Raw genomic sequence first — 121,896 nt, 5'->3', positions numbered from 1 at the left:
TTAGGTCATGTGGTCAAGAGCTGGAATTGGATTTTGTTCTGGTTTTACTTTTTAAAATCAGACTTGTGGGGTAAGGGTGGGCAAAAAAAATGGTGTGTATGTGGAGGTCAGAGGACGATTTGGACCAGTCTCACTCTCATGTCTACTATCGCTCGGGACATCAGCTTTGCCTGCTGATCCAACTTGCCACTGAAAAGAACTTCATTTGAAGTCAACTTTCTTCCAGTATCTTTGGACATAAAAGACAAGTTATCAAAGCTTGTTGACAAATATTTCTTTAAAAATCTTCTGACTTTTTTATTTATAGGATTCCGAGTGGCAGCTCTAAGACCAACTGACCCACCCACGTTTGGCCCCTGCGGGGGTCTCTCATGAATGGAGTGGTAAGTTCTAATACTTACTCTTCTACATCAGAAGTTAAAATGGCACTGTGGTCCTGTCCTCCGTATCACAGGGCACTTAGCCAGCTTGCTAGTTCCTCCCACCAGATTCACTGTCACCCTTCCATCAGCCATGGAGTCAAGTGTCCCATAGGGAACCATCAGCCAAATGTGACTCCAACAGGGTGCTCTACACTGCTGCTGGAGATGTGAGTCCAGGTAACAGCTGTTCTCTGACATGTTCTGGCTGACAATAGGCATTTGTTATCACTCAGAGACTGAGGCAGGAGGATTAGTTGGCCTAGGAGTTTGAGGTAACCTGGTCTATAAAGTAAGTTCAAAGCCAGCAAAGACTACATAGTGAGGCCTGTCTTAAAAAGATTTAGGCACAGGGTGGGGAGATGAATTACAAACTTTGAACTCTTTTTGCAACAGTCTTGCAGGCTCGAAATGAGGCTTAACACACAGTCCTCCTGCCACAGCCTCTCAGACTACAGGAATGTACCACTGTGTCCAGCTTATATTTATTATTACTCAACCAAAGCCCTCTAAGTTTTCACCCCGGGCTGTCACTGAACAGGTAGTAATGCTAGAAGATTCTCTCTAAAATTTCACTAAAAGGAAAAATCCAAACCAGGACTAAAAGAAAACATTTATTGAATCAAAATCAATACTTTCTTTTTAATATCTACAAGCCAACAGTGAGCTCACTTTATTCAAGAATGAACACAATGTACAAAAAAAGTATGCTTATATTATAAAAATACGTCCATCTTCTCTTGCGGTGCCGAGCAGAAGTGACTGAACAGATCAAGGCAAACCGCTCTACACCAACAGCTCTATTTAACCATAGGGAAGCTAATGGACAAACCTCCCAGGCCCACTGGAGAAGTTGTGCCCAGCATGTTGTTGCTACCAGAATCCACATGTACAACCTGCTGTGTCTCTGGCTTACTAGTTGTTACCGTGTATTTCAGAAAAGTATTAACAATATAATAAATTCTGGGTACAAAATCCTATTAGCTCCAATTTAAAAATGAGATGTGTTACTATGAGGAAACAAACAAGTTCCCAAGATTTACAATCCCCCGTAGGGAGGTGGGAAGTTTGCCTCCCTGCATCCTTGCCAGCATCCTTAAGCCTCCAAAAAAAAAAAACCATCATGTACAAGGTTAGTTACTGTGTACATTTTCTTAACGTTACTGGAACCTTCTGTGTACAGTGTCTCACTGTGCTGAGAAGAGGTCTGACTGAGGCAGCTGTAGGGCCATCACAGGCTCCGGGAGCCTTTGGTTTATTAATGACTGGCCTTGGAGCAGCAGAGTGAAGGGGGAGGGGACAATGGCTCCCTGTGCTGTCCCATCCATCAGTGCTGAAGATGCCAAGAAATCCCTGTCTGTCATACAGAAAGAGTTTGCACACAGCTGGGCCCAAGCAGGAACCTCATCCTGGCTAAGCAGAATGACAAACTCAAGAGTGCAGTGTCCACATGGTGAATTAAAGACAGTGAATTAAATGTTTCTCCACAGATTTTCTTTGTGCTCAGGATTGACACCTATGAACGGTAAGAATTGCAAAATCAAAGGACCAGGCCATCCAGTGTTCCACCCTACTGGTAAACTAAGACCAGAGGAAATACAAGGAAATCTTTCAGCTTGGCCTGCACTGGCCCACTGACTCTTCAGTCGGTATTCTCAGGACAGCAGCAGTGCTGGACAGGGACAGATGAAGAAGGCAGAAGGTAGAAAAATGATCACAGTTTCTCTGGACGAGGACCTAACTGCCTTCAGTACTCTAACTTCAGTTAAGCTCACCTTCCAGATGAATGCTAAGCTGCAGCAGCATGTGGACTACAGGGCCCAGCCACCTGCACTCAGAGGAACAGAACGGGACCTGAGCAAAGGCCTCTTGCTGACCACAGAGAGTCATTGAGGGCTGCTCCGTCAGTGAGTCAGCCAGGCAGCAGGTTGCTGTTGGAAGCTGCCATGGCCTCCATAGTAAGTGGAACACTGGAAGGCCAAGGGCTCTGCAAGCCAAAGCTGATACAGAGGCCAAAATTTAAAACAAAACAGAGACAGTACACGAAGAGTGAAGAGCTAACAGGACGACCACACTGAGAAACTGGATGGGCTTCACCACAACACTCAGATACATAACCAACCATCTGTTCACAATCACAGGTCCTTACTCGAAAAATAAATACATTGAACATTTACAGCCACTCGACTGCCTCTGGAACACAGGCTTTCTGTCACTGCTCTGATCAAGCCAGGCCCTAACTTTGATTATCTGCAAAGAGCGTCCTCCAGGAGAGCAGCATCCTCAAGGCCAGTGTCTGGCCTCCCGTGGGAGCCTCTGGGCAGCACCATGGAGCGTGCAGACATACACTCAAGTTTCCAACAGATGAAAAGGACTATTGTGCTTATGGGTCTCACACCTTCAAAATAGACATAATTGGTGGCAGTAACTACAGACCTCTGCTCACCTGTAAAATCATAAGGCAGAAGGACCAGAGGCGCAATGAAAGGGTTAAAATGGGAAAATTACAAAAACAATACAGTGCTAGCAGTCACAAAAACCATGCTAAGATCCGATTGATGTGGGTTAGACATTGAAAATTCAGCTACTTCCAAAGAACTCTGTCAGAGTGCCAGGCATGCATGCCGATGACGACAAGGCAGGTCGGACTGGCGCCGCCTTCCTGGAGCAGGAACGTCTTGCTGGAGATCACAGGGGTGAACAGGTTGCCGCCACACTTCTTTTTATAATTAAAATAAAAATCCAATCACAAGACAAAAATATTATAGAACTGTGGACAGAGAAAATGCAGAAATTCTGACCTATAAAAACCAAAAGAAAAAATTCAGTTATTACTTTTTAGGGTTTTTGTTTTGTTTTATACCAGAGTCTCTCTACATAGCCCTGGCTGTCCTAGAACTCACAGAAATCCACCACTGCCTTCCTAAGTGCTGGGATTAAAGGCATGTGCCACCTGCCCAAAAATGGAAATCCCTCTTAGGTAAATCCTTCTATTAAGTAGCCTTTATTTTTCACTGACTTATGTATAAACTACTTCACTGCTCCTGAGGCTGACGCCTCCTCCCTACCCAGACGCTGCCTGCCCCTCAAGGCCTTCCAATGAGGAGATAGCATGGCATTTAAACCTAAAATGAAGCATGAGCCCAGGCCACAAAGAAAGGTCATCTGATTAAGTTAGCAGTTGTTTACACCTCAAGACGTTAAACTCCGAGGTACTTACATGTGATGGGACCAGGGCTATCCTGCTTTCGTGTCCACAAGCTGCATCTGCACGCTGGCAGCCATGCCACCTCCATAGCCTCCTTTGGACTGCATTTGGTTCTGAATGGAGCTGACCTAAAACAGACAGGAACGGACAGAAGCTTAGCAGGGTCAGGTGGTGCATGAGAGATTGATCTCCCTGCTGTCTTCACGACATGTGTGCAGGGAAAGCACGAACTTTTTTTTTTTAAATAGATTGATTGATTTATTGTGTATACAGTGGTCCGCCTGCAGGCCAGAAGAGGGCACCACTGAGCCATCTCTCTAGTCCACACACTCATTCTTAAACACCTTAACTTTTATGGGGTGCAGTGCAAACGGTGAGGCCAGTATTGAACAATTTGTTCAAGTTTTGTTTGTTTGTTTGTTTTCTGTTTTCCCTCAAGCAAGGCCTTGAACTTGTGGTCATACTGCCTGAGCCTCCCGCATGTGCCTCCTCATCCTGATGCACAATCCTATTAGACAGTGGAGGTGGCTAAGATCCCACAGACACACTGTAAGCCATGCTCCAGGGGACTTGAGCTGTAGGAGCAAGTGCACATACCATCTTTCGGTTTGTTGTCCGCATTTCAACAGAGTTCCTGCAAATTAGAAACATTCTGGAAGCAGAGTGAGTCAGGTCACACTGCTGGAAGGAGGAACCCAAACAGGAAGCTCGGAGGTGGAAGCTCGGAGGTGGAAGCTCGGAGGTGGAAGCTCGGAGGTGATGCCCAGTGATGACCCAACCACATACTGGTGGGGCCCCTTAAAGGGTCACATCCCAGAGCTGAGACTTGGGGGAAGAGCAGGGGATGGATGCATGGACCATGTTCATAAATGTATTTACTGAGTGCTACTGAGCACTTACTGCGACATAAAGTAAGGAAGAATGGGCCCTTCTCACTGGTGATGATGCTTAAGTTATTTCTGGAGAAAGAGGTTTAAATATACTAGAAGAGACATATGGGTGCTTAAGGATGCACCTTCCAGAGTCTACTTTCATTACTCTGGGACACTGACTCACTCCAATGGCATTGCACACACTACCACCAAACACCTGTATTCACAATTGACAGCTGCTTCAGAGAAGTATGCACACACAGTCTTTATGCTATCGGGCATGAGCCCCATCCATGTCCCTTTGTGACCTCAGCCCTGATGGTAAAGTCTACAGTCGACATGCACACAGGCTCTGTGTGCTCCAGGCTCACCCGCTCAGCACTTGAGAACTCATAAAGCCACACAAGTCTTTAAAAAAACAAAAAACAAAAAAAAAAACTGTGTGTGTTTCCTCAAGCAAAACAAATAATTCTGCAGTGCCAAACTGAAGGGTCAAGGTTTTCTGATAAGCGAACTATCAGTGCTGACAGCAGTCACATGACTGCAGGTGTACAGTGTTTAAAACTACTACTAAAGGCTCACAGAGCTCCTTCTGGCAAGAAGGTGAAAGTAAAAAGTAAACTTGCAGGTGTGGCAGTTCATGCCTGTAAACACAGCACCAATGAATCAGAAGTAAGTCAGAGCTGCAGAGAGACCTCAGTGGTTAAGAGCACTGGCTGCTCTTCCAGAGGACCTGGGCTCAATTCCCAGCACCCACATGGTGCTGTTCCAGGGGATCAGACAACCAATGCAAAATAAATATGTGTAGTGTGTGTGTGTGTAGTAAGTCAACAAAGCAGCCTTGGAAAGAGCTGAGAATTCAGTGGGGGCCATCAGTGCTGCAGGGCAGGCAGGCACCTTACACAAGGGCCTGTTCCTAATGACAGCTGCCCCAGTCCAGAACACAGATGGGGTAGGAATGTCTCTCTGGATAAACAACATTTCTATTCCGTCACTATTCTGACACAGGAAAACCATTTCTCTCATAGCAGGTTTATGTAAGTGGGAACTATCAGCAAGAACTCAGCATTCTACGGGGGAGCAGCAGGGTCATCCAATGAAATCACTACCAAAAAGGGACATCTTGGTTCTACAGAAAGTATGTCAGTCCTAGAGAAGACTCCAGTGGCTCGGAGAGCAGGACCAGCCACCACCTGATGCTGTCAGCCCAAGAGGGTCCACCCCAGCTAGGGTGAGCAGCAGACCGCACACTAACAGTAAGATGCTAAGCACAGAATTAAAGAAACTTCTCAACTGTGCACAAATAAAAGTTACAAGCTTTACCAAATACCACAAGCTAGATTCAATCTTAAGTAGCCAAGTCATGTGCCAGCACCCACCAGCCTAAAGCAGGAGCCCAAGTTCAAGACCGTCTTGGTCTCCATCTTTAGAAAGATCAAATCTGAAGTGAAGATATTCACTGACAAGAAAGATAATACTGAATATATGATGAACGTGCAGTACCCGTTCTATAACCAGATTGCAATAAGCACACTAACTAGAGAGGGCTCAGAGCCCCTTGCTGTCTTCACCCTATGACACTCAACAACACAGCCAATGAAACAAGCCCTTCCACAGACTGAAAGCAGGAGTGACAAATGGCTCCCTTGTTTTCTAGTCACTGAGGGAACAGTGGGTTCAAGTGGCCCAGATACTCATTACCCACTCTAAACCCAGCTCTGTTGATTCTGGCTAGGGAGTTTGGACAAAATTGTGGTAGACTGAAAGAAAACAGCCCCATAGGCTCACAGGCAGTGGCACTGTTAGGAAGTGTGTCACTGGGGGGGTGGGCTTTGAGGGCTCTGATGCTCAAGCCTCCTCTGTGTTTCTCTTCCTGCTGCCTGCAGATCCAGATGCAGAATTCTCAGCTCCCCCTCCAACACCACGTCTGCCTGCACGCCACCATGCTACCCGCCATGATGATAATGGACTAAACCTCTGAACTGTAAGCAAGCCACCCCAATTAAATGATGAGTTGCTGTAGTCATGGTGTCTCTTTACAGCAATAGAAACCCTAAGACAACAATTGTCTAATTCTGTGTCTACAACAGTATCAGTGCAGTGAGACCTGGGGTCACGAGGCATCATGTTTCCTTAGGAGCAAAAGGAGTCTGGTTCTAGAAGTGCCCTCCTTTGGTATCCTTAGATGAACACTACAGAAGAAGCCAGGTGAACAAACGAACAAACAATAGAATGAACCCAAGGTCTACACTGGCATCTGGCACGATCCTCCTTCCTTATTTCAGGTACTTTATAACCAACTGCTCAATATGGCAAATGTCTACTGCCCTGCCCTAAAGGGGTGCGTGCAAACCCCAACTACCTGATTAGCAGGAAAGAGCTGAAGTAGCATTCTAATGTCTTTCTTCAGGGAAATAAGAAGCAGACTCAGCAGACAGATGTGGGGCTGGAGAGGCAGCTCAGTGGTCAAGAGTGACGTGGTTCTTGCAGAGGTCCAAGGTTCAGTTCCTAGCACCCAGCTACATCAGGTGGCTCACAACCTCCTATATTCCAATGTGAGGGGATCACACTCCCGCCTTCTGGCCTCTGCACATGTGTGACACAAGCACACAAAATAACTAAATCTTAAAAAAAAAAAAAAAAAAAGAGTATGTGAAAAGTACTTCACTACAAGAGGGTAACTATCCATTAGTATGTATATATGTATTTATTTGGCATAGTCAGGGTGTCTATGTAGACCAGGCTGGCCTTGAACCAGAGGTCCTCCTCCTGAGTAGTGGGATTAAACACTGTGCCTGGTTTAAATTCTGATTTCAAAGGTCATCTGCAAATACCATGGTGGGAACATTAGAAGCAACTGTTAATTAACCTACTGAGTGTCTGCTCTGCTTGAAGAGGTCTGACTTACATTAAGATCTGTATTGTATCTAGTAGCATGTTTTAACACAGTGTCGATAATGTACAAATAACTGCTAGAAGATATTGCTTAGGGAGTAACAGCAGGAAAGGTCTGTGCAGACACAGTGTTTTGGTTCTTTTACCGACCCAAGACTGGTACAATCTCATTCAGAACTCATTAGACATATAACAAGTGTAAACAGAACATTTTAAAGGTTTGAGTCTGTCAAGGTTCCGCTGGGCCGCATCCCACCAACACACTTACTGAGTTCATCCCACTAAACAGGTCTCCAGATCCTACGTGAGCTGTGTGCACAAAGTTGGTTGGCTCTCCAATCATACTTCGGTCAATCCGCCGTCGCCTTTTCTAAAACATGAGAAATAATGTGTTGAGAAGAGAAAATGGTCTTATCCTTCCACGGTAGTCTGAAAATCCAATTCTCATACTTTAATATCTCTTTGAAACAAACATCAAAAATCTATAGAGGATGAGTAGTCAAGATGGCTTAAGCAGTATAAAAAAAAAAAAAAACAAAACAAAAAAAAAAAAACCAACTTGCCATGCAAGTCCCAAAACCCATGCATGGAGTCCACAGTGGAAAGACACCTATCATGATGCTGTGGTGTATGCAGCCACACAACTACAGTTTCATCTGAAGGAACATCTGAGCATTTTTAGCACAAAGCATTAATTAATAATAATAATAATAAAGCTAGCTGATGACACATACCTGCAACCCCAGCATTGAGGAGGCTGGCAAGGATCTTGGGTTTGAGGCCAGCCTGGGCTACACTGTAAGACCTTTCCAAAACAAAACTTAATTAAGACAGGGTCTCATGTGGTCCCCATGGACCTCCCACTCCTGATCATCCTGCCTCTCTTTCCCAAATTTTGAGATTAGAGGTATTCACTGCCATGACTAGTTAAAAGAAAAATAGATGTCTGAGGAAATATTTTACCCGACTGAAACACTACACATATAAACACGGGACATTATATAACACCATTATTGTGTATGTTTATGTCAAAATAACTTACAAGACAAATGTAAAATTACCTTCATCATCAGGCAAGAACATGTGTGATTGACCACAGTACTCTTGATTTTAATAGGACTTTCTAGCCCAGGAACAGTGCGAGAACAGTGGTTCTGAGCCTTCGTGTTGCTCATAGAGCTTCTGCTCATGTGTGCACGGATGCTCACTTGCTCACTGTGTGTTCCATCAGCCTGTGCTCATGTGAAGGTCAGAGGCTGACACTGTCTTCCTCACTCTTTTTTAAAAGTTTTTAAAAAATGTTTTTTAAGATTTATTCTGAGAACTTTGTGTGCATGCCTTATATTGATCGAACTCACTACTATCACCCTCCCTTAGTCCTCCCCCACCACCACTGAGCCCATTACCCCCCCCCCAAAAAACCCTTCTTGCTCTGGCTTTCATGTCCTTTTTTAATGATCCACTGAATTTAGAAGCGTGGTGGTGGGCTTTCTTTCATACCTTTTTTTCACAATTCCATATTTATATAAACAGAATTTATAGACACTACCCATTAATTCCCTCTCACTCTCTGGCTTAGATGGTTTTGTGTGTGTGTGTGTTTTGAGACAGGCTCTCTTTACATAGTATAGCCAGGCTGTCCTGAAACTTTCACTATGTAAACCAGGCTGGCCTTAAGCTCAGAGATCCACCAGCCTCCCCAATGTCGGGATTAAAGGCCTTCACCAACAAGTCCAGCCTAACTTTGTTTTTGAGACAAGGGCTCTCGCTGGACCTGGAACTCACTTGACTGGCTAAGTGGGCTGGTCAGCTTCAAGGGTCTTCTCTATTCTTTCCCTTGGGTTTACAGATACGCATGGCTTTTTGTGTGGGTGCTAGAAATCCAAACATAGATAATAGGGCTGGCAAGATGGCTCAGCAGGTAAAAACACTGGCTGCTCTTGCAGAGGACCTGGGTTCTATTCCCAGCATCCACTGACAGCTCATACCTGTCTGTAATTTCAGTTTCTGGGGCTCCATCCCCTCTTTTGGCCCCCTCAGGAACCTGTACACACAAGGTACAAGTTACACATGTAAACAAAAAACCCGCATACATGAAACAAACTTCTCTGCACAGCAAGCACTCTTGCTGTCTGAGTCTTAGCAAGTGGAGGCCACTTGACTTAGCAGCTACAGCTCCAGACCAGAGGTCTTCTTTTACAGTAGCAGCTACAGTAAGGGTAATAATAATTATCACTATTATTGGGGAGGCCTGTGCCTGGGCTCACCTGTGGAGATCAGAGGACAACTGTGGACTCTGTTCTGTCTTTCCACTCTATATGGGTCCTAGGGATTGAGCTCAGGTCACTGGGCCTGTATGGCAAGAACTGTGACCCACTAGGCCATTTTTCTCCCTGGTCCTTGTAATGGCTTTTCAAGAGCTCACTCGGTAGATGTCACTGACTGATACGTGTTTAAGCTTCTGTGAGCACTTGCAGTGGGTCCACACTGTCACCTGTGTCTTTTTCTGTACTGAAACAGGTCTCATCTCACATAGTCCTGGCTATCCTGGAACTCCCTATGTAGATCAGGGGAGAGATTACACAGAGCCTGGAACTCAAGACATCCTCCTGGCTCAGCCTCCCAAATTCTGGGATTAAAAGTGTGCACGACCACACCCCAGGTCATGTGGGCTTTATTTCTCTAAATTTAACCCCCAGGCCTGTAGTAAGAGTCTCCTTACTTGAGATTTAGATTTAAAAGGTATCAGAAAACCCTACTTCCTATTTCCTCCTTGTCTCCTAGTCCCTCCTATCTTCCTTTCCTATTGGCCAACAGTGCTTTATTCATTAACCAGTATGAAAAACATATACAGAATGACTTCTCCCATCACACAATCACAAGGAGAAGAGGACAGCACCTGTATCCCCTGGTGCAGTAGACCTGCAGGACTGGGGCCATCTCCCAGGGTTTCACAGGAACCACACTTGTAAGAGCAACTGCCTCTACTGTGAGGGTGGCCAGCCAGCCAGAGACCTGGCATACATACTCTGGAGTCACTTGCCAGGCATCCCTAGGTTCTACCATCCTAGCTCTGAAGACCCTCTCCATGCCCACCCATAACTTGTGGTGCTTGGGAGGGATTACACACTGCCCACAGCCCCACACCAGGTGACTCACTCCAACTGCTAGGTGACACACAGCAACTGTAGTACTACCCTCCAGCCCATGGGAGTCCTAGGAGAGGATGTGCAAACACATTCCAAAGGGTCACTCTCCCACAAAAGCAAAGGTGGGAAGCCTCCAGGACACTTTTCACAAAGGTACATGTCTGTCCACACAGAGTCCTAAGACATTGTGGAAGAGGGTTGGGGAACAAGCACACTAGCCCACACTCAACACAGTGAGCATAGCCCATCCTCTGAGAAGTCCCTTCTCCATGTAACCTCTGATCTACTCTCATCATGTGTCTGTTGGGGTTTCCTGTAGGCCATGTAAAAGGACTCCTATAGTGTGTGCTTTCCTTCACCCAGTGCAGTAATTTTGGGAATGGTGACTGATACAGCATATACCAATAGTTACTCCTCCTTAATCATAGAACTCTGCAACAAATCAAACTAAATCCTTACTACACCACATCTCAGTCAACTGATTTTCCCCCCATAAATACACTTTTAAAGTTACAGAGTGGATGAAGAAGTATGTTTTTATAGTTGTACAGAGTTCATGAAGGCAAGACTTAAAAGGTAGCAAGACCTGTGTTTACTCCATTACTGAAGCTCTAACTATGATGCAGAAATTCCATGGAAAGAGACATTTGCCTAATCACCTCTACTGTAGCACAACTGTTCATGTCTGTGCCTCTAACCCCTGACCTTATGCAGAATGAAAAGCACTTTAAGTATGGCAGGGATTATTTGGATGGCTGGCAGCTCATGAAGTGCTCTTTCAGAGCCAAGAGTTCCAGGAAACACAGTGACTACTCAATGTCCACACGGTGGGGCTGAGAGCTACCTCTCAAGCTTCCTGTTTGCTTTGCTGAGGCCCAGCTCTGGAATTCCCCTGGCTGCTGACAACTGCATCTGTGTTTGTCCTGAATTTTTAATACCGTGTACTTGAAAAGTGTGCTGTTCCTTTAAAACAAAGTTCACTTCATGCCTGAAAAATACTGTGTGTTTTTAGTAGTTGGTGGGTGTTCTTCTGTGTAGCCCTGGCTGGCCTGGAATTTGCAATCCTCCTGCCTCAGCCTCCTCAGTACACCTGGCTTTGTTGCTGTCAGCCCCACCCTCCCTCACATCTCTAGAGTCTAATAGCACAGAAAATCTTTCCCCCTATGGTCAGGTTTTCCTTGTAGAATGTGGACACGATGAAATCTCTCCTCTCTTTAATGGAAACATCCAATTCTGTCCTCTTTCCTGTGAAGAAAGCTAGGCCTCAGCTGGAATTTGTCGTGCATATTTTATTTAGTAACTAATTACTAACTGAACAAACCAGGCTGGCCTTGAACCTGTGGAGCCTCTCCACCTTACCCCTGGAAGCAGGAGAATGTCCCAACTATGTGTTTACTAAAAATGTTTTCTAAAATTATGCATGTTTGTGTATGAATGTATTTATAAATGTGTGTACGCAGGTACCCAGAGGATAGAAGAGGATGTGAGATCTCTTGGAACTGAGTTACAGGTCATTGTGAGTTGCCCAACTTGAGTGGTAGGAACTGAACTCAGATCCTCTGGAAGAACAGCCAGTACTCTTAACCAAATCAATCTATTATTAATTCTGGGTAACTGAACTCTAATACTCCTTAATTACCGAAAATGTGTGTGGTAAGCATTTCATTCTAAACTTTATCAGCCTGTTACTGATTTTTGTTTGTTTGTTTGTTCCCGAGACAGAGTTTCTCTGTGTAGCCCTGGCTGTCCTGGAACTCACTTTGTAGATGAGACTGACCTCACACTCAGAGATCTGCCTGCCCCTGTCTCTGAGTGCTGGGAGTAAAGATGTGCACCACCACCTGGCCCTGTTACTGATTTTAAAGGAATGAAATGCAAATTTTTTTCTTGCGTATCAAAGTCACATGAAAGCCAGAACTTGACCATAATAACCTCAAAGGCCTGATTCTCCATTCTTGCCTGTTCATAAAATTCAAAAATTAAAAAAAAAAAAAGTTAATTCCATGCTACTGGTGTTAGAGAAGCAACTTTACTTTGGCCATTAAAGAATTCATGACCAAGAAAGGCATAGACTTTCATGCCATCACTGCATAACAGAACTTGTAACTACAGACTGTCTTTTTCTAAATAAACACAACAATCTCCCAGATGTGGTCAGATGACTAACAAACAATAAGGTCTTTTGAGCAATGTTTTACTCATAAAAGCTGCCAGTTAACACGAGCTCTTCACATGGGCTGCAGATAGAGGACTGTGGTGTGACAGTGTGACATGGGCACAAGAAAAAATAAAGCTAGCTCTTATTTGCCAACTTTTTTTCTTTAATTATTTGAAAACAGTTGTTTTTCGTCTCATTCATCAGAAAAGGTTTTCTGACTTTCTTTCCATGGTGCTTGTGTCAATTGACAGAACAGACAAGGTGCGGCTGCACACACCAGTAATGCCAGTGCTTGGAGGATGAAGCAGGAAGATTTCAGGTTCCAGGACAGTCTAGGCTACACAGAAGCCCTGATTTGTTCCACAGTTCCCCAAAGGTAACTCTGTTTCTGAAATGTGCATTCAAGTCTATACCATAGAATATATCTATGGGGTGATGAGATATAGGAGGAAAATGCAAAAACTAATATTTATATTTTTCATTGTTTTTAAAGATTCAAGTCCTACTAATATTTAGCATACAAGGTTCCACGAGGCTTAAATGCATTGATTTCTGCAAAAACTATTGAAAACAATTGAAACTGAATCTACCAATGAAACAATGTACAGCTGCCTTTCAAAATGCCAGACTGACTGACTATGGTGAGGTGAATAAGACTGGTCCCAATAGGCTCATATATTTGAATGTCTAGTCATCGGGGAGTGGCACTACTGGAGAAGGACTAGGAGGTGTGGCCTTGCTGGGGAGAGTGTGTGGGGGAGGTTGGGGGGCCACGGGGGCAGGTGGTGCCTCTGAGATTTCAAAAGGCATGCTAGGCCTAGTTCCCTCATTCCCCTCACTCTCTACCTGCAGAGCAGGATGTTGCTCTCAGCTACTGCTCCAGTGAGTGCATGCAGCCAAGTTCCCCGCCATGATGTAAATGAACCGAACCATCCATATAACCATCTCTAAAACTAAGCAAGTCCCCAGTTAAATGCTTTCCTTTATAAAAGGTGGCCTTTGTCATATTGTCTCTTCCCTTCAATAAGTAGTGACAAAGACACTGGCTTTATGCTTCATATGCTATGGACAAAAGACTGGAAAAAATGAATTGGGGAATTATATTTCAAGAAATTTCTAATTTGTGTATCATCCTGAGATTCATAACCTCCTAACAGTCAAATATGCCAGTATTGTGCATATTGGAATTAGATAGCATAAGACTAAAATTCAATACAGGACACTAATATTCATTCAGTGATAACCTATGTCAAAGGAAAAAAAATAGAGAACAATGGAAGAACTGAGGAGGACACTCAGAGTCAACCTCTGGCACACACAAGAGTACATGCAAGTAAGCATGCACATGAGAACACACACACGCTTTGCAGTTTGGAATGTTGCTCAGCTGGTCAAGTGCTTGCCTAACACGCACAAAGCCCTGGATTGGATCCCCAGCACCACATAAAACCAAAAGGATCAAAAACCCAAAGTCACAGAGTTTAAAGCCAGCCTGGTTTAGATGAGACCAAGCCTATAAATAAATAAATGAATGAATGAATGAATGAATGAATGAATAAGCTTTTGCAGCATTAGTCTGCAAATGAAGACACATATCTGGTTTCATGAATCTATAGACTCAATGCAAATCTAATTGAAATCTCAGTAAGTCTTTTAGAAACCCCGACAGATCAACTTTGAAACTTGTATGGAAAATTCCACTAAGACTAGTCAAAACATAAATAAAAACAAAAGGATAGACCTGCCCTCCCAGAAACCAGGACAGTATAAAGTAGGAAAAAGAGACCGTAGCATTAGCATGATGCTGAGCTCATGAAAAACAGAAAGAACAGACACTGCATGTGACTCACACATGACATGTGGCCATAGATGATTATTTCCAAACATTTCAATACCTGCTGCTAACAAAGACACTATAAAGACACTTACGTAGCATGCCTACAATACATTACAATAGATCCATCTATGACAGACTACCAAATCAGGGGCTGCGTTCAGTGAGGTGGACAGAGAAGGACACAGGAAAGCACCCGTCATCCACAGGCATGTACACATACATGGGTGCACATTGTGTGTACAAACATGCAGCCAATAGTCTATATTCAGAATACTAAAAATATGCCTATGAATATGAAATACAGAAAAATCACACTAATATAGACACATCAAGATATGCTTAGCTTCATGCAGGAGATGTAGCTCAGTTGGCAGAGCACTTGCCTAGCATGAAAGCCAGGATCTAAGTGTGGGAGCTGACCTGTAATCCTAGCATTTGGGAGGTGGAGGCAGGAAGATCAAAGATCCAAGTCAGTGCTCAGTCTGGTGGTGAATGCTTCTGTTCCCAACACTCTGGAAGCAGGCAGATCTCTATGAGTTCAAGAGCAGCCTGGTCTACATATTGAGTTCCAGGACAGCCAGGGCAATATAGAGAGACCCTGTCAAACAAACAATCAAACAACAAAAAAAGCTCAAGATCATCTGTGGCTATATAGTAACTTTGAGGCTAGCCTGGGATACATGAGACCCCATTTCAAAAATAAAGAAGTGAGTTAGCAAGATGCTCAGTAGGTACAGACACTGCTGCCAAGCTTAAGGATCTGTGTTCAATACCCAGGACCCACATGGTAGAGAGGGAGAACTGACTCCCACAGCTGTTCTCTGACCTCCACTTTGTGTCATGGCACACTCATGACTCCCCAAAATAAATATATCATGAAATAACATTTTTAAAAATTAAGATAGGCCTGGGCATGTTGGGCAGTGATGGTGCATACCTTTAATTCCAGCACTTGGGAGGCAGAGGCAGGTGGATCTCTATGAGTTCAAGGCCACCCTGGTCAACAGAGTGAGTTCCAGGGCAGCCAAGGCTACACAGAGAAACCCTGCCTCTAAAAAATAAAAACAAACAAACAAAAAGTTAAGAAAGGGCTGAGTAGGTGGGTGGTGATGGCACACACCTTTGATCCCAACACTTGGGGAAACAGAGGCAGGCAGATCTCTTTTAAGTTCGAGGCCAGCAAAGTCTACAAAGTGAGTTCCAGGACAGCCAGGGCTATACAGAAAACCCTGTCTTGAAAAAAACAAGAGGGAGGGGCAGGTGGGCGGGCTAGGCAGTGGTGGTACATGCCTTTAATCCCAGCAGAGGCTGAAAGATCCTGGTCTACATAGCTAGTTCCAAGATAGGCAGGCCTACATAGAAAAAACCTGTCTCCAAAAAAAAAAAAAAAAAAAAAAAAAAAAAAAAAAAATTAAAGAAAAAGGGGGAGGGTGAGAAGTCAGGTAAAGCTTAACCTTGTTAGCAATCATAAGAAGCAAAGGAAGAGAAAACAGCAAGAACAATTTCCTTTTACCCATTAGACTATTAAACTAAAGTAAAAACATCATTAAATGAAGATCCTGTGACAGCCAAACTAGCCAGCATGCTACACTATAGGAGCTATGGGCACCAGAGTCATTTGCCACTGTCCTGTGAGACTGACTGTGCACACCCCCACAGCTCAGATTCCAACACACTAAAGAGCAAAGTAAATACAGACAGAACAAGAGCCAGTAGCTCAACCAAGGGAAAAATGTAAGGCAACCAGTCTGCCAACAAGACACCCATTCCATGCTGGCTATCCCTGGCTGCTGAGCATTGCTGAAATGATAATTCTACAGATTCACAAAACCAGAGAGGATTTGACTCTGTCTTTTAAATACTAATGCATTGATTAGTTTTTTTTTTTTTTTTTTTTAGCTGTAACCTATAACTTACTACTGCAAGACAGTTAGCTTGGGTTGGGGGAGGGGGGTGGAGGGGAGGCAGAGAGACCCTAATCTGAACTGGATCAGATCAACTTAAGAAAACACTCAAGGGTGAGACAGCAGCTGGTATCTACAAGCCAAATATTTAGGAAGCAGAAGCAGAAGGGTCAGGGCAACTTCCTGGCAAGCCATGACAGCACTACAGACTAGCCAAGGCCACACCAAGGGGTTCTCTCTTCAATCAGTTTGAAGGCTTTCTACTGCCTCTGACTCCCCTCCCCATCTTGTATCTCATCTGCATCTAGCTTTCCAACAGCTCCTAGTAGGTTAAGAGTATAAATAACAGGGTTGGATCATGAAAACCCATCTGCCCTCAGTTTTGTCGAGAGGCTTCCTAATTTCTCAAGGACCTGTAAATGAAGACAATGTCACACGTTCTCTGTACTTAACACCTGTACAAGAAATACATCCTACAGGAAAAAACACTTGCTCTCTAGTTTCTGTCTTTAAAAGATGAAAGGAATATTTAGCTCAGCCTTGGAGGCTTCCAAGGGTTGCTTGTCCCATCACCCTGGGACAACACATCACAGCAGCAACACAAAATACAGAAGCTGTCCTCTCTAGAGGAAAGAAGAAACCTTCTGAAGGCATCCTGCAGACTACTGAGGACTGTAGTGAGGTCAGACCTCAGGGTTCCAGCACCGCCCAGAGCTGAGAACAAGCCTGTAGCTGCAGATCCAAACTTGCTGGCACACACAGCCACCACTCAGGAGGTGGGCAGTTTTCAGTCTACCCTAAGTCTTTGGAATTTCAGGGTTCAACTGCACAATTATACTTAGTCAGTCCTCTTCAATGCCCTTCGGTAAGACAGGGACATCACCCATCTTAATTGATAAGGATAATTTTTTAAAGTAGTGTTTTGAGATTATTATAATTATGGTTATGTGTGAGATTACATGAATCAAGAACAGGCACTTCTGATTTCAGTGAAGTCTGAGGGCCTCAGCAGCCGCTCTGCTGCTTCACATGGCGCCTGAAATCGCAAATGCTCTCAGCTGCACCAAAGGCAGAGCACCCAAGGCCCAGCAGTCCATCACAACAACCCCATTTCTCCAACCGCTTCCTTAAAGGTCCACCAACTCTCTTGCTTTGATGCCGGTGGCAGGTCTAGCAGTCATCTGCAGCCTCCTCCCACTTTGTATCATGGATTAAAACTGAACATCAGAGCAAAAACAAGACAAGAAAAAGCCAGTACACTGCACACTCAACTGCAGACAGCTGAGGAAATGCTGCTCCGTGTACATGGCTGGTCACCCCAACTACTCACAAAGTGTCTAAGTCTCCCACTAGCGCCTTGGCTCTAACATGCTACTGGTATTTTGTTGTTTTTGCTTTGTTTTGTTGTTTCACAAAGAATAAAATCCAAAGGTCTTTATGGCCTGCGACGAAGGCTAAAGGCTCTGGCCATCTCCTTGGCCTCACCCTACCAGTGGTCTCACGGCTCCCAGCACTGCCCTCATGGATGCCCTCCCACTCTGCACTCCTTTGCTTACTCCAGGCTCTTTGACTAAAGTCCACCTCGTGGGCATGGGTGCAGCTTACTCCCGTCGGCCCTTGCTTCTTATCTTCTTAGAGGCCTTCTCTGAACTTATTTAAATACATGTCCCAGTTTCTCCTACATCCCTTTCTTCTTTACAGTTTTCCTTTCTCACAAAGCAGTTCTCACCACATGACATCGTAAACACGTATCTACAGAATAAATATTTTTCCCACCAGAGTAAGCCCTTGAGAGCAGAAATGTCTGTTCCCTGCTGTGCCATCAGTACTTGGCTCATTCAGAAATTCCAAGGTGCTGTTAAGGCTCTAACACATCGAAACTGAACAAACCATATCATTGTCATATGGGGACATATGAAAGGGAAGGCATGCAGTTTAAACAAATGCGAGTTCCCTTAGAATCAATTTAATGCCTGAGAAGTCGTCAGTATTCTATTGCACAGTAACCGAAAAACTCAGTTCCCTCGAAAGCTGCTGATAGAACTTTTAAAATTGAATTACAAAGTGTAAGTGCTCAATTAAAAAACCTACAGCCAGCCAGGCATTGGTGTCGCACACCTTTAATCCCAGTACTCTGTGTAAAGCAGAGGCAGTTGGATCTCCGTGAGTTCGAGGCCAGCCTGGTCTACAGAGTGAGTTCCAGGACAGGCTTCAAAACAATACAGAGAAACCCTGTCTCGAAAAACCAAAAAAGATAAAAAAGATAAAAAAAGAAAAACCTACAGCCTTAGCACTACCTAACAGCAGCAACAGCATTTGTTCCACAGCTGGAAACACTATGCTACGTACTGCCCTGTGTTTACGTGAAGGACTACAGAAAACTGCTTCCTACTTTCTGTCCTGTGTGACTGACGTTCTTCCCTCTGCACTCATGGAGTGTGCAAATGCAGGGTAATAAAGGAGTGGGAGAGCTGGCATGTGGCACTGTACCCTAGCAAATGCTTGGGAAGGCTCTAAGAGGTGACCAAGCAACTTCAGAGAAGGCTTTGACACCGACCACATCAACAGCAAACACAGTCCTATGAAATTTACAAGGCAGTAAGATTATGACTGTGCTCGTTAAGTGTGTGCTTAAAGCCACCAGCAAAGTATTCTTCGACTACAGTGACCACATAGCCTGTTGTATATATTTTCTCAGAAAGTGAAGGTGGTTAAGGATTTCTGTGGAATAGTACACAGATAACTGCCATGCCAAAGATTACACACAGTCCATCTCTTGTAATTCCCAAGGCCTAGGCTCAAACAGTGTGCTCATTGGTTAAAGTGCTTGCCATGAAGTTTGGAACCCCAAGGGTGTACAACCACACCAGGCTCCTAGCGCAGTTCTTGACACCTACTATTTCCTCACAATATATAATCTTTTATTTTACTTTTTTTTTTTTTTTTTTCTTTTTAGGTAAGATCTTACCATAGAGCACTGACCAGCCCTAAACTTGCTTTGTAGATCAGGTTGGCCTCAAATTCATAGTGCTCCTCTAGCTTATGCCTAGCGGAGTGCTGGATTATAGGTGTGTGCCACCAAGTCCAAGAGTCCCCCCCCCCCTTTTTTTGACACTCTGAGCTATTCTCTGTGACAGTTCCAGAACCACAGTTTTCAGTTTGACACAACAGCCCCCATCCAAATCAAATAGGTACTTACAGGCTGAGGCTGCTCTGCAATACAGCAGTTGAAACACAACCAGAATTCACTCATGCTTTCACTCCAAGGCCTGAGCAAGCACCCCCAAGGCTCCAAGGCTCCAAGGCTCCAGGCAGGAAGCTCCTCAATGTTTGCCCTCAAAGTGAGGAATGTCGTCAAAATAATTTTATTTCACTGGGTCTCTGTCCTTGGAGTCTCAGGTAGATTAAAAGGAAAGTCTGATTGTTTCTTTTTATGTTTTCAGTTCCAAGTCAGCGGGAAGGAAAAGAACCAGTTTGATCCAGAGCTTGGAGCAGGTCTAGGAAGAGGAGGAAATGAAAGTGAGTAAACCATACTATCCTTGCAATCATTTAACATCTGTAATCAAATATGGGTGACTATTACCCAAAAAGCACATACTGAAAGTCAACAATTTCACAAACCCATTGACTTAACGAATTATTACTTTGAGTTATCACTTGACAATGAAGGGTCAATGTTGTAATAGTGAACATGGAATTTACACTGTAACTATAAACTATAAATTAGTTTAAAAGCATTGTATTTAAAAGTCACCAGTTAAAACATAATAGTTGTCATTCTTAAGATGATATCGTTTTCATGTTTCAATTGAGTCCTTTGTTGTCAGACAATCCACATTAACTAGAATCAATGAACTCTAGGAAAAGCAAGTACAGCATACCAGAAACCTTCAAGTGACCATCCGTCTGTCCACAGAAGCCGAATGCATTCTGCCGGCTTTCCTTCTGTGGATTCAGCTGTTAGGAGCCCTCCTCCACCCAAATAACTAGCACTGAGTGGAAGCACTGAACATCTCATAAGCAATCCCTGTCAGGCATGGACTTACTGCTGACTTCCAGCTGCTCAACTGCTGACTTGCGACAGACAAGAGAGGCAAAGGAGGGGGAGACAGGAAGGTTCCAGTCGTCCTTCAGACCAGTGTCACTTATGCACCGGTTTGCTGTGCTAAGGCCTCAAGTTCTATGAAATGGGCTCATACTCTTGGCAACCCACCATGCATATTAACTGAAGATGCCCGATCCTGGATGCACAAGTTGCAAACCAAGGAAGTCTTAGCAGTCAGCCAACCGCAACTGAGACAGTGGTGAGAAGCAGCAGCACAGATGGTAAAAATGGCTCACAGAGGCCTCACAGCAACTACAGTTATGTGACAGGTACACACGTGTACTGAGGACATCTGGCTGTTATCCGAACAAGAGAGAGGAGGAGCTATTCAATATGGCAGGCATCACAGGGCCTCCTTCAAGATGGAACTGGCATGAAGAAAGGATGAGCAGACCACACAAGGCAGAGTGGCAACCAGTGAAACCAATACATGAAGGCAGAGTTTGCAAGAAAAGGAAAGCTTGTGGACTGCAGAGATGGCTCAGTGGTTAAGAGCACTGACTGTCCTTCCAGAGGTCCTGGGTTCAATTCCCAGCAACCACATGGTGGCTCACAACCATCTATAATGAGATTTGGTACCTTCTTCTGGCCTGTAGGTCCACATGCTGGCAGAACATTGTGCACGTAATAAATTTTTTTAAGAGGTAAAGTTTAACAAGATAATGTGGAGCCGGGCAGTGGTAGCCACACCTTTAGTCCCAGTACTCAGAAGGTGGAGACAGGAGGATCTAAGTGAGCTCAAGGCCAGCTTGATCTACACAAAGAGCTCCAGGACAGCCAGAGTTGTTACACAGAGAAACCCTATCTCGGAACCATCCACCCCCCAAAAAAAAAAGAAAGAAAAAAAAAAAAGAAGCCTCATAAACTAATAAACATTGCCATCTATAATTCATTATCTCACCAGCCCAGAGAACCATAGAGACTAAATTAAAATTCTGCCCTTCTAAAATTGTAATATGTAAATGTAACATAAAATTCTCCTTTATTCCTGCCAATGTGACTACTTTAAAAAGTATTATCTTATATATCACGGGGTTAAGTATCCTTTACCCTAACTAGACACATTTTTTAAAAAATTCCTCCCTTTGTTTCTTCAAAGCAGGAATGTCCTTCTGTATATGTTTCTCTTATTGGTTGATGAATAAAAACACTGTTTAGCTAGTAGAGGCAGGAAGATAGGTGGGACTAGGAGATGAGGAGAATTCTGGGAAAGATAGGCAGAGAGGGAGATGCCATGAAGAGACAGGGAGGATAGGATACGCCAGGGGTTCTCTGATATAGAAATACATTATACAGAAGCAGCTAGAACCTACCTTCAAATATTAATTTCACATTTCAAGCAATTGTGTTTTGCCTTTAGTTGCTCGTTTTCACTGGCTACTCTATTTAACAAGCAGCTTCTTACTTTACCATCTATAATAACTGCCTATCAACCCACACTTCTCCAAATTCAAATTTTCAGTAAAGCTATCTCTTTTCATTCCCAATATTACTTTAAGAACTCACAGTAATGGATGGGAATGACACACACACCTTTATCCCAGCAATTAGGAGACTGAGGCAGGTGAATCTCTCTGAGTTCCAAGCCATGGGGGATGAGGGGGAAGGAGAAGGGAAAAAATTCATAATGCTTCTGCTCAAGAACAACTATCAAAACACAATTAATTGTGAACTACATATTTGTACAACACAACAACATGTTGGAATGTATTTTCAAACCAAGAGATGTTTGCAATCCCATAGGTTTTTATTTGTTAGGAAAACAATGAACCTTAAGATGTTTCCTAAGATGGATGCCTTGGGAAACATCCACCTTGCTTTCCTCATCAAACTGCATTTTCAGATTTGAGGTGTATAAACCTCAAATATTTAAGTACAAATATCCTCAAATAATATTGAATCTGTTGCAAAAAAAAAAATTCAACATTGCTATTATACTAATAGTCACTTTTATTTGAGCTGAAAGTTGATTAAAATATATTCATTTTCAAAATCTTGTACTTTTAAAGCCAAGTATTGTCATACTGAAGATAAGAGGATCAGGAATTCGAGGTCACCTTCAGCTACAAAGCAAGTCTGAGGCCAGCCTGGACTACATGAAACCCCTCAACAAAGTACAAAACAAACCCCTTACATTTAAACACACACACACACACACACACACACACACAACTATGCCCAGGGATGAAACCCCTCAACAAAGTACAAAACAAACCCCTTACATTTAAACACACACACACACACACACACACACACACACACACACACACAACTATGCCCAGGGAGCAGCATTCTAACAGCGACACAGCTCAGCACATTCCACACATAAGTCAACATCAGATTGGTCTACAGCATAAGAGGATCCTCCTAAGACCTCATCTCAGAGAAGGAATATCTGACCACAGTTAAGGAACTGGGGTACACTCAGTTTGTATAGCACTAAACTAAAGTCCAGCATTTAGAGTTTGAAATAAAGATATGTGGCATGTGCTGTGTTTAAAGCCAAGTTTAGACACTGTTGGTGCAAAGTGACATTCCTCTAGCTATCCAAAGACTTTCAGAAGTTTAAGTATTCCAGTAATTTTAGAAATGCCAGTACAGAGAATTGACAGGCCCTAGCACCCATTGGTTTTCTGTTATAAAACAGATGATGTGTTTCAGTTTCCAGATCTAAAATGAAGCTAAATTAGATGCTGTATATACAGGCACTACATACTGCACGCTCTTAGTTGTTATCAAAATTTTAAATGGCAAATACAAGAATAAAACAAGAATAACAGCTTTGCTTTTTTTTGAAAATGGGATGGCGCTATGTTGCCCAGATTAGTTCTGACTCCCTAGTCTCAAGTATTCTCCAGTCTCAGCCTCCTAGATAGCTCAGCCTACAAGTACACACTACTGTCTCACTGTAAATTAAGAAACAGCTTAGAAGTCTATCAAGAAGAAAAACAATTTTTTAAAAAGATTTATTTCAGTTTTGTTTATGTGTTTGTGTTGGGGCATGTACACACCCATGCAAATATCAGTGGAAGCCAGAAGAGGGTGTCAGACACCCTAGCTCTGTCGTTATTGGTGGGGGGAGTTATAAGCCACCTGATGTGGGAACAGAACTCAGATTTTCTTCAAGAACTATAAGCACCCTTGGCCACAGAGCCATCTCTCTAGCCCCAAGGGGTTAAAATGAATGAAAATGGCATATTCAGACAAAAGAACAATGAATCACAGCTTAATAGATGAGATGATTCTCAAAAAAAAATTGCCACAAATTTCAAAAACAGTTTAACAATTTTTATCTAGAGAAACAAAAATAGGTCAAAGTAAAATTCTTAACAGCCAGGAGGGTACCCCAGGGCAGGATTCCAAATGGGAAAAGCCACATACAAACTCCTGGAACACTGACACTGTTCTACACTCCCTCCCTCAGTTGGGCTGGAATGAAAGCCAAGCAAGCACTCCACCATGAGCTACAACCCCAGCCCTGCTCTAGCTCTTAAACCTGGGTGGTAGCTATAAAAATATTTGTTAAACAGTATACTTATGTAGCACACAAGTGTCTATCTATTTAGAGATTTATTTTTTAATTTAAAAATGTTATTATGTGTATAAGTATTTTGTCTGCATGTGTGTATGTATGCCATGTGCATGCCTGATGCCAACAGAGTCCAGAAAAGGGAAACTAGATACAAATGGCTGCAAGATGCCATGTGGGTGCTGAACCTGGGTCCTCTAGAAAAAATAGTAAATACTCTTAACCACTGAAGCAACTGTCCAGTCCATCTTCCTGTCCTCTTCCAGTGTCTGAGATGTACCTGGTGCCCATGGAAGCCAGAAGAAAGCTCCAGATTCTTGGGGCTGAAGTTACAGGTGGTTGTAAGCTACTAGACATGGCTGCTGGATCAAACTCAAGTCCTCTTTAAGAACACCAAGCATTCTCAACCACTGAGCCACCTAAGTATTTCTAAATGACCAGAAGTTTAAGTAAGATATAAATAAGAACAGTGAATGCTAATAATTAGCAGTTGGTCATAATGAACTGATAAGGATCAGGAATGAAAATGCAGAGAATCAAGTAAAAATAAATACCTTTACTACTGACACTGAAGAATTGGGTAAAATTAGAGAAGAAGGGTATCTAGATTCTACCAAATGCCAAAGTTGTTTCCTACACAATAACAAAACTGTTAATCAATAACAGGTATGATTTAATCAATAGTTATTCACAACAACATGAACATTAACTGTCCCACACTAGTTCTGTTTGCAGATTTTTTTTTTTTTTCATTATGTATGTAGGTGAGTGGGGATGCATGCTGTGTGGAAGTACATGTAGATGTCAGAGGGTAAGCTCAAGGGCCATTCCTCAGGTGCTATCTACTTTTGTGTGTTACGGGGTCTCAAACTGGCCTGGAATTTCCCCGGGCTAGGCTGGCTGGACAGCAAACCCCAGTACTAGGGTGCCTCCATGCCCACATATATATTTAAGGTTTACTTATTTTGTGTATAAGTATTTTACTTGAATGTATGTATGTGTACTACATGCCAGCCTGGTATCCACAGAGGCCATAGAGAGCATTGGATCCTCTGGGGTTGGAGTTACAGATGGTTGTGAGCCTCCATGTGGGTGCTGAGAACTGAACTTGGGTCCTAATGCTTGCACAGTAAATACTAGGCTGATGGAGCCATCTCCACAGCTCCTTGCTTTCAGTCTTGAAAAAGGGACTCACATGACCCAAGTGTCACTAACATCACCAAGTATGGCTTGGAACTTCTGACCCACTTCCTACATGCTAAGATTTCAGGAACGGAAACCATGCACAGCTGCAAATGAAATGACTCTTTGAAACTGATTTGTGACATCTCTTGGGGGAGCTTCAAGCTGTACTTATTAACAAATCTACTTCTGTGTGATTAGCCAAAACCCAAAGAAGCCTCTATTACTTCAACTAGTCTCAATAGGCAGAGAGAGGAAGGAGTACATGCAATTATGGAAACAGTATGTTTTCTCGTGTTTGAAATAACTAGTTAGACAGTAGTCTTTCCCACTGATTCATGTAAATGAATCACACAGACTATAATCTGTATTTAATGGGGCTGGAGAGATGACTTCAGTGGTTAAAAATGGTTTGTAGAGTTCAGTTCTTAGCTCACAACTGCTTGTGCCTCCAGCTCCAGGGGATCCAACACCCTCTTCTGGCCTATGTGGGCGCCATGTGCACACACACAAACAAAAAAATACATTTGAATTTTAAAAACTGAACTAAGTACATATGCAGACAAGTGTTTGTGAAGATAGTTTCCATTTCTTTGGGGAAGCATATAGGAAAGGAAATCCTACATCATATTTTAAGCATAGTAGTTTCTAAGAAACTGTCCATCACTTTTGCAAACTGGTTTTATCACTTTACCTTCCCACCAGTCAAGTGTGAGCTCCACACCCTGCCTACCATTCTCTTAGTCATTATGGTATAAAATAGTGCCCCTCTGGTTTTAATTTTCATTTTCTTGGTCACTAATTAATATTAATGATATTTCTTTTTATAAAATATTTTATTGGGCTGGAGAGATGGCTCAGAGATTATAAGCACTGACTGCTCTTCCAGGGGTCCTGAATTCAATTCCCAGAAACCACATGGTGGGTCACAACCATCTATAATGAGATCTAGTGCCCTCTTCTGGCATGCAGGCATACATGCAGACAGAACATTGTATACATAATAAATAAATAAATCTTAAGATCCCTTGCATGCAGGCATACATGCAGACAGAACACTGTATACATAATAAATAAATCTTAAAATCCCTTATATCTAGAGTTACATATGAGAACCAAATTTGAGAGATCTCTCCAGATTCCCAATGACCTTTTTAAGTTTTGTTTTGTTTTTACGAGATGGTTTCTCTGTAGCTTTGAAGCTTGTCCTGCAACTTGCTCTATAGACCAGGCTGGCCTTGAACTTACAGAGATCTGCCTGCCTCTGCCTCCCAAGTGCTGGGATTAAAGGCATGCACCACCACTGCCTGGCTACCAATGACCATTTTTAAATTTTAGTTTTGTTACTATAATCTCAATCCTGATGTAATTAAACCTAGTTCTTCACATACTCAAGAACAAGTCCCCTGTCCACTACATATATGAATATTTTTCTGGTCTTTGTCTTTCATGCCCATGTCTTTTGGAGAGTTTAGCTTGCATGAACTCTGATGCACCAACTCTGTCTTTTATGATTTGTGTTCTGCATCAGGAATTTCTGCATATTCTTCAAAGTCACAAAGACTGTCTATTTATTCTAGAACTCTTAATTTTGTATCTATAATCCAATTTGTAGTCTGTTTGTCCACTCTGCACCTCTGGCCCCACTGAAGTTAAGAACTGAAGTTGGGAATGGAAAAGCCCTGATTTTACTTAGTTTTCAAATTTCATTCAATTTCTAGGCTCCTTCTATTTTCACACACACATTAGAATCAGTCTGTCACTGCAAAGTTTGACTGTTTCCTTTTAACTGTTTTGTGAATTAATCATGACTGGCTGCTTGTTTTTCCTGTGTAAACCCAGTGTTCCCTGAAGAGTAGTTTGCATTTACTATTGTTTAGATAGCCACAAGGTAAAATGACTAAGTTCGAGTATAAATGTTAACTTAATTCCTTGGCTTACAATTATTATACCACATGGACAGGATACATCCATTCATACTGAACACTGGCACACAGAGGAATGGTTAGAAAGGCAGTATGAAATGTTGGTTTAGAATTATAGCAGCTGACCATGAGCACATGCCTGCAGTGGAGGCCAGCCTGGGCTATACATCAAGATGTTGTCACAAAGAATTGACTTAAAAATGCAGATTACTTGACCTTTGTACATCCTGTTTTGCTGTTCTTGAAATGAATTCACATTAGTGTCTACCTCCTTGGTGAGGATTCAGTGAGTAAATATAAACTGCCTAGAAATGTGCGTGGGAAGTTTACAGAGCAGTGTGCATTTGCCAACTCTCCTATGTAACTGGTTTTCATTACTGTTGCTATGTCACTATTATTGCCCTAGTTATCATTTTTTTCTTGCTCCTCACAAAGACCAGCCTCATAGGTGCTAACCTGAGCAGCATGTGGCTCCCTCTTAGATGGAGTAACACATTAAAAAGTGTCTATTTACATTTATATTTTAGGGAGAAGCTGGAGCCCAACTGGTATCAACGAACAGAAAAACATTAACCAAATAATAGTAATTCTTCCCTTTTATAGCAATGTCCTAATATCCTCCCAAAATAGTTATAATTTATACATCCATGACATTTACTGCTTACAACAGAGAACTTTCAGTAGATAGTTGATCTAGTAATTCTAATTTGGTTACTTTATCAATTAGTGTCAATAAAACGTAACTGTGAACCAAACTGATTTGCTAGGTTTTCTTCTCATAAAACAAAAGGTTCTGCGTGTAGGAAGGTGTAAAGGTCTATAAGGGAATGACATTCAATATCTAGCTACTTCTGAAACATCTACCAAGCAGGGAAGGACATAACAAAGCAGGCTCAGCAAATGAACTGTATGTGTAATCCATGCCTCTTGGCCAGGCAAAGAAATCCCTATCAGTCCCTTGGGATGGGAAAGGCAGTTCAAACCAAACTGCAGTGGCTTATCTGGGTGTAAACAGGCAAGGTGGAGGACAGCTTTAATCCTGTTTCAGATTACTCCCCAGAGACAAAAAGATCACCTGGCTCTACACTTCAATTCCTGTGTGCTTGGTGCCAAGTGCCTGACTTGTTAACCTGGTATTTTCCTCCAATAAATAAGGCATTTTCAGCTGTCAAATGATTTTTTTAGATGAGAAACCTTTTTTTGTTTGTTTGTTTGTTTTGTTTTGTTTGAGACAAGGTTTCTTCATGTAACAGCCTTGGCTGTCCTCAATCTTGCTCTATAGACCAAGATGGTCTTGAACTCACAGAGATGCCCCTGCCTCTACCTCTGGAATTAAATGTGTGTATCCACCGCCTGGCACAGGAAATCTTTTTAAATAAAATATGGTGTGACAATAGAATTACACTATACTCTGTAAGGAGTTCTCTAAAACTTTTTTTCTATTAAAAATAATTTGTAGATTTACTTATTTTATGTATATGAGTGTTTGGCCTGTGCACCATTAGCATGCCTGGTTCCCAGGAGGTCAGAAGGGCACTGAGTTCTCTGGAACTGGAGTGACATAGTTGTAAGCTACCACATGGGTGCTAGGAACAGAAAGAACTCAGTCCTCTGTAACCACTCAGCCATCTCTCTAGTCTCCTACTTTAAACTTCTTCACTACCCTCCACCCCCACCCAACCCCCACCCCTCCCTCCTTCCTTGTGATGAGGCTTTCTTTAGTCTCACTGTCTTGCCTAGGCTGACCTGAACACCTGGGCTCAAGTGACATTTTCACCCCAGTCTCCAGAGTAGCTAGGACTACACACTACCAGGTTTACACTGTATGTTTGTTTGGTTTTTTTTTTTTTTTTTTTTTTTTTTTTTTCAAGACAGGATTTCTCTGTGTAGCTTTGGAGCCTGTCCTGGGACTTGCTTTGTGGACCAGGCTGGCCTTGAACTCACAGAGATCCCCTTGCCTCTGTCTCCGGAGTGCTGGGATTAAAGTCATGCACCACCATGCCCTGCACACATTGGGTGTTTTTAACAAAAATCTGCATCCAAATGTATTACCAAAATTAACGTCACAATTAAAACAGGTAACTGGCAATCAAACAGTATCTACAGAGTGCCTGGCATCTGGCTTGGTGTGGCCTGTAAATCTTTAAAAGAAACAGAGAGACTACACTTGAGGACTGTGAACTGGAGGCCACTGTCCCCACAAAAGGAAATCATTTTTAGGGGCCAGAGAGAGGGTAAGAGTGTTTGCCGTGCAAGCAAAAAGACCTGTGTTGATCCCTGACACCCACAGAAAAGGCCCACACACCTATAATCTATACACTGTGGGGAGTGAAGACAGGCAAGCTGATGGGGTTTGCTGACTAGTCAACCTTGCAAAAACAGCAAGCTCAGTGAAAGACTCTGCCTCAAGGGATTAAGGGGAAAACAGAAAGCAGGGCACCTGACATCCTCCACTGGCTTCCCCATGTATGCACGCGCTCAGAAACACACACACATACACACACACACACACACACACACACACACAGCCTCGATGGATCCATGTTTTACGAAAAAGCAAGAAAAAAAGACTTGGATTTAGAGAGGACTAGACATTGTTTAACAATTCCTCAGTAGCCAACTATGGATCAGCTCCCATTTCACTTGTCTGCTGAACTGACACAGTTCAGTTTTGGAAACTTTACCCAGAGTTCCAGGACTCATCCAGGACCCTTAAGAGTATAAAAACAACCCACAGGTTGGGGCATATTCATTAAGCTACAGGAAACTGTACTCCATGAGCACCTGATGGAGTCCCTGATGAAGGGAGATTAAAGTTCAAATCACATGAATAATAGCTCTAAGGTTCCATCAGAGAAGACCTCCATCTACCAAGGTTGTTGACAGAATCTAGTTACAGACACAACATGTCATATATAATTGTAATTTAAGATAGCATTGAGCTAGACTTTATTAGGTTGCCTGGTGTATCTGAATTGTGATTTCTTCATTCCCAAGGTAAAGATAGTATTTGCTTCTTAGGATTATGACAATTAAAATAAGACAATAATCTTGTCAAAGTGAATTAGTGTAATATATGGTTAACATTCAAATGTTTTTCTCCTTTGGGGGGTATTTATAATATAATTGGAGTTTTCTGCTTTACAAGGAAATTTACTAACATCACTGATTTTTTTAAAAAAATTAAACCATTCAAAAGAAAATAGGCTGGGCATGGTAGTCTGTGTCTTTAAATCCAGTAAGGGGGGGGGAGGGGAATGGGTCAGGATGAATCAGAATCCAAGGCCAGTCACATCTGCATACAGATCCTGTTTGAGGGTAAACGGTTGGTGGGCATCCTACACAGAGCAGGAAAGGACTAAGTACAACTAATGGTAACAAAAATAAATAAAAATTTAAAGCTGCACTTTCAACTTATCTGGCATGGTCCCTGGAACCAATTATTGTGGCCAAACAATGAAATGAACCACTGGCTCCTTGAACCAAGAGGCTAGACAAGGCTGACTTGTCTAGGGAATCCACAACATAGCAGGAAGGGTAGGTGGAGTGCTGGAAAAAAGATTTAAGGACCTGGTCAGGAGCCTGTGATCGAATCATGTCTGCTTTGTTAGGCTATAAACAGTACCTGAAACATATACATATATACATATACATATATATGGAGTGTGTGTGTGTGTATATATATATACATATATATATACATACATACATACATATATATATATACTACATGGAAACTTAACTTGAGAGATTCTTGAAGGTACTAGCTAAAAATAAAACTAATGGATTTTCAGGAGAGGAATAAAAAAGGATTGAGTATGAAAATCTACAGGGGAAAGATGACAAATTTAAAATGTTCACTGCTTCTAATTAAAGAAATGGAAATTAGACTAGAGAAGCCCATGGGAAGTATACTTTTCCTCCACATCTCTTTTAATGCTGTGCTTAAATATATATTAAGCCAATTTTAATAAACTACAACCTGCATGTGTATACACACACACATATTTGGAGATGGCTCAGAGGTTAAGAGCACTGGCTGTTTTTCCAGAGGTCCAGGATTCAATTCGCAGTTGCCACACGGCAGCTCACAACTATCTATAACCTCCAGTTCCAAGGGATCCAATATCCTCACACAGACTTGCGGGTACACCAATGCACATAAAATAAATAATTAAAGCCAAAACTGGCAACTACCATTTCATAATTATTCTATTTTAAATGTGACAGTATTCAGTGCTGGGAAGGAAACAGGGAAAGTATCTGTGGTGGTCTGAATGAGAATGGCCCCCATAGGCCCATGTTTGAATACTTGGTCCCCACTTGGTGGGACTATTTGGGAAGGAGTAAGTGGTGTGGCCTTGTTGAAGGAAGTGTGTCACTGGGGATTTGAGATTTCAAAAGACTAGTGCCATTCAATGTGTGCTCTCTTCCTCCTACTTGGGGTTCAAGGTGTTGAGTCTCAGCTGCTGCCCCAGTCACCTGCTACTTTCTATTCACTCCACCATCATGAACGCTACCCTTCTGAAACTATAAGCCCCAAACAAATTCTTCTATTAAGCTGCCTTTGTCAAGGTCTCTCATCACAGCAATAGAAAAAAAAAAAAATGTGAATTTCAGTCCTTTTATGAAAGTACCCTGAAATTTTCACAACTAGTAATCTAGAAAGAATTCAAAAGAACCCTATATGCATAAAAATTCTTAATTGAAATACTTCCAAAAACAGAATTTAAAAAAAAACAGGTACAATCTAATGTCAAGTGGCTAGGTAACTGCTTATTTATGGTTTAATGACAGCTTTTACAGCCATGTCAGTATTAAAAGAATAGTTTAACAAACTGTACTGCCTAAAAGCATAATAGTGTAACAATCACGGGAAATTTATATGAAAATAAGGTGGCCATTTAAAATCTAATATTATTAAAAATAAACCTAAAATCTTGTTTTTATTTTTTAAGAATATTTATTTTTATTTTATGTATATGAATGTTTTGCCTGCATGCATTTCTGTGTACCATGTGTGCCTGGTATCCATGGAGACCAGAAGAAGGCACTAGATCTCTTGGAGCTTAAGTTACAGATGGTTGTAAACTGCAGTGTAGGTGCCGGGACCTGTATCAAGATCCTCTGCAAGGTAGCCAGTGCTCTTAATCATTGAGCCATCTATTCAGCAACAAATTTTGTCTTCAAAACACCTGATATATCTGGTACCATGTTTTGAAAACACCTGGACTTGCTTCACCAAAAATGGGTTACAACAATTATATTTTAGATATAATTCACAGAAATATTAGCTTACAAGGATATGCAGGCATTTTCTATATACTGAGAATATAACATGGCTACTCTTGATGAATAAATGGCTTATGACAGCTTTTATAAAAATATGTGGACAATTTCAACATCCTCTATACCAACACAAAGTACTGGGCTTATTTCTATGAAATGTTTTATGTCCTCATCTGTTTCATTAGCACGGCTCCACAGGAGACCACTGAAGCCCTGTTTCTGGAATGCTGCCCCAATTCTTCTCACCCAGGCCTTGTTGCCAGGGCTGCAGCTGCACAACCAATTCTTATTAAAATGGAGTCTTTGAAATGCTGGTCTATGTAAAAGGATATAAAGGATTTCATTATCTCTTCTCAAAACTCAGGGAGGGAGAACTGGGCTCCACCCCTCCCAAGGCATACAACCACTCGTGACCCTCTCTGCCAACTTAAACATCAAGACAAAGGCAGCAGCTCAGCCTTAAGACAATGCAAGAAGTCATGACAGACTACACTGCACAACAGCAAATGGCAGAATACACTGCACAACAGCGAACCTTAACATCTAGCAGGTTATTTTCAAATGAGTATAAAATGAGCAGTGTGGCCATGAGCCACAGACACGCTCACATGGCTGTGACTTGAGGAACAACACTTCTAAAGAGTAAGCACTTGAGGAAAAGATTCAGCACTCTGTAACAACAACCAAGAATAATTTCACAAACAAAAATGGGAAAACTGGAAGGATTCACTCACTTTGCTATTGTACTGAGGACCCAACAGCTGCTTGAAGGAGAATTTAATGGATGTGTTACTCTCCTCCATTTTCATTAGGAACACATGCCCTCTGGCTCCCAATAAAATTCTTAACGCCGGCCTTGCTCACAAGAAACAATTTATGAGTGAATTTATCTTATGAGAAATATTAATGTAAATCTATAAAGATTAGTTATTTTCAACTGAATGTAAACAGACAAATACTCAAAGAAAAGTAAAAACCAAGGCCAGATTTTTATTAAACAGTATTTTCAATATTGGTAGGACACTAGAATTCATGTATCATTAAGAACTTTAGAATACTTTAGGGACAAGTGTTCCCCAGTGATGTACTTACAGTGTAAAGATGCACATGCATGACAGGAGAGTGAGGGACACTCTCCCTTAGGACAGAGAGACACAAGACCCAGTTCTAAAAGCACACAATTACTGACATTTTATCTGTCATAATCAAAACCGAATCAGTGAATTAAGTGTATTTAACACACACGGACACAAGAAATATAATTAGATGCAAGTTAAACAACTGATTTTCCTCCATTCTTCAAGATCTACATGAAATGTTCACTCTCAGTGTTTGCAAAAGAATTAAAAGATACCTTTGTGTTTTTTTTTCTAATATGCTTTGCCCTGAGTCAGTACATACTATTTTATTTTTAAAAGCTTAATTTTAAAGTTTTAAGTTCCCCTTTATTTTAGAGAACTGTATTTCTACTTTATGTAAAATGTATAGCCAAAAGACTCTCTACAACTCTTAAGTTCCCTGTTCCTGCCAGTGTTGTTTGTGTGGCGGGAAACACTATGCCTTCCTCTCAGAAGGGTTGTGTGTGCCCTCTAATCCTGAGACTATGATGGAAGGGGCTGTTATCCCCCCCCCCCCAAGACAGGGATTCTCTATAGCTTTGGATCTTATCCTGGAATTTGCTATGTGATGTTGGGATTAAAGATATGTGCTACCACCACCAAGCTGAGCTGTTACAAGTAAATGCCTCAACAATTTGTTATTATTGTTGTTTTTATGTATTGGATCACATGATAAAGAGAGAGATAAATATGGTTCTGGCTAGAGTAAAATTTATGTTTTTGGTATTTTGTTGTTTTTTGTTTGCTTGCTTGTTTATTTGTTTGTTTGATGACATAGAATCTCTCTGTACAGTCCTGGCTATCCTGGAACTCACTATACAGACTAGGTGGCCTATGCCTCCCTAGTGCTACAATTAAAGGCATGTGATACCACATTCAGCTTCCAGTAGCTTTTTAATGACTAGAGTTAGACTATTAAAATGACTTTGAATACAAGACAACCATTACTGATTGCTTTATTGATAAAATGTGAGATTTTATTAATAAAATGTATTGTTTCTAACTGGAAGATGGCCAGGAGAAGACAACTGCCATAACCATCACACAGGCAATGGAAAGGCCGTGCTTAACCTGAAGATCAAAGCCACACTCTGGACTCTGACAAAATGAACTTACTGAACTTACTATCAGTGAGTTTGTGCCAATGGCACAAAGAAAAGACTATTTTTGTGGCAATCAATTTGCTATCTAGCCATCAATGATCACAGACTTACCCCTCATCAATGGGGCCACTTATTCAGCTATCTCTGAGATCTCTGAGTGCATACTATTCCATAAGACACAGACAGGTGACTGTAGACTCAATAGCAGTAGAAGTTGTCCCTGAGAGATTTCTTCTTATTTAATTTCCCCCATTTCACTCAAAACTGGCCCTATCTGCAAATGAAAGCATGCAATTAGGAGGCAAAAGTAGCAAGGAACAATTCCTCCCTCTGTATAATTAAATGATACAACATGAAAACTAAACTCAAATGCTAGACTCACTAAGCACCATGTTTAAACAAACAACCTACTTTTCAATGCCTGTAACATGCTTATTACACAAAGTTACCACTCTTCTCTCATCATATAAATTGATCATTGGTTCCACAGTATGCAAGGTACAACTTATACCAAAGGTGGCCCACTAAGGAGAATCCAGGTAACAAGTCTTTGGTGGACATACACAAGGTTGGCTTATACACTGTGTTAAAGAACATCTTACTGCATTTACAAATCTGAAGGCTTCACAAGAAAAATTCAAATTTCTGCTCTCTTGAAAAATAAAATAGACAACATGAGGCCTGCTCTTACATGAAACACTATCAGATTGGATTAGCAGCCAATTCCAGATGGTCATGGGTTCTGTAGTTCCCCACAGATGTTCCCACTCTCTCCACGGTAACCTAGTTCACAATTACCTGTCTGGACCCCATCAGCATCTGAGCTTTCAAACTCTGGTATGTATTTGTAATAGCGCACAGGAAACACTGTATTAATTATCAAAGTCAAACACACTTTCCTGACTTAGGGATATAAAATAGCATAAGATAAATACACGAGGTTTGAGTCAGAAAGCTGTAGATTTGAGTTCTAATTCTGAATATCAATAGGTGTATGACCAAGCCTGTATCAAAGCTATTTCTTCACAAAGACACATCCAAATAAACACTGAACACACTGAGCAAAAAACAGGCCTAAAATCTAGCATGCACAAGCTCAATTGGTAATCCTAATCACTCCCTTCTCACTCTTGCATATTTCAGGGACCACACTGTACTCATACCATCACTATCCAATGTCTTCACCCCTAAAAGTCCTGCCAGGACAAGTCATTCTCTTCCAATTCAGCCATTCAAACAAACAGCTATTCCTCCCTAGGCATCAACTGCTTTGCTGAAATTGCCTATATATTCTACCAACTGAGCTACATCCCAAGCCTACCACAATTAAACAAAACTCTCTAGATTTTTTTATGAGTATTGCCTAATTCATAAAAATCATTCTTTATTCAAATTGTGCTTCATTTAAATTGCCTTTTTTTTTTTTTTCTTATTTAACAGCAAAAAACAGGCAACAACTCCAATTTCCTGTTCATAGGTGAATGGATAGACAGGAGTATACCTTATTCAGGAAGGTATTTGCAGCTATGTGCCCTATGTGAGAATAACTATGAATGCAATCCAAAACAAAATTGTAAACTGACTTGAAAACACTGTGAAATCTGTGTGTGTGTGTGTGTGTGTGTGTGTGTGTGTGTGTGTGTTATAACTTAGCTACCTGGTTCTCAAGGATGAACTTTGCAGAGGACAACATAAAAAACTAGGTTAAACATGCCTGGTTGCATCAATGAATGAACTACTATAGGGGATGTGGAGATAGCTTAGTAAGCAAAATGCTTACCATATAAAGTGGAGATCTGAATATGGGTGCCCAGCAGTGGCACACATCTGTGACCCCAGAGATGACAGGGCCAAGATAGGCAGATTCTGAGGATTTGCTGGTCCGCCAGTATATCCAAAATGCCAAGCTCCAGGTTCACTGAAAAACTGCCATAAAATATACAATGGAAGGGGCCAGTGGGATGGCTCATTGGGTAAGGGCACTTTCTGTCAAGTCTTAAGTTCAAACTCAAGAGGTCCTCATGGTAATAGAAGGGAACTAATTCTTTCAAACTGCCCTCTGACTTCCACATATGTGCACATATGCATCCATACACATACAATAAGTAGATGTAAAGAATTTTTAAATAGTACCAAAGGAAGATAACATACCTCTAGACTTTACATATCCACACATAAATAAGCACACACACACATACAAACACAACACACACACAAAAATAATTACTATACATACATCAACATGGATGAATCAAAAAATAATTACTATGCTGCATCAATAACCCACTTGGCAGCCAGGCATTGGTGGCACACGTCTTCAGTCCCAGAACTCAGGAGGCAGGGGCAGGTGGGTCTCTGTGAGTTTGAGGCCAGCCTGGTCCACAGAATGAGTTCCAGGACAGGCTCCAAAGCAATACAGAGAAACCCTGTCTCGAAAAATGAAGAAAATTAAAATAATGACCCACTTGGCAAGCATACACAAAACCCAGGGTTTTATCTCCAGCACTGTGAGGAAATACATATGCACATGTATACATGCATGCTCGAATGAACACGAACACACACACACACATGCTATAAAATCCATTTATATAAATTCTAAAAAACACAAACTAGGCAGGCAGTGGTGATGAACACCTTTAATCCCAACACCCAGAAGACAGAAGCAGGTGGATCTCTGTGAGTTGCAGGCCAGCCTGGTCTACAGAGTGAGTTCTAAGACAGCTGAGACTAGAGAAACCCTGTTTCAACCCCTCCCCCCCCAAAAAAAAATAAAAAAACTAATTTCTAGTGACAAACAACAGGTGTCAATTGCCTAGAAATGAGTGTGGGTAGGCAATGAAGAGGACTACAAATGGCTGAAAGCAAACTTTTGGGGTGACAGATGTTTTCGATTCCATTATTTTGTTACAGTGGTTTTGTGGCGCTGGGGTCACACCACAGCCTTGGGCACCCCAGGCAAGCTTTGACATATTGTGTTCCCAGCCTCAGACTTCCAGCAGTTTGAGTACTGTATCCCTTCATGAGCATATATGTATGGCGAAATTTATCAAACTGAACATTTTTAAATGCACAATTATCCTGTGTAAAACCAATTAACTCACTGCAGATTGGTAATTAGTAATAAGACTGATTTACATGGAAAGTTGGACACTTTCAATGCACTTAAGTGTGACACATGGTCACAATCTTTATCAGAAAAGTTGTTCAGAAATGTATACAATGGTAAGTATCAGAAACACTTTGCTCATCACAAAGAAAGTGGGGGCTAAAACAGCACTGAATCCTAATATAATTGTACATTTACAAAAAGGTAATTCAATAGGCTATAGTTATTCATTCAATTCTAGTCAGTATAGTTCCTTAGTTCTTTATTACATTTGGTAGGCATCAGTTTTTTTGTTTTGTTTTCTAATTAAATCATCTCACTGTCAGCCAAAACTACATTTTAATGTACTCACCCAAAGAACATTCATGAGGCCATTACTGGCATGTGCTAGAGTCTACTTAGATCCCCCTGTGGTGGTGCTTTTTAAAACCACACTACACACCACTTTCTTCACCTGCCTGCTGCTCACAGTGGAGACACAGCACACTGCATTACCTCTCTAGCTGAGTCTGAGATGACAGCTCTCTCCACATAGAAACTTGTTTTTCAAGGTGTCCATCAGACTGCCAAGAATAAAAAGGATCATCTTTAAAGAAATGAACCTACATCTTCAAACACTTCCAAGTAGTCACAGAAAAGTTAAAAACATTCTCTAACATCCAAAGAGACAATATGAGCTTCCAGGGAAGCCACTGGGAGGGACACTTCTGTGTCACTACTGCCTGAAAGTAAAATGTCCTGCGTCAGGTATGTACTATCAGGTCATCGGGATAGTGGAGCATGACCAAAGATCCCACTGATGGCTGACACCCAGCTATGATTCCCCCAAGAGTTAACCTAAGTACCAATCCACTGTAGCAAAAAAGCCCTAACTTAAACCGATCAAACTTTAAGTCTTACAGAAATTTTTTATTTAGTTCCCACTTTTTCCAAATGGATAGTAACTCACATTAGTGGGACTTGATCCTGTTCTTCTAAATAACTACAAGTGTGGTGGCACAGGCCTTTAAGCTCAGCACTTGAGAGGCAGAGGCTGAATCCCAAGCCAGCCAGTACTACATAGTGAGACCTTGTCTTAAAAAAAAAAAAAAAAAAAAAAAAAAAAAAAAGGTACCCATGTCCTTGGTCATCTAAAAACTCAAATAGCAGGACTGGAGAGATGGCTCAGCAGTTAGGAGCTCTTCTAGGGGACCCAGGTTCAATTCCCAGTACCCACATGGCAGCCCAAGCTGTAACTCCAGTTTGAACTGCTGGGATCTGGCCTGCTCACAAACACAAATATGCATGCAAAGGCCAATACACATAAAATAAAAATAAATTATTAAAAAAAATCAAATAGCCTGACCTGGCAGTGGTAGTAATCACCAAGGCAGGAAGGTCAAGGCCAGTGACTTCAAGGCCAGCCTGGTCTACAGAGAGAGTTCTAGAACAGCCATGCCATTACACTGAGAAACCCTGTGTCAAAAAAAAAAAAAAAAACAAAAAAAACAAAAAAAACAAAAACAAAAAACACCACAACAAAAATCAAACAGCCAGTCTCTTTTTTTCTTCCCAAATACAGATTGCTCAGAAATTTAGTGCAAGCTTCTGATTTTAGAACCATCCAAAAATCACAATTACTCTACCATCTACAACCACTGCAATGAGCCTCTACTATTTACTTCCTCTGTAAATAAACTACAAAGAGATAGCTCAGCAGTTAAGAGCACTGTCTGCTCTTGCAAAGATCCTGAGTTCAATTCCCAGCAACTGCAAGGTGGCTCACAACCATCTGTAGTGAGATCTGATGCTCTCTTCTGGAATAAAGGAGTACATGCATATGGAACACTCACATAGATAAATAAATGAAATCTTTTTTTAAAAAAAGAAGAAGAAAAAGAATGTAAGCATTCACATAAATAGCATAAGGAAGAAGTTATCTGGGTAACCATGTAGCAGTGGTACACTGCTAGCTCTACAGTCCTGATATATTTTCCTGTTCTGTTGGTGCAGTTCACATTCCTAGATGTAGTAGGTTTACTAAAATATATACAGACAATGGTTATACTTCTAGGAATTATTTCTATACTTTGCAATTCATATAAGTGAGGACAGCATAAATTAGGCAAAGCTTTTAAAGAGGGGGCCTACTTCTAATTGTTGAAAGTTCAAAACATGGTAGGAAAGGATACGAATGTACAGGCACAGAAGAGAGATGGGATTATTGGAATATGGTCTGCTGGTGGGAATACAAAGCACATGACCTGTGGGTAGAGTTGAAGATTGTCATATAAAGAGAAGTTACTTAGGAAAGCCTGTGGGCTAAGAGATGTAGAACACAGCACTGAGGAAAGAGGATCCAGCGTTGGAATTCTAGCTCTGGGTTAAATTTAAGCAAGCTACATATCCTCTCCGAGTCTCAGTTTGCTAAACTATAAAATGAAAAAAAAAAAAAAAAATCCATACAATGATTGTGAGGTTTAAATTAGGTTAGTATCTGTGAAATGTTTATGACATAGTCTGGCACAAAGTAAAACTCTAAAATGTAATTATCAAATCAACCTTACTGTGATGTTCCATCACACTACCAGCTAGTCAAACAAAGACTCTAAATTGGGATATTTTAAAATATATAGCACACTCACAGCAACTATAGTACAATGTAGTATCTAACAGCTAGGACCAGGTGTGATGATCCACAGCCATAATCCCAACAATGTGGAGCAGGAGCAGAAAGAGGAATTTAATGTCAGCCTGAATTAAAGCTGACCTACACTGTATCAATAGTCAAACATAATTTCCAGTTTTGACTACCACAAAGACTTGTAAGTTATTTTACACCACCACCCAGCTTGGCTTCATTAATTATAAAAATGAATACAGTGCCACTTAGCTCAGTATAATGCTTGACACACAACAACTAAAAATTGAAACATTTCATTATGATACTAATAAAATAGATTTATTATAAGGACCATTCATCATGGTCTCAATTTATGCTGGTTTTCACAGCCATTCCTGTATCTCAGAGTGTCCGATACAAATAACAAACTTTATCAAAATTCTAGTTCAAATAAAAATTATTTTTAATTAATTAAGTTAATTAAACCTTGTTTAAAACTGAAATGCCTTCAGATTTTTCTCTATATTTTATTTCAAAATGTTCTTTCACCTCCTCCTCCTTCTGTGGAAACTCTGTATCCTCTTGTCTTCGCCTTCCAACAGTTGGATTACAAAGTATCCTCGCCTCAGCTCTCTCACACTCCCCTTTTGATGACAGCATCAGTTTTACTCCCACAACGGACCATTACCCATTTCCAACCCAGGTTCCAAGTGTAAGATTTCTCTTTAATCTCACACTTCAGAACAGTGTCTTGTTTTCCAAACTTAGTCTTTCTTAAAGTTCTATCCAAATTCCAAAATAAAAGTTAGCGATCTAAAAATATGTCCATCACAGTGATATTAAAAGTTTAGTGCTCCAGAGGTAACTACATTTTAACAGGGACTCCTAGAAAGACAGCATTTTAACCCAAAGAATAATAGCAGGAATTTCAGATACTGTGACAAGTTAAGTTCCCTGAGAACAGTTTTCCTTCTTCAGATCTAAAAATTTGGGCAGATTTTTACTTGCTTGCACTTTAATACTTTCAGAACTCCATACAGGTTCCTTAGCTTGTTTCCATCAGCCCTGATTTCACTGATCATATGCATATTGATGACATTCAAATCCACATCCCCAGCCCAAAACTTTCAGCCCTGGTGTCTTTCTGTGAATGCACATAGCCTACCACAAGCAGCACATCTCCATGAAGATGTGTGGCCTCTGCCTTCAGCTTAACTTTTCCTTCCTGACTCCTGCCTTTCTGCTTTGTTGTTCAAAGCCAAACACCACCAAGATCTCTCTTAATTATTTTTACAATGTGATTGCCCCAAGCCTGACAATTTGAGTTGCATCTCCAGAATCCACTTGGTAGAGAATACCTTTTATAAATTGTCCTCTGACCTGCACATGCACACTATGGCACACTCAAAACCATTCCTCCCTAAGACAGACAGGCAAACACACATGCATGCATGCACTCACACAGCACTTTTTTAAAGCTCTAAACCAGAATCTGGAAGTTATTTAACATATGTGTCTTGTTTGTTTTGCTCTGGGGTGGTGATTTTTTGCTCTGTTGATGTTTTTTTGTTTTGCTGAAACGGGACATACCTAGTCTAGCAAGCCAGACTTGCTAGACTCAAACTTGCTATGTAAATGAAGTAAATAGGCCTTGATCTCATCCTGAACTTCCAACATCCACCTCCCAGGTGCTAGGATTACATGCATGGATATGCCATCACTCCAGGATTATTTTGGCTTTGTGAGATAGGTTCTCCCTATTCAGTCTTCAAACTCAATATGTAGCCTAAGCTAGTCTTGAATTCACAATCTTCCTGGCCTGGGATTATAGGTGTGCTCCATCACAGGCAACTGATACACAAATACTTAGCATATCAAAACCAAAAGCCTGTCGTTTCATAAAATATTGGGAGGGGATGAAAAAGAACACACTAAAACTAACTTTTTTAGTAACCTGTCAAAACATCATAAGGAAAATGTTTAAAACTGAGTAATGACAAAAATTGAGTATCACAAAAAAAGCAAAACATTAAGATTGGAGAGATGGAGAGCACTTGTTTTTCCAGAGGACCCAAGTTCAACTCCCCAAACCTACATCTGTAACTCCAATTCTTGGAGATCTGATGCAAAAACACTCATACACATAAAATAAATCTTAGAAATAAATAGATAATAAAAGCAAAACATTTTCCCAGTCTAGTCTGGATAAGAGGTAAGGCTTGCTACATATATACATATTTTTTTTTTTCCTTTTCAAAAAAATTTTTTTCTTTCTGAGACAATGTTTCTCTGTGTAGCCCTGGCTGTCCTGGAACTTGTTCTGTAGACCAGGCTAACCTCAAACTCAGAAAACCACCTGTCTCTGTCAGAGTATTAAAGGTATGTCTAGCCTGTCACACATTATTTTTGAAGATAATTACAACCTATCTAATTTCAGCAAAATAAATAAAAAACTGAATTAAGAAAATAAAACACAGGATGTAGCAATGGCTCAGCAAGTAAAGTCCTTGCACAAGCATGTAGACCTGAGTTTGAATCCCCAGTACTCACATAAAGCCAAGAATGGTAGTACATTTCTGACTCCAGTGCTCCTACAGAGATAGGAGAATCTCAAGAAAACTCACAAGTCAGCCAACCTGTGAACAAGAGACCCTGTCTCAAACAAGATGGGAAGAGAGGAGTTACACTCAAGGTTGTCCTCACCTGTATATACAAGCCATGGCACATACACACAAGCAATCACACACACACACACACACCGAGAGAGACAGAGAGAGACAGAGAGAGAGAGAGAGATTGCAGCCAAGTTACAAAACCAAACAGAAAAAAAAGGACATTCAAAGTATGCTTTAATTCAACTCTATAAAAACTCAGCAGTAAGACAGAAAAATAAAGATTTTACAGTTACATCCACTGGCATACTTCAACCACTACAAACAGGAAACACACTATAAAAGGTTTTTTTTTTACAAACACTAGCTTATTTCCAACTGAAAACATTAAGCCTGACAAACCACTTTAGATAAACAACAAAATTAATTGTTCATGTCTAGTATAACATTTCAGAACATATCAAATCTAAGTTGGAATGTTTTTAATGTTAACACCTTCAAAATATACTACATGCACACAAAGCCTTGTGACCAAATAAAAAAACATAAAGATATTCATTCACACTCCCTTAGATATACCTTCCTATATTTCAGGGACAGAAAAGTTGTTTTAAAAAAAAAAAAAAAAAAAAAAGGTTAACAACAACCAAAAAATTCCCCTACATTTCCTAGATTTTTCTTGTAGTTAACATGTGGAATGTAAACATGGCTCTGCCCAAGCAGGTCCTTAGAGTTAGTGAGGAGAAATGAGCCAGTATGTTTAGAAGCTGCTACCCCAGACTCAGAGCTCTTACAGCCACCTGCCAGCTTCTACTTCCTGACATCCAGGGCACAACCCTGGCCTGTCTTCTTGACTATATCAATTCAAAAGTGACCTGATTCTTTTTTGGGGGGGAGGGGGGTGGATAGGGGTGCAGAGACAGTCTCACATGGTCCAGGATAGCCTGAAACTCCTGGTCCCCCATCTGATATACCTGGAGAGTGACCCTGAATCTTCATCCTCCTGTCTCTACCTTATCCAATAATTTTATCATGTCCTACATAAATGGCCTCTCTGAAACAGAGACTAATGTTTGGTAGAATGAACTCTGAAAGCTACAGTAGGTGCCTATTATGTTTAAAATAGGCATTGCCTGTATTTATTCCTTCACCCCATTTTAGAAGCCTAATAGACAAGATTTAGCATTATCAATTGAATTTTGAAGAATTAAAGGTTCTTTTATATCTAGCATAGTGGCAAATGCCCAATACTCCAACATTTGGACTAACTCAAAACACAAGACAACAAAGTTCTGTCATATATAATCTGGAATTATTTTATGTGTAATGTATGCCAATTAATGGACTGAGGTAAAATACTAACACTCCTTAAGATTGCATGATCCTGCTTTTCTAAGTTGGGTACATTTCTGTTAACACAAAGACACAACTGCTGTCTTTAAGAAGTTCTTTGCCAGTCTTGGTGACACACAACATCTGTGAGGCCAGCACCTGGCAGGCTGGGGCAGAAGAATCAGGAGTTTGAAGCCAATTTGGTCTATACTGTTAGACCCAGTCTCAGAAACAAACAAACAAACAAAAAATTAACAAACAAATAAAATGTTCTTCTCACTGGAAAGTACAGAAATGCTTAAAAACTCAATCATCTCCATCCTCCTGATAACTCACCCAGCAGCTGCACATACACAATCCCAAATCATGCTCCTGCACTGTACTGGCAATCATTCTCCATTGTCAATCTAAATTGCTAGTGGAATGCTGGATATGACAAGCATGCTGGATATGACAAGTACATGGCCTTCATCACTAGCAGAATATAAGGCTGAAGCAGAAATATCATAAATTCAACAGCTTCCTGGGTTACATAGTGAGGGCCCAGACTTAAAAACAACAACAAAAAAAAGTTTTTCTAATTTAATCTGAAAATAAATTACCAGTGGGATGTTAAGTACATGAAGCTACTACACTTAATCATTTCACTGGCCATAGAAAATTTTAAGGTTAAACAAAATATGACACACCTACACAATGGAATATTATGCAACCACAAAAAGAAATTAAGTAGAGATACATACTTCATGGGTAAGTCTTGAACACACTACACTAAGTGAAAATATCCAATTACAAAAGGCTACACATGCAGAGTTCCACAATGTTGGGGAGCTGGCAATGACGCAAAATCACTTGGTTCAATAGTCTAGCACTTCAGTTCTAAAGAAGTGACATACAAATCAGTATGTTACAATCATCCTCAGATGCACACATGAAGGTAAAGTAAGCATATCCACAGAAACCTTGGCCAGGCATGCACTACCTGCCCACAAAAGTAGTCTAGAGAAACCCACAGGTGAGACTATCACACATTTCATGGCGCACTTACATGAACCTCGATGAGATGCCTACTACACTAGCTTCTTGTCTACTAAGCTATAGCCCTGTTACTGCCCTGAGTACTGTAGGCAATAATAACACAGCAGTATTTGTCATTTTTGAGATAGGGTCTTCTGTAGGTCAGACTGGCCGCAAATTGACCATGTATCAGAAAGATGACCCTGAATTTCTTCTCATCTTCCTGCTTCCACTTCTCTAGTTCTAAGATCACATAGTTATGGGCTTTTATACTGTACTGGGAATCCAACAGAGGATTTTGTGCATGCTTGACAAGCTACATGCCCAGCCTTCACAACAGTATTTATATATCTAAACATAAAAAATAATAAAAACACTGTACAAAGGGATTTTTTTAGGTTTATTTTATGTATGTGGGTATTTTATCTCCATGTATATCTGTACACCAGAAGAAATCACTGGATCCCACAGGACTACAGTTAGTTATAAATAGTGTGAGCTGCCATAAGAATGCTGGGCATTGAACCCAGGACCTCTGGAAGAGGAGTCAGTGCTCTTAACAGCTGAGGCATCTCTCCAGACCCTAAAAAATATTTTTAAAAATATAAATACCAAACCTGCTAAAGGGACTCTAGCCAGCCCAAGCATGGCAAACACGGCTCTGGCAGGCCCTGCCCTTCTCCCCCATTCTCTCTGTCTTGCTAAAAACTATTACATTCCTAAAGCTAGCCACCAAGGTCTATTCCCTTATTTTGCCACTTTCTTCTCCTGAGGCTGACTACCAAGGTCCAGAAATTAAAAGCCCCCTTTTGGTTGCCCTAATAAACATGCCCAACCAAAATTAAACACCTCATCCGAACACCGGATTTCCCCTTTACCTTTATAAACTGCCATTTGCCTATGGCCATGTCTATCTCTTCTCTATCCAGAGGCAGTCCTTTGTGTCCTGCCCATGACTCCTCCCACCCGGACAAATATCCCTTCCCCCTCTCCCTTGTTTCCTTCCCTTCCCACCTAGTCCTCCATCTCCTGTCTTTATCTCTTATTTCCAGCCCTCTATCCCTCTGGGGCAAATAAATGTCTTTTGTGCTGAGAATCTGGGATATCTTGTGCAGACTTACCATTCGCTTCACCTGCAAACCCTCCTTGTGCAAGAGCCTCCTTTCCTAGGTAAGTCTGGTGACCACTCCTCATCAAAGAGGCCTCTCTACAGCAAGTAGAGACCATCACAGAAAAGCACAAGTGGACACAATCCAGAGACTATGGATAGCTCAGTCCCAATGGATACATCTATAGCACAGGTCCTGCATCTATGGCTCAGAACACCATGAAAGAGGAGGTGGAAAGATTATGAAGAGTCAGAATACAAGGAAGTCTCCTGTGAAAGTCTCTCCCAGAAATGACTGATAAACAAGATGGGAACAATGACAGTATCAATGGACATGTTAACATATGAGGGAGAAATTTTTGAAGTTATTGGTTAGCCTTTAAACCATATACATACAAACAGCAAAAACAGTCTCAACAGGTGTCTTTTTGCTTTGTTGTTGGTTTTTTTTGTTTTTGTTTTTGTTTTTGGTGTGTGTATGTGTGTGTACCAATAACAAAAAAAGAGGCTATCAACTTGAGAGTGGGAGGGGTTAAGAAAGGGTAACTAGAGGGGCTGGAGGAAGGAAAGGAAAGGAGGAGAGATATAACTCTATTTCAACTAAAAGTTTTAAAAGTAGGCTAGTTGTAAGGGTGGATGCCTTTAGTCCCAGCACTTGGGAGGAAAAGGCAAAGGAAGACATTTTGGAGTTCGAGGCCAGCTTGAACTACAGAGGGAATTCCAGAACAGCAGGGCTACACAGAAAAACTCTGTCTCAGGAGAACAAACATTTCTAAAAGTTTAAAAAAAAAAAAAAAAAAAAAACCACACACATACACACACCAATGAAATAGCTAAGTGGGGTCTGGGCATGTGCCATTAAGCCTGATGACCTGACCAGGTCCCATTTCAGGAATCTACATGGTGAAAAAAGAGAATGATTCCCACAAGTGTCCTCTGACCTCCACGTGTACAAGTACACACACACACCCATAAATAAGTAAATGTGAATTTAAAAAACATGCTGGGTTATTGTTTAGACAGGATCTCACTATGCAACCCAGGTGCTCAGCAATCCTCCCACTTTGCCACCAAGTACCAGGGTTACAGGAAGGTGCACACAGTCTGCAGAGCCTTCCTCTGAAAGGTCTTTAGGGGCAACAACACACACACAGCTGCCAGTTCCTACAAAAACGTGCCTTCTGCAATACTGTTTAAGGACCTACCTGAAGCTGTTTTACACTTTACATGTTTTATGTAAGTAGAAAGAATATTCTCTAATGATGAAAAATACACACTTATAGTTATGTAAAAATATAGTTACATTAGCAACTGTTATGCACCTTACATAACTGTGTGTTCTACACCTGTCTTTGACCAGCACCACAGTAATTTTATAGCAGTATCATCACAAACAGGCAACAGGACAGACACCATGACCATGTTCCTAGGAGACCAGAATCTCCATCATGATCTTATGGGACCACCATTGTCTAATTTTGTGGTCTTCCTCTGTTACCCAATCACCTGACTAGTCTTAAATGTTCATATTTATAATTGCATTATTCATAATGGCTGAAATGTGGAGGAAAAACTCAAAATGTCAACAAACTGATGAATAGAAAAATCAAATGGTATATACATACACATGGGATATTCAATTGTAAGAGACAATGACAGGTGACACTTTACTGACAAATTCTGGTAAGAGGTAATAAATATATGACTCCTTTACAACCAAATATTCAAAGAGGCAACTCCCAGGGGCAAAAACTTAATTATTGTGTCAGAGCACAGAACTGGAAGAGGGCTAGATTTCTCTGGTGAAAAGAAAAAAAAAAAAAAAAAAAACTAGACAAAGAAGGCTGTCAACAACACTGACTTACACATTTCAACAAACTGAATTTACTATTATCTGAATTTTTCCAAATGCTGTTGGGTGATCATCTCCACCCTAAAGAAGAGGGGGGGGGAGTGCTTTTTACCCCAACACTCATTCTTAGAAGTCAGAATACTAGGTTCTACGCTTTGGCACAGGCCAGGGTACTCTGGAGAACAGGTCCCACTGGCTCACTTCCTGCAGGAATACACTTAGTAGCACACTGTAGGACTGAAACACCATTGACTCTATCTCTTAAATCTGATAAAAGAAACTTGTAATATTATTGAAGATGAAAGTTGTTTCCTCCATAATTTAGCATATTTTCATTTACAAAAGGGTCAATTCTTATTAAAATAGATAACTTTATCAAATAAATAGATGCCAGATATACAAATATGTCCATTTATAAGAAAATAGAGAAACAGTTACTTTCTCACCCTTTGGTCAGCCAATAATTAACTCTTCTCAATTCAGCTTGGCTCAACAACTAAGGACAGTTTTACTTCAGTGTTTTTTGTTTGTTTGTTTGTTTGTTTGTTTTAAGGCAGAGTATTGCAGTTTAATAAGGATCAGTATAAACAATTAGGCCAAACACATGTTTATTCAGGGAGAAGTAACTCACAACATAGACAGTTGAACACTGGTCCCAAGGATGCCTCCGGAAGTCCTCCTGTCCTGGTGCTGCAAGCAAGAGAACATTCCTTCCCCCCCCCTCCTCAGACCTAGTTCCACAGGTCATTTCCACCCCTGGCTCCACCCCCAATGGACATGGTCAGTGCCACAGAAGAAGACAAAGTGAATATCCCACTACAGCAGAGTCTCAACTGGCTGTCCCAGAACTCACCATGCACACCAGGCTCACCATTAACCCATGGGTATCCCCCTGCCTCTATTTCTTGAGTGCTGGAATTAAAGGCATTTATCACCATGCCTGGCTATTTCAGTTTTAAACATCAAAACTTCCACTGAGCCAATTTTTTGGGGGTTTGGGAGGTTTGGAGGATGGGGAAGGGTGTCCAAAACAGGATTTCTCTATCGTCCTGGCTGTCCTGGAACTTACACTGTAGACTATGCTAACCTCAAATACAAAAATCCACTTGCCTCTGCCTCCTGAGTGCTGGGATTAAAGATATGCACCACCATGCCTGGCTTGAAGTTAGGTACTTTACTTATTTATTTATTTATTTATTTATTTATTTATATTTTATTTTTTGAGGCAGGGTTTATCTGTGTTGCCTTGACTGTTCAAGAACTCACTCTGTAGATCAGACTGGCCTCAAACTCAAGAGATCTACCTGCCTCTGCCTCCCAAGTACTAGGAGTAAAGGCAGCATGTGCTGCCACCACCACCTGGCCAAAGTCAGGTACTTTTTAAAAGTCACAAGAATCACTCTCATTCTCAGACAGGGAGATTAAACAGTAATCACAAATACATATGAGCTCACCTGAATTTCACATATTTCTAGTTTCCTGACCCCAATGAAGTTTCAAAAACTTCCAAAACATTTTAATACAATGGATAAAACAGAAAAGGAATGAAACATTATTAACATCTTCTACAGTCAAATGCATTGGCTGTCAAAACTCCTATTTGATGGGAGATGTCATTCTGTAAATATGTTTCTCAAACGTTAATGAATAAAGCACTGTTGGTCAATAGGAAAGCAAGATAGGTGGGACTAGGAGACAAGGAGGATTGGAGGAAGGATTTCTATTTTTGTTTCCACAGAAAATAAAAAGTTGTGAATTCCTTCCAGACTAATGTGGTTTGATCAAGCCAGACCCCCTGAAACAGAGTCACAGATGATCCAACATTCAAAACAGTTGGGACAAAGCAGCCTTACAGACTACAGCCAAGATTTCTGTGTCTTCTTAGGATCCCCATGACAGCACCCCTTACCAGCAGGAAGTAGTTTGGAAAGAACGACGCCCAAATTCCCAAATATTGTTTATAAATGTTTGTTTTCATTTATATGGGGTTGGTTATAAATGGTTAATGACAACAACCAATCTCTTTTTAAAGGTAAAAAGGAAATTATGGTATAGATACAAATACTTTGTTTTGGAATGGATTTTCATTATTGATACAAATTTAAGGTCAATTTTATGATAAATATATTTCTCCTCTTCTTTAGGTATTGTGTTTATATAGCTCATTTACAAATGTAATTTATAATGTAGTACAAATTATAGATAGTACCTATGATAGTCAGATCATATAGTTAAGTTAGTTAAGATTGCTAGATATAAAGACATGTATTTGAGATAAATAGGCATTCTTCAAACCTTTCAAAGACCTACAGAATATGGCATTTAAAATGGTTTAGGGTTTTTCTTGACAATGAGACATAAATGCCCCCTGGCAATACCACCTGCATCAAAAAGAAAGAAGGACATCGAAGAAACGTGTTATGAAGTTTACTTCCAATATGGCACGACTAGCCATTTGGACAAGATGCTACTCTTGTCTGGACTATTTGAGTTTATACAGGACATGCAGGACCCACAGAAAAGTGACTACTGATTCAAGATGGACATTGCTACAGAGTTCCTGCTTCATGGAAGAGTCTGCCAGACAGTCTGCAGGACAGAGAAAAGTGACTGACAAACTGCCAATACAAGAAGACAGTTTAAAGTTTCCTGCTTTACTGAAGAGTCTGCCAGACACACTATGGCCTATGGGCTGAAGATGGAAGATTACAGAAGAACTTCGGATGACTGACCAGGCAGTCTTCTGTCATTTCTAGATATTTCTAGTGGTCTTTGAAGGAATTGAAGACAGATAGTTATGGTTATAGTTTTTCTTAGTTAGGATTAAAGATAAGTTACATATAGGACTTTAGCCTCACAAAGATAAAACAGATGATGGAATATTTTCTTAAATCTTACTAAATGTTAATGAACTAAATATTGTTAACTGTGATTCTTATCTGATAACTGTTGTGTGATATATTTTGCTATGTTAAGGTCAAAACTCTTCTTTTTATTTAGACAGAAAAGAGAAGATGATGGGAGATGTCATTCTGTAAATATGTTTCTCATACTGGTTAATGAATAAAGCACTGTTGGCCAATAGGAAAGCAAGATAGGCGGGACTAGGAGACAAGGAAGATTCGAAGTAGTAGTAAGCAGGAGTCAGCATGTAGAGACTGGAGAGAACAGAGGCCGGCCCTACTCTCCGGTAAGATGAGACCACGTGGAAATACTTAGATTAATAGAAATGGGTTAATCATTAAGACAGAGTTAGCCGATAAGAAACTAGTAACTGGCCAACAGCATTATATCTAATACAGCGTCTCTCTGTGTATTATTTGTGGCTGGCATGGTGGTGGGACCAGACCAGCGACGAGGAAAAACTACTCGTAACACCTATTATCCTTTCTTAACTGAAAACAAAATGGGAAACACCAAGGGTAAGAGGACTTGCCATGCCACTTCCCAACACCTCCCATGCTCATTGGCTAAAAACAGTTGGCCTTCAATAGCTATTCTATCACTTGCTGTTGTGACTCACTAAAAGCCTCTATACCAGTGGTTCTCAACTTGTGAGTTGAGACCCTTTGGGGTCAAACAACCTTTTCATAGGGGTTGCTTATCAGATATTTACATTACAATTCATAACAGTAGCAAAATTATAGTTATGGAGTAGCAATGAAATAGCTTTGTGGTTGGGTGTCACCACAACATGAGGAAAGCTTATTAAAGGGTCACAGCATTAGGAAGGCTGAGAACCACTGCACAATACAGTAGGTACCATTTTCACAAAAACAAGGTTAGTATTCATAAATGTAAAAAGGGACAGTGATTTCCAAGGAGTACCCCCACACACACCCACACACACACACACACACACACACACCTTGATCCTACTAGTTAAAAGACTCGTTAAACATCAAAGAAGGGTGAAAAGAATGTAAGAGCTGGAGGAGGGAGTAGTGCTGTGAAATACTGTCTTCAGGACATGACGTGGCCATTGCCAGCAGTCAAAAAGTCACTACATCTGTGGTTACTGCAACAAGACCCTCCAACAGGCAACAGTAACAGGACTCGGTAGGTTATTAGCACAAAAAGTAGAAGACATGAAAAAAGATGGCAAACATGTTAAGGTTGCCTGAGAGCAGTGGGGAATTGAGGGAACATATGATCAAGATACATTGTTTATATTACAAAACTGTCAAATTCACTCATAATTTAACCTTTAAAAAACAGCAATGTGCCAGGCGTTAGTGGCACATGCCTTTAAACCCAGTACTTGGGAGGCAGAGGCAAGCGAATCTGAGTTCAAGGCCAGCTTGGTCTACAGAGTGAGTTCCAGGAAAACCTCCAAAGCAATACAGATGAACCTTGTATCAAAAACAAACAAACAAACAAAAACCCAGCAATATTTTAAGTATCAAAAGGTATGAAATAATTTTCAACATTTTTCTTAAATTTGGCTAAAGACTCACTCTGTATCTTTCTGACAGGAAGACAACTGCATATGTGTTCACAAGCATGTGTGTTTTTAGGAACATTATCAAGGGACTATCATTACCTACTGCAGACAACAAATGAACTATTTCTCAGTAGAAAAAGCCACATCAACAACACTGCTTTTTATCTTTCTTTACCACAAGAGACAGTTAGAGCAACATCCGTACAACCAAGGAAGTAGTGTGAGAATGAGAAAATGGCTACAGAGGAGACAAAGATGCAGGACTGTGAACAGGCTGTAAAGCAACACAGAAAAAGATAAGGTTATGGAGAATAAAACCACAGCAAGAAATTAACAGTTCATCCTAAGTAATAAATCATCGTAAAAGACCGGGCATTTAAACTGTACAACCCTAGGGGCTCTTGGATAGCTGTAACCACTGCCATTAAAGATGAAAAAAAACCTTAAAGATGTTGACAAGATTTTCCCACAAGTACTTTTACATGGATGAAATAAAAATCAAATCAAACTCTAATGTAACAATTCTTACATGCTAAACTTTGTTCTAAGAACTTCTACATAAAAAGTACAGCATTGACTAAAACTGTCAACTACAGATAAATGTATTTTAATACAGAATTACAGCTATTTGATCAAATACATTGTTGAGGCTGAAATGTATGTAATGGTAGAGTGCTTGCCTAGCATGCACAGGACCCTGTCACAGTCTGATCCCTAGCTCAGGAAGGTAGGGGATGGGGAGATTTTCTTCTAAAATTACTTTGTCACATTTATTTACTTATTTACATATGTGCGCATATATGTGCCATGATGAAAATGTGGGAACTAGAGGACACTTTGTGAAATGGGTCTCCCTTTCCATTCTGTGAGTTCCAGGAACTGAATGAACTCAGCTTGGCAGCTTGGCAGCAAGCACTTTTGCCTACTAAGCCATCATAGGCCAACTATAATTATTTTAACATTAAGGCAACACCAGACTTGAGGCAGAGTTTATCGTACAACCTTTATTTTATCCAAGGGCTATTATTACAGTAATGCTACTGTATACAGAATCATAGTTTTTGTTAGCCAATATAATATAATCAAGCCACTGTGTGACAATAAGATGTCTTTAAGAGAAAAAAAAAATAACACTACTAGCCAGGCCTGATGGGACAGCCCTGCTATCCTAGAACTTAGTTAAGTGGAGGCAGGAAAATAGGAGTTTAAGACCAGCCACTACATAGGGAGTTCAAAGCCAACCTCTGTCAAAAAAAAAAAAAAAGAAAAAAAAGAAAAAGAAAAAGAAAAAAGAAAAAAAAAAGAAAATTCTTGTCTTGAGGTACTTGTTAGGATCTACCATCCATAAACACAAGCGAGGAGAGGAAGGACATGAGAACACACAGACAGGGTTTCTCTATATAGTTTGCACTGCCCTTTTTTCTTTTTCTTTTTAAAGACTTTGTTATTTGTTTGTTTGCTATGTATACAGTGTCCTGTATGCAGGCCAGCAGAGGGCAACAAATCTCATTCAAGGTGGTTTGTGAGACACCATGTGGTTGCTGGGAACTGAACTCAGGATCTCTGGAAGAGCAGTCAGTGCTCTTAAACACTGAGCCATCTCTCCAGCCCCCGCACTGCCCTTTTTTTTTTTTTTTTAAAGGTTTTCTTTCATTTTTATTCAGCATAATATTCACATGTTAAGTACTATGCTGCATAGTTTTCTACAAGGAATAGAGGACCACAGCTGAGAGTTTTTCCATGAGTCAGAAAATGCTTTCTTAATGTTCTCCAAGTCCCTGGACACATAACAGAGACTGACACCAGTCATGCCCATCTCTTTCCATGAAAGCAAAGTCTGGCGATTATTTCTGAACCCTTCTCTTCATTATTGAACCCACAGATACACATGGTGCCCACTCCAGGGATTACCAAGCACAAGCCCACTATGGGGAGGCCATGGAGACTCTTGATCCATATCTCTATCTCCACACCATGACACACACACACTCTGAACCCTACCCAGCTAGCTCCTCAAAGGTGACCCAGCCTTACCTCCTTCCCCATACTCTTGATCCTCCTGCCTTACCACCACATCCAGCCTAATTCTCCATTCTACCACAACTACTTGAAGCTTTACCATTTACCATTTACTAGATCTTCACTCACTGAATTTAAAAAAAAAAAAAAAACAGTGCTTTTACAGTGGTAAATTTCCTTAAGTGAGATGTAACAGAATCTTGCTTAAGTAATTAATTCAATTTTATTTTATGTGCATTGGTATGTAGTGTCAGATCCCCTGGAACTGAATTGTCATGTTGGTGCTGGGAATTGAACCTGGGTCCTCTGGAAGAGCAGCCAGTGCTTTTAACCTCTTAACTATTGAGCCATCTCTTTAGCCCCAGAATCTTACTTTTGTGAGGAAAACAATCACTAACTTTTCTGCAAAGATATTCATCAAAGTTACTCCCTTTGGTGTTAGGGTAGAGACTCAGCCTTTTTCTTTGATTTGTGTTTTCTGATGTTCCTTCTGAAACAGGTTACTTTATTCGGTACTGTGCATTAGAGAACAATTTGTGTTAAAGGATAACAAACTAAGTAAATATGGCTGAACAAATAAATGCCAGCAACCTCTCAGTCAACCAGGTTCAACTGCTGAATGATAAATTCACTCTGACAGGACAAGAATCTCTATAACTGGGGGCGGGGGGGGGGGTGGAAACATGGGAGAAGCTGTGAACACCTGAAGACTGACAGGAAATAATCTACTGATTGGAGTCGTCAGAGAGTAGGAAAGTGCCTGTCAGGAAGAGCAAGCATCTAGATATGCTGATAGGCATAACCAACTCAAATCAAAATGCTGAACTAGAGTGTCTGTATGTATGACAGAAGGAGGGCGGCAGGGAGCAGGTAACTGCACACAGCACACTGCCTCAGATGGCTTCTTCCACTACAGGGAGACAACCTGAATAGACCAATCAAGGCTCCGTCACAAGACCAGCAAATTCTCAGATGCATTACAGTATCTTCAGCATCTGCACAGAAGTAGGGGAGCAATTAGGAATACAATTAAGAAAGTAAGCCAAGAGGTGGTGTTGTACAATTCCAGCACTCAGAAGGCAGAGGCAGGCAGACCTCTGTGAGTTCCAAGCCAGCCTGGTCTACAGAGCAGATTCCAGGACAGCCAGGGATTCACAGAGAAACCTTATCTTGAAAAACCAAAAACAGGATAAAAAAAATTTAATTAAAATTAAAAGAAAATAAAAACAATAGTCAGGACCACTCCCACTCCTACCTCCAGAGGAGTGGTGTGGCATCTGTGTGCATAGATGCACTCATACAAAGTAAATTAAAAAATGAAAAAAAATGCACAAGTTCATGAATAAGGAAGAATCTTACTAATCCTGGGGCAGTATTTCCCATATAAACTTGAGTAGACCAATGCTGAATTCTAATAAAGATAATCTAGTCCATAAAATAAATGGATTTTAAATTTTAAACCAAACTATCATAGTGTACCATTCAAAATTACTTGACATGTAAAATATGTATTAAAAACTGAAACAGTGAGCTGGAGAGTTGGCTCGGGGGTTAAGAGCACATATTGCTGTAGCAATCAAAGGCTATTTCCTAGCACCCATATCAACAAATCATCACTGTCTGTAACTTCAAGTCCAGAGGTTCTGACACCCTTTTCCAGACTCCAGCAGCAATTGCACTTATGCTCATATGCATACACATATATAATTTATAATAAATATGTTTTGTTTTGTTGAGACAGGGTCTCAAGATGTCCCTCTGGTTGTCCTGGAACTCATGTGCCACTACACCTGGCTTAAAAATAATTTTTTTAATTATGAAAGAGAGCCAATGTAGTGGTACATACTATGATCCCAGCACTTGGGCTGAGGCAGGAGGATGACTAATTTGAGGCCAGACCTAGCTAAATAGCAAGACCCTCTCTCAAACAAACACCACAGTAACACATGTAAGTTTTTGTCGGGGAGGGAGGGACGAGGGAGTAGGGATGGTTTTGTTTTAGGCGTTTGGTTTTTCAAGACAGGGTTTCTCTGTATAACAGCTCGGGCTGTCCAGGACCTCGCTTTGTAGACCAGGCTGGCCTTGAACTCACAGAGATCCTCCTGCCTCTGCCTCCTTAGTGCTGGGATTAAAGGCCTATGACACCACTGCCCAGCATGTTGTTTCTTTTAATGTGAAAAAGAAACACAAAATCTGACTTTTATGGCTATTATTGCTTAGGAGTTAAGATTACTGAACATGTACATTTAAAATGTGTCTGTCTGTGTGTGTGTATGTGTGTGTATACATATATATACACATATATACATTACCTCATATGGCTATGAAAATCAAGTCCTGATTATGCCCACATACTCCTTCCATAAAACAAATCAATGAAAAGATAAATTATTACATATTAAATAAAAATACAAAAATGTTTAGTCAATAGAGAATAATTTAGACTTGTACAATAATTCATTCAGAAATTTCCAAGTCACCTATTTCAAATTTTTACCTAAAAGATTGCTTTAATCAACAAAAAATGATGCCTATAGCTTTAATAAGATTTCCTGTCTCAGTAGAACACTGAAAATTTGCATGTAATTAACTTCACTAGCATCCCCCTTTCTCACTAAACTTAAGCTGCAGTTTAAAAATGCATTTCAGAGGCTGGGGCTATTAACTCAGTAGGGTAACTACCATGCAAATGTCAGACCACTGTTTCAACCTCCAGCATTACAAAAAGGAAGCATGCATGTACATCACAGCATTTTTCATTTAAGAGTACTAATATATACATCCATACATTAAATACTACTCAAAATAATCACATACATTACCATAACTAGCTACATTTAATACACCATGAAAATATGGGGTTTTTAATGTGACTTTTTATGTGACACACCACCACTCTGCCCTCATGGCCCCAGCTCTGCTTTTGAGAGAGGCGTAAACAGGAAGAACGTCTGACAGGACACATATAGTCATCAACTCAACTTCTGTGCACTGAAATCCCCCCCAAAACTCTGAGAACTGTTTGAGCTTTTGACATGAAATGGTAACAATACTGAAAGAAGGGGCTGGTGAGGCAGTTCAGTAAAGTGTTCACCATCAATCCCCAGCACTCATAATCTCCACAAAGTAACACACTCCTATAATCCCAGCATGGGGATGGCAGAAACAGGATCTCTAGGGTCTCAATGGCCAGCCACTGGCTGAATCTGCAAGGCCCAATAAGACTGCCTCAAAAAGGGGGAGTAGAGAGAAGCTCAAGGAACAACACCTACAAGTTAACCTCTGAGCTACAAACACATACATACAAAAGCTTCCAATCTCATTTAAGCTTACAGCTCTAGTAAAAAGCAAGGTACAAACAACATAGTCAAAGCTGGAGTTTGTAAGTCCATTAAGTAACCAACACTCAGCCTTCAAGAACTCCATCTTGCTAGGCGGTGGTGGTGCACACCCTTGATCCCAGCACTTAGGAGGCAGAGGCAAGCAGATCTCTGAGTTTAAATCCAGCCTGGTCTACAAAGTGAGTTCTAGGACAGCCAGAACTACACAGAGAAATTCTGTCTCAAAAATACAAATGTTGTAGAAATATTTGTTTCACTGTGCCTTCTGATTGGTTTAATAAAGAGCTGAATGGCCAATAGCCAGGCAGGAAGAGGTTAGGCAGGACTTCCAGGGACAGAGATGTTGTGGAATATTAGTTGAAGATGTGTTACATTTCTTTATGCTGTGGAGTATTTATTTAATGATGCAAAGATGTGTTGTGTTCTTTTATGTTGCATTTATTTAACTCTGTGAGGATGTGTGACTTTGCCTGACTGAAACACCTGACTGGTCTAATAAAGAGCTGAATGGCCAATAGCTAGGCAGGAGGGAGAAATAGGCAGGACTGGCAGGCAGAGAAAATAAATAGGAGAAGAAAATGAAAGGAAAAGCAAGAAGAGGAGGAAAGGAGGAAGCCAGAGTCCAGCCACCCAGTAACACAGCCAGACATGCAACAAAAAGGAAAAGAAAAGATACAGAACTAGAGAAAGGTAAAAGCCCAGAGGCAAAAGGTAGATGGGATGATTTAAGCTAAGAAAAGCTGGCTAGAAATAAGTCAAGATAAGACTGGGCATTTATAAGTATTAATAAGTCTCCATGTGTACATGTGTATATTTATTAGGAGCTGGGTGGCAGGCCTCCCGAGAGAGAGAGAGAGAGAGAGAGAGAGAGAGAGAGAGAGAGAGAGAGAGAGAGAGAGAGACTGACTGCATGGAGAAGACTCTGGAAAGAAGAAAGGCAGAATTGCCAGCCAGATGCAGAGGAAGCTGGATGAACAGTATGGAAATGAGGTAACAAGCCTCATTGAAGAACATAGACTTAAAAATATGGAAGCCGAGCGGCGATGGTAGCGCACACTTTTAATTGCAGTACTAGGAAGTCAGAGGCAATCGGATCTCTACAAGTTCGAGGCCAGCCTAGTCTACAGATTGAGTTACAGGACAAGATGCAAGGCTACACAGAGAAACCATGTTTGGAAACAACAAAAAATTGGTTTCAAACTTACTCTTTCTTCTTGCATCTTGTTTATTCCACTAATTCTTTATAGGATTACACTTTCAGCTACAGAAACACAGCTCCACATGCTCATTTAGCAAATATGAGCACCTTCCACAAGCCATCCACTGTTCAGATACTGAGATACATTTCAGTAAATGAAACCAAGTTGTATCCCTAGAGGCACAGGCAGCACAACTGTATACTAGGGCCAAGGAATTCAAAGAAGACTTCCAGTGGAGTCCGCCAAGGAAAAACTAGGACTTGAGCTCAGGACAGTCCAAACAACAGAGGGTTTCATAAGCACTGCATTACTCTGGTTTTCATTTTCTATAACATAGAGCCACCTGTTGCAGTTTGCCTCTATTCTTTGATTAAAAAAAAAAAAAACCACTGTCCAAAAGCAACTCTCTGGCTCATTTACCAGCTCCTGCTTGAGCTTCTGCCCTGAGCTCCCTCAGTGATATACATGACCTGGAAATACAAGCCAAAGAAACCGTTTCTTCCTTCCAAGTTACCTCTGATCCAAATGTTATCCAAACAGAGGTAAAACAATTATACTTTCATTTTAAAAACATGACCTGGTTGCTCTGCTGGAAACAAGACAGGAGAAGCACCAAGAGAATGGTTGCTTAGAGAGTGACAGGTCATTTATTTCTAAGTGTCACATGCCTGTTTCTACTAGGGATCAAACACTGGACCTTGCACATGCTCAGCAAGCACAACCACTAAGCTGTATATCCCTAGAGGCCTGGTATTTATTCTTAACATAGCTTTTAAGGTAAATAAAAAGCTTTTATTTTCACAACGCCTTATTTAAATCAATGTGGAATACCAAGGCGGCCTGCTAAGTTTTCAGCCACGGTGCTGACAAAGCTGACATTTAACTATATGAGGAAGACTAGAATGGAAACAATGATTAGGGAAGGAGAAGGGGGAAATGAGTTTAATTGTGATGTTTGTTAAACAAGAGAAATCTATTAAATATCTAGTTGAAAATGTTGAGCAGGCAGATGGATCTACAAGACTGGAGATTAGAAAAAGATTCAGACTAAGATAAAATTGTCGGCTTGAAATACATGGTAATTCTCACTAGATAGGATGAGATCACAAGAGACTAAATATAAATACATCAGAGGTCTAAACATAGAGCCTGGGAACACTGCCTCCTTTAAAAAAAAAAAAAAAAAAAAAAAGCTAGGGCAATAAAAATGAACCAGTAAAAGAAACTAAAAGCACACAATATTACCCAATAAGAAAAGGGAAGAAAGGCTTCAAAGACATGATTATCAGTCAAGCCAAATGATCCTATCGCCACTTAAATCAGCATGGAGAACTGACTAGGGGATCTACCACCAAGGAGATTGCGGCTAAAAAAAAAAAAAAAAAAAAAATCCTCAAAAAGGACAGCTGAACAGGTGAGGATCAGTTACAAGCAGTAACTGATAACGAAGAAACACAACGTGGAGCAGTAACTAAGGAAAGAGATGAACATGTCAAGTATGGCTTTTTAGAAGAAGGGAGATTTTTCCAGCATTATCTATATATGATTAGAGTGACCAGTAAAAACAGGACAAAGATATACATGCTGAATGAGATGAAGACTGAAGCAATGAATACCCTTGAAAGAAACATAACCAAGGGCAAAAGCAGGAAGAGAAGATGCGGAAGATGTGAGGAGAGATGTAAGATGGACAGGAAATGTTTTCTGATTGCTTTCATTCTGACTATACAAGAAACAAGGTCATCAGCTGGAAATGGGAAACATAAAAAGGGAGGGTGGGGTGCAAGAGATGATGCACGAGGTGTAAGCAGTCGTTTAGGAGAAAGAAAGCACTGACTAGGGGAAAGCACTGGGATTATAGGATGTGAGAACTTGTAAGGCCAGTGGGCATGAACTGAGAAGACCTTGGAATTGTCCAGGTTTTTTTAAAAAAAAAAAAAAAAAAAAAAAAAAAAAAAAACTGCTATAAAGGCTGTGGGTGACAGGGTGGTCGGATGAGTACAATGACAGAAGGGTGGAGTGTAGAGAAAAAACAAGAAATAATGGACACCTTGGGTTCAAACCAGATAAAGAATATTCAAGAGAGGTTATGGAGAAGGGGGCCTTGACATCAAAATGACGCTAGCAGCAATGAGTGTGAGTCTCACACACACAGAGAAGTACCCTCCTGAAAGTGGCATCACTAAACAGAAGGGGGGAAGGGAGGATTTTGAGACCCAAGGGAAATACTGAAAGTTATGCTGTATGAAGTCACTTTAATGTACTATATTTAGTTCTATTAACATGCTACTTAGATAATGTAAAGGCTAACACAAAACAACTCCTTCAGCAAAGTGAGGCTATACTGAGCACACTGAGTTGGAGAATTAATCCTAGCCACAGTAGAGGGTATTTCCCAAGCATGGAATATCCAATACCACCACTTACTATATTCTTAGGGCCAGATTCATCTAACCACCTACTCAACAAAAATGTCAGATAACAGTTGAACCACTTAACTACTTAAAACCTCTTTCCCCCACAATCTCTAAACAGGGGAGGATACCCTTACTGAGCAACTGGCAACATTATTTCTAAAACAAAAAGGAACACCACAAGGTATGACCATCTTTAATCACAGCACTCAGGAGGCAGAAGCAAGCAGATAGATCTCTGTGAGTACAGGGTCAGCCTGGTACCCATAACAAGTTCCAGGCCAGCCAGAGCTACATAGTGATAACCTGTCTCAGGAAGAAAAAAAGAGGAGGAGGGAGGAGGAAGGGAGGGAGGGAGGGAGGGAGGAAGGGAGGGAGGGAGGAAGGGAGAGAGGGAGGGAGGGAGGGAGGGAGAGAGGGAGGGAGGGAGGGAGGGAGGGAGAGAGAGAAAGAACTAATGTAAGACTAGTGCTGACTGACAGACACTAGAAGATTTCATTATCTAAGTAGCTAGAACCCTTGCTTCCACTTATACCATATCAAGTCCCATCACTGAGGAGACCAGTTGCATAGGAACCTGTAGTTCCCCACAATAGGGAAGTAAAAAACAAAATAAACAAAACACACACACAAAACAAAAAACCCCCACAGTGCTGGACAGAGTCCAGGCTCATTCTGCTTTCCTACGAAAGACATCGCAACAGAAGACTAAAGGGCAGCTCAATAGTAAGCGCTTGCTTCACACCAGGGGCACAGTGGGGTCCATCCCCAGCACTGGAAAGAAAAGTACAGTCAAAGTAGATGGATAATTTGACAAACCAAACAAAACAAAAATGATTTTGTGCTTTGATACAATACACTTTCAAAACTCCTACCATGATGTCATAAAAAATTGTAGCATAAATTTCTATATCAGCAAACAAAATTGACCAGGACTCATGAAATCCCTGTTTAAAAAAAAAAAAAATCAGATTTAATGTGAATTCATATAGCATTTTCTAGGAAAAGGAGTTTGTTTTACCATAATTCAGTTTAACTACATATATGTATAAGTACTATAGTTTCAGACAAAGAGTACTTATTACTAAAACTGGGACGTTTCAGTTCAGTATTCCCCTTTGTATGGGGTAACAAACCAGTTTCAGCTAACTTCCACCAAGAGGATGAGAAATTCAAGATCATCCTCAACAACACAAGTAGCTGTAAGCCTGCCTGGGCTCTACTGAGACTTGTCTCCAAAAATAAATGAATCAGTCAATCAATCTAGAAGTAATCAGGGGCTGAGAGATGACTCAGAGGTTAAAAGCCTGGGTTCAATTCCCAGCACCCACATGGCAGCTTACAACTGTCTGTAACTCCAGTTCCAGGGGACCTGATACCTTCACACCAATGCACATAAAATGAAATTAAATAAATTATTTTAAAAAATAAATCAAAAATAGACATTTTCAATTGTTTTTAAAATCCTCTAAGAGCACTAGTTGCTCTTGTAGAGGACCTGGGTTCAATTCCCAGCACCCACATGAAGACTCAAAACCATCCTAAGCTCCAGTTCCAGTAGATCCAATGCCCTCTTCAGGCCTCCACAAGCACCACACACACGTGTGGTACACAACATACATGGAAGCAAAACACTCAAACATATGAGATAAAATAAATCTAAAAAAATTCTTTTTTTCACTCTTACAAAACCAGCCTTAACAAGAGGCTGATCCACAGAGTGAGTTCCTGAACAACCAGAGCTACACAGAAAATCTGTCTTAAAACAAACAAACAAACAAACAAAACAACAACAAAAAAGAAAAACAACTAGAGACTTAAAAACATACAGCAGGTTATTCTGGAGAATATGAAAATAAAGTAACTAAAAAATGTTTTATGCTAATACTATTATAATAAACTTTCAATACATATACCACAGGCACAGGCTACAATGTCACACATCATTCAATCATTTTAGGGCTTACAACTGAGAAAAAAAATGTCTTCTAAATCTAAAAGCCACCCTTACAAAAAATAAACTACCGCCCCCAACAAATACACAACCCCTGAAAGCCTTGAAAATCATTGTATAAAGGTTTAAAAGGGATTAATGGAACAAGAAGGGTTAAAATGAAGTGGGTGGAGAGTGGAAAGGCAGGGTAGAAGAGGGAAAATGGAGATAAATAACCTGCTCAAAAAGTCATATGGGAGTCTATTACTGTAGACAGTGTGTGTGTAGGAGGAGAGAGAGAGAGACAGAGAAAGAGAGAGAGAAAGAGAGAGAGAGAGAATATGTCCCCCTATAACAGGGAAACAATGCTCCTACTAGAAACCACAAGCTAACAAAGAGCCCAGTGCCAGGAATGAACTCCTCTTTTGGAGGTGTTGGCAATTAAGGTCCCATAAGCCCCTAAACATTACACTACATTACCAATACTGCTGGCTACCCTCAAGAACTTCATGTTAAGACCCTATTGCTGCTCTTTCGGGTCTTGGCTCCAAGATGACCAAAAGAAGAAACAACAGGCATGCCCAAAAGGGCCACGGCTACTGGATGCTTGAACTGCACTTGGTACGTGCCCAAGGACAAGGACATGTCTGCTGGTACAATAGTGGTGTAAACGTTATAGGAGTAAACAACCTCTTTCTAACTGGATATAAATCCTGCTCCATAAAATGAAACCCATACCTGGCACCACTCTTAGATTAAGAACCTGTGGCTGCACATAAGCTTTAGGGGAGAACCCGTCACTGTGGGACATATTAATAATTTATTAAAGCTTTCATGAAGGCTCAGAATGCAAAGTTACCCACAAGCCATAGAGGTCAGGCAATGATGATATACATACATACACCTTTAATCCCAACAGCCATATTAGCAAACCATAATTTGCTTTAATCCCAGGACTCAGGAGACAGGCAGATCGATCTCTCTCAGTTGGAGGCCACCTTGACCTACACAAGAGTGAAGAGTAATAGAGCTCACCTTTGATCTTGGGATCACATGCCTTTAATCCCAGCACTAGGGAGGTAGAGACTGGAGTTATCACTGTGGCTTGGCAGAGAAAGGAATATAAGGCAGGAGGAGACAGGAACTCAAAACTTTTGCCTCCGAGGATGTCATGGAGACAGGATTTCAATTTCAGCTTGGTAGAGGTAAGATCTATTGGCTTGGCTGCTTTGCTTGAAGCCTGAACCCAATATGTCTTTGGGTTTTTATTTTTTGTTAAATAGCATTATTATTCTGCTAAATAGACAAAGTATCAAACTGACTCCTAATGACATTGTATGTCTATACATTGCTGCATCTCTCAACCTCACCAATGAAGCTTCTACTTACAGTAGATGTCAATTAACAGAGACCCACAAGTGAACAAGGTGCAGAGAATGAGAGCCTACAGAATATTCAACCCTAAATGGAACAGCTATACTGTATATCCTCTCCTCCCAAGACTTGGGGATCATTTCAAAGGAAAGAGGAGAAAGACTAAGAGCCTGGGGTGTTAAGTGAGCACAAGGAAACTGTCTGCCAGACACAGGCAGCTGCACACATGAACTCACGGTAGTTATCACAGCATACATTAAACCCAGTGCAAGCTCAAGCTAGTCCAAAATCCCAGCATGGAGAAGGGAGGTGAGCATGGAGTCCCACCCCTAGCAGAGGTACTATTGGCAACTGGTAGCTTTTGAAAGAGGGGAATCAATCTTCCCTGAGTGCTGTCACTAGATGACCACACTCTAGCAGGTCATACACCCATGAATATATGGGCAGCCCAAATTAGACTTGATGGATGGGGAGGAAAAAAAATAAAAACACAGAGTTGGGTTGGATTGGTTATGAAGGGGAATGAGCATGGGAGTTGAGGGAAGGAGTGAATATGATCAAAACTCAATTGTACAGAATTCTCAAAGAACCAATTATTAGAGAGAGAGAGAGGGAGGGAGAGAGAGAGGGAGGGAGGGAGGGAGGGAGGGAGGGAGGGAGGGAGGGAGGAAGGGAATAAAAGGGGAAGAGAGGGAGGGAGGAAATTTCAATATTTCAAATATTCCAACAGTTATAAATAAGATCATCCTGGGCTTGACTCAGCCTCAAATAAAAACTCAAAGTTGGTGTAATACTTTGAAAACATACAGGGTTTTTTTTAATACTAAAAATTATTAATTCTTATATTCTTAGCAAAGCTTTACCACATCCCAATGATGTTGTCAATAATTCTGACATATTTATTCAAAATGTGTATATACAAACATTTCTGCCAATTTAATTTTTCACTGAGGTAAAATATATAGCATCTTAGCAATTTTCAGTATATTGGGAGTTATGTCAAACATCTCACTGTGAACTTCTCATCTGCAGAACAGAAATTCTCTACCCATCAAGTAACTCTCCATCAGCCAATCTATATTTGTTTTAGACTTGCCTTTATTTTTACATTAATGAGCATTTTGCCTGCATGTATGTCTGTGTACCAAGTGTGTGCAGTGCTTTCAGAGACCAGGAGAGAGAGGAGTGTCTGATGCTCTGGACTGGAGTTACAGGCAGCTGTTAGCTGCTGTGTGGGTGCTGGGAATCAAACCAGGCTCCTCTGGAAGAGCAGCCAGTGCTGCTGAACTACCTCCCCAGTACCAGACACAGCTATATGTAATAACTACTCTCTACCAAGGAACTCTACCTCCCGATTATCCACTACCTTCTCTACTTCCTCCATCTCCTCCCTCAACCATCTGTTTACACGTATGCACACACATACATCCAAGTACACAGACACGTTCAGAACGGACAGCTCATCCTGACCTCATGACCCTCACCTTCTCTTTCTGAACACTACTCACATTTAAGAAGAAATGAAAATAGTGTTATGTCACAAAGACACGCCCACACACACACACAAGCTGCTGTTCAAGCCACAGTAATCTACCAGCCCAGGTTGCTGTCCACCTGGAACTCTCAGATTGTGAGCCTTGGGCTCAAAAGCATCTAGAAGAAATACACTGAGTAACAATCACTTGTTTCAGATCTCTGTAGGGGATTATTAAATAACCAAAAGACAGTCCTCCTTCCATTGGCCATGGGGAACTAACATAGACCCCACTCTTGTGGATCCTCAAGCTGGCCAAGGGTGAGCAGTCACCCTTGAGCAGGAAGTGTGTTATATCAGACATCATCACAGCCAGCTCAATGTTCTTTACTGGGCAGTCATGGAATGTTATCAAATAACTTCCCACGAGAAATAAACCTTCTAAAACTATCACAACTCTCTACCACTAAAATTTGAGGGGTTACTTTTTTTTATTGGTCCTAAGAACAACTACAATGAAAAGTAAACAGCCAGTAAGCCTAAAATCAGAAAGTTCTGTTTTCAGGTACTCATGACTTCCTTTGTTATGCCTAAGAATAGCCATTTTAAAAAGCTAACAAAGTCTAAACTTGGAGAGTCCTATTTGAATGCTCACACGATCTACACAATGATAAAATATTTCACGCACTGGTAAGTCATAAGGGCTGACTAAATTCAAAAGCTAACTGTAAAAACAGTGGTAAATCTTCATTACCTTGTAATGATGGAGATGGACTTTGAAGAACATTAATTTGAACTTCTGAAGGGCTCAAACATCATTCAATGCTGGAGACATTCTGCAAAATATATCATTAGGTGATTTCCTCACCATATGACTATAATAGAATACTTTATGAAAACCCAGACACTACGGCATTCTACAGACAGAGACTATGTGGTGTGTATCCTCATGTAACGCTTCCTACAAGAAAAGTAACACTTAAAGAACTGTCAAAGCTAGAGAGATGGCTCAGCAGTTAAGAGCACATAGTGCTTTTGCAGAGGAACCAAGGTTGGTTCCTAGCCCCCACGCTGGATGGCTCACAATTACCTCTAACTCCAGGGGATTTCATTCCCTCCTCTGGCCTCTGCAGGCACTTACTTTCACTGATATGCACATACTCATACCAGACACATAATTAAAAATAAAACAGAGCCAGGTGGTGGTAGCAAATACCCTTAACCCCAGCATTCAGGAGGCAGAGGCAGAGGGATCTCTTAGAAGCCAGCCAGAGCAAGTTCCCAGCACAGCCAGAGTTACACAGAGAAACCTTGTTTCAAAAAATACAAATTTAAGAAAAATAAATAAAAACAGAAATCTTAATTTTCATTTAATTAAAGAAAGAAAGGAAGGAAGGAACGAACGAACGAAGGAAGGGCCGGGGAGATGCTCAGCTGTTTAGAAAACCAATTGCTCTTATGGAGAATCTGGGTTCAATTTGCAGCATTTACATGGTGGCTTGGCCCACAACCATCCATTAACTCCAGTTCCAGGGAATCTGATACCTCCTCTGACCTCCATGGGCCCTAGACACAAAGTGTGTGTGTGTGTGTGCGTGTGTCACACACACACACACACACATATATATATATGCAAATATTCTTACACCCAAAATAAAATCTATAAAGAATTTTTAAAAGAGAAAGGGAGGGCTGAAGAGATAGCTCAGAATGTATGAGCACTGGCTGTTCTTCCAGAGGTCCTGAGTTAAATTCCCAGCAACCACATGTTGGCTCACAAACATCTATAATGGGATCTGATGCCTCTAGCAAGTAAGGGTACTTGCAAATAAAGCACTCATATTCCTAAAATACATGAATAAATTTTTAAATAGTCATTTAAAGAGAAAGAGAAAGAGAGAGAGAGAGAGAGATGATCAAGATTCTCTACCAATAACATGTCTGGAGTTATCTGTATTATTATTATTATTATTTTTATTATTTTATTATTATTATTATTAGAAGGAGGAAGAAGAAGAAAAAACACTGAAAAATAGGATCTCTACCTATCTAAAATCAAAACATTCTAATCCCTTATCGCTAGGAACAGCCATAAAATGTCAATGCTTTTGACCAAAAAGTCAATGTAGGACATAATGTCATTGTTTTTAAACCACATGAAAATATAAAAATAAAGTGAAAATGAATTAGGGGTGCAACTGAGGTAGAACACATGAGGCTCTGGCTTGCCTTACCCTACAACAACAAAAGACAACAGAAACTTTATGTTCAGAATCAATGCAATGCTACTCTCCACCTCTTTCTTCCTGAAGCAATGTGCCCGGGCACCACCACCCCTTCTTTTACACAGAGCCCAGGGACCAAAGCTAGGTCTGGAATGCTAGGAAAATGCTCTACCAACTGGGCTACATCTTAAGTCTTCACCATTTGGATTGTTTTTTGGAGGGGGAATGTTTTGTTTTGTTGATTGGTTTTGTTTTTAAACAGGGTCTCATGTAGCTTAGGCTGGACTGGGACTTGGTAAGCAGTCTTCTCAGTGCTAGGATTACAGTAATGTACTTCAATTTATATAGTGCTGGGGCTCAAGCTCAAGGCCTCGTGCATGTTGAACACATTAGCAGCTAAGCCATGTCCTCGGCCCACATCCTTTGTTGTTGTTTTCCTCCCCTATTCTGTGGCTCTGGCTGGCCTGGAACTAGATCTGTACACCAGGCTGGCCTTAAACTTACAGTGATCCACCTGCCTCTTGCCTCCCAAATGCTACGATAAAAGATGCATACCACGATGCCTAACCCACACCCTCATTTTAATAAGCAATTTTATCATAGTTGTCATACTAGCAGCAAAGTCCAAACAGCACCACATATTATTACTAATAATCCTTCTCTTGTCAATACCACCCACTCAATAGTATTTTTTTTTAAGGCAATCAAGGAGCCAAAACAAAATTGTTGAAGAGGCACTTCATTTAAGACATTTCTATCTACCCTTCAACCCCTTATTTTGTGGTAGTGAAGATGGAACCCAGAGCCTGGTACGTGCATGAATCCCTGGCTCTGTTAAAAATGAAATGAAATCAAATAGAACGGCTAAAATATCGAAAACAAAAGAAAGCTTCCAGTTTATCTTCAAGGGCTTTTTTCTGAGTTGAATATAGCTCAAGCTGGCCTCAAGTTGACTAAATAGGCCAAAGAAGACCTTGAACTCAAGATCCTTCTTCATCCAGCCTCACAGGTGCTAGCATTAAGGCTCAAACTATCACATCAGTTTGTGGTGCTGGTGATTGAATGAGAGGCTTCACTACCCACATCCCCTGCCCATTTTTTTTTTAATTACTGTTATATAATTGTGTCTATATGTCACATATACTCAAGCATCCTATGAAGACCAGAAGAGGGCGTCATACCCCCTGGAGATGATATTACAGAGAGCTGTGAGACATCAGGTATGGGTGTTGGGAACTTAACTCCAGTCCTCTTTAAGAGCAACATGGGCTGGTTTAACCTCTGAGAAGTGTTTTTGGGGTTTCTGTTTTGTTTTGTTTTGTTTTTTGTTTTTCCTTTTTCTCTTGTAGCACAGGCTGGCCTGGAACTCACTGAGATCCATTTGCCTCTGTCTCCTGAGTGCTGCCACCACCACACAAGTTTTTTTTTTTTTTTTTTTAACTATAGAAAATGTTACTACAAAGATTCTTACTGAAACACATCTGAAATCACACCATCAATAAAAACACTGCATGAAAATCTAGTTCAGGGGAGAATAGCAACACTATCTTGTTGAAGCCAATCTTCCTATCACTTTAAAAACCTACAGGGATTTTTATTAAGCTGACAAATGAAACTATAACCCAACAATCTTAGCCTTAGAGAGTTACTCATTAACTTTAAGCAGACTGCTCATGAATTAACACTTCCTGAAGTTCTCCAGCCACCTTTCCTAAATGAAGCAGGTTTGAGGAAGTCCTCATTTGCTACTTGGACACCACAGAATGAACTTCATGCTCAAGCTTAAGAGAGAAATAATTTGGGGCTTTGTCCCTTCCACAAACAGCATCCAACACCGGTCTGTGCAATTAATATGTGTTTAGTGAAGATGCTGAGTACACGGTGATGTTTAACCACCAGGGAGACATTAGGTACCCTCCCCCTAAAGTTCAGAGCTCTCCCTGACAGATTCTCAAGATCATACCACAGTCCCTCAAAAACACATACATTGCTTTACTCATACAAAATAGAAATCTAGCCCTCAAAATACACCCCAAACACCTTTATAGCCTCCATTATTTCCAAAGAAGATGAGAAATAGGGTCTGTGAAGAAATAGAGAACTGAAAAACAACTTCTCTCAAAAGTCCACATCTCAAGCGTACTGTCTACCAAGCTGACGATGGCTGAAAAAGTTATCAATAGTTTACACGGAGCGAGGGACACCAATAGTCCTACATCTGAGTCAAGAGAGTATGTGCCTAATCTTACTAGTAGGATCAGCTCTGTCCAGTGTTTCGAGACCCATTCATTGCACCAGTATTTTATTGAGCACATATTATAAGCTCGGTTCTTTAATACAGCAATTACAGTTTTCCTTTTTTCTTTGTGGCGGGCAGGGGTGCTGGGGACTGAACCACTCAGGGCTTCCGGCGTGCAAGGCAAGTTCTCTACCACTGAGCTCCACTCCCAGCTCTGCACATCACCACCAAACTCGTCCACGAAAGGTTATCAGCAGCAATCACTTCTGCTCAAGAGGAATTCCCGGGGTTACGCGAAATGAGCCGGCCAGGGGCTGCTCCTCAGCTCGGAACGCGACGTCAGCGAGCCGCTACCTACCACACCCGTTAGTAATGCTCACCACCGCGGCTGCGAGCTCCCGGTGCAACAACCTGTAAGAGTCGCGGGAGCGACTGCGAGGCGGCGGCCCGGCTTCCTCTCCCGGGGTCCGGGGCAGGCTGGGCAGGAGTCGGGGTCCGGGAGCCCGGGCGCTGAGCCGGTCCAGACTGGCGGGGCTGCGGGCTGGGGGGAGGGGTCCGCAGCGCCTCCCCCGTCGGGAGGGTACAGGCTACGGGGGAAGCCGGCCTCGCAGAGAATGAGGAGCACCACACGCCGGTCCTCGCGTGAGGACCTCGCCCAAACCTGAAAAATGGAGCCGCCGCAGCCTCAGCCTCAGCCCGCAGCCCCAATCCGCATCGCGGCGAGGCCCGGGCCGCGCTCGCCCTCAGCTTTCCGGACGGCGGCTCTGCACTTGGCGCTTCGAGCCGCGGGGCCACCGTGGGGCCCTCTCCACACTCACCGTCGCCTTTGTCTCGGCCGTCAGCTCTGGCCGCGCGGCTCCGAGCGCCGGCTCCGCCGCTCCTAGGGTCTCCACACACCCGCAGCTGCACTCCCTGCTTCGGGCTCCGCCCTCCTGCCCAGGCTCGCGCGCGCAGAGGCGGGGCCACGGGCGGTGTCTACGGCTGCGCGACCACGCCTCCACCGCAAGGGCACGCCCTGTTCCCCCAGAAGGCGGGCTGGCCGCCGCGAGGCCCCGCCCAGTGAGGGGGAGAGCGGTGAGACCCCCAAGATGTCAGGCGCGCGCAAAGTGACCCACTGGGTGCGCCGTGGGGAAGGTGGAGGCCTCGGCCACGCGCCACAACCCTTTCCCATCCGCAAATGAACGCACTAGGGCAAGCTGGGGCGCTGCGGGGTAGAACTGGCCAGCACCAGTCTCTCTCAGCTGGAGGCAGTTGAGAACTATTTGCCTCAAACCCCCAGTGACGTTACTTTTAAGGAATCAGAATCACTGGCTACTAGCGGGCATAGATCCAAAAGCGTCTAGCTGGCATTTGAAATGTGTGAAAAGTGTCCAGTGCGTCTCTGTGACTTCTTGTGGGGTCATTATTTTGATTTCGTTTGTGTTGCTGTTGTTTGAGACAGGGTTTCTCGGTAGCCCCAATGGCGTTAGACTCACTGTGGCCTGGATCTCATGATCCTCCTGCATCCACCTCCCAAATGCTGAGATTATAAGTGTGTCACACGCCTAAGGTCTTTTGGGGTAGAATCCTCCTGGAATTCACAGAAGTCCTCCTGCCTCAGCCAAGACATTCTGTTTTATGACTATATTAGCTGTACACTTTGTGTACCCAGAAGCAAGAAACAAATGAACGTCTTTTACCTGAAATCTAGCTGCACATACTCAAAAATGGAGCTAAGCTGCCCATGGCGATTGATGGGCATTTTCTAGCAGCTCAATCCCAAAACACGAGTGCTTCTTGGTTCCTCTCATTCTCATTCTTATAGCCATTCTGTCGATAAGAGTAGTTGGTGTAGTTCTACATCCAAAATAAACCAAAATCAGACAGCTTTTCACCTACATTGTTTCTGTCATCTGTGATCCCAGTTATACTTCTGTGACCTTCTATAGTGACCCCCCTGGCCACCATCAACCCAGTTTGTTGTCAAAACAATAGGGAGAATATCCTCCCTCAAGGAGAGTCAGCTCATGTCTCATCTGATCAAAATCCACCAGAGTTCCAGTTACTGTAGAAGATAAGATCTTTCTTTACAATGGCTAACGAAGTCCCTAGGATTTGGTTTTTTCCCCTGTAGGTCTCAGAATTAATCCCCAACCTCTCACTGCTGCTTGCATATTCCAGACTGCCACTCAGGGACTAGGACATTCTTTAACATCTACCTTCGCCCCTCAATTCCACTCAGATCTCCCTTAACAATGACACTTAGCCTAAATCCACTACTTTAAATTGCTACAGGCCCAAACCTTCCCATCTTGCCCCTACTCTGTTCTCCCTGTAATAAGCTTCACAATGTATCCCTGGTAGAAGCTGGCTACTTGAGTTGGCTAGTGATGACTTCTGCGGTGCTAAGGGCAGAAGCCAGGGGCTTTTCTTGCTTGGTGGGTGCTTCACTGAACTACATATGCAGACCTCTGATGGTGGGGATGGCTGTTCTAATCAACTGGCACATCCTAAGTGCCTAGAGAAAATGAAAAAATTCAAACGTCCCCAAGATAATAACAAATGCAAAACAACAAAAGTAACCAATTTTATTTTCAGTTCCTCTTGATTCCACTTTCTGCCTATCAACCAGCTATTAGATCCATTTTTTTAATAATTTATTTTTATTTTATGTGCATTGGTGTTTTGCCTGCAATTATGTTTGGGTGAGGTTGTCAGACTTGGAGTTACAGGGAGCTGTGAGCTGTCATGCAGGTGTGGGGGATTGAACCTGGGTCCTTTGGAAGATCAGTCAGTGCCCTTACCACTGAGACATCTCTCCAGCCCCCAGCCATTAGATCTTAACATACATCATACCATAAGCATTTGGACTTCCCAGTTCTTTTGTGTACAGTAACCATATGCCTGACATTTAATGCCATTTTTGGTCAGTGACATCCTTGTATCCTATTTCACTGAGTAAGAATAATGTGATAGAGTAGAACTTTTGATAGAATACTTAAAGGCACATTGTTTCAAGAAACTTTCCTAAGGGGGAAAAAAAAAACTTTCCAAGTATCATACATGTGCTTGCATTGCTCTTTGACATGCAAATGTGGTCAGCTTAATATTGTCTACCACTTATCCATAAAAGATAACAATCTTCATGGGAATGGTTACAGATTATTTCATACTTTATAAAAGTGTGAGGCTGGTTGATGGTGGCACATGCATTAATCCCAGCATTAGGGAGGCAGAAGCAGGCGGATCTCTGTGAGTTCAAGTCCAGCTTGGCCTACAGAGTTCCAGGACAGCCAAGGCTATACAGTGAAACCCTGTCTTGAAAAAAACAAGAGTAAATAAAAAAGTAAGTAATAAAAATGTGTGATTGAACAGCATCTAGTTTCTGTTGCTACGGCCATCCACACACCCCTTTTGAGACGGGCACAATTCTGATTACTTAGATGGATATCATTTTGTTACTGTTGTTGGGGTTATTGTTAACTGACCTGGCACTGCCTCTGTAGACTAGGGTGACCTTGAACTTGTGGCAATCCCCCTGCCTCTGCTTCTCACATGGTTAGATTGCATGCATGTGCCTAGTTTAGATGATAGTATTGTTTAACAGTATATATACAGGATGGTTTGCTCAATATTAATAGTAGTCTCTACATATTTAATTTAGCCTTCATTATTTAAAACAAAACTATGAATTAAACTTTATGATTCATATTTTTAAAATAAAGGTAAATTTTTAGGTCAGGCATGGTGACACACATCTTTAATCCCAACAGATCTATGTGAGACAAGGCCAACCTGGTCTACATAGTGAGTTCCAGAATAGCCAGGGCTACATAGTGAAGCCCTGTTGGAGAGGGATGTTAAATTTTGCTTTACTTCACAAAAATCATTGACAATGGATTTCATCATATCAAAAACCAGTTTGTAACTACCAAAAACTAAATTTTCTACAGTCAGAGACAGGATGTGTCTTTACTGCTTTTAAGACTGTTCCCAAGTACAATCTTGCTCCCAAAGAAGAACAAGGACAGAAAACAGACACCACCGTTCTTCACTGGCACAGTAGCTGGCCTCTGAAGATACTGATAAGTAGCATGGTTGTTAAGGTTAAAAAGGAGCTGTCTTGTGCACGTCCAGATCCATAACAAGTGGAAACACCGAGGACAGCAGGAAGCAACATGCTGGTCTAACTAGCTCCTAATCTCTTCTGAGCCTGCATAGTTGCCTCATTGGTCTGATTCTGCAGTCTTACTAAACCAAAAAAATCTTTTGAAGATCTCAAAGCTGGGGAGCTGGCTCTGTGGGGAAAAGACTTGCTGTACAAGCATAACAACTGAGTTCCATCCCCAGCCCCCATGGAAAAAGCCTATAATCCCAGCACTGGGGGGCAGAGACAGAGAGAATCCCTGACTAGCCCAATCAGCAAGTCCCAGGTTCAATGAGAGACCCTGTCTCTAAAAGCCAAATAGAGAATGATAAGAGATATGTGATGTCAATCTGTGACCTCTGTATACACACACATACAGTGTACATGCATGCATATACATACACAACTCAAGGCAAATGAATTTTCCGACAATTGTGCTATTCATATTTTTTAAACTGCTTTCCAAAATTTGACAGCAGCTATATTCCCACATTTAGAAAGGAGATGGTGTATGAAATCAGAATCTAGAGTTCAACCCAGACCCTGGTGCATAATTAGCAATGTGGCTCAGATCAAAGCTGTTTCCAAACCTACGTTTCCATTTAATAGGACTAATAATGTCTACCTTGAGAACTGTTGTGGGAAGTCATTTAGAGAACTCACAGGCTCAAGCTAAGTACCAGCAAGAAAACATTAACCATTATCACTACCCAAGCATCTAATTAAGCTCCTTGCCCTGGTTCGTAACAATACTGAGAAAAAGGTTCATAAAAGGCACTGTGTGGAACTGTTTGAGCCCTAAAGATAGCAGAACCAATAAAATGAACTTTGCTGTGTATGTGCAGTTCTGGGAATTGAGCTTAGGGCCTCTCACATGCTAGGCAAGGGCTCTACCAATGAGCAAAAGAATGGTTTCAAAGAGATGGGTAAAACTCAGAAAACATGTGGAGCTCAATAAGGACAGGAAAAAAGGACCATTTTGGAAGACATTTGTTGCCTGAAGCAATGTGATGGGAACTCATGACATGCTTTGCTTCACACTTACTTGGACCCTTACTGCGCATCAGACCACAAGTAGTCATTGAATGCCCACTGTGTGCAATGTAGGGTACCAAGTGCTGGAGAAAGCTAGATAGAAACCCTGGCCTTTTTCCTCCATGAGATGTCACATGGTAGCATCACATAACTGGACACCATATCCTTAGGGAGACAGCAGATGTCTGTACAGATAGCAAAGTTTTCTCAGGACAGGAATTCAGGGTGGAAAGGAGGCAGTCGGCACTTCAGATGGAAGAGCCAGCTTCTATACTATGGAGAAGACACATGGGGTACTATGGGAGGTGATATTATAGAGCATACTTCCTGAGCAGCAAGGTTAGAGAAGGGTGGGTTAGGGTTCATACAGCCAGAGTAGCTCCAGTACTATGTGCATGTAGCCTGCAACCTAAATGCATTGTATCACCAAGGGAAAAAAAAAAAAAAAAAAAGGTTCTGAGTTGGGGTTTTTGTTGTAGTTTGTTTTGTTTTTTTGAGACAGGGTCTTACCATGTAGCCCTAGCTGGCCTTGAATTCACTATGTAGACACATTAGGCTAAACTGGAACTTACAGAGATCCACCTGCCTCTGTCTTCCTACCCAGCAAAAAGCTGGGAACTGACTAAAAATACCTTTGGGTACTTTGGGTACAGACAGCCAGAAAAGAGGGAGAGGCTTTATGTTGGGTCAGACCAGAGCTCACCAGCAACTAGAAACATTTTTATTTCATCCTTTTTTTTTTTTAAAGCAGGATTGAGGATTGAATCTAGGGTATGCAGCATGTGAGGCAAGTACCCTTCCACTGAGCTACAGTCCCCTTCCTTCCCTCCTTCCTTCCTTCCTTCCTTTCTTCCTTCCTTCCCTTTCCTTTCCTTCCTTTTTTCCTTCCTGTTAACACCTATATATGTAAGATCTACCAATTTTTCCCAATGGATAGCAATGTTTTCTTTATATGTTTGTTAGTGGTAAATATGAGGAGCTGTGTGTGGTGGCGCACGCCTTTAATCCCAGCATTTGGGAGACAAAGGCAGGAGGATCTCTGTGATTACAACCCCAGCTTGGTCTACATCAGCAGTTCTCAACCTGTAGGTCTCAACCCTTGGCAGTGAAATGATTTTATAGTTGGGGGTCACCACAAAATGAGGAACTGTATGATGAAGGTTGAGAATCACTGTTTTACGTAGTGAGTTCTTGACCAGCCACAGATACATAAGAGAGAGCCTGTCTCAGAAAGAAAAAAAAAAAGTTAAATAGGAGTTAAATGGGAGCAGCAGCCCTCCCATAAAATGTAGCTCTCACTCTCTTCAAGGATCTTCCTGGGGGAGTTGGCTCAATCGTTAAGGGCATTTGCTCTTCTTGTAGAGGACCAGAGTTTGATACCCAGCACCCACATGAAGGCTCACAACCATCTATGATACCCAGTTCCAGGGTATCCAGGTATCTATCACCTTTTTCTAACTTCCATGAGTGCCAGGTACATCCATGGTACGCATATAAACATACAAGCAAAACACTCATACACATAAAATAATACATTAATTTTTAGAAATTAAAAAATGAGTCCTTTTGCAACTGACAGCGGCTATTACAGAGATCTACACTGGTCAAAATGTAGATAATAAGTGACTGTGGGGTGCCCAGCCCCAACTGTATGCATTTATATTGCAACCCCTACACCTTAGGAAGAGGAGGCAGGAAGAGTCGAAGAGCTAGAGGACCAAGATGTCTTTTGCTAGATAGTGTGCTCTAGACATGATAGGGTTGCTTTGCCCGTGAAATCTCAACAATATGGTTGCCTAAACAAGACCTATGTAGTGAGTTGGTGTGCCTATGTGGGTGGAGGGGATTTCACAAGGCCTTGCCCCAGATGAATAGCTATAGGCAGCCAATGGTGCTGAAAGGAAAATCAGTTTTCTTCAGGGACTTGATCTCTGATAGGTTATCCAGACACAAGTGGTCAGACATGTACACATAGATGGGCTCAACAGATTGCATCTGTCTGCCCGTGCATATGTACATGGATATATGTATAATAGTATAATTATAGATGTCATGAATTTGAGAGGGAGTGAAAGGAACATAGGAAAAGTTAGAAGGCAAAGAGGGGATGATGGAAATGATGTAAATATAACCCCTGTGTATGAATTCTCAACAAAATTTAAGTAAAATATATATAGGGAACAGCTAGGGAGACAACTCAATTGGTAAACAAAATGAGGACCTGAATTTGACCACCCCAGAACCCATGTAAAAAAGCCAGATGTGCACTTGTGATACCAGCATTAAGGGAGAAAGACAGGCAGATCTCTGAAATCATCTGCTAGCCAGTCCAGGTGCATTAACCAGTTCCAGGTAAAAGAGAGAGACCCTGACTCTACAAATAAGGTGAAGGGCTGGAGAGATGACTCAACGTTTAAGAGCACTTGCTTCTCTTGCTGAAGACCTGAGCTTTGTTCCCAGAACTCACAGGGTGGAATTACATTCTGTAATTCCAGTTCCAGAGGACCTTATACCCTCTTCTAGCCTCCAAAAGTACCAGGCACACATGTAGTGCACATACATACATGAGGCAAAACACTCATATGCATAAAAGTAAGTAAATCTTTGGAGCTAAACAGATGACTCAGTGGGAAAAGGCACCAGCTACTAAGCCTTCGGACCCACATTTGATTTTCTGAGACCTACATGGTAGAAGGAGAGAAGTGACTCCGGCAAGTCATTCTCCAGCTTTCACAAGGGTACCACAGCAATCGTGCATGCACATATACACATAAGTAAAATTTAATGATTTTTTAAAATGTGGGTGTCTCCTGAGGAGCAACACCTGAGGTTTGATTGAATTTCAGCCTCCCCATGCACATGAATACACATGAACACACACACACACACACACACACACACACTAATGTAATCGTGACTCAGTTGAGTAACTAGCTTGCATTGGGGTGAGGTGGGGTAGCAAGCACATGCTTATAATGCCAGCACTCCCAAGCGAGTTTGAGGCCAATTTGGGCAGCAATAGTTTTAAACATTTAAACATATAAGAGAAATCAGGTGTGCACACTTTTAATCCCAGCACTCAGGAGATAGAGGCAAGGATATCGCTTTAAGTTTGAGGGCAGCCTAGTCTACAAAGCAAGTTCTAGGACAGGCTTCAAAACTACACAGAGAAACCCTATCTTGAAAAGCCAGAGAGAATGAAAGAAAAGCCTAACAAATAAGTAATAGCGGTAATAAAAAGAGAAGAGGCAGCTCACAGAACACAAATCTTAATGAGAAAGGTTCAGAAATTGGCACCTTGAAGACATGTTCCCAAGGAGCTGAAGGGAACTAAAGGAAGCTGAATTAGAATGAGAGCTCAAACACAGGAGAGATGAATCTAAAAGTGAATTCCAAGAAGAGTGAAGGCTGTGCTGGCCACTCCACTCAGCACCAGACTACAGTCTAGAGAGATGCTCCTGCCCGCACCTGGAGAAGGCTCAGAGAAGCCAGCAGAAGGGACTCCAGTGCTGTCAGGGGCCAGTGGGCAGTGGAGGGGGGGGGTCAGTGAGAAGTGAGGGTCAGTGGGATTTCTATCTACAAATATCAGAGCTCCAGCATGAGGGCAAAGGGCATTTAGTGGCCCTCAAGCACTTAGAGATTGGTGTCCTATAAGGCAAAACAGAAATGTCACTTCCTCCTAGCACAGAGATAGATCTGTATCTCTAGGAAGGAAGATGGCAAACCAGACAAGGGCCATTGCCTCACGGGCACTCAGCTCTTGCTGGCTTTGTCCTCCCTAAGAGCCAGGTTGCCTACCCAGGAGAATTCTGGTGCCTTGCTCCCTGCTGGTGCCACTCTGGATTACTCACCTCATCGGACAACCAGGACACTGGTGGGTTGTATCATCCTGTGTCCCCAGCATTCTATGCCTCAGTTCTGAGAAGCTATGAGAGAGGAGATGTCATTCCCACACACATTATGTTGTCATGGTTACCACAAAAGGAGGATATTTGAATGGGTCTGTCTTAATGACAGGAGCCCTTAAAAGTGGAGAGCTTTCTCTGGCTAGTTGTAGGAAGAGAAACTGGAGGGATTTAGGCTTGCCGGTTAGATAGGGGTGGGGCACTGAGCAAAAAATGCAAACCGCCTAAGAGTAGAGACTAGCTACTGTTGACTGACAGCTAGTAAGGGAACAGGGACCTAAGTCCCATACCCCCAAGGAACTGAATACCGCTAATAAAAAAGAAGTAGACCCTCCACCTGGAGCCACCAGATGAGGTAAGACTGGAAACTTACCCTGTGACACCAAGCACTGGGAGTCACCAGCAGAGACACTGGCCATGGTGACTGGACTGTTAACATACAGAGAATATAAGCTAATAAATGAGTCAGGTTACTAAATTTGTATCAATCTGTTATACAGTAATAGAAAACTAACACAGCTGCTGGTATTGACTCAACCCTTCTCTAGACAGCGGGGAGGCAGCTTGAAGCCTCGAGAGCATATATGAGTTCCAAACTATTGTCATGCCACAAGAATGGGTGTACCAGTGCTCACACATTAATCCACATGCCTGGGTTATCTGCATATGAGAGAGGGGAAATTATGGCAGATGTTTTCCTGATAACATAACATATATGGACTTAACTCATTGTTTTCATCTAGGTAGAAACATAAAGTCTGGCAGTGGTAGGGCACGCCTTTAATCCTAGCAATTGGGAGGCAGAGGCAGGCAGATCTCTGAGTTTGAGGCCTGTCTGGTCTACAGAACAAGTGCCAGGAGAGGCTTCAAAGACACACAGAGAAAAAACAAAAACAACAACAAAAACCCATAATTAAATGTGACATTGTCTTGAAGTCACAGCCAGTGAGACCTCAAAATTGGGGGGGGAGGGGGAACAGAACACTAAAATTTCCAGTAATACATGGTGCAGGTCTCTGAAGAGGAAGAAGAGAGGACAGGCTCTACAAAATGCAAGTAACAGAATTAGCTTTAAAGCCACGTAGAAAAAAGTACAAAGAAATATGAAATCGATTTCAGTAATACAGTTTTTCTAACACAGCATCCCAAAGTTCTACCATTCAACATGCAATTCATATAAAATGTATTGAAGATACTGCCAGGTCACAAAGAAACCCAGGGCAAGTCTCACTCAGTACCTGAGGCTCCTGCCAGCACTCCTCACCCTCCCTAAACCCCTCCCTCCCAGGGACTGGGCTTTACCTCCCTACCCCAGCTTCTGAATTGTACTTCACTCAGCCATTTGGCTATCTTGGTTCCCACACACTCTTGGCTTTTGGCTCTCTTCTTTCTCTCTCTCTCCTCTCCCTCTCTTGCTCTTCCCCTCCTCTCTCCTCTCATACCCAGGTCAGTCTGAACCCTTCCAGATGTCTCTGACTGTTCTCTCCCTCATATCTACAATAAAAACCTCCTCCTCAGCCATTGCCAGGAGCTGTCATATCCTCATTTTCATTCAGATACATCTTACATTTTAAAAACAAGACTTCAAAATTCAACATGTATTTAAATTTTATCATGAGAGAGAGAGTGTGGGGGGTATGTGAGAGAGAGAGAGAGAGAGAGAGAGAGAGAGAGAGAGAGAGAGGTGTACTGTTTGCTTTCTGTTTCTGCACTTTAAAAAAAAAAAATTGGACCAAAAGCCACTTAGAGGAAGAAAGGATTTATTTTAACTTCCGCTTCCAGGTCACAGTCCATCCACCATTGAGGAAAGTCAGGACAGGAACTCCAGGCAGCATTACCTTTGACCAGGAAACTCTCGTGGCCAAGGCAGGAGGGTACTTTCTTACTGGTTCACACTCATACTTAGGTAGGCCCTGCTGCTTTTTAAGATTCATTCTTTGGGAATATCATATGACATATTTTGATCATATTCACCCCCAACTCCTCCCAGATCCACCCTCACCCCTCTGACCCCTAACTTCTTGTCCTTTTCTTAAATGACCCATCCACTCAATATATGCTACCTATATACTCCTGGGTGTAGAGCCATCCACTGAGGTGTAGTTGTCCTGCCAGAAGTCATGTCCTTAAAAGAAAACCGACTCTCCCTTTCTCAGAAATCAACTGTTCATTTAGCTAGCTTTCTTATACAGCCCAGGACCACCTGCCTAAGGATGTTAGTGTCCATTGAGGCCTGGGCCTTCCTGCATCAATTAAGAGAATACCTCATAGGCAATAATCCCACAGACCAATGTGACAAAGATGGTTATTCAACTGGGGCTTCCCCCCACAAGGTGATTCTAGGCTGTGTCAAGGGAACAGTGAATGAATGATAAGTAAGATAGTGTATATGTTGGTGCACTGATATGTACATAAGTGGACATCAAGAGACAGTTTGAGGAATGAGTTCTCTCCTTCTAATATGTAGGTTCCAGGGATTGAACTCATGACATTAGGCTTAGCAGAAAGCTCCTTTACCTACTGAGCCATCTCATTTGCTCAGTGTGTATTTTTTCTGCTTACAGCATATCTCAGTTTAGAATACTTATGCTTCAAAGGTTCAATGACAACATGAAGCTATGGACTTGACACTGGACAATTCAATGTTAGATCTTTAAAGAAATATTTCAATCATTAATTATAAAATAAGCATAAATAAAATAAGCACAAGTAATGGGTAGATAATTATAGACATATGAGAATATACGTAAATATAATAGCCAACTTATATTTTTGCTTTGTTTTCCAAGACAGAATTGCTCTATGTAGTCCTGACTGTCCTGGAACTCACTCTGTAGACCAGGCTGGCCTCAAACTCACAGAGATCTGCCTGCCTCTCCCTCCTGAATGCTTGGATCAAAGGTGTACACCACCATACACAGCCATACTTGTTATTTGTCTTTTTTAATAATTTATTTAACTTTTTATATTTTATGTGCAATGGTGTGGAGGTGTCAGATCCCTTGGAACCAGAGACACAGTTTGCGAGCTGCCATATGGGTGCTGGGAATGGAACCTAGGTCCTCTGGAAGAGCAGTCAGTGCTCTCAACCATTGAGCCATTTCTCCAGCCCCATATTTGTGATTTATACACATACACAAACACACTTGTAAGATTTGCCTGATGTGATGTCACATGCCTATTATCCTAACACTAAGTAGGCAGAGGCAGAGGGTAGAAGGTTTGAAATCAGCCTGGACTACATATTAAGACCCTGACTCAGATAAATACATACATGCATGCAAACACACAAAAATATTCTATGGTACTTCAGCTAAACCTAAAGCCCCAAGGGATTTTCACAGATGATTCAGAGCAGTGATCTTTCTCCCAGAGGTGACTCAGGTAGAAAGGAATAGGCCACATCCAAATATGTATAATGTAAGGAAGGACGACGAAAATGTCTGTGAGAGATTGCCAGAAGATAGAGCCTTGAACTTGAGGAGAATTATTTCACTCTGCCTCCTGAATGCTGAGAAATTATAAGTGTGTGCCACTACACAGGAATGGTTTACTGCTCTGTGAGATGGCTCTGTAGGTAAAGGTGCTTGCCACCAAACCTGACGACCTCAACTTTGCACCCAGGCCCTGCAAGGTGGAAAGATAAAAGCATCACCCACAAGTTGTCCTCTGACATCCATGTGTGCACTGTGGCATGAGTACACACCAACACACACACTCATACACACACACTAACATAAGAAAGAAACAAAGGAAGAAAGAAGAGGGAGGGAAGGAGGATGGGTCTGGAGAGATAACTCATGAGTAAGAGTGCATGCTGCTCAGCTTAGGTGCTGGTGACACACACCTTTAATCCCAGCACTTGGGAGGCAGATCTCTGTGAGTTCGAGGCCAGCTTGGTCTACAGAGTGAGTTCCAGGACAGGCCCCAAAGCTACAGAAAAAACTCAAAAAAATCAAAAACAAAACAAAACCAAAAAGTGTATGCTGCTCTTCCAGATGACCCAAGTTCAGTTCTTAGCACCCGCATTAGCAGCTAACCACCACATGTAACTCCAGCTCCAGGGAATTGGGTATTTGGTATTCTCTTCCAGGCCTCACAAGTACCTGCACATACTTATCACACACATAAATAAAAATAAAAATAATTTTTAAAGGATGTTATTTAAGAGAGGGCCCAAAAGGGCCAATTTGATTGAATGATATTTCTTGTCTATTGCATGGGGAATGGAGAAGCCTGAAGATCAATAAAAGCAGCAACATAGCATCTCTGACCTCCATACCCTACTCCTGTCTCTCTCTGCCTTTGAGGTCTTCAAAGCTCAGCCCCTTGGACCTTGCCTCTTATCTGCTTCTAACCCTCCATTGAGAAAATGGCTCTTGGTCTGGACTGTGACCTCTGCAGCCCCCTTCCTCCCATTCTGGCTCTCCCTTTAGTCAGGAAACTGCTGAATCAAGCTGCCACCGCAGCTTCCGGGTCTAGGACGCTGTGTGAGGAGGAAGCTGGTTTGCTGAGTATTCTAGACAAAATTCTAATGAAGGACATTAGACTGGGACTCCAGAAGTCCAGAACAGATTTCTAAAAGACAAGCAGTAATTTAGAGGAATAGTAGGGACAGAATTCTTTAAGCGTGGAAGAAACACTCATCAAATCAGAAAGTGGTGAGAGAATGTGAGGAGAGCCTGTGACTGAGTTCAGGGTATGAAGCATGTGTGTGGGCAGACAGGAAACAAAGCTGGGCCTTCAGAGAGAGAGATCAAGTTACACCATGGAGTCTGAAAGACCAAATGAGCCAGTGATGTAGCTCGAAGATTACAGTTTAGGGCTGGAGTGAGGGTTCTGTATGTAAAGTGTTTACTATGCAAGCATGAAGCTTGAGTTTGGATCCTCAGCACATACACAAAGTAAGGAACTGTGGGCAGTACCTATAACCCCAGTGCTAGGGGACAGAGACAGATGGGTCCTGGATCTTGCTGGACAGCCAGTCTAGCTAAAATAGCAAGCTTCAGGCTCAGTGACAGACCTCACCACAAAGAAGCCCGGTGGAGAGCAACAGAGGAAAGCATACGTCCAACCATCAGCTTCAGACTGTCACACACACAAGCACCTGCACACACACATGCTTAAACACGCTGACAACACACACACCCTTAAACACGCTGACAACACACACACCAAAGAGAGTGACATTTATGGAGTCAGGATTAGTGTCTTATATGTAACCTTTGCGCTTTTAATTGGTATTGCTTCACTTATTTCCTGGATAAGCTCCACGTGGCGTTCATTCATAAAGGGTGGAAAGGGGAGCTTGGAAGGGACCCAGTGGTTATGACTGCTGTTCTGTATGCTTTTCCTCAGTTATCCCGCAGGTTAACTTTCTTCTGGTTTATTTCCTTTGTTTGGTTTCACAGTAGAGGTAAAACCTGAGGCCTGGTCCTCAGTAGAAACTGTTCTGCCCTAAGGCTAAAGACCCATTCCTCCAGTTTTATTTATGCATTTATTTTTTATTTTGGAGACAGGATTTCATGTAAATCAGGCTAACCTCTAACTTCTTACATAGCCAAGGATACCCTTGAATTCCTAATATCCTTATGTCTCCCTCCTAAGTGCTTGAATTACATGTGGGCACCTCTACGCTTTGCCTTCTGGTGTTTTGTTTTGTTTTGTTTTTTGTTAATCTGAAAATTTGCCTTTAGTTGGGGTTATCTCCTCACGAACAGTAATTGTATACACATGAGATGTAGCCAAGACAAGGTCATTTCCATTCAGCATTCAATTCTTCATGTGTATGTAGTCTCAGATAATTTTTTTCTTTTTTCATTTTTCCCTATCTTGAAATATTCCACTCTACTAAAAAGTAAGGCAAGGATAATGATAGAAATGTGGGAATCTGGGCCTGGAGATATAGCCAGTGTTTACGAACACTTGATGCCCTTCCAGAGGACTTGGTTGTGGGTCCCAGCACCCACAAGGTAGCTCATGAACACCTCTAACTCTGGTCCCAGGGGGATCCACCGCCCTCTTCTGGCCTCTGCAGGTATAGCGTGCATGTGGTGCACATACATACAAACAGGTAAACACTCAAACACATAAGGTAAAAATCAATCTTTTAAAAAGCACAGTGGGTCACAGGTTTTTTGTTGTTTTTTAAATCTAGAACATCTTAGAAGAAGCTGCTGCCTTGGAAAGGAAAATTAACTCATTTGAATGGTTGTTAACAGTTTTACACTTTGAGAAATTCCTAGGAAATTTTTTAGTGGGGAAAATATAGGTTTTCATGAAAATGGTTGTCTATACTAAAAGGAATCCTCTCCACAGGCATTTCCTGACCTAGGAAAGAGGAAGGCGACAAGGAGGCTTCGAACAGGGTTTCCTACCCTCAGGCAATCCCCGCCCTACATATTCTTTTGCCTTATCAAGGAACAATTTCAATTCTACCTTCATATTTCATTAACAAACTGTAAAACAATAAATGAGATATATGAATAGTATAAGTGATTTATTTGTTAAGAATGTGGATAGAGCTGGGTGTGGTGGTATATGCCTGCAATTCCAGGACTCAGCATGTGAGACCAGGAGAGTCAGTTAGAGGCTAGCCTTGGCCTACATGGTAAGTATGAAAGCAGCCTGAGAACCATGTGAAAAGAGAGGTTGTCTTTTTCCTAGAAAATGAAACATCTATTTCCAAACATACTCCCTATTTGTATACATTGCTAAATACAGACCTAAAACAAAATCTAAGGGCCGGAGAGATGGCTCAGTAGTTAAGACTTTTCTATACCTCCAGCTCCAAGGGATCTGATGCTCTCTTCTGTCCCCTATGGGAACCTGCACAATGTGCACACACACATACACACACACACACACACACACACACACACACACACACACACACACAAAACTTCAAAAACCAAAATCTGACAAGTAGACAAGTAGCCACATCATATTGTTAATACTTTCTTAGACTTGTTTTGGATGGTTTTACCATGTCTATAAATTCCTTTAAAGTGTATCTTAAGGAGCTGTGGATGTGGCTCTGTTTGGTGGAATGCTTACCTGACATGCACAGCCCTGGGTTTGATCCCAGCCACATCTAACAGCAGGATGGTAGCTGTAGTGATTTGGATGAGAATGGCGCCCATTGACTACTTGGTTCCCAGTAGGTGGACCTGTTTGGGAAGATTTGTGGCTTTGAAGAGATGTGTCAATGGGGGTGGGTTTTGAGATTTCAAAAGACTTGCAACATTCTTAATATGCCCTCTCTGCCTCCTGCTTGAAGACCAAAATGTGAGCTCTTAGCTGCTACTCTAGCCAACATGTGTGCTGCTTGCTGCCACAATTCCCCTGATGGACCCTGACCCTCTGAAACCATAAACCCAATTCAATGCTTTCTTTCATAAACTGCCTTGGTCACAGTATCTTATCACAGCAACAGAAAAGAAACTAATACAGTGGTGCATGCCTACAATTCCAGCACTCAGGAGTTAGAGGCAGGAAGATCAGAAGTTCAAGGTCATGTTGGGCCACAGGAGACCCAACATGTTTGGGTTTTTGTTTGTTTGTTTGTTTGTTTTTTAAGTATGCAAGATGGAGCTAGGGAGATGCCTCAGCAGTTAAAAGCATTGATTGTTCTTCTAGAGGACCCAGGTTCAATTCCCAGCACCCACATGAGCTTACAACTGTCTGTAACTACAGTTCCAGGGGATCCAACACTCTGATGTAGACATGAACACAGATAAAACACCAATGCACAAAAAATAAAATTAAAAGAAAAAAGCCTTTAAAAAAGTATGAAGTGTGTGTGCGCGTGTGTGTGTGTGTCTATGTGTCTCTGTGTGTGTATGTCTGTGTGTCTGTGTGTGAGTACATACAGATGCATGGAGTATATGTACAAATCAGGCATTACAAGCTTGCCTTATCAGGAGTTACCAGCAGTTGTCATTTGCCTGACTTGGGTGCTGGGAAGAGAATTTAGGTCCTTGGCAAGAGTAGATTATGCTCTTAATCCCTGGGCCATCTCTTTAGCCCAGTTGTCCCCATTCATAACTGCTTGCATTAGTGGAGTACATTTTCATAATCACTTAACACACACACACACACATTTATGTTTTGATTTTATTTATTTTTGTGTCGTGAGACAATGCCTCACTTCACAGCTCACTATGTCAGCAGGCCTCATGGGAGTACATGTGTGGCAGCTTGCCCAGCACACGCTATTGTTAACGACAACTACTCTGTCGAACATTTTGCTTTTTGACAACTGCATGACACCCACATACCTACACCCACTACAGTCTCATCCAGAAGAGATTCACAGTTTGAAAATTCCCTGTGCTGCACATGCTGGTCCCTTTCTGACCCTCCCCACAGTCCCTGACAACGGTTGGCCTTCCTGTGTCCTCGGCTTTGTCATGGAACCAGAGTCATACAGTTTGATTTCCTGGTTTGCATGTTTCACTTAGCAACACATACTCAAGCCTCCTGCATGACTTTTCATGTCCTTTAAAAAGATGTCGGTTATAAAAAAAAGATGTTGTTATGTGTATTTTTATTGTTTTTGGGGGGAGCGCATGTCCCCTGGTATGCAACTTAAAGTTTCATCAGGAAATATCACTGAGCTCCTAAAAAGCCATTGCAGAAGCACTAATTTGGGGCAAAAAGACTTAAGGATAGTGAGCACTTTCCCTGGCTTCCAAGGGACTGACCCTAAGGAAAACGTCTACTAGCCTGGAGCACAGCCTCACTACCATCTTCCTTCTGTAAGCAATAGCAGTTGGCCCCAGAGCCCTGTTCACATCAAGATGAGTTAAAGTGAAAGAGAAACCATCATAGCATCTATATAAAAATATTACTGGGTGGGGGAATAACTACCTGATTAGTACAGAAAGAAAGGGCCAGCAGCATGGCTCAGCAGGTAAGGTGCTTGTTGCCACGCCCCATGACCTGAGTTTGATTCCAGGACCCATATGGTGTAAAGAGAAAACCAACTCCTGCAAGTTGTCCTCTGACCTCTATACATGGGTGCACCCTGACATATATTCACACACACACACACACACACACACACACACAAGAAAGAAAGAAATTTTGGTAAAAGTTTAAATCATACTAATTGTAGCTTAGATGTACACAGCCCTGATTAGTCAGTAAAATGATCTCCAAGGATTCATAGTGCTCTGGGAAAGAGAGTATGGCTGAGTGTTTTCTGTTCAGTTAAATTGTTTTTTATTTCCTTGGGGGGTAGATATGAACGCAATAGAATTATAGTTCTGAATGTAGAAGAATTCAGAAAATATAATCTCCACAAATTCTTTCTTCTTTCAATATTTTCTTGTATTGTATGTGAATGCAATGAGGGAGTAGGCACCACAGAGTCCGTGTGGAGGTCAGGAACAACTTCATGGAGTTGATTCTCTCCTTGTATGTTTTCTGGGGATTAAACTCAGGACCATGGCAAGTGCCTTTACCAACTGAGCCATCCTACTGACTTCCTATCCCTCCCTCTTTCCCTCCCTCCCTCCCTCCTTACTTTCCTCCCTCTCTTGGTTCTGGCTATGTAGTCCAGGCTGACTCAAATGGACATCTTCCTCCCTCTTTCAAGTGTTGGAGTCAATAGCAAAGACCATCACCTCCAGCTCCATTAATTCCTTCTTGGTTGTTGTTTATTTTTTAAAACAGGGTCCCATATAGCCCAGACTGGCCTTGAACTTGATATATAGCCAAAGACAGCCTTGAACTCCTGACCCTTTGGCCTTACCTTCCAGTGTTAAGATTATAGCTGAGCATCAACATATCCCATTTGCTTGGTACTAGGAATGGAACCCATGGCTTTGGGCATGTCAGACAAGAACTCTGACAGCTGAGTCACATCCCCAGCCCCATGAGTTCTTAAACAAACGCCCTGAGTTCTTCTTGAACAAACTCTTTGAGGGTTTATTATCAACCAACTGGGAAATGAATAGAGCAATTATGACAGAAGGACAGAATGTGGACCATGAATTCATTGAGACAAGAAGGGACTGAAAGTATAAATGGTTCTGGTTTCAAAAATGTGAATGTCATAAATTCTAATGTTAAAAGACAGTTACTTTTAAGCAAAATAGGGGGGAGAGGGAGAAAGCAAAGACCCAATTAATATATTTAAGAATATCTGACAGGCAGAATGGCACATGTCAGTCTAGCATTTGGCCTTTATAGAGGCAGGAGGAACCAGGCGTTCAAGGCCAGACTGTACTGAGACCGTCTCAGGCATTAAAAAAAAAAAATCTTTTTAACCAGGCATTGAGATTGTCTCAGGAGTTAGCCAGGTGATTTCTAATACATGGGAACCAGTGCATTATGGGAAGAATATGTACTCTTCCATTTAATCCTCAGTGGAACATGATAAGGAAACTTGCTCCCCTCCCCCCAGCGAATGTCTACTAGGGCTGTTAGAAGACAAGTGGAGCATGTGATAGTCCACATCCAAACCTTGTGTGAAGAAAGGAATTGCTTTTGCCTTCTTGGTTGAACACATTGCTTCAAGGTACAGTCTTGGCAAGAAGAATCTCTTCTAGTCTGTGAACCTGGCCAGTTGTCATAGAAATCACCAGGCAGAGTTACACTGAATGGATCCTGCTGATACTTTCTGTTCCCATGATATCTCTATCAATCTCTGCAACTAGCAACAGAACATGTTCTAGTTAGCGTATCCATGGCTGTGGTAAGGCACTGGCCAAAGGCAATTTGGGAGAGGAAAGGGTTTATTTTGCTTACAGGTTACTGTCCATCATCAAGGGAAGCCAAAGTGGAAACTCAAGGCCAGAGCTTGAAGCAGAAACCATGAAGGAACACTGCTTACTGGCTGGCTTGCTCAGCTATCTTTCTTGTGCCTAGGGATGGTGCTGCCCATAGTGGGCTGGTCCACAAATATCGATGAGCAATTAAGAAAATGCCTCACAGACACATGCATGGGGCAACCTGATCTAGATAAGCTCCTCTTCTCAGGTGAATCTAGGTTTGTGTCAAGTTGATAGCTTAAACTCACTTGTGACACTTAAGAACCACACAGACCACACAAATAAATAGGTTTTAAAAATTAACAGTTCAAGTGAAGACCACTTGTTTCAATACTGGGGAGACCCTGGGTGGTTACCCCAAAACTACAAGACAAAGCAAAACAAAACAAAACAAAATACATCCAAAAAAAAAAAAACCTGTGGTGGACGCCAGACAGATGGCTCAGCACTTAAGAGCGCTTGCCATTCTCTCAGAGGACCCGAGTTCAGTTCCCAGCACCTATATCAAGTGGCACACCTGTAACTCCAGCATCAAGGACTCTGGTGCCCTTTCTGGCCTTCTCAGGAACACACCACACACAGATAAACTCACATACACATATGTGAAGATAAAATAAATCTTTAAAACATACACCTAAGGTAATTAACTTCTGTGAGCTCTGCTATGCAGCAAATTTGAAGATGCTTGGGACCCCCTCTTTGGAAGAGAATGTGTTGGAGACTGGCTCCCAGACATTCTCTCGCTCCTCCCTCGGCTCTTAGAGCTTTCTAAATCCTCTGCATTTTCCCATCAGCCTGTTAGTTTGTGGCTGTTCCCCCAAAGCCTAGTCACATCCTTAACCCTGCTCTGTAAACTTAGGAGCTTTCTGTCACTTCTGGTGGGTCCCCTGAGTCCCCTTGCTTTGTTGGCTTGTAGTGAACTCACCTCCAGAGAACTCTTGAGCATTTTAAGGATTTGGGGATTAGTAAACCACACTGCTACAACCTAAGCCAAAAGGGCATAGAATAGACTCCCCCACAGCCTCCTTTGCTCCCGGGATCCTGGCACTTCCTGGCCACCCCACTGGCTTTTGGGTTAGCAGACCCCTTGACCTAGAATTTCATATACCTAACCTGGCTCATTTCTGATTTTTGAAGACATTCTTCATGGGCTCGATGCACACACACACTTTTAGCAGTTGCAAGCACAGCATTCTTCATGAGTGCATCAGTTCAAGCTTGCCCATCTTATTGTGTAAACCTGGCCTGATGGCATGCACCTGCCATTCCAGCAGTCTGGATTTATCATTTGTGTGTTTATGCATGTATGTGTGCAAGTGATGCATGTGTGTATGCCATTTGCATGTATGGAGGTCAGAGGACAACTCTGTGAGTCAGTTCACTCCTTCCACCTTTACCTGGTTCTCTGGGGATGGAACTTGATCATCATCAGGCTTGTTCAACAAGCACTTTTAACCCCTGAGCCACTTCACCAGCCCTCTCTACTTTACTTTCTGAATAGGGTCTCTCCTTGAACCAGAACCTCAGGATTTGGCTAAGCTGTCTGGCCAGAGAGCTCCAAGCAACCGCCTGCTTCTGCCTCTCTCCTAGCACTGGAGTTACAAATGTGTCCACTCGGTCCAGCTTTTTTTGTTTAAAGGTGTGTGTGTGTGTGTGTGTGTGGCTTCTGCCTCTCTCCTAGCACTGAAGTTACAAATGTGTCCACTCGGTCCAGCTTTTTTTGTTTAAAGGGTGTGTGTGTGTGTGTGTGTGTGTGTGTGTGTGTGTGTGTGTGTGTGTGTGTGTGTGTGTAGATACCCATGAACCAGATCAAGGGAGCTGGAGTTACAGGCATTTATGAGCAGCTTGATGAAGGCATTGGGTCTGAACTCTGGTCCTGTGATAGGTCAGTGAGCTCTCTCTCCTGCTCCGCTGTTGAACTTTCAAAGGGTGCTAAGGATCTGAATTCAGGTCTCCAGGCATGTCCTTGGCCCCTCTTTCAGATATTTCAAGTTTGTTTTGAGGTGTATTAACATCACCTGCACCCTTTGATTTTATCTGTGGCTTTGTTGACTTTTGCTTTTCATTTAGGTATTTCTTTTCCCCAAGGCTCAGCCTTGTGGCTTCTGCTTTGTAAAGATCGAGGCCAAGATAAGTCCATGCACAGTGTCCTTGATGAACAGGACCTGGATGCTTTATCTTCATGGGTTACTACCCTGGTAGTACTTCCTGTCCCAGAGCCTGTGCTGATTAAGCTGTATTAGTTAGGACAGCTTTTCCATTCTTTTGCTTTCAACTTCAGATCTTCCCTAGGAGAAAAGAGAGTTCATTGACCTCCAAATTCATAGCTCCTTTCTACCAGTACGTCTCCTAGCATCCATTGTTGTTGTCGGGACCTCACCGGAATGTTTAGGGTAAAAGCCTGGGCTCTGGCTCAGTCACCTGTCCCTGGTATTCCATGAGGTAAGTGATAGTGAAAAGCAGAGAAAGAGTCACTTGGTGTGGCCCACACTGGGAAGAGTAATAAATGAGGAGGTTTGGTAACCTCTGAGTTCAACTATGAGGTATTGACATGAGACTTAGGTTTGAAGCTAACAGCTGTGGTCAAGATGTGGGTCCACCCATCATCACTGGGCTCCAGTCTCTACTACAAGGTGGTCCCTGTGAGTTGTTAGAACTGTGTAAAAGTCTCTTGCTGGGATGCAAACTCCCTCCCCCAGCTGGCACTGGGTTCAGTCTCCTCCCCATCCCCCAGAGCCTGGGGCTCCTGGGGAATAGTAATTCCCCCTGGAGTCCACTGTTTCAGTAGCCTGATATCCAAGGATGGTTATACAACTATGGGCCCTTCAAAGTATAAAGTGCAGGTGTAAGCCAGGCAGCAGGAGCTGCACGCAGACAAAGAATGACTGTCTCCACATCAAAGTTCACTTGTCAGGGCCACACCAAGACACAGCTCGACTTACAAGGATCTTTACACCCCTACTGACCTCACTTCTCCATCCTCACCAAGAATTATTACTTTGGAAATTACCAAATTCTCAAAGGGGAATTAGCTAATTCTGAGGGCCCTGTGCAAAATTACAATGTGGAGATCAAGATGGGGAGGGTGTGTGCTGGAGAGATGGCTTAATGGTTACAGGGGGCCAAAGTTCAAATCCTAACTGCCTATAAGTACAGCTCCTTAGACACCTGTGCTCACCTGCACATACCGACACACAGGAACATGAGTAAAAAATAATTTAAAAGAATTTAAATGCACATCAAGATAGGACTAGGGGGTGTTGGGTCCATGGTAGAGCACTTGCCTAGCAAAGCTTTGTCCCTCAAACCACGCACACATATTGGCTCCATGTAAAGCACATGGCTAGCATGGCTTCTGTCCCCAGGACCATGTATACAGACACAAAGACACGTGTGTGTACAGGCAGTAATAGCAAAGCAATAACATATAGTGGCCTCTTCTTGTCCTTAGGTTCTCTGAGACTTCAAGGCATGCACACAAGAAGCTGACCCTGTGTGAGGTAAACGCCAAGTGCTAATCCAGTACAATCTTTCCGGCACTAGTGTGGGGGCTTCAGGTATCCCAAGCATTGAGATTATAGGAGTGAGTCTCCATTCCCCACTGAGGTAAAAAAAATTTACAAAGTTGGCTTCACTGAGAACATGGTGTTTGAGAAAATTCTTGCTTGAGGAAGAAGCAGGAATCCTGAAATCTGAGTCTGCTTGGGAAGAGGAGGAAACTGAGGAAGAGAGAGAAGAAATAACAAAGAATGTGTGGAGGCAATAGAGGTGGCAAGTTGGGGGACACAGGCAGCATTAGGGTAAAAAGTGAAAAATAAAAATAAAAAGCATTAGGGCCAGGGATGTAGCTCAGTTGGGTTTCACACCTGAAACCCTGAGTTTAATCCTCAGACTTCGTAGACTGGGTGTGTGGCACAAATCTATAATCCCAGTACTAGGAGGTAGAGGCAGGAGGATCAGAGGTTCAAGGTCATCCTCGGCTGCACAGATTCGAGGTTAGCGTGGGCTACATGAGGCCCTATCACAAAAACAAACATAACTTTGGGGGCATAGTGTAAGGGTTAAAAAGCTCACTAGAACGCCGTTCAAGAATGGAGTGGTGCAAGGGGAATTCCGAGTGCTTGTGAGAAAACTCCAAGAGAAAGACAAGAGTCTTGTATCCTCCGTTTTTTTTTTTTTTTTTTTTTCAAAAACCCAGAATTGTTCTTGGAATGTGTTTTTGTGCTCCTCCCAGGTGGAGCAGATAGGAGTGAGTCCACTTCAGCTATCGTTACCCATGAGCCTCTATGGAAAAACATGTGCTTTGCCATGTGGGGCTTGTCGTTATGACTGTACGCTTTACTGAGATGTCTCTCCTTAACCCTCAGATACACACTAGCTGATGCTCTGACTACAGTTGGCTATTGAATGAGACTTCACTCCACTTCATTTTAGGCTCCACTCTCCCAGGTTCATGCCACCAACTAGAGCCACAAACAGTAGGGCACTTACCTAGCATGCACATGTACCTGGGTCTACTGTCCAGTAATACAAAAAAGAAACTATTTCTAGAAGGACAAATTCAAATTTAATGGATTATTAATACGGCAACTTGGAAATGAGGCACTTTTCAGAATAAGCCCATGATTTTATAATGTTGTGAAAAGAAATCTAGTAAATAAAAGTTATCCATCATTAGCCAGGTGATAGTGGCGCATGCCTACGGTCCCAGCATTCAGGAGGCAGAGGCAGGTGGATCGCTTTAAGTTTGAGGCCACCCTGGTCTACAGAGCAAATTCTAGGATAGCCAAAGCTACACAGAGAAACCCTGTCTCAAAAGAAAAAAGAAAGAAAAAGTTGTCCAGCATCCTTGCGCATGCGCCTTGGATCCCAGTGACATCTGGATGACAGGTGAGACAGGCAGGTTCTTGGAAGCTCTCAGCCAGGTAGCCTGGCTTACGTGGCAAAGTTCCAAGTCAGTGAGAGATGGTGTCTCAAACAAAAGGTGAAAGGTACCCAAGGACTGACACTCAAGGTTACCCTCTGACCTATACACACCACTGAGTACTGTACACACCACTGTGTACTGTACTCACACTGAGGCCATGACAGACGTGGCTCTGGCAGGTCTCCCCCTTCCCCCTCCTTCCTTGCTATACAATTAGATTACAATCCTAAAGTTAGCCACTCAAGTTTATCCCCTCATTTGGCAACTTCCTCCTCCTGAGGCTGACCACCAAAGTCCAGCCATCAAAATGCTACTCTAACCAAATCTGTCCAATCAAAATCACCAACTCATCCTGACACGGGTTTCCCCTTTCCCTTTATAAACTGCTATTTGCCTATGGGGAGTCACACTTGTCTCCACTTTCTACAGAGGCAGTCCTTACTAGCCCTTCCCCCTCTCCTTTACCCTTTTCTACCTTCTCCCTTGCCTCCTATCTGTCCCTCTGATGCAAATAAATCTCTTTTGTGCTGAGAACTTGGTCTTGGTGTGTCCTTTGCTGACTCCAGTCCTTTCTGCCACGCACAGAAGAATACACACTCAGGCTATGTAGTATACAGTAGACATTTCTTGGATGTAAAAATCAGAAATGGGGCTGGCATGACAGCTTTGTGGATAAAGGCACTTGCTGCCCAGCCCAGGGAACTGAGTTCAATCCCAGAATCCACGTGGTAGAAGGAGAACTGACCTATAAAAGGTGTCCTCTGACCACTACCATGTGCACCCCACACATAAATGAATAAATAAGCAGAGATAAACTTACATTGTGGCATGATGCTAATATTTCATTTTCTGACCTAAGAATGTTTGCGAGATTATTAGTACATGCAAACAATTTCCCAAACCTAATCTTCAGGACTATTTGTTGCAGGCTCTTTTATATTTAAGGGAAATTAGATAACAAAGAGAAAACATTTTACTTTATTTTATCAATAAAGAGTTGCTATTTGCAGTTTTGTAAAGCAGAGGGCTAGCATCAGTGGTGAGAGGAGTAGACACTTGTCCCATTGTGCTGTCAAAGCAAGTGACTTTGGGGAGCTCACTCAAGTTCTGAGTAGCATGTGCCAGTCCGTGGCCCATGGCAGCAGTCAGGGGTGCTACAAGCTGCAGCTTGACTCTCAGATGCACAATTCTAGGACCTCTTGGAGATTCTCACATAAATCTGCTGTAGATGTGCGCTTTGGTCCATGTAACTGAGCAAAACTAATCAGAGAGGGGATGTCAGGATTAGAGAGAAGCACACATTCCTTACAGAAGGAATGAATGGACAGTGCAGGAAGCAGTGTTAATGCTTAATCTTCATCCCAGAAAAATACTGCATAAAACAGAGAAATGTTTGAAATCTGTAACTGAGGGCAGGAAGTACACACTAGCTACTATGAAGACAGATTACCAAATACAAATGACCCTGACATCCAGGCTGTGCTCACCAGCCCTAGGAGAGGATAACAAACAGCCTTGGCCCTTTCAAGCAAGGAATGAAACTGGTTAAGTGTCTCTGAAAAGCAATGGCCTAAAGGAGGGGTTTCCCTCACAGGAGAACTATGGGAAGTCATACTCCTCAAGATGAAGTCTCTCCAGGGCATGAGGGAAACCCAAGCAGAGGCATTGATACTCATTGGTGCTGGAACCATGGGAAACACCCAGAATGCCCTGCAGCAGCCACTAAACCTATCCTGTAGGGGGCCCCTCCAGAAAGCATCACAAGCACATGCAGGCTAAAAAAAACAAAAGAAGATAAACTCGCCCAAAAGACAAAAACCAAAAATGACAGCCTGAAGAGGCATGAGATTAGATTATGGTCCATAAAAACACAGAACAGATGGACAAGCAACGGGAATGACAGAAATATTTCTGCAGAATAATCTTTCAAATTCTTAAAAGGGTTTTTTCCCTTTTTTTCAAATATGATTTTAAAGGCATAAAATGGACTGGGGATGTGGATGTGTTGGTAGAGTGCTTGTCCAGCAAACCTGAGGACCTGAGTTCACCTACATAAAAACAAAGCAAAAACGGGTGCATGTGCTATCAGTGTCAGGGAGGGAGGCAGAAGGGTCCCTGGTGCCTGGTAACCAGCCAGTCTTATGAGCTAAAGGAAGGAAGGAAGGAAGGGAGGGAGGGAGGGAGGGAGGGAGGGAGGGAGGGAGGGAGGGAGGAAGGGAAATGAGAAAAAAATGGGGGAAAGAGTACAGTGTCAGCTTCTGACCTCCACAGGCTCTTGCACATACATAAATGCACACCTGCACACACATGGGCACACACAAAGACATAAACCACACACATACACAGAGAAAGGAGGAAAACAGAAGGATTGTTAAAGATTAATAGTATGGGCAAATGGGTGAAAAGGTCCCAACAAAAGTATGTGTGTACAACTTTATAAATGCATTATGATCAGAGGAGGCTTATAGCAAATCAGATTTAGTAAGAAGAAAATCATTAATATCATTCATCATTCTCATTAAGAGAGTAAAGAGAGGCCGGGGCATGGTGGTCCATGCCTTTAATCCCAGCACTCAGGAGACAGAGGCAAGCGGCTCTCTCTGAGTTTGAGGCCAGCCTGATCTATAGAATGAGTTCCAGGACAGCCAGGGCTACACAGAGAAACCCTGTCTCAAAAAGAGGGGGGGGGAGGGAGGGAGGGAGGGAGTAAAAAGAAAGGCCCTAACACCATCTTCAAGATGCAGAAAAAGCAAACAATGTAAAAACTCAGGCTTGAGAAGATGGCTGCTAGGTAGCAGTGTCCCTCCATTCCCTCCATCTTGGAGGAAAACCCTTTGAAGCAAAGGATGTTAAAAGGGGGGGTGGTGAGACAACAGGATGTTCAATGTGAATATGGAACATTCCATCATACAGGGAAGCTTCTCATGCTTCCTAAACAACTCAAAGGCTTCAGGAAGTCCCTGAAACTGACCAAATTCACTAGGCCCCTCCTTCCCCAGCTTATACAAGCAGTAAGGACTGCTGAGATACTCACAGACAAGCCAAGCTTCCTGGAAGAGACTCAGACCACCCAAACTATCAGAAGAAGCAGAGACCAGCTGAACTGCCTGGAAGACCATAGAGCCACCAGGATAGGACATCTCCAGTCTGCTGAGGAGCCTGCAGGCTGTGCAGTGTGCCCCAGGTTTCCAGCTTTCTTGAACTGTCACCGGTGCTGGGGTGGGCTTTGGTGATGCAGCTGCTTTTTAGTCATTTCTGCTCCTGTTAGTAATCCCAATACAGTTCTTTGATTCACCAAGTTGGATTTGAGTGGTACCTATACTTTGGCCTGTCATCAGCCCTCCCTATCTGCAGTGAGAAGCCATTTGTTCACATCTCCTCAGGAATAGTGTCACACAACAGTGGCTCTGTTGATAAAGTGCTTACTGCACAAGCTTGAGGACTTGAGTTTGGATCCCCATAACCCACATAAATACTGGGTGTGGCAGCACGTGACTATAGCCCCAGTGCTGAGACTGAGGGGTAGGGAGTGAGGCAAGAGGATACAGGGGTTCACTGGCCAGCTAGCCTAGCCAAAAGACTGAATTACAGATTCAGCGAGAAGCTTCTGTCCTGCCTGGTCCTGTAGCCATTTAGCCCCAAATACACACACAGAGGCTTATATTATTATAAACTGTTTGGTCTATGGCTCAGGTCTCTTATTGACTATTTCTATTAATCTGTGTATCTATTTCCACATGGTCTTGGCTTACCAGTGATGCCCAGGTCTCTTGCTTCCTCGGCAGCTACATGGCATCTCCTTGACTCCACCTTTCTCTATCCCTGTTTGGATTCCACACCTGGCTAAATCCTGATGTCTGTCGGCCAAAACAGCTTTATTCATCAACCAATAAGAGAAACATATTCACAAGTATACAGAAGGACATCCCCCATCAAGAGACCCTGTCTCAAAATGATGATGATGATGATGATGGAGAGGACGTCCCAACATCAACCTCTGACCTCCATATGTGCCTGCACACACTCATACCCCCACCCACCCTGACCTAAACTCTTCAGTTACCAGGAAAGCACAGATGCTACCATGACCTACCTGAAGCTATTAGCTTCTTTCCTATGCTTACACTTTCTCTCCTCAATCACCAGGGCTGGGAGCCTGACAATTGTGTTCTCCAGACTCCCTTGCTTAGGCAGTTAGATGCTGCCCGCAGGGGACAACCACAGACATTTAAAGAGCCATTTGATTTCTTCTGATGGTCCTGACCCCGGCAGTAGCTGTACCCCAACTGCTCAGTGTGGTTCTCTGAGCTCTGAGCAATGGCATCTTTTGCTCCTTTGCCTTTACAGTAATTTCATAATTAACCAAGTCCCTACTTAAAACATGTGAAGCCCCCTCAGTGTTTCTAATTAGTTTCTAAGTGCTGTTGCATCACCCTTGGTGGTGAGATATTGGGAAGATTTCCTGTGGAATCAGACATGGACCCAAGATAACTTTCTTCAGTTATCCAGCTTTTGGTTTTTCAAGACAGGGTTTCTCTGTGTAGCCCTGGCTGTCATGGAACTCACTCTGTAGACCAGGCTGGCCTTGAGCTTACAGAGATTTGCTTGCCTCTGTCTTTCAAGTGCCAGGATTAAAGGTGTGTGCCACCACTGCCTGGCTGGTTTTGTTTCTTAAAGAAAACGCCAAGTAAATGGCTTCGTGGGTATAGTGCAAGTGTGAGAACTGGAGCCCCATGACTTTGAGTAGGAAAGCTGGGTTTGGTGCCTACCTGTAGCCTTAGTGTCTAGGGGCAGAGATGGGATCTCTGAGGAAAGCTGGGTAGCCAAACTAGCTGTAACTAACTTTGTGCTCAGTAAGAGACCCCAGTTCAATAATAAAGTGGAGAGAGATCAAGGAAATCCCCAGCATTAGCATCAACCTCTGGCATTCACACATGTGCACACCCCACACATGCAAGCATACATGCATATTCACATAGACCACACACACACAAAGAGAGAGAGGCCACACCATAAATTAAATAAATATTTAAAAATAGTCAAAGTCAGTAAGTTTATCTCAGAGTGAGTTTGATCAGGGAAGCAAGCTGGTAGGAGCATTTATTTGGTAAGTAGAGGTGACTGAAGTGGCTTCTATCTGGCCCACTCTACGATAACTTTTTCTCTAAAGCTGAAGAAGCCAGTGTTGGGCTATCTAATCCAATTATGTATGACAGAATAAAAGTGACCACACTGCAAGGTCAAGAACCCAATGGACTTGCTGTGAAATGGACAAAGTCAAAGCCAGACAAGCTCCTGACCTTCAAAAGCTCTAGTGTGGATGACGGGGGCCATAACATTTCTTAGGTCTCTAGGAAAGAGTGCTAACTCCACAACATTGTCAATCCATCTTCCCAAAGCCTATAACCCTGGTGAGTAGCTGCATGTCCCTTTGGGAAAGGTTGGGAGGGAGATTTGTAATACAAAACTTTGGCTATGCATCAGGGAACTAAGAGCTGGCTCTCAGTGTACAAAGGCTTAAGCTTAGATTTGGTTAAGGGGCTAAGAGTCTGTTGTGTAATTCAAGTCAGATTCTGCCCAGCAAGCCTTGATTGAGCTTTCTAATGACACTAAATGACTGCATGGAAGTAAGATTTCCATCAACTTCCCATCTAACTCAGGGGTGTGAACCATAAGTTGGCACCAACGATTCTGGGGGCAACTGTAGAGGGTATGAGCTCATAGACAAACACTAGAGAAACCAAAATTGTTAAACACACAGGTTTTTTTTTTCTTCAATATAAGAAATTGACACATTTTCCACCCAGAAAGCTGGGAATGGATGTATTAACACCTGGTAAATTTCTCTCTTCCATAAATCCAGTCCTCACAGAATCCCCCAGAATCCTAAGCATTGTTTCTCAGTCAGTCCTCATGAAAGAGGTCCCTTGATAGTCTTGTCTTTGCCCCAACAACTACAGGTCTTTTCCTTTCAGCCCACATTCTAAAATTCAATGAAAGTTAAGAAAAAGTAAACTACTCCATTTCTTTGGGTAATGTGAGAGATGTGAACAAATGTCTATTTTCTCCAGACAGGATACCGACATAAACCAGAGTCCAGCTTAGTGAGGCAGTGAGTTTGTTGGGGTTATTTGGAGGGGTATGAATGGGATATTACTTACAGAAGCATGGGTGACGCATAGGCAACCGCACCAGCATGAGTGATGACTCACTGAAGCTGCAGCCCTGGAGCTTGCTTCCAAACTAGCATGCAGCTGGACAAGTTGCTCTGGGGCTTGCTTCCAAATTAGCATGCAGCTGCAGAGATTGTGGAGAGTCTCCTTAGCACTCCTTACCACTTGTATAAAAACCTAAGGAAGGGAGGAACTATGTGAATCTGGTTTAAGGGACCTCCTGAGACTTCTCTTTTGTTCACTTACTTATTCCCCCCCCCCTCACAAACACACACACACACACACACACACACACACACAGAGAGAGAGAGAGAGAGAGAGAGAGAGAGAGAGAGAGAAAGAGAGAGAGAGCTGAGTCAGGGTTTCCTTGTGTAGTCCTGGCTGTTCTGGAACTCACTCTGAAGACCAGGCTGACCTCAAACTCTGAGATTTACCTGCCTTTGTCTCTCCAATTCTGTGATTAAAGGCAAATGTCACCACACCTGGCTACCTTCAGAACAGTGGTTCTCAACCTTCCTAATAATGTTACCCTTTAATACAGTTATTTGTGTTGTAATGACCCTCAACCACAAAATCATTTCCGTTGCTACTTCATAACTATAATTTTACTACTGTTTAAATCTTAATATGTAGGATACCTAATATGCAATCCCTGCAAAAGGGTTGTTTGATCCCCAAAGGGATGGTAAGAACCATTGTGAGGCATAACATGCTTCCCTCCAGGATGCAATGTTTCCTTTGGTTCAGAAGGACACAGCAAACCCTGTCTTAGAAATCCCTTTGCCGCTGCCTCTGCACAGATAAGCAAGCCTGTGTGTCCCTGCGGCCTCCCTCCTGCTTGTGCTTGCAAGCCAAGGCCACCACCTCCCATACCCAGGCCCAAGACAACCTTGAATTATAACTTTACTTTTTATCTAGTGTCTTCCTGCCTTGTGGCTCCTTGTGACCCCTCCAGCCCCAGAAATAGGTCAGAACAAGAAACACCCTTTGTTCCTAGGAGCTGAAGGTTCTTTCCCTTCAGGACCCCTAATGCAGCTCTTCTTTGGAATTAAAGGAGCTACAGGATGTGCCTCTACCTTCGGGGCTCCCCTCATAGCCGTCTATGGCCTTGATACTGTCACTCTTCTCACGAGGCTTATCTTAAAAGTCATGATCTCAGCTTCATTCCTACAAATCTGCCGTCCTTTGCTTCTAATCCTTCTCAGGCAAGAATGGCCAGATGGCTTTCTCTGCCAATGGACACCCCATATCAATTTCAGAGTCCTACTTCTTCCCAACTGATGCTTTATTAGGGTAAAAGGGACTCTCTGAAGTTGTAAATTCACATTGTCTTATAATTTAGTCACGCACAGAATTAGCTGCTGGGTTTGTTTTTCAGAAATCTGAGCCTAGACACTGCATGAAGTGGGACTTTCTTAAAGGACAGTCAGAAGCAACGTATAATTATGAACGTCCCTAAAAACCCTGGAGTGGGAGTAAAATCACCTTAACATTGAGGCATGTGTGGTGTGTGTGGTGTGGTGGGGGACTGGTGTTGGCTGATAGCCAAGCTTTGCATATGCTTCTGAGTTGTATCTCAAAGCCCTTGTTCTGGGGACAGGATCTTTCTCTATAGCCCAGAGTGGCCTCGAACTTTCAACTTTCCTGCCTCAACCTCCTCGGTGCTGGCCTTCGGGCCTAGCTGTCGTTAGGTGTAGAGAGCTCTCAGCACCAGTGTAAAGCCCTGAGCCTTTCTGGAGAGTCTTTCCTCTGGAGTCACTGCCATGCTTGCGGAAGCTGTCACATTGTGTCACACATCCCATGAAGCCACTGTGTGTGACATTCCTCCACTTTGCTCTGGGGTCCTCTCTGCGCAGGGCCACTTCTGAGATTCCATTTGGCTCTGCACCAATTCTGAGCTGCCCTTGAGGAGGGACACTTCACACAAGGTCACCGATTATGCCACCTGGGAGCATGGCTGCTCCACCTAGACCCCCAATCTGGCTGTCCCACATGTTCGTGCTGTCCCGTGTGGCCCTGTATGGCCCTGCCATGAGGGCTGAGATGGTACAGTAGTGTCCCCTCCCCCAACACGACTGCTTTTGCTGAGTCTGCTTTTTTTGCCCAGCTGTCAGCCTTGGCTGGCGCTTCTGCTGAGATCACATTATACTCTGCACCCAGTCTGTCCCCTTCACTCTCCCCACCCTCTGGCCCCTTTTGTTTCTAAAAAGGGTGGGATGCAGTTTTTCTTCCCCATCCTCCCATGGCGGGAGGGGTGGCCTGGGGCCAGAGTGTCACTACAGTATGAGGTGGCAGTGCCTCTTTTCACAGGTCCATGATGGCCATTTGGACAGCCTCAGAGGCAGAGGGGTTTGCAGAGGTTGGTTCCAAGACATTACAGTGCACCTCAAACTCTTCCAGAAATCTCATTACTAAATTGATTCGCCTGGCAGTTTTCTGCCGTTGAGATCATGTTGGGTTTCTCCCAGCAGCTTCGGAGTCCAGTTATCCTTTATGCAGGCTTCCCTGAGCTACATTTCTATCACAGACCGAGCTCGAGTTCTTGTCCTAGATGTCTTCACTGTGGCTCAGTCCCTGAGTACAGAGACCCAGCTGTCAAGACAGGCCTCATTCCAATCTGAATGTTTCCTCCACTGCAGGGTCCTTAGAAATTGCATTGATATTCTCAGAAGGAAATGACTATGGTGTTTGTGTGTGTGTACATCCACATGCATACATGTAATCATGCATACACACACAACACCAACAGCTAGGGGGACAGAAACAAAACCAAGCAGGCACTTTATTCTATAAGGGGAGTGCAGAATGGGAATAGTGAAGGAGTACATGACTGATGACATGAAATGCCGTTGATTGGGAAAGATAAGGACTAGGAATTGACCACTGACATGATCGACAGGGAAATCATTGACAGGGAAATCATTGACAGGGACAGTTTGGTGGGATGGTATAGGTAAAATTTTTAGTGTAGGGTTAGCAGAGAGCAGAAAGAGGAAAAATGGAGATGTTTTATAGATGGTTATTAGGAAATTTAGCTGTAAAAAAAACTGGGCAGCAAGTAGAGGGGAGAAATAGGTTAAAAAAAAAAAAAAAAAAAAAAAGGACGAGCTGAACACCCTACAATCCCAGCATTTAAGAGGATTACAGTGCTTCAGGAGGCTCAAGAACCCAAAGGGACTCTGCTACATAGAGTTCCAGGCAAACCTGTGCTACATGAAACCTGCCTCAAACAATAAAAGAATGAGATACAATAAAAAACAATATCCCTTGGCTGGGGATAGCATAGTGCTTGCCTGGCATGCATGGAGCACTGGGCTTCATCCCAGCACCACATGAACCAAATGAAGCACACCTGTCATTCCACACTCAGGAAGTAGGGGAAGGAGGAGCAGAAGTTCAAGCTTGTTCTCAGCTATACAGGGTCAAAGTCAGCCTGGGCTACATGAGACTCTATCTCAGGAACAACAACAGTAATAATAATAGCATCATTGTTGGCTGATGGAGCTAGTTCAGTAGGGTGGGAGGGTGGGACCCAGGACATCCCTGGAAGGACTCTTCATCTTCAATAGCAAGCCATTTGGGAGTACTTCGTTTTATTTTGGGCTAAGCATGGTGGCTCATACTTGTAATTCCAATACTTGGGAGGCTGAAGCAGGAGGGTTGCCACATATTCTAGGCCAAACTAAACTAGATAATGAATTCTAGGACAACTTGAACAGCAGAGTGAGACTATGTCTGCAAATAACACAGGTATATGCAGAGAGAGAGAGAGAGAGAGAGAGAGAGAGAGAGAGAGAGAGAGAGAGAAGGCCAAGCTGGGGTCTTCAGGATCTCATATATCCCAGGTTGGTCTCAAATTCACTACGTAGCTGAAGATGACCAGGAACTTCTGATGATCCTCCCCCATCTTGTGTGGCTGGGGTTACAGGCTTGTGCCACCATGCCCACTTTATGATGAGGTGCTGGAGCCTGATACAAAGGGCTTCATGCATACCAGGCAAGTTTACCATTTTGGCTAGACTGGCCATTGAGCCCCTGGGATTGTACCCATGTCTGTCACCTTCTCCCCAGCACTGGGGCTACAGACCTTTGTAGCCATTCCCCACCCCTTAGCATATTCTTGGGTGCTGGGAATTGAAATTTGGATCCTCGAGCTTGTGCAGCAAGCACTTCACCAACTAAGCCATCTCCCCAGCCCTGAAACCACATGATCAATCTGATTTATAATGTTGATTGTCAGAAAGCAAGTGTATTGTCAGTTCCACAGAAAATCAGCTTCAAGGTTGCCAGCTGTGCCCCCAGGACTGTCTTCCTGGGAAGCATGTCTGTCTCTAGAAAGGAAGTCAAGGCTCAGGACTAAACACTTACCCCAGGTATATTTAAGGGTAGTCAGAGACGGGGCTTTCCGAAGGTCACTGGTGGTACAGATTGCATTAGAATGTCAGGTGGGAACAGAGAAGAGAAAGAAGCAATTACATTTCACAGTCAATTGAGTTCCATTTAGAGCCAGGAAGGATGATGAACGAACGAGGGGCTAGAAAACTGTGCTCTATTTTAAGTAAATGGATGGGGCGAGGATGAGCAGGTTAAATTAGCTAAGAAACAGTGCTGGGAAGGAGAGAAAAGAACCTATTTTAAGAAAGTGGATGAGGTGCTGATGATTTCATTACATTAGCTCAGAAACCAGTCAGCGTTCATTATGGCTTTCAGGGCAGAGAGCCAGGGACTTTAATGTGGGGCAGATAGAGACGTGGGCAGCAAGGAGAGTCAGAAGCAAAGATGGGTAAAATAGCATACATCCTTCAGTAGGGCTGCAGCTCGGTCGGTATTCTTCTGACTCCCACAGACATCAAACACACACAGGTGCGTGTGTGCACACACACATTCTCTCTCACACATACACACACACTATTTTTAATTAATTATGTTTAGGGTATAATATACACAGAATGCAAACACCTTCAGGGGCAGAAGAGGTTGCTGGAGTTAGAGGCAATTGTGAGGAACCCAATGTGGTGCTGGGAACTAGATCCTCTTCAAGAGCTGTACTTTTAACAACTGAGCTATCCCTCCAGCCCCAGCAGTTCAAATGTATTCACTAACTTCGGAGGTTGGGTACAGCCTGCCTTTATCACCTGGCCTTCTGGAGGCCAAGAACTAACTGGTTTGTAAATATGGTGAATTGTTTCTTTACATAATGAGAGTCTGTCTCCAGTTACTGAGATTTAATCTTATCACAGAGACCTTACAATAGAAAAATCTAACAACGTCATTGCTATTGTTTGGAGCAAGACTCCTATTGTGCAGCTCGGGCAGGCCCTGAGCTTGGGATCCTCCTGCCTCAGACTGCCGTGTGCTGTGATGACAGGTGTGCAACACCATGCCCACATTCCACACTTTCTCTAATGGATGCAAACAGTTTCTGTATGAGCTGAATTATTATAGCTGCAGGATGGTTTTGGAAGTAAGTGTGTCTTCATGTCACCACCCATGAGTACAGCGAATACTTCTCATCTAGTTTCTTTAATGTGTATATGTGACTCAACAGAAAATAACTTGTCATGTTCCCTTCAGTACCAACAATCAGCGATGGACAGTTACAGTTGAACAATTTACCTGAGGAAAGGGGTGGGTGGGAAATGGATGTGGCTGTGAATAGCAGTGCATGCCTGAGAGGTGGAGGCAGCTAGCCCGAATTACATAGGAAGATGGTTTCTATTAAAACTAATGAGTAAGAGTTGGGCGGTGGTGGCACACGCCTTTAGTCCCAGCACTCAGGAGGCAGAGGCAGGTAGATATCTGTGAGTTCGAGACCAGCCTGGTCGACAAGAGCTAGTTCCAGGACAGGCTCCAAAGCCACAGAGAAACCCTGTCTCAATAAATAAATAAATAAATAAATAAATAAATAAATAAATAAATAAAATGCTAGTGAGTAAATAAATTAAGAACAGTTTCATCTCTGTATTTATTCTATTTTGTAGTTTGTGCATGTGTGCATGTGTGTGTGTGTGACATGGCAGCCAGAGGAAGAACCTGAGTCTCTTTTATCACCATCTGCCTTCCTTATTCCCTTTGTTTCATTTTACTTTGAGACACTGTCTCACTATGTAAGCCTGTCTGGCCTAGAACTCACAGATATCTTCCCACTTCTGCCTTTTGAGTGCTGTAATGAAAATCGTGTGCTACCACACCTGCTTTTACCTTATTCCTTTAGGACAGGGTCTCTTTTTGTTGTTGTTGTTCGTTTGGTTTTTGGTTTTTTTGTTTTTGTTTTTGTTTTTTTTTTTTTGTTGTTGTTTTTTTTGTTTGTTTGTTTGTTTTTTTTCAAGACAGGGTTTCTCTGTATTGTTTTGGAGTCTGTCCTGGAACTAGCTCTGTAGACTAGGCTGGCCTCATATTCACAGAGATCTGCCTGCCTCTGCCTTCTGAGTACTGAGACTAAAGGCATACACCACCAATGCGTGGCGGACAGGGTCTCTTAATGAGCCTAAGGTTCTGTTTCTGCTAAGTGGGCAGGCCAGTGGGTCTGTGAAATCCCTGTCACTAGGCTCATGGAGACCTGGCTCTCCACTCAAGTCCTCAGGCCTTTTAACAAGAGCTCTACCCACTGAGCATCTCCTCAGACCCTCAGCCCTGCCTTTAAGCTGTGTATATCTATTCTAGCAAATAAAAGCTGCTGTTTCACATCATAGCATCTGTGCAAATATTTTCTTGTTCCACAATTGTTATTATACAGCCTTCATTTGGGTTGGTTTCATCATTTTGCTCTATGACATAGCTTTACAGTACATATCCTACACCCAGATCATGTGGATGTGTTTAAAGATACATTGGACAGGGGCTGGAGAGATGGCCCAGTGGTTAAGAGCATATCCACTTCTTCAGTTTGGTTCTCAGTCCTATGTCAGGTGGCTCACAACTGCCTGGAACTTCAACTCCAGGGTATCCAATGCCTTCTCTGGGTTTCTGTGGGTACTGCACACATGTGGTACACAAACATACATGCAGTCAAAATACTTGTACACATAAAGTAAAGGTTAAATGAAAAAAACAGCAGCTTTGTATCTGGTGGGGAATAGAAACTTTTATGCTAAGTGGGAAGCACCGCCTTCTGCTCCCTAACTGAATCTGTGAATGGAAGTGCCATCCTTTGGAGTAGGCGAGTGGAGTATTCCGGGCTTGTCCCTCACCTTGCTAATGATATGCTTCCCTGGTGAACCCTGCGGGTGGATTTGAATCTCCTGTTTGTTTTGTATTTTGCACGGTATCCACATCTGCCCTTTGGGTACAGGCCGGTGCTCTGTGTGGACTTGGCTAGGAGGCAGACTGGATGGAAGAACATTAGAGTGCCCAGTGAGAGTCTCTGGGGACCTTTCTGCCTTGCAGACCACAGCCAGTGTGCAAAATGTGCAAACTGTTGTCAAATCAACACAGGCGGCAATGGCAGAAGGAGGCTGGAGAAATGACCTCATTTCTCACAGTTCCCAAAACACCATGTGGCGAATGCCTCATTCCAAGCAGAATTCCAGTAATAGTTATGCCCCAGTTCTCTCTGAGAGCTTAAATAATGCATTTCTGCTGTCCTTGTCTCATCCCCCCCATCCATCACAGTGCCCGAGTCACACCCCTGAGTCCCCTCACAGTTGGAAATATGTTTATTTGCTGTTTGCTCAGAAATATTTTCTGAGAAAAGGGTCAAAAGACACTTCTTGAAGCAGGGTTATTCTTGAGTGGCATGATTAAATGCAAGCATGTGACCAGGGCATTGTGAACTGGCACCTTCCATCTATAGAAATTCAATATAGAAATTCCTGTAGCAACCGTTATTCAGCCAAAGTGATATAAATTATAGAAGAATTAAATGATCCTGCAAAGATAAAATTGAGCACACTACCATTACTGTGGCAACCCACAACTGGTCCCTCTGCAGTGGGTGATCAAAGCCACAGATGGCATCTCATCTGTGGGACCTGACAGCACCCAGGTTCTGAGTACATCTTGAGCCATCCCACTGCTCATTGTTGTGGGGGAAGTAATAAAATTCAGTTCCTGGAAAAAGGAGTCAGACTTCCAGTTTATCTGAAAAGGTCACTGAGGTATGTTCAGAATAAGCAATAAAGATCAACGAGCAACGTGTGCCAAGTCTGTGTTAAATGGTGTTGGTGGTGGTAGTGGCGGTGATGGTAGAGGTGGTGGTGATTGTGGTGATGATAATGATGATGATGGTGATGGTAGTAGTGGTAATGGTGGTGAAGGTGATTCCTTCAGGGATGGAGATGGAATTCAGGACCTTGTATATACCAGGAAAGCACTCTACCTCTGAGCCACATTCCCAGCCCCATAGTGAAAAGTTTTAAATCTTGAAATACAGCTGGTGGAGCTGGAGGGATAGCTCAGCCATTAAAGGCTAGGCTCACAACCATAAATATAAGAAATACAGCTGGTGTAGTGGCTCATGCCTTTAATCCCAGCACTCAAGAGGCGGAGGGATCCCTGGAACTCACATTGGAGAAGGGGAGAACTGATTCCTACAAATTGTCCTCTGACCTCCACATGCATTTTGAGCACACGCAGACATTTAATTGTTTGTTCATTGTTGCACCATAAATAAAAGATCCAGAGACAGATACTGGGGTTTAAGCTTCAATATGAAGATCAGAAAAGCAAAGCAGCCAGCCACTAACTCTTACCTCTACCTCAGCTCAGACCAAAGGGGCAATCCTCAGACTGCTCCTCAGATTCACTCAGACTGCTATGCTCTCCTCAACTAGAGACTACTCTCAGACTGAATGTCAGCTCTGAGACCCTGTTCTTGTCTTATATACCTCCCTAATGCTGGGGTTAAAGGCATGTGATCCCAGGTGCTAAGATCACCTTTGTGTGAGCTGTTTTCTTTTAAGAATGGATCAATTTCATGTAGTCAGTGTGGCCTTGAACTAACAGAGATCCTTCTACCTCTCAATCCTGATTCTTGGGATTAAAGGTGTGTATCACCACTGTGTGGTCTCTGTAGCTTGAGGCTGGCCTTGCTTTTTGAATCCTCAGGTAAGCTTTAGTAAATCATAAATAATATATCACTGCAATTCATCCATTAAGAAAGCCTAAATTTGCCAGGTGGTGGTATTGCACACCTTTAATCCCAGCACTCAAGAAGGAGAGGCAGGTGGGTCTCTATGAGTTTGAGGTCAGTGTGGTAAACAGAGTGAATTCCAGGACAGCTAAGGCTACACATAGAAAACTTGCCTCCAAAAAAAAAAAAAAAAAAAAAAAAGGCCTAAATTATGTTAGATTATAAGACCTCTGAATGTCTTAGAACTACTTCGTAGCCCAGGCTGGCCTCAGACTCACAGAGATCCACCTGCCTCTGCCTCCCAAGGGCTAGGATTAAAGGCAAGTGCCACCACTGCCTGGTTCTAGGTTTTCTTTTCCTATCTCTCTATCTGTCTGTCTGTCTGTCTGTCTGTCTGTCTATCTACCTACCTACCTACCTACATACCTACCTATCTTGTTTTTATTTTATGTGCACATTTGTCTGTGTGAGAGTATTGAATCCCCTGGAACTAGAGTCACAGACAGTTGAGAGCTGCCATGTGGATGCTGGGAATTGAATCTGGGTCCTCTGGAAGAGCAACCAGTGCTCTTAACCCGAGAGCCATCTCTCCAGCCTTAGGTTTTCTTTTTAAATAAATTTTTTGGGGAGTTCATGATATGGCTCATTGGGTACAATGGTTTCCTAGTATATATAAGTGCTTGGTTTTGATACCCCATGGTGACTCAAGACTGTAACCCCAGTAGTTTGGAGGGGATGGCAGGAAGATCAAAAATTCAAGGCCATCCTCTGCTATACAGTTAAGATGAGGCCAGTTTGGGACACATGAGAATATCTACTTGAAAATATACACAAAAACTCACAAAGATCACAGCTGCACAAACTCAATGCATTTTCATAAAACTGTTTAACCTTCAGCGTAGTCATATGCTGTCTAATGATTCCTCAAAAGGAGTGCACATATGACAGTGATCTAAGATAACTGAGCAGAAAAACCCTGCCACCTGGCAATAGCACACTTGTTATAACGTCACATCACTGCACAACGCATTTTGTGCAACTCTGTTATCACATAGCTATTCCCCCAGAATCGCTTTTAAATTTTTTGTGGGTTTTCAAAAATAAATTTATTTTTATATGCATTGGTATTTTGCCATGGGTGTCAGATCTCCTGGAACTGGAAATATAGTTGTGAGCTGCCATGTGGGTGCTAGGAATTGAACCCAGGACCTCTGGAAGAACAGTCAGTGCTCCTAACCACTGAGCCATCTCTCCAGCCCTAATTTTTTTTAACATTCCTTTATTACATGTGTGTGCATGGACATCAAAGGACAACCTGAAGAACTCAGTTTGTTCCTTCCATCATATGGGTTCTAGGAATAGAACTCAGGTCATCAGCCTTGGTAGCAAGTGCTTTTACCTGCTGAGCCATCTTGCTAGCCCTATTTCCTCTGAATTGATATATTCCATACTGGGCCAATGAGAGAAGTTCAAAAGATTCAGGAAGCTGAAGATGAGTCCTCATAATGGGCTGTGATCTTTAGAAGGCAGGAGAGGTTCTAACAGATCTGAATGAGTTAGATCTGTGTGCAAATTGGGTTTAGAAGGTTCTTAAAGTATCCAGAGGAAGATGAAGTGGGGGGGGGGGAGGAGAAGACAGTGGGACCTTGCTGGGTCACTTGAAAGAAAATATAACAAGAGCTTCATGGAATCAGAATTTTTAGAGAAAAAAAAATGGGACAGCTAAATTCAGTACCTGTGAGCCTCTGGAAGGCTTTGAAGTCTGAGCAACAGTTCATCAAAGGGACAAAAGAAGGAGTGAATGACAGAGTGGAACAGGAAAGAAGGAGCAAGCTTGTTATAGGGTTAGGTAATAATTCCACCCAGAGCATACTGTGTTCATTTTTCCCCACAAGAAAGTTGAGCTGGTTGGTGGAAGCTCACTCCTTTAATCCCAGCACTCAGGAGGCAGAGTCAGGAGGATCTTTGAGTTCCAGGCCAGCCTGGTCTACAGAGCAAGTTCCAGGACAGCCAGAGCTACACAGAGAAACACTGCCTCAAACAAAACAAAACAACACAACAACAACAACAAACCTAAGAAAAGGAAGGGAAAAAAGTCTATTGGGACTGAAGACTGACTGCTTAGCCAGAGGCAGCTGGTAAAGAGACAAAGACAAAGACCAACTATGTCTCCATCCCAGAAGCTGCCAGGTTTTGAGACCCAGTGCCAGTGCAGGCATGGCAGACCAGAGCATAATCTTGACTCTGAGCTAGGACAAGCAGTACAAGGTGGCTTTACAAAGCCAGTCAGGGATGGGGACATGTGCAGTAGCCCTGCAGCAGCACCCCAGGATGATGAAAGTGGGGTGGCTCAAGCAGAATGACTATGGGTTTGGAAAGCTTAGTAAGGCAGTATTCCTCTGTAGCCAGCATTTCTCTTTGACAAATAATTCCAATAGCGAGTTCTTTCATGCTGTATTGTACCTTGCTGAATCCCAAAACCAATTGGCCGTTGGTAGTAAGCCTTTAGAGACCTCTCTCCATTAATTTTTTTTCCATTATATAACACTAGCCCTGGAGTATTTTATAGATTAGCTAAAGCATCTAGAAGGACAGTAGAAAATAGCACTTAAAGTATTTAAAGGTACCATAATCAGGCAGGTGGTTTTCTAGGGTAAGGCCCATCCATTACACTTCATATGTGCTGACCCCAGCAGTTTCTCCAAACTTAAGAATTTCAGATGCATAGCTTGGAATAGTAAGAACCGCATCCACACTCTTCTTCTTCAAAAAAAAAAAAAAATTAAAGAAGGCATCCTGCACACATAGAAGCAGGCACTCCCAGAAGGCATAGTTTCCTTGAGTGAAAATCCCAGTGCCATAGGTGGACCACTTCTGTATGCACTATGGGCCAGGGAACCTCCTAGGTCCATGAACCATCAAGTTAGTTTAACATACTCCACAGGACTAAGTTGGTAAAACACTTGCCACACAAGCATGAAGATCTGAGTTCAAGTCCCTAGTACCCACATAAAATGTGTGGCAGTGTGTAACTAACCCAGTACTAAGGAACAATGATGCAAATGGATCCCTGAGGCTCATTGGCCATCCAGTCTAGTCAAACTGATGAATTCCAGCTTTAGTAACAGACTGTCTCAAACATCATACACACACACACACACACACACCAGGCAAAGTGGCTCACATCTTTAATCATAGCACTCAGGAGGCAGAGTCAGGAGGATCTCTGTGAGTCTGAGGTCAACCTGGTTTACACAGCGTGTTCCATGATGGCCAGGGCTATACAGTAAGAACCTGACTCAAATAACATTAATAATAATGTGGAGAGAAATTGAAGAAAAGACTTGGCATGAACCTCTGCTTCCATGAGCTTGCATACCTGCGTGCACATGTGCATACACAAAGACATATTATTCCACACATACGCACACACACAATTCACTCTAAAGGAAATAATTTGTGGTTGGAACTGTAAGCTGGGGCTGAGACCTGTGGTTGAGGAAGTCATTGTTGATAAGGATATGTCAAACTGCCTCCTGAATATTTATATTTACATCCAAAGGTTACTGCTAAGCTAGCCTCTGTCAAGAGAGAAACTTCTTTTCTACAGTGGGTGGTAGTTACCGCAGAGTCAAACAACTAACCGAAAGAGGCTATTGTTGTGGCCCAATGCTCAGCCATAAATGGAAGAAAATCACATTGCAGAAGAGGGGGCAGAAAGAATATAAGAGCTGGTGGAAGGGGTCAAGTGTTATGCAGTTATTAGTTGCAAGACTTATAACAGACAGACAGACAGAGAGAGAGAGAGAGAGAGCACACCCAGTTACATAAACAGTAAACTGTTGTTAGGAAGGATTCTTCATTGGAACTGCCTGGGAGCTGCAAAGACTCAGCCTTTTGTTTTGTTTTGTTTTGTTTTTTACTTTTTGAGACAGGGTTTCTCTGTGTAGCTCTGGCTGTCCTTTAACTCATTCTGTTGAGGCTGGCCTCAAACACAGAGATCCAGGCATGCACCTCCACACCTGCTGGACTTAGCTTTTATGAGTTGTCATTCATGCTGGGTTGGGCTTTTGGTGATGCATTGCCTTTGAGTAATCCTTGCTCTTGTTGAGTAGCTGCCCTACCCTATACTTCTGTAATAGCTCAGTGAGCCCTCACCTCTCCAAGCCAGACTTGGGTGGCATTGCTTCTCTGTTCTGCTGTCGGTGGTCTATGGGGTGGAAAGACGTTTGTTCACATCTCTCCAGGAAAAGTCACATGATAGCAGTGTTTGTGTACTATATGAAGTGATGTACAGCAATTATTGGTGATGAAATGACTGCATTATTGGCTTATATTTTTTTTACTATGCTATGTTATAATGCTATGCTTTGCTGGAGTACATCCTATATTTATTAAAAACCTATTTACTGAGTGGTGGTACATGCCTTTAATCCAGGAGGCAGAGGTAGGTGGATCTCCAAGTTCTAGGCCAACCTGGTCTACAGAGTGAGTTCCAGGATAGAGAAACCTTGTCAAAAAAAAAAACAAAAAAAGGAAACCTCTTTACTGAACTAGGTTGTGGCTTGGGGTCAAATGTTAATCTAGCACACATACAAAGCCTTTTGTTGTTGCTTTTTTTGTTTGTTTGTTTGTTTGTTTGAAGACAGGGTTTCTCTGTATAGTTTTGGAGCCTATTCTGACACTTGCTCTGTAGACCCGGCTGGCCTTGAACTCACAGAAATCTGTCTGCCTCTGCCTCCTGAGTGCTGGGACTAAAGGCGTGCACCACCACCGCCAGGTACAAAGGCCTCTTTTACTCCTGGTATTGCAAGAAATTAACTAAATAAAATATTTATTTACAACACACCAGCTTTAGTATCATACATCTCATGCTTTCCACTTCTCTTGCTCCCATTAGGCCACATGGGGCTAAGCAACACCACTTAGAGTTGTGTAAGTACACTCTTCTCATCCTGATGAGATTGCCTCACAATGGGTTTCTCAGAATGCATCCTGCCACAAAGTGACTCAGGGTTGTATAGGTTATTGCTAACATTCTGATAGTTTGTTGCTACTTTTTTCATTTTTAAAAATATTTTATTTGAATTGGTGTTTTGCCTGCATGTATGTCTGTACACTGCTTGTGTATCTGATACCTTGCAGAGGCCAGAGATGGCATTTTGGAGTCCCTAGAACTGAAGTTACAGATGGGTGTGAGCTGCCGTGTGTGTGTGTGTGTGTGTGTGTGTGTGTGTGTGTGTGTGTGCGCGCGCGCTGGAAATTGAACCTGGGTCCTCTGGGAAAGTGCTCTTACCACTGAGATGCCTCTTCAGCACCCCCACCAGTTACCCTTTAAATCATTGTTTTCCCATCCTCAAAATTTAGCCACTGATTTGACTTCTATAGTTCATGACTTCTAGATTTAAAATGATTTAATTAAAATATAACAAACACCCCAAAATGTAGGTGATAATATACATTCCTTTGTTTTATTGTTTGTTTTGAGACAGGGTCTCATGTTGCCCAGGCTGACCTTGGACTCACTATGTAGCTGAGGATGACCTTGAACTCTTGATCCTCCTGCTTCCTTCTCCTATGTGCTGCGTTTACAGGCATGTGCTTTTTATGTCCTTCACTGGTGTTTGTGTGTCTGGTGAATCCTCTGCCTCTGCCATCCTTACCGGGTGACTTTTGCAGCAAGGCTTTCTCCCAGTGATGTGTGTGCATTGGCTTGACATGCTGCATTGACACTGACTCAGGTAAAAGCTTTCATGTGTCCTGGTGTAGTTCTGCTCTAATTAACAGGGACATTGCTGCAAGTACTGAAGGTCTCTGCCGTGGTATTTCACGGCCAGCTGGGATGCTGCTGCTTTGTGTGAGATGGCTCAGTAACAGCTCTGGGTGTGGTGCGCCTGATTGCAGGTATTGGGGTGCCTGTACTTCCTGTGGGTATGTGAGGGTGGTGCTGTCCTGGTAGGCCACAGTGAGCTTGCCTGTTAGTGACACACTGTTGCTGTTAGTGTCTTTCCAGAGGCCCTGATCTGCTAGAGTAAGGCTGCTCAGCTGCTTCCTGTAGCTGAGGGCTCGTGGTTGGGGTTTCTCAGACTTCAGCATGGGGCCGAGCTGAGAACAGGCTGTTCAACTGCTTCCTGAGACTGAAGGCAGATTTATAATGCTTCCTGCCTGCCTTCCAGGAGCCTTGGTGAGCCAATCCAGTTACAGAAGGTCCTTGGCTGTTTCTTGAGACTGTAGGTGGGTGAGGAGGCCACCCATCTGCTTCCTAGGACCTCAGTTGTTCAAGCTGCTAAGGGTACACTGCCAGCCTGTTTCCTAGGACAGTGGGTGGGTAGCTGAGGCCACCTGGCTATTTTTCAGGGCTGGGTTGTCCCTTCACAACACTGCTTAGGGGTTCCAAAGTGGCAACACAAAGCAGGAGCCTACATGTGGGAAGGCAAACACAGGCTATGCTCTTCCAGGACAGTGCTAAAGCTGGCAATCTGGGAACTCAGAGTTTGTAAACATTGCAGACCTGAGCAACAAATGCTATCCCTTGGATGGGTGGGAATTGCTGGGTCTCCTGCTTGTCTACCCCTCTCCCAAAACCCAGGCCAGTCTTGAGCTCCCTGTGTTGCTGGGAATGACTGTGAACTCCTGACCCTCCTGCTCCATCTTAGTGCTAGTATTACAGGTGTGCAACACCATGCCTGTTCCATGAAGTGCTGAGAACCCAGGCTAGGGTCTTGTGCATGCTAGACAAGAATTTTACCAACTCAGCTCCAGCTCCAGCCCCTTCTTACCTTTGTTACACAGAGTGAAATCCCTCTTACTCCAGGTTGATCTTGAAAGACAATGGGAAATGCTGAATGCTTAGCTCCCTTCTTTACAAGTTCTACACACATCTCCACACCATGTAAAGCACAGCTTCAGCCTCAAATCTTCTAGCTGAGGGACATAGTGTAGATACCTCTATAGATGGCATTGTGCTCTCATCCTCCAATAGGGGGCACCAGCTGGATTAGTCTCTTACTTGAGTTGTTTAAAAGTCATCTTGATATCTGGGGATGTGAAGGGCACACAAGCTGATCAAAGATGGTGCTGAGGAGAAGTCAGGAGGGTGAGTCCTGAGATGTTTACAAAAAAAGGGTGATTGGTTGCCAAAATCGAACCTGATGAGGTCACTGCATGAATGGCTTGTGTTCACTAGGTAAAGCATAGGGTGCTTTAGGTGCATAATAGGTTTGGTTGACCTTTAAAACCACTGGCTGGTAGGATATCTGAATCTTCTTCGAATCCCCCAAGACAGCGCCCCTTACCAGCAGGAAGTAGTTTGGAAAGAACGACGCCCAAATTCCCAAATATTGTATATAAATGTTTGTTTTCATTTAATTGGACTTTGTTATATAAAATTAAATAAAAATAAATAAATTAAAAAAAACCCATTGGCTGGCTATTTTCCTGCCATGTGGTATTTTTTGTTTTTGTTTTTGCTTTAGAATATGCTTGCTATGGGGCAATAAACGGGTTCCTGCTTGACTAGACTTCCCAATGCACCTGATTGTCTCCGGGATCCTAGGAGGCTGGGGAATGGGTGAGCGGCCCACTTACCCTTCCTGGTATCCAATTCAGCCTTCCATGGTTGGGCTAAGACCCTGCAGGGGTGGAGTAGGGAAACAGTGATGTGAGATAAAGAAGATGTGCACCAAGGACTGAAAGCAGCATGAACTACAATGTCGCCTGCTCTTCGTCAATAAATTTGTGCTCTCTGTAAGTGCACATCAGTAACTGGTCTAAGCCATCAACCAATGAGGAACCAGGAAAGCATGTCTTCCCCATTGGTTTAAACTCTCACCATTTTGTAGGGCAGTGGTGGCTCACACCTTTAACCCCAACACTCGGGAGGCAGAGGCAGGAAGATCTCTGTGAGCTTGAGGCCAGCCTGGTCTACAGAGCCAATTCCAGGACAGGCTCTAAAGCTACAGAAAAACCCTGTCTCAAAAAGCCAAAGTAATAAGATAATAAAATAAATGATGATAATGACAATAATAATAATTCTAATTAGTATGGCATCTAGTCTAGATTTTTTTTTTAAGTGCTCGTGGTAGGATTCATGCCTTCATGCACGCTAGGCAACACAACCAGAAGACACATCCATGATTTCTTCAGACACATCATTTTCACTGACATAACCATGACTAGAGTCTCCAGTGTCCTGTCCACCCTGTAGGGAACATTTTCCCATGTAATTTAAATTAGAAAATATTGGATGAATGAATGGCTGCGTGGTGTGTTAATTCACTTGGACCTCAGCTTGTACACAGCTTCTCATCTAATGGACTCAATGCCCCGAAGAGAAACGCTCAGCCGCCTCTTGCAATCTGAGAGCAGCAAGGGCAGTTTGTGTCACTTGTGCACTAACCTGATGCCTTCAGGAGTCATCTCTCCTTCTGACTCTCTCCTGCTAGGCCAGACCTCTGTGCCAGGACACAGAGTCCCAGTCCTTTTGCCTTAGTGTGACCAGATTCTGAAGGCCATTTCAGCCCCAGGCCCTGCCACATCTGGTCTCCATCACCTCCCAAGAGCTCTGATTTAAACTTCCCACAGGCAACCCTGTCTCAGAGCTCTTTTCCCTGGGAACTCAGCCTTTTCATTTTTCTGTTGCAAAAAATAAGATAAAAGTAGGAAAAGGCTACATAAGGCCACGTGTGGCCAGCAGCTTAAGATTCCCCCAGAGTACACCTCATCACCAGCAGCTGATTTTTCTCTTAGAGCAGGCACAGGGGTGCAGGCCGCTAATATCAGCATGCAGGGTGGAGAGATGAAGGCGTGAGGATCAGAAGCTTTAGGTCAGCCTTGGTACATAGTGAGCTTGAGGCTAGTCTGAGATATGAGATCCTGTCTCAAAATTATTTTTAAATTTCAGTTTATGTTTGTAAAAATAGTGTTAGGTCTAGAGTTAGTTTATACTTACTTTTATCTTTAACTGTCCATGTGTGTGCTCACACATGTGAGTACAGGTGCCCAGAGAAAAGGCGTCATGTCCCCCTTAGCCAGTCATTGTGATCTGGGTTTGAGGAACTGAACTTGGGTTCTGCAACACCAAGAGCAGCACATGATTTTAACTGCTCCATTGCCCCTCCAGCCCCTCATGTTATTTTGTTTTGAGATGGGTCTCTCTGCATTGTGCTGGCTGTTCTGGAACCCACTATGCTGGCCCCGATCTCACACAGATCCCCCTACCTCTGCCTTCTGAGTACCGGGAAATATAAATATGCATCACCATAACTAGCCCACTTAATATTCTTTAAGCCTCACAAATATTTCTTAAAGATAGTAAAGCTGGAAGCTGGAGATATGGCTCTTCCAGAGAACCTGACTTCAGCTCCCAGCACCCAGTTCAGTCTGGTTATGATCACATGTAACTCTCAGCTCCAGGAGATCCACACCTCTGGCCCACGGACACCTACACTCACATGCACATATCCACATGCAAGCACACACACATACCTGCACATAAAAATGAACCTAAAAAACACAGTAAAAACCACATTATATTGTATATTTATTATATTCTACAGACCATATACTAATGATCTCATTATTTAAGACAGGACCCCACACATCATAGTCTAGCCTCAAACCTGTTATGAAGCTGAGGTTGTCCTTGAACTGATGATCTTCATGTCTCTACCCACCAAGTGCTGGAAACCACTATACTTGGGTTGTGCAATGCTGGGGACAGAAGTCAGGACTTCAGAACACACACTAAGCAAGCATTCTGCTAACTGAATCATACCTCTACCCCATACTTATTTTTTAAATTAGTAAAGCAGTGTGGGAATTTACAGGTATTCTTGGGTTGCCTGACAAAGGCAGGCACAAAACCTTTGCAGGAACATTCTAATTCTAGCCCAGACTCCTCATAGAATTATCAATCTGCATTCTATTTCATCTGTTATTTTTCTGGCAGTACTGGAGATTGAATCCCAGACCTTGTGCATAATGTACAAGTGTTGTACCATTGAACTGTATAGCCCCAACCCTTCACAATTCCAACTCAAAATATACATGTGAGTCAGTCAGATGGCTCAGTGGAAACTAAGGTGCTTGCTGCCAAACATGATGACCTGAGTTCAATCCCCAGAGTGCCAACCCTCCGAGTTATTCTCTGATTCTCTGACTTCCATACATGTGTTATACCATGTGCAGGTGCAAGCACGAGAGCGTGTGCACACATACACCATGTTACAGTTTGACTCTGAAATGTCCCCCACAAGTTCATGTTCTAAGTGTTGTGTCCCTGGATTGTAGGGCTATTTTGAAGTGTGCAGAACCTTTAAGAGGTGGCACCTGATTGGCACAGTAAATACTAGAAACAGTCATTTTCAAGTTAGGCCCACCCACCCACTCCCTGCCAGGCTTAGTCAAGTGCTGCCTGTCTGCTGCCACCTTCTGCTGAGATGTCACCCCTAACATGGACGGAGTCATGAAGTAACACAAACCCTTCCATGAGTTGCTCTTTGGCTGTTCTATCATAGTGTGTAAAACTGACTGTCATGATAAAACCTGAATCTGTCCTGAGCCAAGAGGAGGATGGGTAATCTGGGGATTTGATAAGTAAGGCAAAACTCATATATAATGTGTTCCAGACTAGCTAGAGCTAGAGAGACCCTGACTCAGAAAACAACAAAACAAAAACCCAAAAAAATCCCTATCCCTGATATTTGTCAGCCATCCTGATTTTGCCCATTCTAAGAGACACTTAACAGTAGCCACTATGATTTTAATTTCCAGGCCCTGACAAGGCTAAACAATTTTCCACGCTGTATCTGTCATGTATGTATCTTGGTGGTACAAGCCTTTAGTCCCAGCACTCAGGAGGCAGAGACAGGCAGATTCCTGTGAGTTTGAGGCCA

The 121,896-nt window shown here is 42.5% G+C and overlaps 1 protein-coding gene across 1 annotated transcript; it reads right to left on the bottom strand.

Annotated features, from left to right (window-relative positions):
• Positions 1–1,014: 1,014 nt before the first annotated feature.
• Positions 1,015–80,472, bottom strand: Cdc42se2 (CDC42 small effector 2). The gene is made up of 5 exons (XM_051181606.1): positions 80,427–80,472; positions 71,806–72,002; positions 7,663–7,764; positions 3,640–3,755; positions 1,015–3,220 (listed from the first exon to the last, which is right to left on the bottom strand). The coding sequence occupies exons 1-4, from the start codon at positions 80,470–80,472 to the stop codon at positions 3,657–3,659; spliced, it is 444 nt and encodes a 147-aa protein (XP_051037563.1). The 3' UTR covers positions 1,015–3,220; positions 3,640–3,656.
• Between the last annotated feature and the right edge of the window lie 41,424 nt (positions 80,473–121,896).

This window comes from Phodopus roborovskii, unplaced genomic scaffold (genome assembly GCF_943737965.1).
Source record: "Phodopus roborovskii unplaced genomic scaffold, PHOROB, whole genome shotgun sequence".
Taxonomy (NCBI): domain Eukaryota; kingdom Metazoa; phylum Chordata; class Mammalia; order Rodentia; family Cricetidae; genus Phodopus; species Phodopus roborovskii.
The sequence above is the reverse complement of the archived record's forward strand: the minus strand, read 5'-3'. Positions and strand labels throughout refer to the sequence as shown.

Bases quoted from the DNA above. Each gene is read 5' to 3' on its own strand.
- Cdc42se2 (XM_051181606.1), bottom strand. From the start codon at position 80,472: ATGGCCAGTGTCTCTGCTGGTGACTCCCAGTGCTTGGTGTCACAGG. The intron at 7,765-71,805 runs GTGAGTGTGGAG...CTCATGTTTTAG, and splicing joins CGGCCGAGACAAAGGCGACG to AAAAGGCGACGGCGGATTGA. The intron at 3,756-7,662 runs GTAAGTGTGTTG...TGTCTGTTTTAG, and splicing joins TGTTTAGTGGGATGAACTCA to GTCAGCTCCATTCAGAACCA.